The sequence below is a fragment of the Pseudophryne corroboree genome, chromosome 8, assembly GCF_028390025.1.
Source record: "Pseudophryne corroboree isolate aPseCor3 chromosome 8, aPseCor3.hap2, whole genome shotgun sequence".
In the NCBI taxonomy this organism is placed as follows: Eukaryota; Metazoa; Chordata; class Amphibia; order Anura; family Myobatrachidae; genus Pseudophryne; species Pseudophryne corroboree.
In genome coordinates this window covers 336,547,245-336,691,423 of record NC_086451.1, presented here as the reverse complement: position 1 = coordinate 336,691,423, position 144,179 = coordinate 336,547,245, and the positions used below count along the sequence as shown (strand labels likewise).

The 144,179-nt window shown below is 45.5% G+C and overlaps 1 long non-coding RNA gene across 1 annotated transcript; it reads right to left on the bottom strand.

The window, feature by feature from the left end:
- Positions 1–51,666: 51,666 nt before the first annotated feature.
- LOC134947771 (uncharacterized) lies at positions 51,667–120,426 on the bottom strand. The gene is made up of 3 exons (XR_010182764.1): positions 120,339–120,426; positions 59,327–59,366; positions 51,667–52,088 (listed from the first exon to the last, which is right to left on the bottom strand). It is a non-coding gene; the product is annotated as an uncharacterized LOC134947771 (long non-coding RNA).
- Positions 120,427–144,179: the final 23,753 nt, after the last annotated feature.

The window sequence follows — 144,179 nt, the reverse complement described above, 5'->3', positions numbered from 1 at the left end:
AAGTCCTCAGTGTCTTTAACCCTCGCTCTCAAGTAATACAAGTCCTCAGTGTCTTTAACCCTCGCTCCCAAGTTATACAAATCCTCAGTGTCTTTAACCACCGCTCTCAAGTTCTTCAAATCATCAGTGTCTTTAACCACCGCTCTCAAGTTCTTCAAATCATCATTGTCTTTAACCACTGCTCTCAAGTTCTTCAAATCATCAGTGTCTTTAACCACCGCTCTCAAGTTCTTCAAATCATCAGTGCCTTTAACCACCGCTCTCAAGTTCTTCAAATCATTAGTGTCTTTAACCACCGCTCTCAAGTTCTTCAAATCATCAGTGTCTTTAGCCACCGCTCTCAAGTTCTTTAAATCATCAGTGTCTTTAACCACCGCTCTCAAGTTCTTCAAATTATCAGAGTCTTAACCACCGCTCTCAAGTTCTTCAAATCATCAGTGTATTTTAACCACCGCTCTCAAGTTCTTCAAATTATCAGAGTCTTAACCACCGCTCTCAAGTTCTTCAAATCATCAGTGTCTTTTAACCACCGCTCTCAAGTTCTTCAGTCACCAGTATCTTTTACCATCACTCACAAGTACTTTCTGGACATTTCTCCATATGCTCCTTCTCTGTTATGTGACATTGTGTTGCCCCCTTCCTGCAATAAAGTCCTTTAATATTTTCACCCAGCTTTACTGTCAGAGTCCTGTATGAGGAAGACCTATATCAAGCCATCCCTGTTCCGACCCAACTGTGGTTCCTCTCCCCTACCATCGGGAGAACCCCCGAGTTCACAACACCCCCAACCTAGGTCAGTGACAGTAACATTACAAACACTGTACTTTTAAGTGTCTTTTTGCTAATTTACTGCACTGTCTCTCTCTCATACAGCCTATATAATAACGTTCTGTTTTCCACCCTCTATTTACCTCATCCACACCATGACCGTGTTTTCTTCAACTCCCCCATCACTCAGTGTCTACCTTATACTTTATTATGACCCTGTTGCCACCTCAATTGTGTGTGTCTCCGCCTGGATGTCCCAGGGCTTTCTTAAACTTAACATGGCTAAGACTGAGCTGATCATTTTCCCACTCTCCTGTATAACCTCACCTCTCACAATTTCATTATCTACTGTAGCACAACCATTTTCTCTAGCCCCCAATTGCTCAGTCTTGGAGTTATCTTTGACTAATCCCTCTCATTCAAACCAGACATTTAGTACCTTTTGCAGTCCTGCCGTTTCCATCTCAAAAGTTTTTCTAGGAGCAGACCCTTTCTTCCCCAGGATGCTACTAAGACCCTCATCCACTCACTGGTCATCTCTAGATTGGACTACTGTAATCTCCTCCAATCTGGCCTCCCTGACAAACTCTAACCTATCCTCAATGCTGCCGCCCACCTCATCTTCCTTTCCAAAAGTACTATATCTGGCTCCCCTCTCCAACAAGCCCTACACTGGCTCCTCTTCCTCTTCAGAACCCAATTCATGCTTCTCACACTCACTTCAAATAAGGAAGTCTTTTATTCAATTAAACTTTGCTTGAAATTTGTGTATATATGTATATTCATTTAATTGTTTTAATTTAATGAGCAATGGTCTGGTCTTAGAAACACTGTTCCATTATACTGGGGCAAATGACATTTCCCAATTACCTCAACCACTACCACACATTGCCCAGTTTTTAATTACATGTTGAGTCTCCTATATCCAACATTTATATATTTTTTGAGCACAACTGAGATGGTGACAAGTGTTGTTTTTATTTTGTGCACTGTAGTTTCTGTTTCAAAGCCTATCCTTCAAACTGCCTGACAACTGCTGCTTTCTGGGGTAGACAAATGTTTTCTTTTACTTAGTATCACTTTTTTTTTTAAACGAAAATCAGAGTTTACTAAGACAGGAAAATAAATGAAGAATAACTATGAAAGCAGGGTAGCACTTGTACTCAAAAAGGAGTAAAGAGAAAAAAAAACATGTCTCTGAAAGACAATTACAGGACAGAAGCCTTATGTGTAGCAAAGATAATAGGAGAATTGAGACCCTGGTGTGGGGCACTCTTAAGCTGGTTTATATAATAAAATATACATTTTATTAGTGAGACTAACACAAGGCAAATACTAATAGAGATGTACAAAAATTGCAACTGATCTACTTAATCATTCAAAATTAAAATTTGGGTTCAAAAAAAGGACTAAATGATCTTCTGCAATGATCACCCTATGTTTCACCCAATGGCTGCAATTGTGAGCACAATGCTGAGTGCAATGGAACAATATTGGCAGTGGCAGACTGGATGGAACATTGGCAAGTACGGCCCAGGAATATGGTGTCCTAGAAACAAATTAAATGGACCTGGCATTCAGTTACTGGGAGGGTGATGCTTGGAGAGCAGTCTATTGGATCCTTGATGTTGAGCATACAACTGTAATACACAACTGAAATATATTGTAAAATACTTGGAGTGCCTGTATGAGAATTGCATACTCTTGACTTTGAAGAAAAATGAAGGAAAGTCACGGCAACTATCTGCCATTGGGTTGCAGGGAATGTTGGCCACCTCAAAAGAAAAATATTCAGCGCAATGGGGGTATGAGGTCAATTTGCTATCAATGAGGACAATTTTTTAAATAATATCTGATTTAAGACACAATTCACTTCCGTCAGGTCTTAATAGAGCAGGTGTAGACCAATCCAACATTCACATTGCAGGATGCCCAGCTGATGCCATAGTGTGCAGCCAATAAGAGGATTTTGGCATTTGTCATTCAAAAATAGACTGTGCTGGTATCTGCAAATGTTACCTGTGTATGAGTCCAATCTCAGTTACAGAGAAAACATTAAAAGATCCGGGTCGGGATGTAATGAAGTCTGAGTTTAGCGGGCGTGCTGGATGCTTGCCAAACTCTGTCTTTTTTTTTTTAAAGGGGCAATCATTTACAAGGCATGGTTCAGCCTTGTAAATGATTGCCCCTTTTAAAAAAAGTCAGAGTTCGGATTACATCCCATCCCTAATGTACGGAACATTCTTACTTTACTGCTGAGAAATATTGTGGCGTTAAAAATAAGTTGGACTATTGGGGGTCATTCCGAGTTGGCATTTTTTGCAGCGCAGCGATCAGGTCTCTACTGCGCATGCGTATGCACCGCAATGCGCGTCGTACGGGTACACAGCGGACCGTTGTTGAGCTATGGATTTAACGAAGAATCCATTCACACGGGCGATCGCAAGGAGATTGACAGGAAGAGGGCGTTTGTGGGTGGCAACTGACCGTTTTCTGGGAGTGTTTGGGAAAACGCAGGCGTGTTCAAGCGTTTGCTGGGCGGGTGTCTGATATCAATTCCGGGACCAAAAAGACTGAAGTGATCGCAAGGGCTGAGTAAGTCCAGAGCTACTCAGAAACTGCACAAAATGTTTTTGTACAGCTCGGCTGCACAGGCGTTCGCACACTTGCAAAGCAAAAATACACTCCCCCGTGGGTGGCGACTATGCGTTTGCACGGCTGCTAAAAGTAGCTAGCGAGCGATCAACTCGGAATGAGGGCCATAGTACTAAGCAGCAAATCAGACTTCAATGGGGCAGGAAACCAACAGCACAAAGCTGGAGATGTGGCTGGCTAGCAGTAGTGTAGTGTGGTAGGCAAAAAGATTTGCAGAACCACTGAGACATTCATTTTTTTTCTTTGGTTTTCTTATTAGATTTTCAGTTAAGTAGATTACTGCCTTCTTGACAGATAAAGCACATGCTCCAGATAATTGAAGGAAGTCGCACAAAAGAAAAATATAGTGTGACATATTGAGTGAAGCAGAATTGTGTAAGAAAAATCTAATATTGCAAAATTACATTATAATGGCATATTTAGAATAATAACTCGGAAGTCGCCTTGCTATTGCTGAACAATAATAAACATATTTCTGTAGAGGCTCCAATTTGTAGTTTCAGAGATTTATAAATAATGGGTCTCTGTGTAGGTTCCAGTGTTTCTAGATGCAGACCCAACTTCGAGTAAATTGTTACTACTCCCCTTTCTATGTTGATGAGTGCTATTTCTGTGTCAAGGAAAGATTACCTGAAGAATAGCAGATTTCAGACCTTTTATTTAAAGAGGTTGGGAACAAATCCTTTACGAAGGATGATTTTATTTGCCAGAGTAAGAATGGTAAATGCTAAAGGGTAAATGCTGGCTTAATATCTTGATGAAGGAAGGCAAAATTTATATTGTGAAACTTAATTTAAAAAAAAAAACAACTCAGAAAATATATGAGGCTTTTTCATCAAATGTAATTTTACATTTCACAATTTACATACAACTAGAACATTTTTAAGTTCAAAATATGGAATATATCAATAAATATATTTTGAAAATATTTCTGGTGAAAATAAATGATGGCAGCTCCTGCTTTTTTGGTCCAAAACAGCACAAGAGACTGATGGGGGAATTCAGTTGTGGGTGAAGAGGCTGGATTGCCATTGTAGCAGCATTTAAACACTGGTAACAGCAGCCCAACCCCTTCCACTCTTAAAGCGCCTCTGCTCGCTACCCTGTTTGGTAGCAAACACTTTTGAGCAAGATCCTGCAGCCATAAAGTGCAGTTGGTGACATGCTAATTCGGCCTGGCGAATCCGCTAGCCCGCCCCGCATGTCAGTCCCTGCCTGCTCGCTGAAGTACAAAAGCATCGCACAGTGGTGATGCTTTTGTACTTCAGGAGTAGCTCCCGGCCAGCGCAGCTTTGGCGTGCTGGCCAGAAGTTACTCGTCACTGCCCGGCTCTCAGCCGTTGCGTGTGATGTCACGCAGCCGCTGCGGTCCGCCCCCTGCACTATCTGGCCACGCCTGCATTGGCCGGACTGCGCCCACAAAACGGTGGCCCCCTCCTGCCCAGCGACAACCTCTGCCTGTCAATCAGGCAGAGGCGATCGCTAGGCAACGACAGCTGTCGGCTGTCAGCCATGCGCCGGCGCACTGTGGCGCGGCTCATGCGCAGTTCTGACCTGATAGCTGTGCTGCGATAAACTGCAGCGAGTGATCAGGTCAGAATGACCCCCTATATTGTGGACTAATGCTCTACAGCAGATTCTGGAGCAATCAGATAAGCACTATAAATATATAAAAGTATCCAATTTTTATTTATAAATAAATTATTTTATGATGATTATACACTCGGGGAAAAATGTATTAGAATCTGCATCTCAGATAAATACGACCAAATCCGCAATGTCATAATTAAACACATTACATGGATGTAACAATTATCACATGCAGGGACAGAGCTTGCAAGAAAGTTTTGTTCCTGCAAATCCACTTACCGCAGTTCTCAGGGTATCTCGGTATATTACAAGGGAGAAACAAAACTGAGCATATTAACTATGTTGTTATTTCAAACTGTCTGGAACAGAACACAGTGGCAGTCTACTGCTTCCAGAGGAAACTCATAAACTTCTTGAAGAAAATTTTTTGAAACCACCAAAAAGATTTTTTACTACTCAGATGCGTCAGCCGCACAATTTAAGAAGAAGAAAAACGTTATCAACTTATATATTAATGGATTGTAGTGAGAGTCTCATTTTGGGAAGATCAGTTAGAAGACTATTGCAACAATCAATGCGGGAGATAATGAGAGCATGGATTGGAGTTTTAGCAGTATCTTGGTAATAAATAAATAATAAATATGCCTTGGTGTAATTGGCACAATGAAGAGGTTAACATCCCAAGCAAAACTGCATTGTCCATATGACAATCAGATGTTACACAACAACGTTTTCACTGCGCACAGTAAAAAATTACAGGAATGCATTTTACTTTGTCAGCCCAAGAAGAACATATAGAGACAGTAATATTTCTGTATGATCACTTCAAAAACACAGTAACATTTCCTGGGACCCAGAAATTATACGCATTGGAACAGACAGTGGCAACATCCCAAGAAAAGCTCCCACTTGCTGACATCCGGGGGTATGTAATTGCGGGATGCGATCAATTTATCTACAATCAAAATCCCGACGGTGAAAATCCCAACATGGTCAAAATACCGACATTTAAAATACTGGTAAGGTCGAAATACAGACATTTAAAATGTTGATAGGTCAAAAAGTCGTCATGAGTTTTTCATGATTTTTTCATTGACACCGACTTGTTCATACTTTACCATCCCAGTGGACCTGGAGGGGGGAACACAAAAGTGTGCCGAGCGCAGCAAGGCACCATGCCCGAAGCATGGCGAGCGCAGTGAGCCATGCGAGGGGACGCGGTACACTTATACAGTGTCCATGTCGACCTATGTTGACATACACACCAAACAAATAATGAAAAACTCTTGTCAACTTCTTGACCTGTTGACATTTTAAATGTCTGTGTTTTGACCTTGTCGGGTTTTTGACTGTCGGTCAGTCGGGATTTTGATTGTAGGTATTTCATACTAAACCCGTAATTGCTATCTATGACAACAAATGTCGTACAATACTTAGCCTAAGATTTTGGGGTTTCTTTACACCCATGGCAGCATTTATTATGTAATTGAAATTAGAGATTGTAAGGTAGATTTTTTTTTTTAAATTGTGTTGATTTGATGTGGAATGACCCAGTAATAGAAAACATGCCTGTCCAATAGGAACGGAAGTCAAAAGGTGAAGTCCAAACCGGCAGAGGAAGGGGACAATCGGGGGTACACATGCTGCCGCTCGCTGTGAGCGTATACACGGTGCTCGCCCATAGTAAATGCATCTGTTGTTGCACCAACACATCTCTGTTTACGGAGCTTTTTAATTAAAATGTAAATATTGTATTACCATTATGCTGTAGGTCGTAGAACATTGAATGCTAAAATAATTTATCCCATAATAACTAAGAACTTTCTGACCAAGAAAAAGAATTTTGATTGCCAAATGCCAGAGAAAGAATGGCTTTACAAAAATGGCTCCCGTGCGAAGTCAAGGCGGGTCACTAGTATATCTATATAATAAGTGAGAGAGTGCATGAGTCTGTCTGTCGGTAAGAGCTTTGTACCTAGCTCCACCAAATCTGGCATGGTGGTGTAGTTTGACCAGGATTAGGTTTTTGCCTAGGTTTGAGTTTCATCATGTCCATGGAGGTCTACATGGTGGCTACCAACTAGGCCATGGAGTCTCTGAATTGAAATCACCATTTAAGCAACTTCGCTCAGGATGTCTCCCAGTGACAAAAATTGCACTGATCGGAAGGCACAGGCTGATATGTACCAGTAGAGGGCAGGCTGAGCTCCAATTGTAGAGTGGTGAATTGGAGGATCAACTGTCACACTGCACCTGAACTGACATTTACTAGCTATGGTCTCCAATGTTGGTCTGCAGAGATTTCTGCTGGGCATTGAATTCTGTTCTGTAGTGATTTCTGAAACCAAAGTTATTTTGGAAGCTATGTTTATTTCTGTTCTGTAAGTCAGTCAGCTCCTGATATACCCCCTTCCAAACAGTCAGAGAATATGCATGCCTGAACTGTCATTTACTTCTAATTTACATTGTTATCCAGGTGTGAATGACTACTGTGTTTTTCTCAAAGATTTCCCCCTTTAGTCTACCACATTCAAACTAAGTTTACTTCTTTTCACATCTCAGCTTTCAAAAGTGTGGTCCTTTTCAGGACCATTCACCGTTAAAGTACAACTACAGACTACGTTTCAGAAAAGACATGCACCAAAAAAAGATCCAGGGCCAGATGTATCATCGCTTGGAAAGTGATAAAATGGAAAGTGAAAAAGTACCAGCCAATCAGCTCCTAACTAGTGATGAGCGGGTTCGGTCCCTCGGAAACCGAACCCCCCCGAACTTCACCCATTTTACACGGGTCCGAGGCATACTCGGATTCTCCCGTATGGCTCGGTTAACCCGAGCGCGCCCGAACGTCATCATCCCGCTGTCGGATTCTCGCGAGATTCGGATTCTATATAAGCAGCCGCGCGTCGCCGCCATTTTCACTCGTGCATTGGAAATGTTAGGGAAAGGACGTGGCTGGCGTCCTCTCCGTTTTTATTCATTGTTGATGCAAATATTTGTGCTTGCTTTGTATTATTAATATAGGAGTAGTACAGTGCAGAGTTTTGCTGATCAGTGACCACCAGTTTTATCCGTTCCCTGCCTGAAAAAAACGCTCCTTATCCGTTATCTGTGCTCAGTGTGCTGCATATATCTGTGCTCACACTGCTTAATTGTGGGGACTGGGGAGCAGCAGTATTATATAGGAGGAGTACAGTGCAGAGTTTTGCTGACAGTGACCACCAGTATACGTTGTCTGCCTGAAAAACACTCCATATCTGTGCTCAGTGTGCTGCATATATCTGTGCTCACACTGCTTAATTGTGGGGACTGGGGAGCAGCAGTATTATATAGGAGGAGTACAGTGCAGAGTTTTGCTGACAGTGACCACCAGTATACGTTGTCTGCCTGAAAAACACTCCATATCTGTGCTGCATTGTAGTATACAGTAGGAGTACAGTGCATAATTTTGCTGACCACCAGTATATAACATATAGGAGTACGGTACAGAAGGCCACTGCTGTACCTACCTCTGTGTCGTCAAGTATACTATCCATCCATACCTGTGGTGCATTTCAGTTTTGCACGGTTTGCTGACCACCAGTATATAATATATAGCATTACGGTACAGTAGGCCACTGCTGTACCTACCTCTGTGTCATCAAGTATACTATCCATCCATACCTGTGGTGCATTTCAGTTTTGCACAGTTTGCTGACCACCAGTATATAATATATAGCATTACGGTACAGTAGGCCACTGCTGTACCTACCTCTGTGTCGTCAAGTATACTATCCATCCATACCTGTGGTGCATTTCAGTTTTGCACAGTCTGCTGACCACTAGTTTATAATATATAGCATTACGGTACAGTAGGCCACTGCTGTACCTACCTCTGTGTCGTCAAGTATACTATCCATCCATACCTGTGGTGCATTTCAGTTTTGCACAGTTTGCTGACCACCAGTATATAATATATAGCATTCCGGTACAGTAGGCCACTGCTGTACCTACCTCTGTGTCGTCAAGTATACTATCCATCCATACCTGTGGTGCATTTCAGTTTTGCACAGTTTGCTGACCACCAGTATATAATATATAGCATTACGGTACAGTAGGCCACTGCTGTACCTACCTCTGTGTTGTCAAGTATACTATCCATCCATACCTGTGGTGCATTTCAGTTTTGCACAGTTTGCTGACCACCAGTATATAATATATAGCATTACGGTACAGTAGGCCACTGCTGTACCTACCTCTGTGTCGTCAAGTATACTATCCATCCATACCTGTGGTGCATTTCAGTTTTGCGCAGTATATATAGTAGTAGGCCATTGCTATTGATACTGGCATATAATTCCACACATTAAAAAATGGAGAACAAAAATGTGGAGGTTAAAATAGGGAAAGATCAAGATCCACTTCCACCTCGTGCTGAAGCTGCTGCCACTAGTCATTAGAGATGAGCGGGTTCGGTTCCTCGGAATCCGAACCCCCCCGAACTTCAGCCTTTTTACACGGGTCCGAGGCAGACTCGGATCTTCCCGCCTTGCTCGGTTAACCCGAGCGCGCCCGAACGTCATCATCCCGCTGTCGGATTCTCGCGAGGCTCGGATTCTATCGCGAGACTCGGATTCTATATAAGGAGCCGCGCGTCGCCGCCATTTTCACACGTGCATTGAGATTGATAGGGAGAGGACGTGGCTGGCGTCCTCTCCGTTTATAGAGAAGAGAGTAGAGAGTTAGAGACACTATTTACTAATTTTGGGGAGCATATTAGGACTGGAGTACTACTACTTGCTGATAGTGTGACCAGTGACCATTGACCACCAGTTTAATTAATCCGTTCTCTGCCTGAAAAAAAACGATACACAGTGTGACACAGTCACATACCATATCTGTGCTCAGCCTCAGTGTGCTGCATCATCATATGTAATACTGTATATCTGACTGTGCTGAGTGCTCACTGCTCACACAGCTTAATTGTGGGGGAGACTGGGGAGCAGTTAGAGCAGGAGTACATAAATAATATATTTTAAGTACAGTGCACACTTTTGCTGCCAGAGTGCCACACTGCCAGTGTGACTGACCAGTGACCACACTGACCACCAGTATATTGTGATTGTCTGCTTAGGACGGAGTACTACTTGCTGATAGTGTGACCAGTGACCAGTGACCACCACCAGTTTAATTAATCCGTTCTCTGCCTGAAAAAAAACGATACACAGTGTGACACAGTCACATACCATATCTGTGCTCAGCCCAGTGTGCTGCATCATATGTAATACTGTATAGCATTATCTGACTGTGCTGAGTGCTTACTGCTCACACAGCTTAATTGTGGGGGAGACTGGGGAGCAGTTATAGCAGGAGTACAGTATTTGCTGGCGTATAAGACTACTTTATTGCCCTGAAAAACATGCCTCCAAGTGGGGGGGTCGTCTTATACGCCGGGTGCACTTCAGTTGGGATAGACATAGCTGCCATAGTGGCCTTCCGATACTCGCCCGGTGCCCATAGTGGCCTCCCGATACCCGCCCACCTCATTCTACTCACCATCCAGTATCGCGCGATATCCAGTGCGGCCGCGGCGGGTCACTGGTGCCAATTACAGGGAGATGCAGGGACTGGCCGGAGGCGCTGCAGTCGCGTTGTGGCCGTACAATGGTGACAATGACAGGTACTGTAATGGCACTAATACTAATACGAATGGCACTCATGTGAAACCGGTAACACTAAATGCACACAGGGGTATACTTTTATACATTTTACAACTTTCTCCTCGCCCCCTCCCCCCTTCTTATGCATACCTTGATAAATACTCCCTATCCAAATCTCTTATCAGGTCATAATATACAGTATGTCACAAATCTGATGTTCTTTTACGTTTTATTTGGTGTGTGGAAGGGGGTAGTCTTATACGGCGAGTATATAACAAACTCTATATTTTGAGTGGAAATGTTGGGGGTCGTCTTATACGCCCAGTCGTCTTATACGCCGGCAAATACGGTACATATTTTAAGTACAGTGCACACTTTTGCTGCCAGAGTGCCACTGCCAGTGTGACTGACCAGTGACCACTGACCACCAGTATATTGTGATTGTCTGCTGACCACCAGTATATTGTGATTGTCTGCCTGAAAAAGTTAAACACTCGTCGTGTGGTGTTTTTATAAACGCATTCTGCAGACAGTGTCCAGCAGGTCCGTCATTACATAATATATACCTGTCCGGCTGCAGTACTAGTGTGATATATATATATTTTAATTTTATCTCATTATCATCCAGTCTATATTAGCAGCAGACACAGTACGGTAGTCCACGGCTGTAGCTACCTCTGTGTCGGCAGTCGCTCGTCCATCCATAATTGTATACCACCTACCCGTGGTTTTTTTTTTTCTATCTTCTTGATACTAGTAGCTTACTTTAGGAGTCTGCAGTGCTGACAGACAGTGTCCAGCAGGTCCGTCATTACATAATATATACCTGTCCGGCTGCAGTACTAGTGTGATATATATATATATATTTTAATTTTATCTCATTATCATCCAGTCTATATTAGCAGCAGACGCAGTACGGTAGTCCACGGCTGTAGCTACCTCTGTGTCGGCAGTCGCTCGTCCATCCATAATTGTATACCACCTACCCGTGGTTTTTTTTTTTCTATCTTCTTGATACTAGTAGCTTACTTTAGGAGTCTGCAGTGCTGACAGACAGTGTCCAGCAGGTCCGTCATTACATAATATATACCTGTCCGGCTGCAGTACTAGTGTGATATATATATATAATTTAATTTTATCTCATTATCATCCAGTCTATATTAGCAGCAGACAAAGTACGGTAGTCCACGGCTGTAGCTACCTCTGTGTCGGCAGTCGCTCGTCATCCATAAGTATACTAGTATCCATCCATCTCCATTGTTTACCTGAGGTGCCTTTTAGTTGTGCCTATTAAAATATGGAGAACAAAAATGTTGAGGTTCCAAAAATAGGGAAAGATCAAGATCCACTTCCACCTCGTGCTGAAGCTGCTGCCACTAGTCATGGCCGAGACGATGAAATTCCATCAACGTCGTCTGCCAAGGCCGATGCCCAATGTCATAGTACAGAGCATGTAAAATCCAAAACACCAAATATCAGTAAAAAAAGGACTCAAAAATCTAAAATAAAATTGTCGGAGGAGAAGCGTAAACTTGCCAATATGCCATTTACCACACGGAGTGGCAAGGAACGGCTGAGGCCCTGGCCTATGTTCATGGCTAGTGGTTCAGCTTCACATGAGGATGGAAGCACTCAGCCTCTCGCTAGAAAAATGAAAAGACTCAAGCTGGCAAAAGCACAGAAAAGAACTGTGCGTTCTTCGAAATCACAAATCCACAAGGAGAGTCCAATTGTGTCGTTTGCGATGCCTGACCTTCCCAACACTGGACGTGAAGAGCATGTGCCTTCCACCATTTGCACGCCCCCTGCAAGTGCTGGAAGGAGCACCCGCAGTCCAGTTCCTGATAGTCAGATTAAAGATGTCAGTGTTGAAGTACACCAAGATGAGGAGGATATGGGTGTTGCTGGCGCTGGGGAGGAAATTGACAAGGAGGATTCTGATGGTGAGGTGGTTTGTTTAAGTCAGGCACCTGGGGAGACACCTGTTGTCCGTGGGAGGAATAGGGCCATTGACATGCCTGGTGAAAATACCAAAAAAATCAGCTCTTCGGTGTGGAAGTATTTCAACAGAAATGCGGACAACATTTGTCAAGCCGTGTGTTGCCTTTGTCAAGCTGTAATAAGTAGGGGTAAGGACGTTAACCACCTCGGAACATCCTCCCTTATACGTCACCTGCAGCGCATTCATCATAAGTCAGTGACAAGTTCAAAAACTTTGGGCGACAGCGGAAGCAGTCCACTGACCAGTAAATCCCTTCCTCTTGTAACCAAGCTCACGCAAACCACCCCACCAACTCCCTCAGTGTCAATTTCCTCCTTCCCCAGGAATGCCAATAGTCCTGCAGGCCATGTCACTGGCAATTATGACGAGTCCTCTCCTGCCTGGGATTCCTCCGATGCATCCTTGCGTGTAACGCCTACTGCTGCTGGCGCTGCTGTTGTTGCTGCTGGGAGTCGATGGTCATCCCAGAGGGGTAGTCGTAAGACCACTTTTACTACTTCCACCAAGCAATTGACTGTCCAACAGTCCTTTGCGAGGAAGATGAAATATCACAGCAGTCATCCTGCTGCAAAGCGGATAACTGAGGCCTTGGCATCCTGGGCGGTGAGAACCGTGGTTCCGGTATCCATCATTACTGCAGAGCCAACTATAGACTTGTTTGAGGTACTGTGTCCCCGGTACCAAATACCATCTAGGTTCCATTTCTCTAGGCAGGCGATACCGAAAATGTACACAGACCTCAGAAAAAGACTCACCAGTGTCCTAAAAAATGCAGTTGTACCCAATGTCCACTTAACCACGGACATGTGGACAAGTGGAGCAGGGAAGGCTCAGGACTATATGACTGTGACAGCCCACTGTGTAGATGTATGGACTCCCGCCGCAAGAACAGCAGCGGCGGCACCAGTAGCAGCATCTCGCAAACGCCAACTCTTTCCTAGGCAGGCTACGCTTTGTATCACCGCTTTCCAGAATACGCACACAGCTAAAAACCTCTTACGGCAGCTGAGGAAGATCATCGCAGAATGGCTTACCCCAATTGGACTCTCCTGTGGATTTGTGGCATCGGACAACGCCAGCAATATTGTGTGTGCATTAAATATGGGCAAATTCCAGCACGTCCCATGTTTTGCACATACCTTGAATTTGGTGGTGCAGAATTATTTAAAAAACGAGAGGGGCGTGCAAGAGATGCTGTCGGTGGCCAGAAGAATTGCGGGACACTTTCGGCGTACAGGCACCACGTACAGAAGACTGGAGCACCACCAAAAACGCCTGAACCTGCCCTGCCATCATCTGAAGCAAGAAGTGGTAACGAGGTGGAATTCAACCCTCTATATGCTTCAGAGGTTGGAGGAGCAGCAAAAGGCCATTCAAGCCTATACAACTGAGCACGATATAGGAGGTGGAATGCACCTGTCTCAAGCGCAGTGGAGACTGATTTCAACGTTGTGCAAGGTTCTGCAACCTTTTGAACTTGCCACACGTGAAGTCAGTTCAGACACTGACAGCCTGAGTCAGGTCATTCCCCTCATCAGGCTTTTGCAGAAGAAGCTGGAGACATTGAAGGAGGAGCTAACACAGAGCGATTCCGCTAGGCATGTGGGACTTGTGGATGGAGCCCTTAATTCGCTTAACAAGGATTCACGGGTGGTCCATCTGTTGAAATCAGAGCACTACATTTTGGCCACCGTGCTCGATCCTAGATTTAAAACCTACCTTGGATCTCTCTTTCCGGCAGACACAAGTCTGCTGGGGTTCAAAGAACTGCTGGTGACAAAATTGTCAAGTCAAGCGGAACGCGACCTGTCAACATCTCCTCCTTCACATTCTCCCGCAACTGGGGGTGCGAGGAAAAGGCTCAGAATTCCGAGCCCACCCACTGGCGGTGATGCAGGGCAGTCTGGAGCGACTGCTGATGCTGACATCTGGTCCGGACTGAAGGACCTGACAACGATTACGGACATGTCGTCTACTGTCACTGCATATGATTCTCTCCCCATTGAAAGAATGGTGGAGGATTATATGAGTGACCGCATCCAAGTAGGCACGTCAGACAGTCCGTACTTATACTGGCAGGAAAAAGAGGCAATTTGGAGGCCCTTGCACAAACTGGCTTTATTCTACCTAAGTTGCCCTCCCACAAGTGTGTACTCCGAAAGAGTGTTTAGTGCCGCCGCTCACCTTGTCAGCAATCGGCGTACGAGGTTACATCCAGAAAATGTGGAGAAGATGATGTTTATTAAAATGAATTATAATCAATTCCTCCGTGGAGACATTGACCAGCAGCAATTGCCTCCACAAAGTACACAGGGAGCTGAGATGGTGGATTCCAGTGGGGACGAATTGATAATCTGTGAGGAGGAGGATGTACACGGTGATATATCGGAGGATGATGATGAGGTGGACATCTTGCCTCTGTAGAGCCAGTTTGTGCAAGGAGAGATTAATTGCTTCTTTTTTGGTGGGGGTCCAAACCAACCCGTCATTTCAGTCACAGTCGTGTGGCAGACCCTGTCACTGAAAAAATGGGTTGGTTAAAGTGTGCATGTCCTGTTTATACAACATAAGGGTGGGTGGGAGGGCCCAAGGACAATTCCATCTTCCACCTCTTTTTTCTTTAATTTTTCTTTGCGTCATGTGCTGTTTGGGGGGTGTTTCTTGGAAGGGCCATCCTGCGTGACACTGCAGTGCCACTCCTAGATGGGCCAGGTGTTTGTGTCGGCCACTAGGGTCGCTTAGCTTACTCACACAGCTACCTCATTGCGCCTCTTTTTTTCTTTGCGTCATGTGCTGAATGGGGAGTGTTTTTTGGAAGGGCCATCCTGCGTGACACTGCAGTGCCACTCCTAGATGGGCCAGGTGTTTGTGTCGGCCACTAGGGTCGGTTAGCTTACTCACATAGCTACCTCATTGCGCCTCTTTTTTTTCTTCTTTGCGTCATGTGCTGCTGTTTGGGGAGTGTTTTTTGGAAGGGCCATCCTGCCTGACACTGCAGTGCCACTCCTAGATGGGCCAGGTGTTTGTGTCGGCCACTAGGGTCGCTTAGCTTACTCACACAGCTACCTCATTGCGCCTCTTTTTTTCTTTGCGTCATGTGCTGTTTGGGGAGTGTTTTTTGGAAGGGCCATCCTGCGTGACACTGCAGTGCCACTCCTAGATGGGCCAGGTGTTTGTGTCGGCCACTTGGGTCGCTTAGCTTAGCCATCCAGCGACCTCTGTGCAAATTTTAGGACTAAAAATAATATTGTGAGGTGTGAGGTGTTCAGAATAGACTGAAAATGAGTGGAAATTAGGGTTATTGAGGTTAATAATGCTTTGGGATCAAAATGAACCCCAAATTCTATGATTTAAGCAGTTTTTTAGGGTTTTTTGAAAAAAAACACCCGAATCCAAAACACACCCGAATCCGACAAAAAAAATTCGGTGAGGTTTTGCCAAAACGCGTTCGTACCCAAAACTCGGCCGCGGAACCGAACCCAAAACCAAAACACAAAACCCGAAAAATTTCCGGTGCTCATCACTACTAGTCATGGCCGAGACGATGAAATGCCATCAACGTCGTCTGCCAAGGCCGATGCCCAATGTCATAGTAGAGAGCATGTAAAATCCAAAAAACAAAAGCTCAGTAAAATGACCCAAAAATCTAAACTGAAAGCGTCTGAGGAGAAGCGTAAACTTGCCAATATGCCATTTACGACACGGAGTGGCAAGGAACGGCTGAGGCCCTGGCCTATGTTCATGGCTAGTGGTTAAGCTTCACATGAGGATGGAAGCACTCATCCTCTCGCTAGAAAAATTAAAAGACAATGGCAAAAGCACAGCAAAGAACTGTGCGTTCTTCTAAATCACAAATCCCCAAGGAGAGTCCAATTGTGTCGGTTGCGATGCCTGACCTTCCCAACACTGGACGGGAATAGCTTGCGCCTTCCACCATTTGCACGCCCCCTGCAAGTGCTGGAAGGAGCACCCGCAGTCCAGTTCCTGATAGTCAAATTGAAGATGTCACTGTTGAAGTACACCAGGATGAGGATATGGGTGTTGCTGGTGCTGGGGAGGAAATTGACAAGGAGGATTCTGATGGTGAGGTGGTTTGTTTAAGTCAGGCACCCGGCGAGACACCTGTTATCCGTGGGACGAATATGGCCATTGGGGTAAGAACGTTAACCACCTAGGAACATCCTCACTTATATGTCACCTGGACCGCATTCATCAGAAGTCAGTGACAAGTTCAAAAACTTTGGGTGACAGCGGAAGCAGTCCACTGACAACTAAATCCCTTCCTCTTGTAACCAAGCTCCTGCAAACCACACCACCAACTCCCTCAGTATCAATTTCCTCCTTACACAGGTAAGCCAATAGTCCTGCAGGCCATGTCACTGGCAAGTATGACGAGTCCTCTCCTGCCTGGGATTCCTCCGATGCATCCTTGAGTGTAACGCCTACTGCTGCTGGCGCTGCTGTTGTTGCTGCTGGGAGTCGATCGTCATCCCAGAGGGGAAGCCGGAAGACCACTTGTACTATTTCCAGTAAGCAATTGACTGTCCAACAGTCCTTTGCGAGGAAGATGAAATATCACAGCAGTCATCCTGCTGCAAAGCGGATAACTGAGGCCTTGGCAGCCTGGGCGGTGAGAAACGTGGTTCCGGTATCCACCGTTAATTCAGAGGCAACTAGAGACTTGATTGAGGTACTGTGTCCCCGGTACCAAATACCATCTAGGTTCCATTTCTCTAGGCAGGCGATACCGAAAATGTACACAGACCTCAGAAAAAGAGTCACCAGTGTCCTAAAAAATGCAGTTGTACCCAATGTCCACTTAACCACGGACATGTGGACAAGTGGAGCAGGGCAGACTCAGGACTATATGACTGTGACAGCCCACTGGGTAGATGTATTGCCTCCCGCAGCAAGAACAGCAGCGGCGGCACCCGTAGCAGCATCTCGCAAACGCCAACTCGTTCCTAGGCAGGCTACGCTTTGTATCACCGCTTTCCAGAAGAGGCACACAGCTGACAACCTCTTACGGAAACTGAGGAACATCATCGCAGAATGGCTTACCCCAATTGGACTCTCCTGGGGATTTGTGACATCGGACAACGCCACCAATATTGTGCGTGCATTACATCTGGGCAAATTCCAGCACGTCCCATGTTTTGCACATACATCGAATTTGGTGGTGCAGAATTATTTAAAAAACGACAGGGGCATGCAAGAGATGCTGTCGGTGGCCCGAAGAATTGCAGGCCACTTTCGGCATTCAGCCACCGCGTGCCGAAAACTGGAGCACCACCAAACATTCCTGAACCTGCCCTGCCATCATTTGAAGCAAGAGGTGGTAACGAGGTGGAATTCAACCCTCTATATGCTTCAGAGGATGGAGGAGCAGCAAAAGGCCATTCAAGCCTATACACCTGCCCACGATATAGGCAAAGGAGGGGGAATGCACCTGACTCAAGCGCAGTGGAGAATGATTTCAACATTGTGCAAGGTTCTGCATCCCTTTGAACTTGCCACACGTGAAGTCAGTTCAGACACTGCCAGCCTGAGTCAGGTCATTCCCCTCATCAGGCTTTTGCAGAAGAAGCTGGAGATATTGAAGGAGGAGCTAAAACAGAGCGATTCCGCTAGGCATGTGGGACTTGTGGATGGAGCCCTTAATTCGCTTAACCAGGATTCACGGGTGGTCAATCTGTTGAAATCAGAGCACTACATTTTGGCCACCGTGCTCAATCCTAGATTTAAAACCTACGTTGTATCTCTCTTTCCGGCAGACACAAGTCTGCAGAGGTTCAAAGACCTGCTGGTGAGAAAATTGTCAAGTCAAGCAGAACGTGACCCGTCAACATCTCCTCCTTCACATTCTCCCGCAACTGGGGGTGCGAGGAAAAGCTAAGAATTCCGAGCCCACCTGCTGGCGGTGATGCAGGGCAGTCTGGAGCGAGTGCTGACATCTGGTCCGGACTGAAGGACCTGCCAACGATTACTGACATGTCGTCTACTGTCACTGCATATGATTCTCTCACCATTGAAAGAATGGTGGAGGATTATATGAGTGACCGCATCCAAGTAGGCACGTCAGACAGTCCGTACGTATACTGGCAGGAAAAAGAGGCAATTTGGAGGCCCTTGCACAAACTGGCTTTATTCTACCTAAGTTGCCCTCCCTCCAGTGTGTACTCCGAAAGAGTGTTTAGTGCAGTCGCTCACCTTGTCAGCAATCGGCGTACAAGGTTACTTCCTGAAAATGTGAAGAAGATGATGTTCATCAAAATGAATTATAATCAATTCCTCCGTGGAAACATTCACCAGCAATTGCCTCCAGAAAGTACACAGGGACCTGAGATGGTGGATTCCAGTGGGGACGAATTAATAATCTGTGAGGAGGGGGATGTACACAGTGAAAGGGGTGAGGAATCAGAGGATGATGATGAGGTGGACATCTTGCCTCTGTAGAGCCAGTTTGTGCAAGGAGAGATTGATTGCTTCTCTTTTTGGTGGGGGCCCAAACCAACCAGTCATTTCAGTGACAGTCGTGTGGCAGACCCTGTCGCTGAAATGATGGGCTCGTTAAAGTGTGCATGTCCTGTTGTTTATACAACATAAGGGTGGGTGGGAGGGCCCAAGGACAATTCCATCTTGCACCTCTTTTTTCTTTAATTTTTCTTTGCATCATGTGCTGTTTGGGGACAATTTTTTTGAAGTGCCATCCTGCCTGACACTGCAGTGCCACTCCTAGATGGGCCAGGTGTTTGTGTCGGCCACTTGGGTCGCTTAGCTTAGTCACACAGCGACCTTGGTGCGCCTCTTTTTTTCTTTGCATCATGTGCTGTTTGGGGACAATTTTTTTGAAGTTCCATCCTGCCTGACACTGCAGTGCCACTCCTAGATGGGCCAGGTGTTTGTGTCGGCCACTTGTGTCGCTTAGCTTAGTCACACAGCGACCTTGGTGCGCCTCTTTTTTTCTTTGCATCATGTGCTGTTTGGGGACTATTTTTTTGAAGTGCCATCCTGCCTGACACTGCAGTGCCACTCCTAGATGGGCCAGGTATTTGTGTCGGCCACTTGGGTCGCTTAGCTTAGCCATCCAGCGACCTCGGTGCAAATTTTAAGACTAAAAATAATATTGTGAGGTGTGAGGTGTTCAGAATAGACTGAAAATGAGTGTAAATTATGATTATTGAGGTTAATAATACTATGGGATCAAAATGACCCCTAAATTCTATGATTTAAGCTGTTTTTGAGGGTTCTTTGTAAAAAAAACACCCAAATCCAAAACACACCCGAATCTGACAAAAAAATTTCAGGGAGGTTTTGCCAAAACGCGTCCGAATCCAAAACACGGCCGCGGAACTGAATCCAAAACTAACTGTAATTTTTCAAACACAGCCTGTGACATGGCAGTTAGGACCTGATTGCCTGTTACTTTTACACTCTCCATTTTATTCATCTCCAAGTGATGATGCATCTAGCCCCTAGTCTGGGTTGCAGCTCCTCAGTTGCTAGAATTTGCAAGAGTGGAAAGAAGTGAGAAGACTTCAGAGGAAGTACAAGCACAGTTGGCAGCTCAACAAGAGAGAAAAGCAGCCACTCGAAAATCACTCAATTCAAGACTAGCTCACCAATCTGCTGATGGTGCTAGTCATGCAGATTCCAGGGCCATGGAGTCCCCAGTTGCAAAACAAACCTGCCTGTCAGCCAGTGATGAACAGACTGCAACCTTGAGTGCCATGGAGTTTCCAGCAGCAACACAAATTCGACAATCTGCTAATGCTGCAAGAACTGCAGTTCTCAGATAAAAACATGGCAATACTTTAAACATGCTGCATTTCACTATTATGCAACTATCAAATAGGAGATGCACCCTAAGGTAAATATTGGGACATGTCCAGGCAATGCATGCACTGCAGTGCTAACACATGGGGCCTGGTATGTGTTGCTGTGTTGGCAAGGTGAAACTCCCACCACTCTTGGACCCACCTGAGCCAATTAAGTCTCTGGTTGCTGAAATAAAAATCAAAAGTGTTTTGCTCAGACATTCAAAAATACAACTCTGCTCTCCAAATTATATCCATTCTTCAAACCGGGTAAAGGGCGTGATTCAGCGTTGATTGTAGCTGTGCTAAATTTAGCACAGCTATGATCGGGCACACTGACATGCGGAAGGACGCCCAGCACAGGGCTAGCCCACCCCGCATGTCAGTCCCTGCCCCGTCGCAGAAGTACAAAAGCATCACACAGCGGCGATTCTTTTGTACTTCAGGAGTAGCTCCCGTCCAGCGCAAATCCTGCGCGCTGGCCAGGAGCTACTCGTCGCTGCCCGGGTCGCAGCGGCTGCGTGTGATGTCAAGCAGCCGCCGTGGCCCGCCCCCGGCATGGTCCAGCCACGCCTGCGTTGGCCGGACCGCGCCCCTGACCCATCCCACCCAGCGACCGCCTCTGCCTGTCAATCAGGCAAAGGCAATCGCTAGCTAAAGACAGCCATCGGCTGTCTGGCATGTGCCAGCATACTGGGCGCCAGCGCATACGCAATTCAGGCCTGATCGCTGCTGTGCGAACACGCACAGCACCGATCAGGTCTGAATTAGCCCCAGTGCTGGGTATCCCCACTAGTCTATAAATAAAACAGTATGTGCAAAAAAGCTGCAAGATCTAGCAAGGTCAAAGACATCCGTTTTAAGATGAGGCCACCAGTAGAATCGCTGAATGAACTTGAGAGTCTTAAGACCACCGGCATTACCCATTAAAGATGAAGAATGAGCCCACATAAGCAATTCCTGTGAAGTTTTGATGCCACAAAAGTTCTCCCCAGAGGTGGAAGAGGAACAGTATGAGTTGTAGCAAATGAAGTCGGATTCAGAATAAACTGTTTCTCGGAGGAGTCGAGTGAATTATCCATTTGAAAAGAACGAGAAATTGCATTTGCTCTCCGATTTAAGGTTCCTGGGTGGTAAGAGAGTTTGAAGGAGAACCGAGAGAAGAAGAGAGCCCACCTGGCTTGCTGTGGGTTTAAACAACGAGCTGTCTGGAGGTATAGAAGATTCTTGTGATCCATGATAACAGAGGTAGGGTGTTGCGCTCCCTCTAATAAATATTGCCACTCTTCAAAAACAAATTTTATGGCCAACAGTTTTTGTTCACCAATAGGATAATTTTGCTCTGCTTGGGAGAATCTTCGAGAAAAATATGCAAATGATGACTTTTCTTATCTTCAAAGAGCTGAGAAAAACTGCCCTGACTCCCACCGAAGAAGCATCTACTTTAACCTGAAAGAGATCAGGTTTGCGAAGAATCGGAGCGGACATGAAGGCCTCTTTTAAGAACATGAAGGCTTTCAGAGCTTCAGGTGGCCAAACCGAAGGATTGGCTCCTTTCCTGGTTAGCATGGTAATTGGGGCGATGATAGTGGAGTAGTCCTTGATACATTTTTTGTAAAAGTTGTCAAAGCCAAGAAATCATTAGATCCCTTTTAGAGTGGTAGGAAGAGTCCAATCACAAATTGCTTGGACCTTGGTTCAAATCTTTAGAAAAAATTACAATATCGTACAAGTATACCACTAGACAACTATAAAGAAGATCTCTGAATATCTCGTTCATGAAGTTCTGGAAGACCACTGGAGCATTACAGAGACCAAAGGGCATCACTTGATACTCGTAATGCACATCCCGGGTGCTAAAAGCGGTCTTCCATTTGTCTGCAAAACGAATACGTATAAGGTTATAAGCCCCTCAAAAATCCAACTTAGTGAAAACGGTGGCCCCTTTCAGTCGATTGAATAACTCAGGTATCAGGGGCAGAGGATATCTGTTCTTCACAGTGATGTCATTCATACCCGGTAGTCTATGCATGGCTGCAAACCCCTGTCCTCCTTTTTCACGAAAAAAAAACCCTGCTCCGGCCAGGGAGGAAGAGGGGCGAATAAAACCCTTACTGAGATTTTTCGAAATGTAGTCTGACATAGCCTGGGTCTCTGGAAGGGATAAAGGGTATATTCGACCTCTTGGAGAAGTCTTGCCAGGTATCAAATCAATTGCACAGTCCCAACTACGATGAGGAGGCAAAGTGTCAGCTCCATGTTTGCTAAGGACATCTTGAAAATCTTCAGAGACTACTGGGAGTTCAGTAGGATTCAAATTGCAAAGATGTTTGACAGACACCAAGCACTCATGGAAGCAAGATTCACCCCAAGTGAGCACATCCATATTTTGCCAATCGGTGCGGGATCTTTGTAGCCAAGGGAATCCGAGAATTAATTATTGAGAGGCTTTAGGAATTACTAGGAATGAGATGTTTTCTGTATGAAGAGCTCCAATCTTTAATTTGAGAGTAACAGTGCGGTGAGTAATGGTTCCTTCGGGGATGTAACTTCCATCAACTGCAGTGATTGAAATAGGATGATCCCACTTCACCGTCTGAATTCCGATTCACTTGACTAATGCCAAGGTGATAAAACTCTCAGCTGCTCCAGAGTGGAGTAGTGCAGAAACAAAAAGAGAAGAGGAGGAGAGCTCTAGGTAAATGGTAAGCACAGATTCTTTCCTGAAAGGTAATTCCGAGGAGACTCCTAACTTAACGTCTCCTGCATAAGTTAGGAGTGGGAGTTTCCCGGCTGATGACTGCAGGACTTAACAAAGTGATCAGCTGTTCTGCAATACACACAGAGGTTTCCTCATCTCTGCCTCTGTCATTCTTCATCAGTGAGACGGGACCAGTTAACCTGCATGGGTTCCTCTGTGGATGGAAAAGATGGTCTAGGAAAAGGATCAACCTGAGGTCTCAGACTGTCCGACTTTGATCTCGCCAAGCAATGCTCTCTATACCTCAAATCCAACAAGTTTGTCTAACTTGTCTGGAATGTCTAGGGTTGCTAGATTGTCCTTAATCTTGTCTGAAAGACCATTCCAGAAAGCTGCTATGAGAGCCTCTGAGCTCCAACCAAGTTCGGAAGAGAGGGTATAAAACTGGATAACGAATTGACTAACAGTTCGAGTTCTCTGTCGCAATGTCAGAATCTCCAAATAAGCTGAAGAAATCCTGCCCGGTTCATCGAAAATCTTTCAGAAAGTTGATACAAATTTAGAGTAATTTGAAAGAATGGGATCCGCTCTCTCCCACAGAGGAGATGCCCATTCCAACGCCTGACCAGTCAGCAGAGAAATACTATAAGCTATCCTGGTCTGGGCGGTTGGGAAATTCACCGACTGTAACTCAAACTGAATCTCACATTGGTTGAGGAATCTGCGGCATTGCTTTGGAGTACCATCAAACTTACTAGGTGAAGGTAATTGCAACCGTGGAAGTGGAACTGGCAGTTAGAACTGGAGTGGATGGAACGGAAGCTGGCACTTGTATGGATATGACTGCATGGAGAGTCGAGACGGGCTGACATACTTTACATAAACTGCACGATTTGTGTTTGCGTAGCTTCCTGTTTATTTAAATGTGACAGGATGTCTGAGGCTGCGTCACCCCCAGAAGCCTGATCACTCGTTGGATCCATGGGAACAGTGCTTACTGTCATGCTTGGCTTGAGTTGAGGATCTCACGACTGATAATTGACTGAGGGAGCATCTATCGGCAAAGGAAGGAAACAAGGTGGCTGAATATAGTTCTTACTCATGGATTGAAGACTTAGGCCTGAAGATGTAGAGGGGTAGGCAATGAGGACAATGAACGACAACGATACACTGAAGAACGATTCATTCAGCTTTACTAAGACCTCAATCATATGCAACGACTAAGAGATAAGTCTGAGTGAATTCTGAAAGACGAAATGTTCATGACTTGTAAACGATGCTGAAGAATACTGAATGAAGAGATGACTTGTGATTTGTAAATGATGCTGAAGAACACTGAATGAAGAGATGACTTGTGATTTGTAAACGATGCTGAAGAATACTGAATGAAGAGATGACTTGTGATTTGTAAATGATGCTGAAGAACACTGAATGAAGAGATGACTTGTGATTTGTAAATGATGCTGAAGAACAATGAATGAAGAGATGACTTGTGATTTGTAAACGATGCTGAAGAACACTGAATGAAGAGATGACTTGTGATTTGTAAACGATGCTGAAGAACACTGAATGAAGAGATGACATGAAGATGATGTTGAAGAGGGGACGTCAGCAAATGGAGACCCTCTACCAGATAGAGGACCCAGAGGTTAAACATCAAAAACAGGTGGACAGGGAGCAAAGGACTGCAATAACAGAACTGACCACTGGGTGGCCACAACAGAACTAGGGTACCAGGGGTTAATCTGGGAGCACAGAGCTTGAGCACCTTACAGCAGCAAGTAACTTGAAGCACTGGCACCATGACTAAGCATCAACCCCTTTTTATAAGGGAAGACTGCATCGGATTGGCTGGATGCGAACTGGGATACCTATTGGCTTGTCTTGGTCTCCAACATGGCAGCTCCCTACACAGAGGACACATGTGGAACCAGCACACAGCCACTACCTCAGGCCTCAGCCTCCCAGACGCCGCACTCCAGCAACAGAGCACTTGGAAACAGACACCTCCGGCTGCCATGCTCCACTCCCCAGGACCCCGGCCTCCAGACAACCGGCAGCTAGCTGCACCGGAAGATCTTGCTGCCGCAGCTATAATCCTCCGCAGCCACACCAACCAGCTAACAGGAAGGCTGCAGGGACCAGAACCGGAGGTAAGACTCCGGAAACTGACAACTGCGAGGTTAATTGAGGTAACTCTTCTGGGTTACCTCAATTAACCTCGCAGTTAGCCGCAGACCGCAAAGTTCCCACTATCGAGTATAATGGAGGATCGCGTTCCTCCATTATAGATGATGTGCTCTGTCTGATTCACAGGCAAGGAGCGCACAGCCAATCAGGAGAGCGCTAGGATGTGGCGCTCCCTGATTGGCTGTTGGATCCTCTAGTGACAGGAGTCATGGGGGTCCTGGCATTCGGGGAAAGTGGTTCCATGTGTAAACACGGAACCCCTTTAGTGGCGTGGATCGGGTTTATCGTTTTATTATTATTTTTTACCCTAAGGATTCCTACATGGAAAGAAGAGGACCGATCTTCTCTGGATAATAGGTGAGTATTTTTTTTTTTAAAGGGAACCCAAGGGATTCTATATGACAAGGGGACCGATGGGCTCCGTGGGACACTAGGTAAGTATTTACTTTCATGGTGTGTGTGTGTTGTGTTTTTTTTTTATATCTCTTTTGTTATGGAACTACAGGTATCAAAGGGCCCATTATTTTAGCTCATGCTGGTACTTGTGTTTCTCCAAGTACCAGTAAGTGGGGGAGGCTTGCTGGGACTTGTAGTTCCACACTAAAAGACAATATTCTTTATTTTTACACAATTTGGGCTGTCAATCCACCGCCCAGGGATGGGGGGGGGGGGAACAGCCTCTGGCTTCACCCCCAGCCCTTGGGTGCCTGGAGGGAACCCCGGCAAGGGGTGACTAGTTCGGGGGGAGTGATGCTTTGGCCCCAGGGACCTATATAAAAGTGTCCCCTGGCTGCGGCACACCTCCCTGGCTAGTGGAGCCCGGTACTAGTTTCAAAAATACGGGGGACAAAAGAAGTAGGAGTCCCCCGTATTTTTGAAACCTGCACTGGGCTCCATTAGCTCCACAGGACCTGTACAATAGTCCGGTGCTGGTTGTTTAAATACGGGAAACCCCCAATCAATTTTTTCCTTGTATTTTTGCATCCAGGACCGTCTCAAAGAGCCCGAGGATGATTATGCTTTTGGGGGGGACCTGCATGTCATTTAAAAAAAAACGCAAATAATCGCATGCAAATTCCATTTTAACCTTAAAATTCGCACCCTATTACATTTGCAATATTTAGTAAAAAATCTAAAATTACAAACATGCGATTTGGTGCGATTTTTTAGACACCTAAAAAATCGCACCTATTACTTCTAGCCTCATATGTTTGTTGTGATTTGTAGTCATTCAAATCATGGCTATACAAATTTGTGGCGCTTCTGATTTACTTAACAAGCGATGGCGAAACATCTGTGAGAGATAACAAATGTGTTCTTGTCAGGTGGTTCTAAAGAAAAGTTAATCTTTTGAAAGAACCCTAGACAGGCTCTTGAAACTCTGTCATTGAATGATTGGGGCGATCAATTGAACACTTCTATTCATTTTGCCAGAGAAGGCTACTGTGAGGAATATTGACTAGAAATGATGACAAAAAGTGGCAAGCCTAGTGGAAATAATAATCTACATGGCAAACGAAAAAAGCAGAAGCAATTACTAAGACTTGTTGGGAATCTAAGCAAATGTTTTATATAAGCTGTAGAACTGTCTTCAAAACAAAAGCCTGTAATTATTCCCAAAGCTGTCGCGTGTACAGATTGAAGTTCTTAAAAATAAAATATACGTACTGTAGTTTTATATAAATTCCTTGCACTGAATAAGACAATGGTCTATATTTATCAGACTTAGAATTTAGATTGGTACATTTTTATTGTGTGGTGGTGGTGTTATTTTTGTTTGTTATATAGTGATTATTAATGTACTGTATTTACCCTTATTTACAATTTATTTAGCACTTTCAAGTGATAAATAAAAATCTGAAGACTTATCAAAATAATTTCTTTTTTATGAAAGATGTATGCAGTGTTGGAATGCCAAATAAGTAAATTATAAAATGACTTGTGCAGATGAGCTCTAATAGAGAGCTTTAGGTCTAACAATGTATATTTGGTGTAAGCACATTCTGATAAAAAGCATCATCCTAAGGGAGCTGACATATCTTTAGTTGTTATATGTACTGTATTTATATACAGTACACACACACACACACACACACACACACACACACACAGTATTGCGCAAATGTTTTAGGCAGGTGTGGAAAACATGCTGCAAAGTAAGAATGCTTTCAAACATACAGCAGAAGTGTTAATAGTTTACTTTTATCAATAAACAAAATGCAAAGTGAATGAACAGAAGAGGTAACTAAATAAAAATCAATATTTTGTGTGAACACCCTTTACCTTCATAACAACATCAATTCTTCTAGGTACAAGTGCACAAAGTTCTTGAAGGAATTCGGCAGAGAGGTTGTTCCAAACATCTTTGAGAACTAACCTCAATCTTCTGTGGATGTAGGCTTGCTCAAATCCTTATGTCTCTTCATTTAATCCCAAACAGACCCGATGCTGTTGAGATCAGGGCTCTGTGGGGGCCATATCATCACATCCAGGACTCCTTGTTCTTATTTATGCAGAAGATCATTCTTAATGACATTGGCTCTATGTTTGGAGTCATCGGCTTGTTGCAGAATAAATTTGGAGCCAATCAAGCACCTCCCTGATGGTATTGCACGATGGATAAGTACCTGCCTGTATATCTCAGCATTGAAGCACAAAGAAACACATGCTTACTTCCCTTCGAAATTGGAAGATGTCCAGCAGTGACATCAGCTCAGAACTGCCAGTTACTAGTGAGACCCAGGTACACCCATCTACTATTCAGAGAAGTTGGTCAGAAGTAGTCTTCTTGGAAGAATTGCGGCCAAAATGCCATACCTTTGACATGGAAACAAGGCCAAGTGACTCAACTATGGACAAAAACATAGGAACTGGGGTGCAGAAAAATGGCAGCAGGTGCTCCAGACTGATGAGTCAAAGTTTGAAGTATTTGGCTGTAACAGAAGGCAGTTCTCTCCCTAAAAGACTAGAGAGAGGTACAATAATGAGTGTCTGCAGGCAACAGTGAAGCATGGTGGAGGTTCCTTACAAGTTTGTGGCTGCATTTCAGCAAATGGAGTTGGGGATTTGGTCAGGATTAATTTTTCCAGGTAGGCAATACAGAGAGATGGGCACCAATAGCAGATCCACATGGAACACCAACATAAAGCTGTAGGAGATCTATGGCTTTACTGAAAAAGGAGACTGAAAAGTACTGTGGCTGAACAAACCAGGGGATAGCAGCATCATGTATGCAAATTTAGTACAGAAATTTACAAAGAATTTTAAAATTCATGCATCTGATTGGTCAATGAGAGTAAGATGGTGATATGGGCATTCAGTCTTATCAGGACATAGATTATCATATACTTTGGTTAAGGCAGTTTCTGTACAATGTGGTCTGTAGAAGCTAAAGTGGAAAGGATCAATAAGAGTTGGAGGACAGAAAGTGAATGACTGATGTAGACAGTCAATTACAGTAGTTCAAATGGATGTGAACGTTATGTGGTAAAGCAACAGCAACAGTTTCATTTTAGTTTCAAATAAGGGAAACAAGGACATATGAGAAATATGATGGTAGAGTAACCAGGGAATGGGAAGATTATAGTAGTGGCTAAGACTGCTCTGTCTCTAGAAGTTAGATCATAGATATGAGGGCTATGGTCCAAAGATGGTAGGACATGAGTACAACAACCTTGTATTCAGTAAACGGAGAGAGAAAAAGTACTCACCAATCAGTTTCTAACTGCCATTTTACAGGCTGTGTTTGGAAAATGACAGGAGCTGACTGGCTGGTACTTTTTCTCTTTCCATATTATCACTCCCCAAGCGATGACTCATCTCGCCCACAAATCAATAAGAAAGAGCAGGGTGGTCAATTTATTATATGAATATACACTGCTCAAAAAAATAAAGGGAACACTAAAATAACACATCCTAGATCTGAATGAATGAAATATTTTTAATAAATACTTTGTTTTTTTACATAGTTGAATGTGCTGGCAACAAAATCACACAAAATCAATGGAAATCAAATTAATTAACCCATGGAGGTCTGGATTTGGAGTCACACTCAAAATTAAAGTGGAAAAACACACTACAGGCTGATCCAACTTTGATGTAATGTCCTTAAAACAAGTCAAAATGAGGCTCAGTAGTGTGTGTGGCCTCCACGTGCCTGTATGACCTCCCTACAATGCCTGGACATGCTCCTAATGAGGTGGCGGATGGTCTCCTGAGGGATCTCCTCCCAGACCTGGACTAAAGCATCCGCCAACTACTGGACAGTCTGTGGTGCAACGTGGCGTTGGTGGATGGAGCGAGACATGATGTCCCAGATGTGCTCAGTTGGACTCAGGTCTGGGGAACGGGCGGGCCAGTCCATAACATCAATGCCTTCGTCTTGCAGGAACTGCTGACACACTCCAGCATTGTCTTGCATTAGGAGGAACCCAGGGCCAACCGCACCAGCATATGGCCTCACAAGGGGTATGAGGATCTCATCTCGGTACCTAATGGCAGTCAGGCTACCTCTGGCGAGCACATGGAGGGCTGTGCGGCCCCCCAAAGAAATGCCACCCCACACCATTACTGACCCACTGCCAAACCAGTCATGCTGGAGGATGTTGCAGGCAGCAGAACGTTCTCCTTGGCGTCTCCAGACTCTGTCACGTCTGTCACATGTGCTCAGTGAGAACCTGCTTTCATCTGTGAAGAGCACAGGGCGTCAGTGGTGAATTTGCCAATCTTGGTGTTCTCTGGCAAATGCCAAACGTCCTGCATGGTGTTGGGCTGTAAGCACAACCCCCACCTGTGGATGTCGGGCCCTCATACCACCCTCATGGAGTCTGTTTCTGATCGTTTGAGTAGACACATGCACATTTGTGGCTTGCTGGAGGTCATTTTGCAGGGCTCTGGCAGTGCTCCTCCTGTTCCTCCTTGCACAAAGGCGGAGGTAGCGGTCCTGCTGCTGGGTTGTTGCCCTCCTACGGCCTCCTCCACGTCTCCTGATGTACTGGCCTGTCTCCTGGTAGCGCCTCCATGCTCTGGACACTACGCTGACAGACACAGCAAACCTTCTTACCACAGCTCTCATTGATGTGCCATCCTGGATGAGCTGCACTACCAGAGCCACTTGTGTGGGTTGTAGACCCCGTCTCATGCTACCACTAGAGTGAAAGCACCACCAGCTTTCAAAAGTGACCAAAACATCAGCCAGAAAGCATAGGAGCTGAGAAGTGGTCTGTGGTCACCACCTGCAGAACAACTCCTTTATTGGTAGTGTCTTGCTAATTGCCTATAATTCCCACCTGTTGTCCATTCCATTTGCACAACAGCATGTGAAATTGATTGTCAATCAGTGTTGCTTCCTAAGTGGACAGTTTGATTTCACAGAAGTGTGATTGACTTGGAGTTACATTGTGTTGTTTAAGTGTTCCCTTTATTTTTTTGAGCAGTGTATAATGCATCTTGAGAACATTAGACAAGTCCATAAAAATAGAGAGACATCGAGTGAAGAGTTTAAGATAGTCTTTATAACACAATACAATACCAACAATAAACAACTGGAAAAGATTCTACACAAACATTGGCACATTCTTCTAGAAGATGATTTACTAGCTGACAAACTTCCCTCAAGACCGAAAGTGGTCTACAGAAGAGCGCCAGACTTAAAATCTAGACTGTCACACAGTCACCTTAGAAAGATAGAGACAACACAGACCACTATAACAGGACAGAGACTTAATAAAGGTTTTTTCCATTGTGGCACTTGCAGCTATTGCAAAACACATAAAGTTAGCACCAAAAAGATCCCCAACTTTATATCCAACAGAACAGGAGAAGATTTTGATATACAAGAACATATCTCATGCCATAGCAAAGGGGTAATATACCTCATTGAATGCCCATGTAAATTACAGTACGTAGGCAGAACGACAAGACCCTTGAAGACAAGAATATCAGAACACATTAGGAACGTGAGATAGGGATTAGAAACACACAATTTGTCACACCACTTTAAAGAACTGCATGATAGCAACCCTATAGGTATGAGGATTCTGGGAATCAAGCTAGTGTCACCGAATTGGAGAGGAGGAGATTTTTTGAAGAAAATCAATAAAGAGGAATTAAGGTGGATATGCACTGTAAAAACATTGAGACTACAGGGTCTCAATTTAGACAACGAAATTAGATCAATAGTTATGGATTGACGGTATAGTTCATAATTTGCCTTGTGAATTTCATTTACTTCCGAAGTACATTGAAAGACAAAGAACACTGTGACTGATTCATGCAATTATACAAGCATTCTGGATTGACATCCCCCACTAATATACTGATTAGCCTCATAACCATTCACTGTAACGTATAGGGTTCTTAATCTCCAAGTATTATACAGGGAAACCTGGATCAAACCCCCCTCCGCCCTTCACCCCATTATTTTCCCAGATTTAATTAACATTAACATCAATTCATTTATTTATTCAATTCAATTAATATTGCGCTCCAGTTTTAGGATAAATCGTGTGACAGATTACTTATCCATATAAATACATTTTCTTTCACACAACCATATTTTATTTCTTTATATTTAATGCCCAGTGTTTTATCATACTCCTCTTTTTCAGTATTTCTGTATTATTTATACCTTTCCCGTCAACCTGTAGTACTGCAATTTGTGTGTTCAGTGGGAAAAACTAAAGAACACACCCACTTACATGATGCAAACAAGTATGGGCATAAATAGCCCTTAACAAAGATGGCATTCAAGGACTCCCTGAGGAAGACCCAGACGGGTCGACACGCGTTGGAGAAAAAACACAAAGCTTTCACTCCTAAAACTATTGTCCATTTGTACAACACAGCGGAGCTCTACAACAACTTCCATCTAAAACACATTAAAGACACAGGAGGAACTACGGAAGAAGATCGAGTCACGTGGCCGAGCGGTGCGAGAACAGGAAGCAGAGTACCGAACAACAGCTGCAAGAAAGACCGAGCACAGAAGTGGTTGCCGACGCTGGGATTCAAGAGCAGGAGATAAGGTAACAGCTCCGTAAGAGGGGAGGTGCGCGGCGGACAGTCCCTTTGTGGGTCCCGAAGCCAGCGCTACCTTCCCCCCAGAGACGCGACCGCATCCCTCGGACCCGGCAGGCGGTGAACATCTGTGGACACAGGCGCCTCCCGCCATCCGTGGTAGAGGTGACAAGCGGAGAGTCCGGAGCGAACGTTTAACTTGTCCCCTGGTCACCTTGTCCCCCCGCTATCCAGTCAGGGGTACCCCTTAGTGTTGCTACCACTGCCGGACCAGAACCTGCCTCTGAAAAGAGGAAAACTTTTAACATCTGTAAAAGGCTCTCTATTCCCAAGTCCCGACTGATTACAAGAGCTCCCATTCCCTTTTGGATTGTGTTGTATTATTCCACACAGTGTAAAATTCCAACAGTGCATTTAACGAGGTGGGACGCCACACTATATTGCACTAGACTTTGGACTCAGAATTTGTAATTGACCCACTGCATACCCTGCAATTGTGTATATTGCTTTATTGTTTATATTTATCATTATTATTTTAATTTTACTTTTATTTTTATTTCCCTTTTTTACTAGTTTGCGTGTATGCGAATTATTGCTTTGTATCACGTATTACAGTAGATTAAATACTTACATCCTAGTACTGTCTTATTGTTTATAAGATTAACACCATCATTATTCAGGCGCAGTTGTGAATCCCCTGTGAAGTCCAAAAGAGGGTTTAGGGACAAGTGGGAAGCAAAGATGTTGATGTATTAAAGGAGTCAAGGATACTGTATTGTATGTATGACTACTGTACATACATACAGTAACAACAAAGAGAAAAAAGGCAGAGGAGGAGGCTGTTGCACCAGGGCAACCCCTCCACCCTGCACCAGATTGTCTAGGCCTTGTTACGCATCTGCAGCTATGTCACTGACTCCCTCATTGCTTACCCTTTCACTGACGATTAGATTACTGCTTCTCTAGCTGCTGCAAATTCTTTGGTCACTTTAGCTGATACATTGACACTCCACTCCATTGATGGCCACTCCATAGCAGTTTTGAGCTCCCAGTAGCAAACAGCTTCTACAGGCGTGGCAGCACAGTCTCAGGTAGCTCTTCTTGCAGCTCAACCTTTTCAGGCTTTAGATGACCCTGTGCCTTCCACTGTTAGGCCTACTGGCAATGTTTTGTCTATTTTTCATAACATTTCTTACATTCTTTCATTACCAGCCTCCCAGTCTATTGGGGGCCCATCTCTTGTTCCACTTCTCAATGGACAGGGTCCAATAAATGGTCCATGTGGTGAGCATATTATGAGTTATGTTGAAAACAATCTCCTCACTTATAGATTTTGGGTACAAGTAAGTTGATATGTATCTGGAGGTCACATACACATCCTCTGCATCAGGGTCTGGGACTTTGAAGTGAAAAATTCCGATATCAGCTCACCCCTTGGCACATGCTGAAAGACAAAGGTGTCGTTATGCATACAATGGCTTCTTTTGCAAGGCAGGGTCTTGGTGTACAGTAATTTTTTACACCTCTGTATGTGGTTTGGTGGTCTGCCGTCTGCAAAGGCTATTTACATGGTACGTCCCATGTTAAGTTAGATGGTGCTGGCAGGTCACCCAATAAGTTAAAAATCAGTTAGTGAATAGCCCCATGTTGTGCTCAAGAAAGTAATGAAGGAGGTGTGTTTTGGGTGTATGGTCATTCCCTCATTTGGTGGAACTTGTTCTTTCCACATTGGCCGTGGTGCCTAAAAAGACACCGTATGAGTATCAGTTGATTCAAAATCTATACTATATTTGGCAGAGCTTGAATGCAGGGGCTAGTCAGGCATTCCGTTGTTCCAGGGATGCTGCGTTCGTATGAGTTGGCATGGAATAAATTGAAGCATTAATGTGCCTCTCCTGCTACTAGAGGTAAGAGTCATCATCATCCCTGTTTTCATTGGTCATTTTATATTGCAGGTTGCTGACTTCGGTCTATTAAGAAATGGTTAGCCAGCATAGCACATTTTTCCTGTTTATATTGATGTCATTACCCAACAAATGAGTTTGTTATTTCTAGGTAACTGAAGGGTTGGGCTAGGACCATGCTTGCTGTTGAAGACAGGTATCATCCTATTGACATTCATATGTTGCCACATTTAGTGATGGCAGTTGAAGGTGTGAGTGAACTGCTTGTGCCAATGAAAGCAGCAGATTCGCCCTCCTAATCCAGGATGTTTTATTGCGGGAAGCTGTTCTTTTGGTGAAACTTCCATGTTATAAGACCAACCAATTAGAAGATGGGCAATATATTTTATTGTTTAGCTGTCAGGTTACATCGACCGGCAAGGCATTCTTAGCACAGGCTTATGTGAAGCCACTTTCATGTGATGGTTTATCCATCAAGATGGGTCGCCTCTAACTAAATATCTGTTTGGTCAGGTCTTGAAGTGTTGTATTATGTTTATGGGTCTCTCTTATGGTGACTTTGGCACCAATTTATTCCAGATTAGGAGGCTGCAGTGAAGTTTCTGGCTTCTGAGATATAAGCTTTGGGTTGTTTGAAGTGAGGATCTTTTCGGAGTTACGTTCAGCCTAGCAGCGTTTTTGCTGGTGCTTCTTTGTAATGTTAACCAGAGGACTAGCTACTCACTGTGTTTACAAAGGTCTGTGAGTTTTTTTTTCCCACCGAAATGCAATAAGTGATTACATTCACGCACTGAAAAAGAACCTTCCCACCAGCCACTGTCCTGCTCCTGGGAACAATTGGAGCTCGAGCTCCAGGCGCCACTGGGGACAGAAGGCACCGGCATACTGCACAGCTGAGAACTGGGATCTCGGGCAGGGGTAGGAGGAAATGACTAGAAGAGAGGGAAGGGGTGGCCACCACACTGCCTGCATGTTGCAGATCACTGATTGCACAGTGCAGAGAGTCCAGTGCAGTGCAGTGCAGTGTGGTGTGTTGTTAGGGAAGAGCGGAGGTTTGAAGGCTTGTCAGAAGAACTTTCCTGGCTGTCAGGGATCTGCATTCAGTGATCTGGAACATGCAGGCAGTGTGGTGGCCACCCCTTCCCTTTCCTCAGTCCTTTCCTTCTACCCACGGAGGTCCAGCCTGTAAATCACATGGAAGCTCCGCCCCTCCAGGCTGGCTCGAGGAGCAGCTCTTCTGCTGGCCTCTTGGTGAGAATTACTGTGTGTTTATGTCTGTGTATACTGTGTGTTTATGTGTATATGTCTGTGTTTGTGTGTAAATGTGTGTGTATATGTCTGTGTGCTAATGTGTATACATGTATGTATGTGTTTGTGTATATATATATATATATATATATATATATATATATATATATATACAGGTTGAGTATCCCTTATCCAAAATGCTCGGGACCAGAGGTATTTTGGATATGGGATTTTTCCGTATTTTGGAATAATTACATACCATAATGAGATATCATGGCGATAGGACCCAAGTCTAAGCACAGAATGCATTTATGTTTCATATACACCTTATACACACAGCCTGAAGGTCATTTTAGCCAATATTTTTTATAACTTTGTGCATTAAACAAAGTGTGTCTACATTCACACAATTAATTTATGTTTCATATACACCTTATATACACAGCCTGAAGGTCATTTAATACACTATTTTTAATAACTTTGTGTATTAAACAAAGTTTGTGTACATTGAGCCATCAAAAACAAAGGTTTCACTATCTCACTCTCACTCAAAAAAGTCCGTATTTCGGAATATTCCGTATTTCGGAATATTTGGATATGGGATACTCAACCTGTATATATATCTTTGTATACAGTATGTGTGAGTATATGTGTATGTCTGTGTATATCTGTGTGTGCATATGTGTGTGTGTTTATGTGTGTGTGTGTGTGTGTGTGTGTGTGTGTGTGTGTGTGTGTATATATCTGTGTATACTGTATTTGTGTGTTTATGTATGTCTGTGCCTAAATGTGTGTGAATCTATGTATGCACATATGTATATATGTGTGTGTGGTGGTGGGTGGGGACGCCATGACATGACCCTGCTCCAGGTGTCATGTCTCCACGCTACGCCTCTGGGGACATTGACTGGTGGGGAATTTAACTGGGGCAGGACACCTGTCAAACCATAACACAGGTGCCCTAAGGCAAGCTCAGGGAAGACAGAAAACTCCAGTGTAGCAGTGTACTAGGCACACATGGGGATATACTGTAGAGCACATTAAGTGCCCTCTCCCAATCACTGAAAAATGTAAATGGTACCGTAGTGCAGGCGGATATTGTTTGGTGACCACAGGTCATGAGACATTGAGTTCTAAGGGATTACATCATTTGAAAGAGTGGATTCCCATCTTGCAAATGTAATCATTACAAGTTACATTATTAAATTATTTTTATTAAATAAACAATATTCAAACTTAAATATTATTTGTAGTGATGTGCACCGGCAATTTTTCGGGTTTTGTGTTTTGGTTTTGGGTTCGGTTCCGCGGCCGTGTTTTGGGTTCGAACGCGTTTTGGCAAAACCACACCGAAATTTTTTTGTCGGATTCGGGTGTGTTTTGGATTCGGGTGTTTTTTTCAAAAAACCCTAAAAAACAGCTTAAATCATAGAATTTGGGGGTCATTTTGATCCTATAGTATTATTAACCTCAATAACCATAATTTCCACTCATTTTCAGTCTATTCTGAACACCTCACACCTCACAATATTATTTTTAGTCCTAAAATTTGCACCAAGGTCGCTGGATGACTAAGCTAAGCGACCCAAGTGGCCGACACAAACACCTGGCCCATCTAGGAGTGGCACTGCAGTGTCACGCAGGATGGCCCTTCAAAAAAATACTCCCCAAACAGCACATGACGCAAAGAAAAAAAGAGGCGCAATGAGGTAGCTGTGTGAGTAAGCTAAGCGACCCTAGTGGCCGACACAAACACCTGGCAGATCTAGGAGTGGCACTGCAGTGTCACGCAGGATGGCCCTTCAAAAAAATACTCCCCAAACAGCACATGACGCAAAGAAAAAAAGAGGCGCAATGAGGTAGCTGTGTGACTAAGCTAAGCGACCCTAGTGGCCGCCACAAACACCTGGCCCATCTAGGAGTGGCACTGCAGTGTCACGCAGGATGGCCCTTCAAAAAAATACTCCCCAAACAGCACATGACGCAAAGAAAAAAAGAGGCGCAATGAGGTAGCTGTGTGACTAAGCTAAGCGACCCTAATGGCCGACACAAACACCTGGCCCATCTAGGAGTGGCACTGCAGTGTCATGCAGGATGGCCCTTCAAAAAAATACTCCCCAAACAGCACATGACGCAAAGAAAAAAAGAGGTGCAATGAGGTAGCTGTGTGACTAAGATAAGCGACCCAAGTGGCCGACACAAACACCTGGCCCATCTAGGAGTGGCACTGCAGTGTCACGCAGGATGGCCCTTCAAAAAAATACTCCCCAAACAGCACATGACGCAAAGAAAAAAAGAGGCGCAATGAGGTAGCTGTGTGACTAAGCTAAGCGACCCTAGATGCCGACACAAACACCTGGCCCATCTAGGAGTGGCACTGCAGTGTTACGCAGGATGGCCCTTCAAAAAAATACTCCCCAAACAGCACATGACGCAAAGAAAAAAAAGGCGCAATGAGGTAGCTGTGTGACTAAGCTAAGCGACCCTAGTGGCCGACACAAACACCTGGCCCATCTAGGAGTGTCACTGCAGTGTCACGCAGGATGGCCCTTCAAAAAAATACTCCCCAAACAGCACATGACGCAAAGAAAAATGAAAGAAAAAAGAAGTGCAAGATGGAATTGTCCTTGGGCCCTCCCACCCACCCTTATGTTGTATAAACAGGACATGCACACTTTAACGAACCCATCATTTCAGCGACAGGGTCTGCCACACGAATGTGACTGAAATGACTGGTTGGTTTGGGCCCCCACCAAAAAAGAAGCAATCAATCTCTCCTTGCACAAACTAGCTCTACGGAGGTAAGATGTCCACCTCATCATCATCGTCCGATTCATCACCCCTTTCACTGTGTACATGTCCCTCCTCACAGATTATTAATTCGTCCCCACTGGAATCCACCATCTCAGGTCCCCGTGTACTTTCTGGAGGCAATTGCTGCTGGTGAATGTCTCCACGGAGGAATTGATTATAATTCATTTTAATGAACATCATCTTCTCCACATTTTCTGGAAGTAGCCTCGTACGCCGATTGCTGACAAGGTGAGCGGCGGCACTAAACACTCTTTCGGAGGACACACTGGAGGGAGGGCAACTTAGGTAGAATAAAGCCAGTTTCTGCAAGGGCCTCCAAATTGCCTCTTTTTCCTGCCAGTATACGTACGGACTGTCTGACGTGCCTACTTGGATGCGGTCACTCATATAATCCTCCACCATTCTTTCAATGGTGAGAGAATCATATGCAGTGACAGTAGACGACATGTCAGTAATCGTTGGCAGGTCCTTCAGTCCGGACCAGATGTCAGCACTCGCTCCAGACTGCCCTGCATAACCGCCAGCGGGTGGGCTCGGAATTCTTAGCCTTTTCCTCGCACCCCCAGTTGCGGGACAATGTGAAGGAGGAGATGGTGACGGGTCACGTTCCGCTTGACTTGACAATTTTCGCACCAGCAGGTCTGTGAACCCCAGCAGACTTGTGTCTGCCGGAAAGAGAGATACAACGTAGGTTTTGAATCTAGGATCGAGCACGGTGGCCAAAATGTAGTGCTCTGATTTCAACAGATTGACCACCCGTGAATCCTGGTTAAGCGAATGAAGGGCTCCATCCACAAGTCCCACATGCCTAGCGGAATCGCTCTGTTTTAGCTCCTCCTTCAATGCCTCCAGCTTCTTCTGCAAAAGCCTGATGAGGGGAATGACCTGACTCAGGCTGGCAGTGTCTGAACTGACTTCACGTGTGGCAAGTTCAAAAGGTTGCAGAACCTTGCACAACGTTGAAATCATTCTCCACTGCGCTTGAGACAGGTGCCTTCCACCTCCTTTGCCTATATCATGGGCAGATGTATAGGCTTGAATGGCCTTTTGCTGCTCCTACATCCTCTTAAGCATATAGAGGGTTGAATTCCACCTCGTTACCACCTCTTGCTTCAGATGATGGCAGGGCAGGTTCAGGTGTTTTTGGTGGTGCTCCAGTCTTCTGTACGCGGTGCCTGTACGCCGAAAGTGGCCAGCAATTCTTCTGGCCACCGACAGCATCTCTTGCACGCCCCTGTCGTTTTTTAAATAATTCTGCACCACCAAATTCAAGGTATGTGCAAAACATGGGACGTGCCGGAATTTGCCCAGATGTAATGCACGCACAATATTGCTGGCGTTGTCCGATGCCACAAATCCCCAGGAGAGTCCAATTGGGGTAAGCCATTCTGCGATGATCTTCCTCAGTTGCCGTAAGAGGTTTTCAGCTGTGTGCGTATTCTGGAAAGCGGTGATACAAAGCGTAGCCTGCCCAGGAACGAGTTGGCGTTTGCGAGATGCTGCTACTGGTGCCGCCGCTGCTGTTCTTGCTGCGGGAGGCAATACATCTACCCAGTGGGCTGTCACAGTCATGAGTCTGCCCTGCTCCACTTGTCCACATGTCCGTGGTTAAGTGGACATTGGGTACAACTGCATTTTTTAGGACACTGGTGACTCTTTTTCTGACATCTGTGTACATTCTCGGTATCGCCTGCCTAGAGAAATGGAACCTAGATGGTATTTGGTACCGGGGACACAGTACCTCAATCAAGTCTATAGTTGGCTCTGAAGTAACGATGGATACCGGAACCACGTTTCTCACCGCCCAGGCTGCCAAGGCCTCAGTTATCCGCTTTGCAGCAGGATGACTGCTGTGATATTTCATCTTCCTCGCAAAGGACTGTTGGACAGTCAATTGCTTACTGGAAGTAGTACAATTGGTCTTCCGACTTCCCCTCTGGGATGAACATCGACTCCCAGCAGCAACAACAGCAGCGCCAGCAGCAGTAGGCGTTACACTCAAGGATGCATCGGAGGAATCCCAGGCAGGAGAGGACTCGTCAGACTTGCCAGTGACATGGCCTGCAGGACTATTGGCTTTCCTGGGTAAGGAGGAAATTGACACTGAGGGAGTTGGTGGTGTGGTTTGCTTGAGCTTGGTTACAAGAGGAAGGGATTTACTGGTCAGTGGACTGCTTCCGCTGTCGCCCAAAGTTTTTGAACTTGTCACTGACTTATGATGAATGTGCTGCAGGTGACTTATAAGGGAGGATGTTCCGAGGTGGTTAACGTCCTTACCCCTACTTATTACAGCTTGACAAAGGCAACACACGGCTTGACACCTGTTGTCCGCATTTGTGTTGAAATAATTCCACACCGAAGAGCTGATTTTTTTTGTATTTTGACCAGGCATGTCAATGGCCATACTCCTCCCACAGACAACAGGTGTCTTCCTGGGTGCCTCACTTAAACAAACCACCTCACCATCAGAATCCTCCTTGTCAATTTACTTCCCAGCACCAGCAACACCCATATCCTCATCCTGGTGTACTTCAACAGTGACATCTTCAGTTTGACTATCAGGAACTGGACTGCGGGTGCTCCTTCCAGCATTTGCAGGGGGCGTGCAAATGGTGGAAGGCGCAAGCTCTTCCTGTCCAGTGTTGGGAAGGTCAGGCATCGCAACGACACAATTGGACTCTCCTTGGGGATTTGTGATTTAGAAGAACGCACAGTTCTTTGCTGTGCTTTTGCCAGCTTAAGTCTTTTCATTTTTCTAGCGAGAGGCTGAGTGCTTCCATCCTCATGTGAAGCTGAACCACTAGCCATGAACATAGGCCAGGGCCTTAGCCGTTCCTTGCCACTCCGTGTCGTAAATGGCATATTGGCAAGTTTACGCTTCTCAGACGCTTTTAATTTTGATTATTGGGTCATTTTTTTACTGATCTTTTGTGTTTTGGATTTTACATGCTCTGTACTATGACATTGGGCATCGGCCTTGGCAGACGACGTTGATGGCATTTCATCGTCTCGGCCATGACTAGTGGCAGCAGCTTCAGCACGAGGTGGAAGTGGATCTTGATCTTTCCCTATTTTTTTAACCTCCACATTTTTGTTCTCCATATTTTAATGCGCACAACTAAAATACACCACAGGTATACAATGTAGATGGATGGATATACTACTAGTATACTTTATGTATGACGACGAGTGACGACACAAAGGTAGGTACAGCAGTGGCCTACCGTACTGCTATATACAGTATATTGGACCTGGTGGACACTGTCAGCAGACTGCGTTTATAGTATAAAGAAAAAAAGACACCACAGGTATACAATGTAGATGGATGGATATACTACTAGTATACTTTATGTATGACGATGAGTGACGACACAGAGGTAGGTACAGCAGTGGCCTACCGTACTGCTATATACAGTATAATGGACCTGGTGGACACTGTCAGCAGACTGCGTTTATAGTATAAAGAAAAAAAGACACCACAGGTATACAATGTAGATGGATGGATATACTACTAGTATACTTATGTATGACGATGAGTGACGACACAGAGGTAGGTACAGCAGTGGCCTACCGTACTGCTATATACAGTATAATGGACCTGGTGGACACTGTCAGCAGACTGCATTTATAGTATAAAAAAAAAAAAGACACCACAGGTATACAATGTAGATGGATGGATATACTACTAGTATACTTTATGTATGACGACGAGTGACGACACAGAGGTAGGTACAGCAGTGGCCTACCGTACTGCTATATACAGTATAATGGACCTGGTGGACACTGTCAGCAGACTGCGTTTATAGTATAAAGAAAAAAAGACACCACAGGTATGCAATGTAGATGGATGGATATACTACTAGTATACTTTATGTATGACGACGAGTGACGACACAGAGGTAGGTACAGCAGTGGCCTACCGTACTGCTATATACAGTATAATGGAAATGTTTGATTACCCAAGGGTACTCGGGCGCTTTGGGTATAAGCTGTTTCACCGAGCTGCTGCCTTAAAAAAAGGAGGAGTCACCCCCACAAGGTAAATAGACAAAGAAAAATGGAAGGCTGCGCTAAATGAATACGTACTGACAATAATGATATTAGTATATTACTAGTACAATTTATTAACAGATAATATCACTAAATTCTTATGATCAATATGTCATAAAATGCATGCAACATAAATAAAACTTGATAAAATCATACAGTAGATGTAATAAAAAAGGGGTTACCCAATTGGTCAGAATAGGAATTAATCGGTGAGTGGAAGAGTCCGTTCCAAATTGATCCCCCAGATCGATATGAGTCCGGTATATATGAATGTATAGGAGGTAAGCAGTGTCCCATAGGATAGCAATTACCGCTAGAGGAATCCGTGCTCTTGGATTTTGAATGGTGAGCTCCTCATGCAATGCGGATTGTAGAAGTTGTCGGTCCAATCTGCTATTTGAGTCCTCCAATTCGTATATGGCGATCCGGAATTTGTGTGGGGGGTGGTTCGGTCTTCCAATTAGTAGTCTCTGACTTTGGGTCCCCTGTGCACCTGACGCGTTTCGCTGCGTTCAGCTAGCAGCTTTTTCAAAGGTATCAATTACTTAGGTATGAGGGGTTTATATACCCCTTCCAATATGGTGGCTGATTAGCACCTGGTCCCAATGTTGCATAATAATTGAACAATAAACAGATAAATATCAAAATAGCATAAGGAAGACAAACCTACTTCACACAGGATGTGGACCATGGGACTATAATTCGATTTTTATTCATAGTTTTAGTCATAGATAAAGTGTATTTTGTTTTATTTTATTGTTAAGAGAGGAAACAGGAAATGCACATGTTGTTGTCAACCAATCATTGCATTTGTATACATGTGCTTGTTACTATGGAGACTCCATTTAGAAGGTATTATTGGATAGGGACAGGAATAGGAGTGACACCTTATCCACCCCTTGAGCAGCCGATCATGTGATTATTCTAAATCACATGATCGGGATATTCTTAACAGGATAGGAGGTGACGTGCTACTCACCCCTTGTAAGTCCGATCATGTGACTGTAGTGTGTCACGTGATCGGAGCGCTGATAGTAAACGTTATTGGGGGAAGAGAGTGTGACACAGAAAGTCCACCGGATGTTATCATATATTGTGGTCACATGGCCTCCCAATGTCGTCATGTGACCACTGGCACGTCGCGCGGCCGGGCGGAAGTGATCGTGAGAGCTTCCGCCAGCCCGCAGGTTTGTTGTGTGCAGGGCAACTCTAGGCAGTGCCGAGTGTAGCACTTCCGCCCTTACTTAGCGAAATATTCATAAATCATTTCCAATATCTACTTTCCGTACTCAATGACCAAATCTTATATTGTATATGATATTTATAGATAAGTATATGGAAAAAACCTGGTATAGACATCTCATGTGTGGCTTCTCTTGGAAAAGTTATTATTAATAACCATAGGGGGACAGTTGATTTCCAATAACTATGTATACATATATATGTGTCCATAAGGATTGGAAAAACTATAATAATACTGGATACAAATTATAACCTCAATATTAGAGGGTGAAGGAGGAATACATATATACACATATACAAATATTGGATGTAAAAAAAAGTAACATAAATTCAATGACTTATCATTGATATAGTCAATGGTTTTGTTAGCAGTAAAGTATAGAAATAATCCATCATATCCTGGAATGGCATATGCATAAGGTCAAAGTTGAGGGTTTAAAAAAATCATAATTATTTTTGATATTTGACTGATTAATAATTGGTTATTAGAATATAATCTGGAAGGGGAAGGGAAAGTGTATGACAGAACTACAATTTATATCTATAGATGGCTTATTTTTCTTGAATGGATATCTATTTTTATATGAGGTAAATCATCGAACCCACTGGCCTAATGAAAAAAGTGTAAAATAAAAATACATCCTGTGTGAAGTAGGTTTGTCTTCCTTATGCTATTTTGATATTTATCTGTTTATTGTTCAATTATTATGCAACATTGGGACCAGGTGCTAATCAGCCACCATATTGGAAGGGGTATATAAACCCCTCATACCTAAGTAATTGATACCTTTGAAAAAGCTGCTAGCTGAACGCAGCGAAACGCGTCAGGTGCACAGGGGACCCAAAGTCAGAGACTACTAATTGGAAGACCGAACCACCCCCCACACAAATTCCGGATCGCCATATACGAATTGGAGGACTCAAATAGCAGATTGGACCGACAACTTCTACAATCCGCATTGCATGAGGAGCTCACCATTCAAAATCCAAGAGCACGGATTCCTCTAGCGGTAATTGCTATCCTATGGGACACTGCTTACCTCCTATACATTCATATATACCGGACTCAGATCGATCTGGGGGATCAATTTGAAACGGACTCTTCCACTCACCGATTAATTCCTATTCTGACCAATTGGGTAACCCCTTTTTTATTACATCTACTGTATGATTTTATCAAGTTTTATTTATGTTGCATGCATTTTATGACATATTGATCATAAGAATTTAGTGATATTATCTGTTAATAAATTGTACTAGTAATATACTAATATCATTATTGTCAGTACGTATTCATTTAGCGCAGCCTTCCATTTTTCTTTGTCTATATACAGTATAATGGACCTGGTGGACACTGTCAGCAGACTGCGTTTATAGTATAAAGAAAAAAAGACACCACAGGAGTGTTTTTCAGGCAGACAAACGTATACTGGTGGTCACTGTCAGCAAACCTCTGCACTGTACTCCTGCTATAGCTGCTCCCCAGTCTCCCCCACAATTAAGCAGTGTGAGCACTCAGCACAGTAAGATATATCATGCAGCACACTAAGGCTGAGCACAGATATGGTATGGAGCGTTTTTTTCAGGCAGAGAACGGATAAAAAAAAACTAGCAAAACTCTGCACTGTACTCCTCCTGTCCTAACAGCTGCTCCCCAATCCTTCCCACAATAAGCTAAGCAGTCGCAATCAATCAGATCAACTAACTCTAAGGCTCTATAACTAAACGGAGAGGACGCCAGCCACGTCCTCTCCCTATCAATCTCAATGCACGTGTGAAAATGGCGGCGACGCACGGCTGCTTATATAGAATCCGAATCTCGCGAGAATCCGACAGCGGGATGATGACGTTCGGGCGCGCTCGGGTTAGCCGAGCAAGGCGGGAGGATCCGAGTCTGCTCGGACCTGTGTAAAAAGAGTGAAGTTCGGGGGGGTTCGGTTTCCGAGAAACCGAACCCGCTCATCACTAATTATTTGTAAACCATATCTTATGCTGAGTACACACCTAGCAGGTACTGTATATCTGCCGACCAGCCGTTGCACAACTAAGTGGCTGATTCTGATAAGCATACACACTTACCGATCGACATCACAAGTGGGCAGGCATTTGAATTTGCTTGCTTAGTTGAGATGTCAGTTACATAGTTACATAGTTTCGGAGGTTGAAAAAAGACAATTTGTCCATCGAGTTCAACCTGTTAGTGATCTCCTACAATGTAATATTTTTAAGACTGAATTTAAACTGTGCTGAATGTTTAGCCATTATGTCTATTCCTTATGCTTTAACCAGCATAACCCTGTATATCCTTATCCATTAGGAATTTATCTAGCCCATTCTTAAAGCAATGACGAGTCTGCCATTACTACTCTCTCAGGCAGTGAATTCCAAATACGTATTGTCCTTACCATGAAGAAACCTTTCCGTCTCTATGTGCGAAATCTCCTCTCCGCTAACCTAAGCTGGTGTCCACGTGTCATTGTGATGATGTTACCAAAAACAAATCCCCGCTAGCTCTGTGTATTGTCCTCTTATATATTTGTAAATGTTAATCATGTCCCCTATTAATCTCCTTTTTTTCAGTGTAAACATGCCTAGCCTAGCAAGCCTATCCTCGTATTCGAGCGTCTCCATCCCCTTAATCAATTTGGTCACCCGTCACTGAACCTTTTCTAGTTCCAGGATATCCTTTTTGTAGTATGGTGCCCATAATTGTGCACAGTATTCAAGATGCAGCCTCACTAGTGATTTTATAATGGGAGTATAACATTCTCATCCCTTGCATCAATTCTCCTCTTTATGCATGCTAATACCTTGTTTGCCTTTTTTGCTGCATTCCTAGTTTGGGTACTGCAGCTAAGTTTGTTATCTATGTAAACACATAAATCTTTTTCCTGTACAGAATCCCCTAGTTTTTCCCCATTTAGTATGTAGGTAGTATTATTGTTCTTGCTACCAAAGTGCATTACCTTACATTTGTCTATGTTGAACCTTATTCTCCATTTGGCTGCCCATGCTTCCAGTTTAAATAAGTCGTTCTGAAGAGACCCAGTATAGCCCCCAAGTTTATAACCTTACACAGTTTGGTATCATTTGCAAAAATAGACACCATGGTCTCTAGACCTACTTCAAGGTCATGTATGAAAATGTTAAAAAATAGTGGTACAAGTACAGACCGTTGTGGCACCCCACTGAGTACTTCAGTCCATTTCGAAAAAGATCCATTTACCACCACTCCTGGCTCCCTATAATCCAACCAATTTCTAACCCAAGTGCATATTGTGCTTCCTAGCACCAGTTCTCGTAATTTATAGATAAGTCTCATGTGAGGTACCGTATTGAAAGCTTTAGCAAAGTCTTAAAAGATTACATCCACCTTTTTTCCCTGATCTAGGTTTGCACTGTTTCATAAAAGCCTATTAAGTTAGTTTGACATGATCTATCCTCTATTCTTCACAAATCCATTTCGGTTCCTATTAATAACCTTATTGGCTTCAAGGAATTCCTGTATTCTATCCCTTAAAATACATTCCAGTACTTTCCCCACTATAGATGTAAGATTTACTGGTCTGTAATTATCTGGTTCAGATTTACTTCCTATTTTGAATAACACCACTATTTCCGCTATACGCCAGTCTTTGGGAACCATACCTGATGTAAGTGAGTCATGTGCCTGCAGCAAAGTGTACGGGCAGTCGGCGGGTCACTCATAAACACAGCCAGATACATTGATACTGATATAGCCATGCTGTATCGCGGCATGCCAGGCTGTGACTATTCGCTACATCTGTGGGGGTTATTCAGGTTTGTTAGCAAAGTAAAAAACACACTAATGGGAAAAAACATGCTGCACTGCAGGTGGGGCAGATTTAACACGAGAGATTTAGATTTGGGTGGGGTAGATTGTTTCTGTGCATGGTAAATACTGGCTGATTTATTTTTACACTGCAATTTGAACACACCCCCACCCAAATCTAATCTCTCTGCGCATGTTACATCTGCCCCACCTGCAGTGCAAAATGGTTTTGGCCATTAGTATGATTTTTTGGTTTGCTAATAAACTTGAATAAGGACTTTTATACAATATCTGCAGAAGATATGATATTTCATCCAGTGTTCACCCAGCATTAGAGAAACACAAATTTGTATTTACAACATATTTTTGTGTTATTGGGTGAAAGAGAAAAAACAAACAAACATCAAAATAAGAACGTAATACAGTAAGCCGCACATTCTTCTGTTTGTTTAAATTTGCTGGAAATTGCGGTGAGATTCTAGCAACTTTCCCTCAAATTTACAAGATATTATTATTATTATTATTATTATTATTTTATTTATTTAGTGCTTTTCTCCAGCAGGACTCAGTCACTTTACAAGCATCAAAAACATAGCACAGAAGTTTAGTATTACAGTACGAAGAAAACAAACCAAAAAACAGTGAACATACAGTAGTGAACATAATGGTAACAATGAACTTAAGGCACGGTTGGTGCAGCTGTTTTGAATAATAAGATCCACAGGTTACCTAACCCACCCACAAAAGGTACCAGACAAGGCAGCCATATAGGGCAGGCTAAATAAGTTACCCTGGGTGGAATTGGTAACACCAAGCCCTAGAAGATACTGTATTACGCAAAATAGAAGAAGTTGCAGTATACTAAAGCTATAGGCATGCCCATTGGATCAAATATTTTTAATCCCACCCTCGAGCATACCAGACGAGGCAACAATCTTGGGTGCACTACAGAGGTTACAATGTGTAAGATAAGCCATATAAGGAAATAAGACTTATACAGGTGACTGTAATACAATATGCACTCCATGAGTATATCCACGTATTTTTCACCCCGCCCAAGACAGAACCGCCTGAGGCAGCCATATGGGGGGCACTAAATTGGACACATGTTCTCCTTGATGACATAGGATCTGTGTAATAGAAAGTAATTTTGAGGTTTAGGGTTAAATTTATTCTAAAAATATTTTATTCTAAAAATGAAAGTGGTGGTGTTTATCCCATAGCAAACAATCAAATTCTTGTAAGGAAAAATTAACCAATCTCAATGCGCTTACTGTGTTCACCATAGGATAGTGCAAAAAATATATATCGTTGAACCAACTCTATAGGTAAGAGTGATACTTAAGTCCAGTACAGTCTCTGTTATGGTGTTTGGTCTCTATGAAGTCACTCCTAGATGGTGTCATGCATCTCGTTCGGTCCTCCCGTCATTTTGTTTATATGAAAAAAAAAAAACATAAAAACAAATCATGGTATAGTATGTCCAAATATGTGACAAAATCCAATACAGCTCTTAGGGTTCTTCAAATCCTGCTTGTAAAAAGTGAGTAACCCACTTACGCATCACATATGTGGATTCCACTCATCAAGGTATCTTTAAAACATCTGGTCTACCGTCTATGGGGGTCATTCCGAGTTGATCAGATAGTCGCCGCCTATGGGGGAGTGTATTTTCGCTGTGCAAGTGTGCGAACGCTTGTGCAGCCGAGTGGTACAAAAACAGTTTGTGCCCTTTCTGAGTAGGTCTGAACTTACTCAGCCACTTTTTTTATTACGACTAATTTACTAAGCTGTCGTATTATTCTACTTCGTGTTTTGCCATGTCGATGTCATTCGTAGTTTTGTTTGGTAGAATGCGGCCGATTTAGTGGATTCGCGGCCGTGTTATGTGTTTTTTTTATGGCTGCGTCACATTTTAGTCACGGCAGTGTTTGTCCGTTCACGGCCGCTTTTTTTCCTAAGTTTCGTTTTTGCTACTCGTCCGTGATTGGTTTGATTCGTGATGGAGGAGTGTCTGTGCACATTACTATAAAAACGCCCCAAACCGTCCGCACCTCGTGGGTTTAGCTAGTGGAGAGGAGAGAGGAAGGTGTGTTAGGAGTTGGTGAGTTTTCTGGAGATTTTGGTGGATTTGTTGTTGATTTTTGCGATTGTTGAGTGCTGTACTGTGTGTGTAAGTAGTCTTGTCATACTTGTTGTGTATTTTTTTCAAAGTTTGTCTAATTTTTTGTCCTTGTTTTTTCCCCCAAGTCTATTGTAATTGTTTGTGAGTGAGTGAGTGAGTGAGTGAGTGTGTGTGTGTGTGTGTGTGTGTGTGTGTGTGTGTGTGTGTGTGTGTGTGTGTGTGTTGGGTGTGTGGTGGGGTGTGGTTCGTTTTATCGACAGTATCTAGGTCGACAATGTTTAGGTCGACCACTATAGGTCGACAGTCACTAGGTCGACATGGATGGAAGGTCGACAGGGTTTCTAGGTCGACATGTGCTAGGTCGACAGGTCTAAAGGTCGACATGAGGTTTTTTGTTGTTTTTTGGTGTCGTTTTCTTCGGAAAGTGACCGGGATCCCAAATTAGTGCACCGCGTCCCCTCGCATGGCTCGCTTCGCTCGCCATGCTTCGGGCATGGTGCCTTCGCTCCGCTACCGCTTCGCTCGGCACACTTTACCGTTCCAATCGTAGTCCACGTGGATCGTTAAGTATGAAAAAATCCCCCCCCAAAAAAAACTGTGAAAAACTCATGTCGACCTTTAGACCTGTCGACCTAGCACATGTCGACCTAGAAACCCTGTCGACCTTCCATCCATGTTGACCTAGTGACTGTCGACCTATAGTGGTCGACCTAAACATTGTCGACCTAGACACTGTCGATCTTCAGACCGGATCCCGTGTGGTGTGTAGTGGTAGTGGAGGAGTGTGTTTTCTGTTTTTTTCTCTCTGTGTTATTTGTAGTTTGTCGGGATTATGTCCCAGTCAGAGGTCAGTGTGTTGGAGGAGGTGAGTGAGAGGGAGGAGGTGAGTGAGGTGGAGGAGGTTAGTGAGAGGGAGGAGGTGAGTGAGGTGGAGGAGGTTAGTGAGAGGGAGGAGGTGAGTGAGGTGGAGGAGGTTAGTGAGAGGGAGGAGGTGAGTGAGGAGGAGGGTGTTCCTGTTGCTGCGTTCTCCAGTGATAGTGATGGTGTTGTGGCTCCGCAGCCACGCACCACTACAAAAACTGGGCGCAATGTGAAGTTCAGCTATGCTGAAAACATGGCTTTGGTGCGGGAGCTGCTGAGGCATCATCGGCAGTTGTTTGGCCATAATGCTGCCAAGGTGTCCACACGTAGGAAGTCTATACTGTGGGGTAAAGTCATTGCGGCAGTGAATTGTGAGGGTGTGGTGAGGCGGACTGAGGACACATGTCGCAAGCGCTTTTATGATATAAAGCGCCGGGTCAAGGCAAAGATGGCCAAGGAGGCCAAATCAGCCCGCCAAACCGGGGGTGGACCCTCCTTCCGTGCTTATTGGGATTTGGAGGAGCCTGTGCATTCCCTTATTCCACCCGAAGTGGTTGGTGCGCTTCATGTCCGGGATTCTGACCGGCCAAGGCAGGATGGTGAGTATTTGTTACAAAATTAAAAGTGTTAACATCTGTGTGTTGTCATTTGTTGTTTGTAATTTAATCCTGCTAATTATGATTGTCACTTTGTTAATTGTTACCTTGTGTTGGTGATGTCGTGCAGGCTTGGGCAACCTGTGGCTCTACAGGTGTTGGTAAACTACAAGTCCCATCATGCATTGCCTCATTTTTGTTAATAGTGAACGCTACATCTGTTGCAGTGCATGCTGTTATGTGTACTTTTACTACATATTCAGAGGCCCAGCTTGTCCATAACTGTTTTTTTTTTTAAAGTTAAAAAAAAAGCTTTATTTGCATTTTTGTTTATTGTGTGTTGTTGTGTGTTGTCCTTTATTTAAATTTATTATAGGCATATTTTTTTAATGAAAACATTTTTATGCAGATATTTAAGGCTAGTGTTGTATTTGTTGTTCAAAATTTGTAAGCTTAGCGTGCAATATTGTTGTTGAGTCAAGCTATGTTTTTTTAAAAAAAAAACATTATAATATTGTGCATTATTTTGCTTTGAGTATAGATTAATTAGTGTAATTGATTCTTATTTAAAGGAAACACACCCAATGAAGTCATCCAGAAAAAAAAATACATAAAATTGTTTACTTATCATTATGTTCCAGATGTTTACATCACAATAAGGAAATTCAGATAACAGTGAGTATTCAAAGTATGTTCATAATGTTTTTTAACATTTTTTAACAGTACGCCAGAGAAGCACCACAGCCAGGCCACAGCCAACACTACCAAGTGATGCAGATGGTGGAAATGCAGGTAAGAATTCACTGTAATCACATATTCTGCAAACACATTGAAGTTCAAAATATTAATGTTTCTCTTATCACATAGGTTCTTCTTCTGCAAGCCGACCTCCACTAAGGCGACCATCACAGGGCTCGGTGAGTGTGCCTAGGAGGCCAACCAAGAGACGTCGTGTTGAGGCTGAGTCTGCTGCTCCATTATCACCACCCCGGCGGCGCATCTCCGCAGTGTTGCCCCTGCCACCACAGGCAATTTTGGCAAGTCCGCAAAGTGAGGAGCCACAATCACCTCAGCTGTCTGGTGAGTAAACATAAAATATAATTGTCACAAAAAAATTAATCAGTGTGGTCTATGAATTAACCTGGATAAGGCTTAATAAATTGAAAAACCACTGATATGTGCAAGGTGTTCTATGCTGAAAAAGAGTAAAATAAAACATTTAAAATTCTGGTCGTCCCTGTTTGGCTTGTGCCTTTATCACCTTGCACATATCATTGGCTTTGCAAATCCTTAGGTCTTCTCCATGTTAATTCATCTGCACCACTGTTTGTGTAGTGTACTAAAAAAAAAATTGGATTAATTTCTTATTCCAGCCAATAATCTCAAACAACAACCACATTTTTTTTAATTCATTTTTTAGTTTACATTTTCAGATGTGATGTTGGCCATAGCAACCATTTTTTATACAAATCTTTTTTAAAAAAAAAATGTAATCTGGAATCCAAATGTTTGCCATGGCCAACATCTCCATTTCGAAACATAGGCCACCTTAAGACATTTACCTGTTTTTTTTTTTTTTTTTTTTATATTTTTTGTTAGTTTAAAAAGTTACACACACACAACACTGACTGGCTTTATCAATTTATGAGTGTGTAACAAACCACATTTAATTCATTGTGTGTGTATCACAAAAGGAAGGGCCATACACAATCTGGAAATGCATTAATGTAAAATGGCGAAAGTTATTCGTGTTTGCAAAATAATTATGGCTTAGAGTCCGAGAACTAACACATTTTTAATACTATTGAGTATTGAAAATTAGAAGGCACATATGTGTTTCAAAAGGTAAGCTTCCTAGGTAATTTGAGCACACAAACTCAGAAACATTTTCAACATGAGTATTATTAAGTAAGCCATGTTTTGGACGCACAGCAGGAAAGTGACCAGCAGCCTACCTTCACACTACACCTGCAGCCCATCGATCCTACCCAGCCAACCCCGCAGCAGGACATAACACAAACACCACAAACATCCGTTAGCCCCCAATTGATGCCAACAACACCCCAGCAACAAATGTCCCCTGACTTTTGGAACAGTTGGGCCACACAACAGGCACAAAACTATGCCTGCCTGAACACCCACACCCAACACCTTGCCAGTCTGCCCCATCATCTTCCTCGCATCAGTCGGAACTCTGGCAGACTGATAGTTCAGGTAGGCAGAATAGCAAATTCAATGGAACAAATGAGGGCAGACAACAGTCAAATGCTTGCCAATTTAACAAGAATCATCGATGAACAACAGCGGCAGCAACAAGCCCTAATCCAAATAATACAACACAACCAAGTGGTCCACGAAAATTTATCAAGAATTATTGCCAGCAACACTCCCACAAATAACCAACTGAATGCAAGTATACACAACCTCAGCCAAAGCATTAATGTGTTGGTATCCCAACAAGTCAGCTCAAGCTCCGGAACTACGACACCAAGCCAGACCCCAGTTACCTCCCCTGTTAGACGCTCCAGCAGAACACGGGCCACCGGACCTGGTCAATCCTCTGCACCCAGCACACAAAAAAAAAAATAAGGAAGGATGCATAAAATGTTTGTTACCAAATACATTTTTTGGTATTGTTTACCCAAAAATGCCTGTGTCCGTGCAAATCATTTTAAAAGATGCAATGTGTATGGTTTAATGGGGTAATGAGTGACACTAAGTTAGTCAAATTACAGTATAAATGTACAGACCAGTATTTTACATAAAAATCTTTAAAAAAAAACAACACACCTACAATATATTGAATCAAAGTGGTTAGTCAAGGCTATTTGAAACTAAACAATACTTATCGGTAAAATAACGCAGAATAACTTCTTGCCTTAACTGCCTCCCTACATCTGTACTCACACTGTCACCAGATGTTTCTAACTCACCTACTTGCTGACTGTTTTCTTCATCAACATGTGGCAGATGTTGGCACAAACACAGATTATGAAGAAAACAGCAGCAGAACACAATCCTAGTCACCTTTGAGGGACTATACAACAAAAGCCCAGCAGATTTATCCAGACACTGAAACCTAGATTTCAGCACCCCAAAACATCTTTCTATCACATTCCGCGTAGACTTATGTGCATGATTGTAATTGAGTTCAGCAGGAGAATCAGGTTGGGACAATGGAGTAAGTAGCCAAGAGTAGCAGCCATAACCACCATCACCTGAAATACAGATATAGCCAACATTAGTACATGTGTATTATGAACAAACACCTAGAAAAAAAACGGACTTTTCAGTTACCACACATACACACAACACACTTGGAACATACCCAGCAGCCAGCCATCAGGCATTTGTCCGTCCTCAAATTTATCAAAGAGGGATGACTGACTGAGGATGAAGGAGTCATGGCAGCCACCAGGGTAACCTGCAACCACACTCATAATTTTTAGATTTGCATCACAAACCACCTGGACATTAGTTGATTGTCTAGAATGCCGATTGGTAAAGACATATTGCCTGCCCCTAGGTGGTCTCAGCTCAACGTGTGTGCAATCTATGGCACCCAGCACATTGGGCATGCCAGCAAGCTCATAGAAAGCTACCCTGACTGCATGCCACTGCGACTCCTGGGTAGGGAAGCAGATAGAGGCATCTATATGGGGTTCCAAGACATCCAAAACCTGAGTGGACATTAATAAATATATGGTGAGTGTCATGATCTGTAATCAATACAATACTGTGTTCTAAGACCTAACAGAAGCAACACTTAGACATAGACGTGTATGTATATTTCAACTCACCTGATTCAAATATTTGGAAAAGGTGGGCTGGGAGATACCAATGACGTCGCCTGTCACAGCCTGGAAGCTCCCAGTAGCCATAAAGTGCAACACAGCCAGGAGTTTGTGCAGGCCTGAGACAGAGCGAGAGCGTCCTGTCTCAGGGTCTAGGTCCAGTTTGACAAGGTCATACAGACGGAAAATGTTGCTTCTATTTAGCCGAAACATCTGTATGACTCTATCATCAGACAATGCGTTTAAGTTTAAACGCCCCCTAAAAAAACAAGGCCGGCGCAACATCCGCGGCACCTGTACAACCTGCTGACCATGTTCACTTACCTGGCCCTGATTTCTTGAAGACTCATGGAGCAGTCTCAGGTATCCCCCAGCAACCAGAAAATCAGTAGCACACACAGCAGCAGCCATTTCAGAGTGAGAGTTATTCAAAATGTGCCTGGGACTCTTTTATAGGGCCAAACATTCAGGTGTGACGAATGGATAATTGAATACACATGTAAACACGCTTATCAAAAGCAGGTCTACTTTTTTTTAGGACTTTTTTACGATTTGTATTTTTTCACGACCGCAAATGCATTTTCACGGTACACATTACAAATACGAATGGTTAGTAAATGACCGTGATTCATACTAAAACAGCCGCGTTTGGCCGAAGGTGTATTCATTCGTATTTTTTTTTCAATAACTACCAAATAAATACGAATGCTCTCATCACTGCCGTGATTTTTGCTTAGTAAATTCCCGAAATGACACTTTGAAGAAAAAACGTCATCTCGGTCAAAATCGGGACCGTAGTAATATACCCCACTGTTGTAGATAATGAATGAACACAGAAGTGAACATAAACTCAGCACTTTATTCAGGCAGCAGAGTGATTATAGCAGAGGGATCACAGTAATAATCCAAGGTACAAAATATGCAGAGTACAGTGAGGTTTACAGTGATGAATTAGCCAGGAATGTAAGCAGGCACAGATGAAATCCACAGTAAATGTATATGAGTACTTAAGTGAGAGTGTTTTGGAACTTTGCAGTATGGACAAGGCAAGCTACTAATAAAAAAGGCACTTAACTGAGAGAGTTTTCTGGAAACTGAGCAAGGCAAGGCAAATCTTGAACGGGGACCAACTGACAAGGCTTCCAAACAAGAACTTTTACACAGGAATCAGGTACTGGAACTCAGGAAATGCATGTAATTAAGACTTAACTGAGAGAGCATCTGCAGGCACACAGCTAGGACTTCAAACATGGTTCAGGCAACAAGGCCAAATGATAAAGCTTCAGCAAAGGTCCAGAGACTAGGCACAGCACTAGAAACAGGAACATGACATTGAAAATATCACTGGCAGGGCTGTACAGGGCTGGCTCCTCATTATCAGGAGCAGGGACCAATGGCCGTGAGCCTAGCAGACCAGCCCCTTAATGATAAAACAGATTGCAGCTGTAGAGCTGCATAACACACAAGACCCAAGGCAAACAGGCAGCGGCGTAACCAGAACTTTGTGGGCCCCATAGCAACATTTTGAAGGGCCCCTGCCCCAATGCTTTGAGAGAGCCACCTCTCCACAGCAGTTGTTATTTTATGCCCCATAGTAGTGTCCTACTTTATTTTAGGACCCATAGTAGTGCCCTAGTTCACATTATGTCACATTGTAGGACTGCCATTACACATTATGCCACACAGTATCCCCAATTCATATGACATACATGTCTCCATGTCCATATTATGTGATATTATAATGCCCTCTTGTTTTATTCCACATTACAATGAGCATGTCAAGAGGCAAAACTAGATATATTGTAGGCCCCAAAGCAAAAGTTTGTTAGTGCCTCTAAACATCACCCAATGGGGAAAAATTTATATAACAGCTGCATCTTTGACAGGGAAGGCGGCCCCCTCTCAGCTCTGGGCCCCTTGCAAACAGGGAATACATGATGAATGCAGACTCTGATAGGTTTCTAATGTCAGCTGACACCAGGTGCATTCTGACTAGAGGGAATGCATCAGCTGACACACTCCAACAGAATTGTAACAGTAATATAGAAACGATAGCTAGAACCTGATTGGTTGCTATGGGCAACACTACAACTTTGAGTTTTTAGAAGCTTTAGTAAAAATCTACACCTTAGTACTGTATGTAAATCTGCATCGAGTTTCAGCAATTTGTTGCAGGTGAGAAAGAGTAAACTCACTGAAAACTCACCAGAAACTGGCTCTGGCAAGAGAGATTGCTCAAACTACATGCATGTGTTGCTTTGCCACTAATTAATACTTAGTTAAAAGCCACCAAAATAATACAAATACATATGTCATAATTATTTAAAGAGTTCATAATTGGGGGTAATAAATCTTAAAAAATAACAACATTTAAAATGATGCTTACAATATTTTTTTATGTTAACTATGACCACATTAATTAATGAGGGAAGCACCAGTTATATTGCATATGTGTGTATGAACTTCTACCGTTAATGACTTGATATGGCCTCAGTTAACATACAAATATGATGGCCATGCTTAATATAGGAGTTTTCAACAAACAGCTGTACTTAATGCCATATGCATCAGTGTTCCTATATATATATATATATATATATATATGTAATGATATGTACAAATTATTTATGATGCCCTAGTGCAGATTACATGGTAATTGTAAGTAATATAAGTGTAAGCAATGTAGTAGGGTAGGAACATATTATTTGTATAAGGTGAACTGTATGTCTTTGTAGAGGTGTGCCCGCGGGAGGTTGCTGGATGGGTATCGCTCGTGGGGACGCGCGATGACCGGAGATGGAGGAGAGGGGGTTTGCAAACTGGGAGGAGGGAGCCGGAGGTCGGTTGGTGGTGCAGCTAGAAGAAACGGAGCTGAGAGAGATCAAGGGCAGAAGAGGAAGTGATGGGTGCAGGTGAACCGGAGAGCAGAGGACGGAATAGCGCTTACTGAAGGGTAGATGCTAGAATCAAGTGGGATAAGGGACCTTTTCTGTAAGGGGGAGGAGTTATGACACAAGGGGGAGGAGCTAGGCCAGCGGGATAGTTCCTCTACTATCCACGCCACCAACTATTACCTTCAGTAATCAGGTGGCGAGCGAAGCGAGCCACCGAGCCCGAAGCGTGGCGAGCGAAGCGAGCCCGCGAGGGTACTTTTCGGGTACCCTGTTCGCCCGTAGCTCCTCCCCCTGGTGACGTGTCTCCTCCCCTAGATACATCAGAAGGTCCCTTCTCCCACTCCGAAATAGAATCAACCCTTACTGAAGCCTGCAGTGAGTTAGTGGGTGGTAGCAGAGTCTTCAACTGTGTCCCGCTAACTGTGGGGTGGCTGCGGCAGGAGCAGTAAAGGAGGAGGTGCATCGGTGCTAAACCTTACCCTTGGGGGAGTTGCTGAGATGGGTAGTGCCCGCCTCTGCCCATCCTACAAGTCTGCATGTGCATGCTAGAGAGATACTGTTAAGGCTAACGCTACTGCTTGGGTGCATAGTCAGCCAGTGAGTCCACAAAGCCAGCCGTAGTTTAGCTATCCCTTAGAGCCAGTGGGGCTGTCCGGGCTGTCAGGCTACATTAACTCTAGGGGAGTGTGAGAGAGCATCTGTATATCTAGCTGGAAGAAATGTCATCCCATTCCTTGTAGTACCCCTAGCTCATCCTATAATTGGAGGCTGTATGGGAACCAGTGTACAGTGGATTAAGGTGTACTGCAATACATCATAAAGTGTGAGGAGGTCATACTATCACTTGTGTGGTGTGATTTATGGACAAGTAATAGCAGCCTCCCACCTAGTCTGGCAATCCACCAGAGGGATAAATGACTTTCTGAGACAGTCGGACTCCAGAGTTACCTACCTCAAGCACGTTAAGGACATACAGTACCGGTAGCGATAGAAGGGTATAACTCCTTCATAATCTTCAGGATTATAATTTTATTGGAGCCATCCAAAAGTTTAGGGTTTCTAGGTATCCCTACAGACACGTATCCTACTGGGAGGTCAAAAGACCCATTAAAGCAACTGACAGTGGATCTGGAGGTCTGAACAGGGTAACCTGTCTATTATCTACAGCACAGTACAGACAGCACCACCTGGAGTTCACTCTCTACATAGGCACCGTGCTGGGACTTTGGGTGAAATCAAGCCACATATGACAACCAAGAAAGAGGAAGAGGTTGCCCACTATTAATCTTCCCCATTTTATAGTGCAGGAAGTAGCCTTGATGTAGGTGGGTGATGGATTATGAATTTAAACCCTGACCAGTTGGCGTGCAACATAGAACCATAAAATACCTGGGTATTTACATTCAGAGATACTGGTAAACAGTAATAGCTGAGCTCACTATATTATTATGGTGCCAAGGTATATGTTTTTGTAATGAATGCAATAAATTCTGTATAGGCCATTAAGAGGGGTATAGTGATATATGGGGACGGTATGACAATGCTAAGCACGTTACACCTTATTATACCTGTTATGTTCTGTTGATATGGTGTTAAGTTTGTGAACTAATAAATAGTATATACTTACCCTAAACTGGATCTTCGGTGTGATGAAGGACGTCTGATTCCTGTAAGACAAATACAAGTAGGCCATTTATAGATTCAACTGGTTTAATTTCATCGCTGTTACTATACAAAGGTACAGTCCTCTGGTTTTCCCAAGCAAATCCACCTTAATATTCCCTGGATTGGCTGGAGGCACGCCTACATAGGGTCAGTCTAACATATTCGACCCCTTATCACTTAAACCCCACTAGTAAGAGGGTTACATTTGGAGGCACTGCTGAGATCCTGAGAGTTAATATTTAGTGTCTCCTGTTTACCTGACCGGTTATAATCTGCAATGGATACTGTAAACGGGAAGGATATTTATTGCTGGTGCATAGAGAAGGGAATAGATATTCAATGCAGTTTTGGATTGGGGGAAATTTTAATGGGGTAGGGGATGAGCCTGTGCTGAAAGAAGTTGCGAAATTCTATGGGGTAAGACAGCCACAGGTGGTAGACAGATGGAAGGGCCCATTGGTAGACACCTTTGTATTGCTTCTGAGCAATGATAGCATTTTGGATCTCATATTGTTCCCGGGTATGATAATTCTAGAAAGTGTTCCTGGGAGGAGGCTACAACTCCTGTGGCCTGAAATGGCAGGCAAAAGTGGAGGAATAACACTTTGGGAGGGGGATAGTTCTGGTAGTGTGAGACCAGAGAGGGTGCGAATACAGAAGCACTACAAGGCTCTTCCGCCAAAGCAGTGGTGGATAAAGTCGTAAGTCACTTGGAATAGGTGGAACTTTGAAGGGGGGTATCACCGATTGCAAATTTTCTCACGAATCACCCCTGTGCCTGCCGCATAAGAAAATTATGAGTTGTGGAGTGAAGTCACCATCCAGCACTCGGAAGAGTGGCAATGTCCTGAGCACGTAAAATGACAACAGGTGGTGGAGAGTTTGAGGAGACCCACCATGGGGGTAATTCAATCCACCAGGAGGAGCAACCCTCAGGCCACCCTACACGACTATATACAGGCGTTAGGCTTTTCATATGGGACATTAGAAGGAGTCAGAAACCTGTTGGCATGGCTAAATAGTACTTACCAGGAGTACGGAGAGGACTTAACCCATTATATTTACAGGGTGGATCAGCTGATAAATAAAAACATTGATAGAGGGGGAATTGAGAAGGAACAGGTCGATGTTCATCGGATTACGCAGGTTCTCAAGGGTGCCTGACCAACAGTCCAGTGGCACAGAAATTACGATGCACCTTGAGCAAGGCTAGTCCACCTACGTTAAATGAGCTGGTAAGGGAAGTAAAGCTTAAGGAGGTACAAATCGAAAATCTGGAAAAAAACTATCAAGAATGTGATAGTAGTGTTACCAACTGCAAACAAACCTCCCCTGGATGAGCGAGTATTAACTCTACTAGAGGAACAAAACAAGAAAATTGAACAACTGACTGTTCTTCAAACCAGCAACAGTACTAGGCAGTATATGCTGTCCGGCCTAGGTAGACGAATGACCCAAAGAGGAGAGACTCTGCCCCCTCTGGTATGCTATGCTTGCGACCAAGTGGGACATCAAGCCTTTGAATGCCCTTTTGCAGATCACAACTGTAGGGAGAACCGAGGTTACAATCATCGTAGGGCGGCTGAGCTGACTGAATACTCCAATGGGAGTTCTGTGACTCCCTCACAGATGCCCCAGTTATAAACGTATATGCCATGGGGAGTGCTCAATGGTCAGATCAGATCCCTGATAGTTTGATGGGGCTGGCTCCAGTGGTCAAAGCCATGGTTAATGGGAAAGACAGTGGCTCGCAGGTCTCTATAGTATTTGAGACATGGTATCGGGCTCATTTGTCAGCTGTTCCTATCCATCTCCTTAGTGGCCTCACCATATGGGGCCTTAGTGAGCAAAAATATCCTTATTTGGGATATATCATCACTAGAATAACATTTGAACCTGGGTTGAGCACTATTAATCAGACCGTCCCCCTAGTGGCTCTAGTTTGTCCGGATTCCCCAGGAGATAATGGAAAACTGCCCGTGATAGTGGATACCAATACCAATCTTTTTAAGACGCTCCGGAACTGGAGTGACAAGCAGGTTTCAGATCCTAGGAACCTCCTGGACTGTTATTGTATAAATAATTTGAGGGATGACCATCAGAGGACCTCAGAACTAGTTGACACATTGGGATTGAAAGTGTCTACAATGCTTCCTTTGTTAGAGAGCTGCTTTCAGGGTTGTGACATGGACCCTGAAAGTAAAGCCAAGTTGCTATATAGACTTCGGCAGTGGGAGACGGTATTTTCCGGGGAGAATTGGATATAGGGACTGCTCATGGTGTGGAACACTCCATCAAGTTGACTAATAACACCCCCTTTAGAGAGCAATCACGATGATTGGCGCCAGACGATTTTAAAGATGTGAGACAACAACTACGGGGGTTACTTGAGAACCAAGTGATAGTTGATTCAGAGAGTCCGTATGCCTCGCCCATTGTGGTGGCACGGAAGAAGAGTGGAGACATTCGGCTTTGTATTAACTATCATACTTAAAATAACCGAATTGTCCCAGATGAATATACTGAGCCTAAGATTGAGGAAGCCCTAGATTGCCTGCAGGGGAGCCAGTGGTTCTCTGTATTGGATCTACACAGTGGATACTATCAGATCCCCATGGCTGCAGAAGATTGATGTAAGACTGCATTTATATGCCTGATAGGGTTTTTCAAATTCCTCAAAATGCCTCAAGGTATCAAAGGTGCCCCAGCTACATTTCAGCGAATGATGGAAAAGACCATTGGGGACATGTGTTACTGAGGGGTGTTGGTGTTCCTGGATGATATTATCGTGTTTGGAAGGACGCTGGAGGAACATAACAATCGGTTATTAAATGTATTAGGCCGGCTTCACGATAGGGGACTGAAGCTATCTGTGGAGAAGTATAAGTTTTGTCAGTCAGTGGTAAAATATTTAGGGCATATTGTCAGCCAGCATGAGATTTCTATTGACCCGGATAAAGTGGTGGCAGTACAGAATTGGCCTAGGCCTGATAAACTCTAAGATCTCTCGTCATTCTTAGGCTTTTGTGGCTACTACTGGAAATTTGTACCGCATTATTCCACGATTGCATGACCTGACAGAGCTGACTAAGGGTTGCCCTCCAGTCAACAAGAAGCAAGCGGCCCTCATGGGTAAGATGGGGGATACTTCAAGCCTCAGGAGCCATTTGGAGATAGATGGAACAGTTCGTGTGAAGAAGCATTCAATAGCTTAAAACTGAGCTTGACAAACTCGCCGACATTGGCCTATGCCAATCCTGCCCTTCCTTATGAAGTGCACATAGACGCCTCGTATGCTGGTATTGGGGGAGTTCTATATCAAGTGCAAGGCAAGCAATTGAAGCCTATTGCTTATATCAGCAGTGGGTTATCAGCTGGAGAGAAGAATTACCCTGTCCACAAGTTAGAGTTCCTTGCATTAAAATGGGCCATTATGGACAAGTTACACAACTACTTTTATGGAGTCCCCTTAACTGTTCATACAGACAACAACCCTCTAACATACATCCAATCAACCGCCAAGCTGGATGCCACAGGTCTCCGATGGTTGGCCGCTCTGTCTAACTATGAGTTTATTGTCAAATATCGACCTGGGGTGTCAAATGTAGATGCATATGCTTTATCTAGATGACCGCATACAGAGGTGGGTCCTTACACAGACGAATGGATCGAAGTACCAGCATCCACACTGAAAGGGTTTTGTCATCAAGTTAACCTACTGTATCAGTCTGACAGTCCAGCCATAGCGACTATGGGAGTATCCAAGTCGGTCCTCCCTCCTTTGTATTGTCAAGTGAGTAAAGCTGCTATGAGAGGGCTAGAAGTGGTAGATTCCATGCAAATGGCTAAAGAGCAAGCAGCTAATAATGACCTGCTGCCTATTCTGCAGCGGTTAGATTGTTCTTTAGTACCAAAGATCACGGTAGCTATGACCCCCAAGTCAAGATTTTTAGCCCAGCAGCTAAAGAGGTAAAGGGTGATTCAAGGGATCCTATACCGGCGAACACAGAGAGGTGATGGCACTTATAAGTTACAACTAGTGTTGCCAGAGAAATATAGGTTGACAGTGTTGCATTCACTAGATGATGATCTTGGACATCTGGGTTATGACAAGATGCACAATTTGATCACTGATAGATTTTACTGGCCATTCATGACCCAAGATATAGAGCGGTATTGTAAGACCTGCGGGAATTGTGTCATCCGGAAAACACTACCCGAGAAAGCTGCACCTCTGGTGAACATCGTTAGTTCAGGCCCTATGCATTTAGTGTGTATTGATTTTCTTGCCCTGGAAGGTCCTGTGGGAAAGGACAGCAATATTTTAGTTATCACTGATCACTTCACCTGGTATGCCCAGGCATATCTAACTACTAATCAGAGAGCTATCACTGTTGCCAAACTCTCTGGGAAAAGTTTTTTATACATTACGGGTTGCCGGTTCGGATACATTCTGACCAGGGCCGAGATTTTGAGAGCAGATTAATCCATGAACTGTGTAATTGTTGTGGGATTCAGAAGTCACCAATGACACCTTATCATCCCCAGGGAGATCCTCAACCAGAGCGGTTCAATCGAACTCTATTGAATATGTTGGGTACTTTTGGATCCAAAAAGAAAAAATAGGATTTTAATTACCTACCGGTAAATCCTTTTCTCGCAGTCCGTAGAGGATACTGGGGTCCACATTAGTACCATGGGGTATAGAAGGGTCCACTAGGAGCCATGGGCACTTTAAGAAATTAATAGTGTGGGCTGGCTCCTCCCTCTATGCCCCTCCTACCAGACTCAGTCTAGGAAACTGTGCCCGAGGAGACGGACATACTTCGAGAGAAGGATTTAACAGAACAGTGGTGAGATTCAAAACAGCATACACCACAACAAGAGGAAAGCCATAATAACCAAACTTGAACAGGAACAGCAATGGCTGAACCAATAACAATACTTAATGTAAGTAACAGTCCAGGATACAGGAAGCACTGGGCGTGTGCCCAGTATCCTCTATGGACTACAAGAAAAGGATTTACCTGTAGGTAATTAAAATCCTATTTTCTCTTACGTCCCAGAGGATACTGGGGTCCACATTAGTACCATGGAGATGTACCAAAGCTCCCAAACCGGGTGGGAGAGTGCTGAGGATCCTGCAGAATGGATTGACTAAACTGAAGGTCCTCAGAGGCCAAAGTATTGAACTTGTAGAACTTGGCAAACGTGTTCGAACCTGACCAAGTAGCTCCTTGGCAGAGCTGTAAAGCCAAGACACCCTGGGCAGCCGCCCCCAGGAAGAACCCACTGACCTAGTCGAGTGGGCCTGTACAGATTTCGGAACCAGCAAGCCAGCCGTAGAATAAGCATGCTGGATAGTAAGGCTGATCCAGCGAGCAATAATAGACTGCTTTGAAGCAGGACACCCAATTTTATTGGGATCATAAAGAACAAACAGCGAGTCAGATTTTTTGTGACAAGCTGTCCGGTTCACATAGATCTTCAAAGCCCTCACAACATCCAAGGACTTTGAAGTAGCAGAGGTGTCGGTAACCACCGGAACCACAATAGGTTGGTTAATATGAAACGCAGACACCACCTTAGTAAGAAATTGTTGACGAGTTCTGAGTTCAACTCTATCTTCATGAAACACCAAATAGGGGCTCTTGTGAGACAACGCCCCCAATTCCGACACACTTGCTGAAGCCAAGGCCAACAGTGTGATGGGCTTCCACGTAAGAAACTTGACGTCAACGTTTTGTAAAGGCTCAAACCATTCAGATTGCAGGAACTGCAACACCACGTTGAGATCCCAAGGTGCCGTTGGAGGCACAAAGGAGCGGTTGAATGTGCAGAACTCCTTTTAAGAACGTCTGAACCTCAGGGAGAGAAGCCTATTGTTTCTGGAAGAAAATGGACAAGGCCAAAATCTGGACATTTAAGGAGCCCAGGCATAGGACCGCATCCACACCTGACTGCAGAAAGAGCAGAAAACGTCCCAGGCGAAATTCCCCTGCAGGGAATTTCCTGAGTTCACACCAAGAAATATATTTTCTCCAAATCCGGTGGTAATGTTTAAACGTTATCCCCTTCCTGGCCTGGATCAAGGTAGGAATCACCTTGTCCGGAATGCCTTTACAGGCTAGAATTTGATGCTCAACTTCCATGCTATCAAACGTAGCCACGGTAAGTCTTGATAGACAAATGGCCCTTGTTGCAGAAGGTCCTCTTGAAGAGGTAGAGGCCACGGATCCTCCACGAGCATCTCCAGTAGGTCCGCGTACCAAGTCCTTCTTGGCCAATCCAGAGCAATGAGAATTGCTTTAACCTTTTCCCTTTTTTTTCTTTTGAGAATCCTTGGGATCAATGGAAGTGGTGGAAACAGGTACACCCTCTGATAGACCCACGGAGTCACCAGAGCGTTTGCCGCCACCGCCTGTGGGTCTCTCGACCTGGAACAATACCACTGGAGTTTCATGTTGAGACGAGAGGCCATCATGTCGATCTGTGGAGGTCCCCACCGACTTGTCAAGCACCCGAATACCTCTGGGTGAAGGGCCCACTCTCCTGGATGGAGATCATGTCTGCTGAGGAAGTCTGCTTCCCAGTTGTCCACTCCCGGAATGAAGATTGCAGACAACGCTATCACGTGTCTTTCCATCCGGAGGAGAATCCTTGTTACCTCTGACATCGCTGCTCTGCTCTTCGTTCCGCCTTGTCAGTTTATGTATGTCACCGCCGTCACATTGCCCGACTGAACCTGAATGGCTTGATCTTGAAGAAGATGTGAAGCCTGCAGAAGGGCATTGTATATGGCCCTTAGTTCCAGAATGTTGATTGGAAGAATGGCTACCTGACTTGTCCATCTTCCTTGGAAGTGTTGCCCCCTGGTGACTGCTCCCCAACCTCGGAGGCTTGCGTCTGTGGTTAGAAGAATCCAATTTTGAATCCTAAACCTTCGGCCTTCTGTGAGGTGAGGAGTCTGAAGCCACCACAGCAGAGAAATCCTGGCTCTTGGCGACAGACGTATCCTCTGGTGCATGTGTAGATGCGATCCGGACCATTTGTCCAACAGAACCAACTGGAAGGGGCTTGCATGAAACTTTCCGTACTGCAGCGCTTTTGTAAAGCCGCTATCCATCTTCCCCAGAAGACGAATGCACAGATGCACTGATATCCAGGGAGGTTGTAGAACCTTCCGCACCATCGACTGAATTACCAATGTCTTTTCCAATGGAAGGAAAACTGTCATTGCCTCCATGTCCAGTATGTTTTTAAACACGCTAAATGATAATTACTTAGTTCAATTAATCGAGGAACCAACTAGGTACAATACAATCTTAGACCTGGTATTAACTATAAATAGGGAATTGGTTTCAAATATTGAAGTAGGAGAGCCCATAGGTAATAGCGACCACAATATGGTCACATTTAATATCAGTTTTCATAAGTAGTCCTATATTGGCTTAACTAGGACTCTAAACTTTAGCAAAGCCAACTTTGACATGATGAAGGAAGCGTTAAGGGACATTGAATGGGAAATTCTGTTTTAAGGAAAAAATACTACAGAGAAATGGGATGTAATAAAATCACTGCTAATTAATAATACTCGTAAATTTATTCCCAGCAGCAGCAAAAAAAAAGGAATAAAAATCCCAAACCAATGTGGTTTAACAAAAATATAATGGAATTAATGGACAAAAAAGACGAGCATTTAAAAAATACAAATCTAAGGGGGATGCGGAGTCATTTCAACACTATAAGGACTGTAACAAAATATGCAAAAAAGGAATAAGAGCGGCTAAAGTAGAATTTGAAAGACTAGTAGCAAAGGAAAGCAAAGCGAATCCCCCAAATCTTTTTAAGTACATCAACAGTAAGAGACTAAAGAAGGATAGTATAGGCCCTTTAAAGGAGAAGAGGGGAGTCTTAATCAAAAATGATAATGACATAGCAAACAAACTAAATAAGTTTTTTTAACGGTATTTACCAGAGAGGACCAAATGCTGGGTCTAACACAAAATCTCAGCAAAGATAATGTCCCACTGCTAAATGCTTATTTGTGTGAGGAGGTAGTCTGTGACCGATTAAAAAAGTTAAAGATTAATAAGACACCTAGTCCCGATGGAATTCACTAGAGATGAGCGGGTTCGGTTCCTCTGAATCCGAACCCGCCCGAACTTCAGGTTTTTTACACGGGTCCGAGCAGGCTCGGATCTTCCCGCCTTGCTCGGCTAACCCGAGCGCGCCCGAACGTCATCATCACGCTGTCGGATTCTCGCGAGGCTCGGATTCTATCGCGAGACTCGGATTCTATATAAGGAGCCGCGCGTCGCCGCCATTTTCACACGTGCATTGAGAGTCATAGGGAGAGGACGTGGCTGGCGTCCTCTCCGTTTAGAGAAGAGAGAGACACAGTATTTTGGGGAGCATTATTAGGAGGAGTACTACTATACTGTATACTACTATACTACTTGCTGAAGTGATATTTATACTAGATTAGATAATAGATAGTGTGACTGTAAGTGTATTATCTGACTTGTGGGGGAGACACTGACAGTGGGGAGCAGTTAGAGTCTGAGAGCAGGACTCAGGAGTACATATAACGTACAGTGCACACTTTTGCTGCCAGAGTCAGTGCCACACTGCCATTGTTGTGACCACACTGACCACCAGTATAATAATATATTTTGTGATTGTCTGCTTAGGCCTCGGAGTACTAGTTGCAAGTTGCAACGTGACCTGAAGTGACCACCAGTTTAATAATCAATCACCACCAGTTTAATATATATATATATATATATATATAATTAATTGTATATAATATATATATATATATATATATATATATATAATATTGTATACCACCTACCCGTGGTTTTTTTTTTTTCATTCTTCTTTATACATACTACTATAGTAGCTTACTGTAGCAGTCTGCGGTGCTGTGCTGACCTGACAGTGTCCAGCAGGTCCGTCATCAGTCATTACATAATAAATATATATAGTACCTGTCCGGCTGCAGTACTAGTGATATTATATTGATTTCATCTCATTATCAATAATTTATCATCCAGTCTAGACTCTATATTAGCAGCAGACACAGTACGTTAGTCCACGGCTGTAGCTACCTCTGTGTCGGCACTCGGCAGTCCATCCATAATTGTATACCACCTACCCGTGTTTTTTTTTTTTTCTTTCTTCTTTGTACATACTACTATAGAGTATAGTAGCTTACTGTAGCAGTCTGCGGTGCTGCTGAGCTGACAGTGTCCAGCAGGTCCGTCATCAGTCATCATTAACTAATATATATATTATCTACCTGTCCGGCTGCAGTACTAGTGATATTATATATACATACATATATATATTGATTTCATCTCATTATCAATCATCCAGTCTATATTAGCAGCAGACACAGTACGTTAGTCCACGGCTGTAGCTACCTCTGTGTCGGCACTCGGCAGTCCATCCATAATTGTATACCACCTACCCGTGGTTTTTTATTTTTCTTTCTTATTTGTACATACTACTATAGTATAGTAGCTTACTGTAGCAGTCTGCGGTGCTGCTGAGCTGACAGTGTCCAGCAGGTCCGTCATCAGTCATCATTACCTAATAAATATATTATCTACCTGTCCGGCTGCAGTACTAGTGATATTATATATACATACATATATATATATTGATTTCATCTCATTATCAATCATCCAGTCTATATTAGCAGCAGACACAGTATGTTAGTCCACGGCTGTAGCTACCTCTGTGTCGGCACTCGGCAGTCCATCCATAATTGTATACCACCTACCCGTGGGTTTTTTTTTTTTTTTCTTCTTTGTACATACTACTATAGTATAGTAGCTTACTGTAGCAGTCTGCGGTGCTGCTGAGCTGACAGTGTCCAGCAGGTCCGTCATCAGTCATCATTACCTAATAAATATATTATCTACCTGTCCGGCTGCAGTACCTGTGATATTATATATACATACATATATATATATATTGATTTCATCTCATTATCATCCAGTCTATATTAGCAGCAGACACAGTACGGTAGTCCACGGCTGTAGCTACCTCTGTGTCGGCACTCGGCAGTCCATCCATAAGTGTATACCACCTACCCGTGTTTTTTTTTTTTTTTTTCTTCTTTGTACATACTACTATAGAGTATAGTAGCTTACTGTAGCAGTCTGCGGTGCTGCTGAGCTGACAGTGTCCAGCAGGTCCGTCATCAGTCATCATTACCTAATAAATATATTATCTACCTGTCCGGCTGCAGTACTAGTGATATTATATATACATACATATATATATTGATTTCATCTCATTATCAATCATCCAGTCTATATTAGCAGCAGACACAGTACGTTAGTCCACGGCTGTAGCTACCTCTGTGTCGGCACTCGGCAGTCCATCCATAATTGTATACCACCTACCCGTGGTTTTTTTTTTTTCTTCTTTGTACATACTACTATAGTATAGTAGCTTACTGTAGCAGTCTGCGGTGCTGCTGAGCTGACAGTGTCCAGCAGGTCCGTCATCAGTCATCATTACCTAATAAATATATTATCTACCTGTCCGGCTGCAGTACTAGTGATATTATATATACATACATATATATATATATTGATTTCATCTCATTATCATCCAGTCTATATTAGCAGCAGACACAGTACGGTAGTCCACGGCTGTAGCTACCTCTGTGTCGGCATTCGGCAGTCCATCCATAAGTATACTAGTATCCATCCATCTCCATTGTTTACCTGAGGTGCCTTTTAGTTGTGCCTATTAAAATATGGAGAACAAAAATGTTGAGGTTCCAAAATTAGGGAAAGATCAAGATCCACTTCCACCTCGTGCTGAAGCTGCTGCCACTAGTCATGGCCAAGACAATGAAATGCCAGCAACGTCGTCTGCCAAGGCCGATGCCCAATGTCATAGTACAGAGCATGTCAAATCCAAAACACCAAATATCAGTAAAAAAAGGACTCCAAAACCTAAAATAAAATTGTCGGAGGAGAAGCGTAAACTTGCCAATATGCCATTTACCACACGGAGTGGCAAGGAACGGCTGAGGCCCTGGCCTATGTTCATGGCTAGTGGTTCAGCTTCACATGAGGATGGAAGCACTCAGCCTCTCGCTAGAAAACTGAAAAGACTCAAGCTGGCAAAAGCACCGCAAAGAACTGTGCGTTCTTCGAAATCCCAAATCCACAAGGAGAGTCCAATTGTGTCGGTTGCGATGCCTGACCTTCCCAACACTGGACGTGAAGAGCATGCGCCTTCCACCATTTGCACGCCCCCTGCAAGTGCTGGAAGGAGCACCCGCAGTCCAGTTCCTGATAGTCAGATTGAAGATGTCAGTGTTGAAGTACACCAGGATGAGGAGGATATGGGTGTTGCTGGCGCTGGGGAGGAAATTGACCAGGAGGATTCTGATGGTGAGGTGGTTTGTTTAAGTCAGGCACCCGGGGAGACACCTGTTGTCCGTGGGAGGAATAGGGCCATTGACATGCCTGGTCAAAATACAAAAAAAATCAGCTCTTCGGTGTGGAAGTATTTCACCAGAAATGCGGACAACATTTGTCAAGCCGTGTGTTGCCTTTGTCAAGCTGTAATAAGTAGGGGTAAGGACGTTAACCACCTCGGAACATCCTCCCTTATACGTCACCTGCAGCGCATTCATAATAAGTCAGTGACAAGTTCAAAAACTTTGGGTGACAGCGGAAACAGTCCACTGACCAGTAAATCCCTTCCTCTTGTAACCAAGCTCACGCAAACCACCCCACCAACTCCCTCAGTGTCAATTTCCTCCTTACCCAGGAATGCCAATAGTCCTGCAGGCCATGTCACTGGCAATTCTGACGAGTCCTCTCCTGCCTGGGATTCCTCCGATGCATCCTTGAGTGTAATGCCTACTGCTGCTGGTGCTGCTGTTGTTGCTGCTGGGAGTCGATTGTCATCCCAGAGGGGAAGTCGGAAGACCACTTGTACTACTTCCAGTAAGCAATTGACTGTCCAACAGTCCTTTGCGAGGAAGATGAAATATCACAGCAGTCATCCTGCTGCAAAGCGGATAACTGAGGCCTTGACAACTATGTTGGTGTTAGACGTGCGTCCGGTATCCGCCGTTAGTTCACAGGGAACTAGACAATTTATTGAGGCAGTGTGCCCCCGTTACCAAATACCATCTAGGTTCCACTTCTCTAGGCAGGCGATACCGAGAATGTACACGGACGTCAGAAAAAGACTCACCAGTGTCCTAAAAAATGCAGTTGTACCCAATGTCCACTTAACCACGGACATGTGGACAAGTGGAGCAGGGCAGGGTCAGGACTATATGACTGTGACAGCCCACTGGGTAGATGTATGGACTCCCGCCGCAAGAACAGCAGCGGCGGCACCAGTAGCAGCATCTCGCAAACGCCAACTCTTTCCTAGGCAGGCTACGCTTTGTATCACCGCTTTCCAGAATACGCACACAGCTGAAAACCTCTTACGGCAACTGAGGAAGATCATCGCGGAATGGCTTACCCCAATTGGACTCTCCTGTGGATTTGTGGCATCGGACAACGCCAGTAATATTGTGTGTGCATTAAATATGGGCAAATTCCAGCACGTCCCATGTTTTGCACATACCTTGAATTTGGTGGTGCAGAATTTTTTAAAAAACGACAGGGGCGTGCAAGAGATGCTGTCGGTGGCCAGAAGAATTGCGGGACACTTTCGGCGTACAGGCACCACGTACAGAAGACTGGAGCACCACCAAAAACTACTGAACCTGCCCTGCCATCATCTGAAGCAAGAAGTGGTAACGAGGTGGAATTCAACCCTCTATATGCTTCAGAGGTTGGAGGAGCAGCAAAAGGCCATTCAAGCCTATACAATTGAGCACGATATAGGAGGTGGAATGCACCTGTCTCAAGCGCAGTGGAGAATGATTTCAACGTTGTGCAAGGTTCTGATGCCCTTTGAACTTGCCACACGTGAAGTCAGTTCAGACACTGCCAGAGCCTGAGTCAGGTCATTCCCCTCATCAGGCTTTTGCAGAAGAAGCTGGAGACATTGAAGGAGGAGCTAACACGGAGCGATTCCGCTAGGCATGTGGGACTTGTGGATGGAGCCCTTAATTCGCTTAACAAGGATTCACGGGTGGTCAATCTGTTGAAATCAGAGCACTACATTTTGGCCACCGTGCTTGATCCTAGATTTAAAGCCTACCTTGGATCTCTCTTTCCGGCAGACACAAGTCTGCTGGGGTTCAAAGACCTGCTGGTGACAAAATTGTCAAGTCAAGCGGAACGCGACCTGTCAACATCTCCTCCTTCACATTCTCCCGCAACTGGGGGTGCGAGTTAAAGGCTCAGAATTCCGAGCCCACCCGCTGGCGGTGATGCAGGGCAGTCTGGAGCGACTGCTGATGCTGACATCTGGTCCGGACTGAAGGACCTGACAACGATTACGGACATGTCGTCTACTGTCACTGTATATGATTCTCTCACCATTGAAAGAATGGTGGAGGATTATATGAGTGACCGCATCCAAGTAGGCACGTCACACAGTCCGTACTTATACTGGCAGGAAAAAGAGGCAATTTGGAGGCCCTTGCACAAACTGGCTTTATTCTACCTAAGTTGCCCTCCCACAAGTGTGTACTCCGAAAGAGTGTTTAGTGCCGCCGCTCACCTTGTCAGCAATCGGCGTACGAGGTTACATCCAGAAAATGTGGAGAAGATGATGTTCATTAAAATGAATTATAATCAATTCCTCCGTGGAGACATTGACCAGCAGCAATTGCCTCCACAAAGTACACAGGGAGCTGAGATGGTGGATTCCAGTGGGGACGAATTGATAATCTGTGAGGAGGGGGATGTACACGGTGATATATCGGAGGATGATGATGAGGTGGACATCTTGCCTCTGTAGAGCAAGTTTGTGCAAGGAGAGATTAATTGCTTCTTTTTTGGTGGGGGTCCAAACCAACCCGTCATTTCAGTCACAGTCGTGTGGCAGACCCTGTCACTGAAATGATGGGTTGGTTAAAGTGTGCATGTCCTGTTTATACAACATAAGGGTGGGTGGGAGGGCCCAAGGACAATTCCATCTTGCACCTCTTTTTTCTTTAATTTTTCTTTGCGTCATGTGCTGTTTGTGGAATGTTTTTTGGAAGGGCCATCCTGCGTGACACTGCAGTGCCACTCCTAGATGGGCCCGGTGTTTGTGTCGGCCACTAGGGTCGCTTATCTTACTCACACAGCTACCTCATTGCGCCTCTTTTTTTCTTTGCGTCATGTGCTGTTTGGGGAGGGTTTTTTGGAAGGGCCATCCTGCGTGACACTGCAGTGCCACTCCTAGATGGGCACGGTGTTTGTGTCGGCCACTAGGGTCGCTTATCTTACTCACACAGCTACCTCATTGCGCCTCTTTTTTTCTTTGCGTCATGTGCTGTTTGGGGAGGGTTTTTTGGAAGGGCCATCCTGCGTGACACTGCAGTGCCACTCCTAGATGGGCCCGGTGTTTGTGTCGGCCACTAGGGTCGCTTATCTTACTCACACAGCTACCTCATTGCGCCTCTTTTTTTCTTTGCGTCATGTGCTGTTTGGGGAGTGTTTTTTGGAAGGGCCATCCTGCGTGACACTGCAGTGCCACTCCTAGATGGGCACGGTGTTTGTGTCGGCCACTAGGGTCGCTTATCTTACTCACACAGCTACCTCATTGCGCCTCTTTTTTTCTTTGCGTCATGTGCTGTTTGGGGAGGGTTTTTTGGAAGGGCCATCCTGCGTGACACTGCAGTGCCACTCCTAGATGGGCCCGGTGTTTGTGTCGGCCACTAGGGTCGCTTATCTTACTCACACAGCTACCTCATTGCGCCTCTTTTTTTCTTTGCGTCATGTGCTGTTTGGGGAGGGTTTTTTGGAAGGGCCATCCTGCGTGACACTGCAGTGCCACTCCTAGATGGGCACGGTGTTTGTGTCGGCCACTAGGGTCGCTTATCTTACTCACACAGCTACCTCATTGCGCCTCTTTTTTTCTTTGCGTCATGTGCTGTTTGGGGAGGGTTTTTTGGAAGGGCCATCCTGCGTGACACTGCAATGCCACTCCTAGATGGGCCCGGTGTTTGTGTCGGCCACTAGGGTCGCTTATCTTACTCACACAGCTACCTCATTGCGCCTCTTTTTTTCTTTGCGTCATGTGCTGTTTGGGGAGGGTTTTTTGGAAGGGCCATCCTGCGTGACACTGCAGTGCCACTCCTAGATGGGCCCGGTGTTTGTGTCGGCCACTAGGGTCGCTTATCTTACTCACACAGCTACCTCATTGCGCCTCTTTTTTTCTTTGCGTCATGTGCTGTTTGGGGAGTGTTTTTTGGAAGGGCCATCCTGCGTGACACTGCAGTGCCACTCCTAGATGGGCACGGTGTTTGTGTCGGCCACTAGGGTCGCTTAGCTTAGTCATCCAGCGACCTAGGTGCAAATTTTAGGACTAAAAATAATATTGTGAGGTGTGAGGTATTCAGAATAGACTGAAAATGAGTGGAAATTATGGTTTTTGAGGTTAATAATACTTTGGGATCAAAATGACCCCCAAATTATATGATTTAAGCTGTTTTTTAGTGTTTTTTAAAGAAAACACCCGAATCCAAAACACACCCGAATCCGACAAAAAAAATTCGGTGAGGTTTTGCCAAAACGCGGTCGAACCCAAAACACGGCCGCGGAACCGAACCCAAAACCAAAACACAAAACCCGAAAAATTTCAAGTGCACATCTCTAGAATTCACCCGAGGGTTCTTATGGAGCTTCACGCTGAACTAGCAAGACCTCTATTTTTGATCTTCATGGATTCGGTTAAATTGGGAATGGTTCCCAAGGACTGGCGTATAGCGGAGGTAGTGCTGATATTTAAAAAGGGGAGCAAAGCTGAAACAGGTAATTATAGACCAGTTAGTCTTACATCTATAGTGGGGAAAGTATTGAAAGGTATTCTAAGGGACAGCATTCAAAAGTTCCTTGACGCAAATAAGGTCGATAAAAGGAACCAACATGGATTTGTGAAGGACAGATCATGTCAGACCAACTTACTTGGCTTTTATGAAACAGTAAATGCGAACCTGGATCAGGGTAAGGAGGTGGATATAATCTTTTTAGACTTTGCCAAAGCTTTCGACACTGTACCACACATGCATCTTATCTATAAGCTACAAGAAATAGGGCTAGGAAGCACAATATGCACTTGGGTCAGTAATTGGTTAGATAATAGGGAGCAGCGCGTTGTGGTCAATGGATCATTTTAAAATTGGACTAAAGTACTAAGTGGTGTGCCACAATCGTCTGTACATGGACCACTTTTGTTCAACATTTTCATCAACGACCTAACAGTAGGTCTAGAGAGCATGGTGTCAATTTTCGCAGACGATACCAAATTGTGTAAGGTTATAAATACGGAGGGGGATGCTGAGTCTCTTCAGAATGACTTAACTAAACTGGAAACATGGGCAGCAAAATGGAGAATTAGATTCAAGACAGACAAGTGTAAGGTAATGCACTGTAGGGGCAAGACCAAAAATTACACCTACATACTAAATGGGGTAATATTAGGGGATTCTGTACTTGAAAAAGACTTAGGGGTTCACATAGATAACAAATTAAGCAGCAGTACCCAAAGTAGGAGTGCAGCAAAGAAGGCTAATAAGATATTAGCATGCATAAAATGGGGAATTGATGCAAGGGACGAGAGTATTATACTCCCATTATATAAATCACTAGTGAGTCCACATCTTGAATACCGTGTGCAATTTTGGGCACCATATTACAAAAAAGATATCCTGGAGCTAGAAAAGGTTCAGAGGCGGGCGACCAAACTAATCAAGGGCATGGAGACACTGGAATACGAGGAAAGGCTTGCAAGGCTAGGCATGTTTACATTGGAAAAGAGGAGACTAAGAGGGGACATGATCAACATCTACAAATATATAAGGGGTCAATACACAGAGCTCGGGAGGGACTTTTTTTCTATAAGATCAGCACAGAGGATATGTGGTCACTTGCTTAGGTTAGAGGAGAGGAGTTTCTGCACACACGTGTTTGGAATTCCCTGCCTGAGAGAGTAGTAACAGCGGACTCAGTCAACACCTTTAAGAATGGGTTAGATAAATTCCTATTGGATAAACATATTCAGGGTTATGGTGCGTAGGCACGCATTATAGTTAATACAACTAGTCCTAACATAAAAATAACTAGTCCTATAATAAGACTGCATAGGAGACCACAAATAGGTTGAACTCGATGGACAATTGTCTTTTATCCACCTTTGTTACTATGATACACTGCACATAGTGTCCGATTCATATTAAACTGCATAGTAGTGTCCCTTATTCACATACGACACACAGTAGTGCCCTTTGTTCATGTTATGCTACATAGTTGTACTCCTTATACATGTTAAATTACACAGTAGTACCCCTTATATGTTGATAATGCCGTTTTATATGCAGGAATGAAAAGCTATACCTTATACACACTTTAAATACACTTTACCATGGAACCGCTGAGGCCGCTAAACTTAATACACACTCTACGCACCTTTTATGCTGTTAGCGTACACATTCCCGTACCGTGTACGGACTTTGCGTACAAACGCCGCGCTGATGGTACAAAGTACACACAGCGCGTACACACCCAATGAATACACTTTAAACCTTATGCAGCAATGCAGTGCGATGCTATTACACTTTAAACCTTAGCAGGGAAAGAAAGACACGACACCAGTCTGTAATTAAACCGCTGGGTTCCGACACCACAGCGTATTATTGCTGAAAGGGGGTTACAATACAAGCAATACAATACAATATAACAGAGTAAATGGCTACAGTCAATGTTACATACGAGAGTGGATTCGCCGCGCTACCCAGTCTGGTCCTCCGTCATCTGATAACGTTGTGAGTCTTGTGTCTGACCAGGCCTGCTGCAGGCTCTCTTTATACAATTCATCCAAAACATAACACAATGGATACTGTAATCTCTTTGTCCATTGGACACAGGGATGGTCATTTACAGTACAGGAGAGGTCATAGGTCGGTTTAAATAGGTGGGCGATGTTTGTTCCAACTGCTCTTGTGGGTGGTCTCCTCTGGATTCCCGCCGCATACATAATGTACAGTAAATACAGTTTATATCTATATTCTGCTCCTGCACATAACTATCCGCAGGAACATGCGATCTTCCTCAAACCAACACCGGAATGTTACCCTTAAAATACCCTACAGCTGGATACCAAACACCACCTTATAACCTCGTTCTGTCCCCTCCTATCCTGTAAAGGTGAATCCCTTTGTTCTGTTACCATTTAAACTGCTGTTACTTTCTGATGTGGTGCAGGGAGACTATGTGTACATTGTGCACTATTTGGATTAAATATGTAATGTGTTTTGATAGCTTTCCATGCGTTCACAAACTCTACCGTAAATACCCATACCACGCGCTAATGAGCAGGACCGCGGGAGCGACCAAGCGCAAATTGCGGATATGTGCACGCACAGCAGAACAAGTACACGCATGGAGGCCATCTGTGTGTAGTTTGTACGTTATGTGTGTACTGCAATATTTTTCGACTTTGACAATGTGTTATGTCACACAGTAGTGCCCCTATACACAATTTCCACAGTAGTAGTGCCCCTTATACATCATGCCTGCAGTAGTACTGTAGTTCCACTTATACACATCATACCCACAGCAGTAGCGCCCCTTACACATAATGCCCACAGTAGTAGTGCCCTTAACACATAATGTCCACAGTAGTAGCATCACTTATGCACATAATGCCCACAGTAGTAGTGTTGCTTACACATAATGCCCACAGTAGTGATGCTGCTTAAACACATAATGCCCACAGTAGCAATGCCACTTATAATTCTGATCTCGTCTGATCTGGAGAACATAGTGCATTGTACCAATATTCGGTACTTCATGCATACACTGGACCCATACTGCACATGTTCCATATGAATCCTATGTCTTTGGATGCACCACTGCTGCGGATGTCAGTAGATTGACAGAATGCAGCCATTTGGGGACAGGGAGGGGTGGTGACAGCCTCTGTTTTGAGAAACGGAGGCATGTCACAGCCATTTTAGGAGAGTTCCGAGGCCAGGATTGGAAGACGGAGATTTCTGGGACTTTTTGTAGGAACTGCAGCAGTCAGCTTGCGTGATCCCATGGGTCACCCAGCCAGAATGGTGTTGCAGATGTTCTGATGCTGCGTCCTGGAATGCAACACAGATCACTAATGCTTGCAGGAGGCATCTATACCAGATGCCTTCTGCTGCATTACCATACTAGTGCATTGCTGCTGCGTCTAAGGAATCAGCGGTGATGCTGTAGCACCTCCAACCATATATGAATTAAGCCCACTGTCCTCTCTGCACTGCTGATTGGTAGGAGCGTGCCCTGGAGCAAGGGGGAGAGCAGGGAAGCACCCCCCCTCTCCCATCCCGGCTGCACGCGCTGCTCACCTCCCCCGGTCATCACAGGCAACGGGGGAGCCGTGCTGCAGCAGGGGTAGAAGAGAAGACACCAGGCTGCCAGGGCAGGAGGGATCCACGCTGTCGGGGGAGGTATGCGGCTGTGTATGCGGCTTCCTACCCCCTCCTCTCGGGCAGCATGGTCGGGGACTGAGTCAAGCAGCAATCTCCAGCCTCCGCCATCAGCAGCATCTCTCCTGGCAGCAGCGAAGGCTGGAGATTGCTTGACTCAGTCCCTGACCATGCTGCCCGAGAGTAGGGTGGAGGAAGCCGCATGCACAGCCGCACTCCTCCTCCGGCAGCGTGGATCCCTCCTGCCCTGGTATCCTGATCCGGCTCTACTCTTCCCCTTTCTATGCTGATTACCCAGAGCGTGTCCTGCGAGACTCTGGCCTTTGTTTTTTATTTTTGTCACCCCAATGTCACTGCGCATTACACACTAGGGACATAGGTGTGCGCAGGGGGGGTTCCTGGTGCGCACAGGCACCCCCTAATGTCTGGCACCACGATCTCACATGCCTGATGCAGCGATCGCCGAGCAGGCTGATTACTGTCACCTCTGCGCTGCACCCTGTCAGGACTGCATTACTGACTGGACGCCTGGGTTAATCAAGGGTGCCACTGGCACCGGCTTTCAAATTCCCAGCTCCACCACCATGTACAAAAACAGCGTGATGTGACGTGATTACGTCATGCTGCTCGCATGCCCTCCCATCACACCCACCACATACACACCTCTCTCCTTCTATGCTATGCCAATGCCAGCCACTGATGAGGAGCAGCATGCAGCCAGAATTCCTCTTAGGAAGACAAATTCAATACTGGCAGACAGCCGGCAGCAGCATTGACACGTCACTAGTTTTTCCAGCAGCAGCAGTACTAGTCTGCGACTGTCAGTGTCAGTGAGTGACTGATTTGTAAGCAAGCTGCTGCAGCTTGCAGGTGAAAGAGAGGGGGAGCCAGACCAGGCTGAGGAGGAGCAGTGGAATTGCAGTTAATGCCATCAGGGGTGCTTGTTTGGTGCACACCACAACATCTGACAATGTATCTGCTTCATTAGGATTCGTACAAAGGTGTATATTTTATGTGTTGACCATCAATAGATAGTGCTAGACACGCCCAAAAGGCGGTGCTAGACACACCCCTCCGAAGGTGCACCCCCTAATGAAATGTGCTGTGCACGCCAGTGACTAGGGACTAACTAATAACACACTTAGCAGACCCTCCAACATGACCCGCCCCACTAGGTACAAAATGCTCTGTTCCTGGACTTCCCTCTTAATTTATGATTTCCATCACCTGTGTTGAACTAGTTAAATGATAAGAAAGCTGTTTCTTCACAGGTGATGGCAATAATAAATTAGGAGGGAAGTCCAGGAACAGAGCATTTTGTACCTAGTGGGGCGGGTCATGTTGGAGGGTATGACTTAGGTGTTGCGTCACACAGTTTGGGAAGTGCTGTTTTACACTATTCTTTTTTGAACTTCAAATCTTAATGCATAGAGCAAAACTATTCCATTACTATACTAGGTCTCTGCTCACATTGAATACAATACATTGCTATCCACTTTACAAAGCAGCCATCATGGCATCTCCTATTTGGCAGCATCACCAACATAACAACATCAGCGCAAGAGGCGTCCGCATCTGTTGTTGTAATAGATGCGGATGCCTCTTGCACTGAGTGGTACTCATTTATTTTTTATTCATTTGCTTAAATCAACTTGACTTTAAGATGTTTTTAATTTTTTTGTATTTTTTGTGCTATACATTGTAGCTAATTCCATTATTCAGTGCACTATTTATTTCATAACAATATTGACTATAAGATGTAGATTATTACAGCTACAATAACACAAATGCAAACAGGATCATGGGATATCATTGACACGGCTTTAACAACAAAACAATTAAGATTCCCCTATTAATTTTTGTAGATCCCATTAAAAGCAAAGCCACAGCTCGTGTTACATCAGGCCCAATTACCCAAGCATACTGTTCTTTTCATGCTGTGGCGTTTCCTTGCCCCCCGAAAACACGTTCTCCCTTAGTCTAGCAATTAACTGCTTGAACAGTATAATAAGGAAGCAATTAAGAGGTGACAGAAAAAAATTAACACTCCGTTTCACATTAAAGGTCAAGTGAGTATCCTTGCTATTGTGAACAAAATGTGACTTTGAAAACCTGTAGTTTGTATGTATTTTCCTTTTGAATAAGAAGCCAGCTCTAGGTTTTTTTTTGTCTAGCATCCCGATTTGAAAATGGATGCTAACTAATTGGATGCTGTCTACTAAAATAGGCTGTATTAATTGCAGTTTGTTCTCTAGAAAGTGTCAGGGAAAACAAAATCTGTGTAATGTGTAGGCACAAAGTAAGCGATTGCGATTTAAACATGCAGGCTGTGTACTATATGGCAAATAAAACAAAGTGCTGGGTGCCTTGTTGCCATGGTAATGACTATTTGCATAGTAAATAACAGCTATCACAAGCGTTTCTTTTTTAAAATTCTATACTGTGTTGTCAGCTGTAAGTGATTTCAATACAGCCTCAATATTGATGAAATAAGAGCATGTTTTGCAGTCACCGAGAGAACACTCACAGAATTAGCTTAACAGGGGTGAAATGTATAAATGCGGATTTTGTTGAACGGGAATGATATACAGTAGCTCCTAATATGCTACGCACATTGACTTCTTATTGAACTATTCTACTGTTTATTCTGTTATTCTCAAAACATACACATTTTTAAACTATATGTATTGCTATATTACAATACTCATACTGTTTATTACAGTATACTGTGTAGCAGTTCTTAAAGTGTGCCTTATTCAGATAATCATGCAGTGTCCATGTAAGATGCAGTGGAGCGAATTCTTGCCTTTACACATGCGCAAAAGCTGCGCAATTAGCAATAGAGGATTTATTTGCAAAGTGAGTGGCATGTTGTCAGCGTATGGCGGAGGTAACAGGAGGTGGCTTGAAAATCGCTGTTGTGATGTGACAGTTTTCTGGGGATTCCCTAGTCACCCATGGCAAATTTGTTTGCAGTTGGAGAGACCCTGGAGTCTTAGCAAAACTACTCAGTCTGAGACAGCTTAGGGGTCCAATGGTCCAACCGATGTTCCTGATGGTTGTGCCTATGTCCATGGATGGCGGATGTGAGAGGCTGGCAGTGTCGGACTGGGGCATGTAGGGCCCACCGGGGGAATGCAGTGGTAGGGGCCCATGTTTAGGGGTGTGGCCAGTCTGCAGAGGGGGTGGGGTCTGCCACCTCATAGGTTTGACTAACCATTAGTGAGTGCAATGTCTGGGCCCCTTCATAAATATATAAAGTAAATTCAGATGCTGCATGAATGATAATGTATCAGATTAATATCAGATTGATAACAGCAATGCACTGTAGAAAATAAACCATAGTCCAGAATAAGGCAACATATGTATAATGAATAATTCAAGTGCACAATCTGGAATCTGATACTTACAGCAGAAGGTGGGGCCCCAAGGAAGTGGGGCCCACTGGTGGTTTCCCCTGTACCCCTGTGGGCCAGTCCAAGCCTGAACGCCGGCAGTGGGTTTCTCTATGCACAAGATGGTAACTGAGTCCTTAATATATTTTCGCAAATCACATTTCCACATTCATCTGTGTGCACCTCTGGATCAGGCTTAGTAAATCTTTATTGCTGTTGATGACAGCAGCCTGATCGGGAAGATTCTCAACAACACTACGCAATGTTTAATGCATTGCAAAATGTGATTTATTACTAGGATTTCTTTTGTTGGTTTAAATGTTTATTGGAGCCTGCTCAGGGATGCTGAGAGGGGGGTGGGCAGATATGTTTGCATCATGCCTCTGTAGGTACCCAAAATGCCAAAGTTAAGGGCCCCATACACTGCAACAATATGTCTGAGGCTGATCTCGGAAGCGATTTTCCTGGAACTCTCCCGGGAGTGGTTCCATACGATTCCATACGATTTGGTACATTTTGCATGCGATATATCATATGCGATCCCAGCCATGCCTGCGGGAACTGACATATCACGAGTGCAGCACTAACAATCTAGGGCAAAGGTTCTCAAACTTGGTCCTCGTGGGCCCACACAGTGCATGTTTTGCAGGTCTCCTCACAGAATCACAAGTGAAATAATTACCTCCTGCTGTGGACCTTTTAAAATGTGTCAGTGAGTAATTAATACACCTGTGCACCTGCTGGGTTACCTGCAAAACATGCACTGTGTGGGCCCACGAGGACCAAGTTTGAGAACCTCTGATCTAGGGGAATGCATTGGATCGGAAACACATCCAAAATGCCCGATTTCACCCGATATATCGGCCCGAATGCCCGAAATTGGATGAAATCGGGCATTATCGTTATAGTGTATGGGGACCTATACATAGCCAAGTACACAGCGAAGGGGAGGGGTAGCCACACTCCCTCTAGTGGCCATATTTCAAACTGCATTCAGGCATGTCCAAAGTCTCAGCCACCCTGGATGTGCCTAAAACCATCACATAACTCCCAACTTCAGCCGCTATGGAAGTGGGCAAAAGGGGATGGGGCCTTGGGAGGGGTGATTGGGTCCTCAGATTTAGGGACGGGTCCTTACACCACAACCCCCGTTTTCGTCATTTTGGGAGGGTGCCCAGCACTCTCTGAGCAGCTGGCCAGCACCCGGCTAACCCTCCCTGCACTGATAGATGCGCACGGCATCCATTCAGTGATCACCGGATGCTTTGCTGAGCAGAGTTGCGGTGATCACTGTCTCTCCCAGGAAATAGCGGCCTGCGGGTGGGACAGCGTAACAGTGTCCAATTAGCGTGAATCTCCCGCTGTATTCGGACAGTTGGGAGGCATGCTATCACACAGTAAAGTAATCCTTTCTGTTGATTAGACCACAGGTTCTCAAACTCGGTCCTCAGGACCCCACACGGTGCATATTTTGCAGGTCTTCTCACAGAATCACAAGTAACATAATTAGCTCCACCTGTGGACCTTTTAAAATGTGTCAGTGAGTAATTAATACACCTGTGCACCTGCTGGGTTACCTGCAAAACATGCACTGTGTGGGGTCCTGAGGACCGAGTTTGCGAACCACTGTATTAGACCATAAATGTGCCTAGTTGTACAGAAGGAACTAAGCATTACTGAGAAATCATGTACAGTGGGGCAGATGTATTATAGTGGTACGGAGTGTGCCACTATAGCACTTCCTGCTTCGCCTCATTACCAAGGAGAAGCAGGTAGCTACACAGACAAGATGTATTATCATCTTAAGAAATAAAAAACCCAGCGTTCATATAAAAATTAATCTAACCACCATATGTTGCTCAATTTATTTATCCTTATATAAACATTTTCCAATAGATTGCTGCTCCCACAGGTAGTGATAAAGTTTTTTTAAAAGATAATACCAATTTTTATCAAGGGAGCGCAAAATATTATAAAATATATAAAAGTTCTTTATTATTAAAAACACATTAGAAAGGGAAAAAAACACATTCAATATATAGGAGTCAATATACATAGATATCGCTAACCAAATGTATATAAAAATTAGTGATGAGCGGATTCGGTTTTACTCGGTTTTACTCGGTTCTCAAAACCGAATCTTATTGGCTATCCAAAACACGTGACATCAGTAAGCCAATAAGATTCGGTTTTGAGAACCGAGTAAAACCGAGTAAAACCGGATCCGCTCATCACTAATAAAAATTATTATTTACCTCAGATTAATAGACATTCTGTTGGAATAAAGGGTAAAGTGTCCAATAAATCCTCATGAGTAATACTGCTGTGTATTTAGAATCGTTACATGACTGTCCCATGAGAATTCAACGAATGCTTATCAGACTACAGAAATATGATGTACACTTGCTGTACTGTTCCGGTAAATACATGTACGCATTTCAGTACTAAATACCGTAAAAGGTGCAAGGCCTGAGGGGAAGAGGAACGCTGGTTGTTAATAGCGTGAACCACCCCCATATTGTCGCAGCGGAAGGAAATGTTCCGATCTGAAAACCTGGAGGCCCTCAAGTCTAAGGCCACTATTATGGGGAAAAGCTCCAACAAAAGAAGGTTCCTGGTGAACCCACGGGCGACCCAGGAGGCGGGCCAGGGAGCAGCAAACCACTCGCCAGCAAAAAAGGCGCCCAATCCGAAACTGCCCTAAGCATCCGTGAACAGCTGGATGCAGCTGTTTGTACAGCGCTGTGCAGGCCACAAAACTTCCCGGTTGAAAGAAACAAAGAACAAGGACCAGACCCGCAAATCATCCCTGATTTCCCGGGAGTGGTAAACAGTGTGATGCTGCCTGGCCGTGCCCACCATGGCCCGTTCAAGTTTCTGGCAAATAACCCTCCCCATGGGGATGATCCTGTACGCAAAATTGAAAGAGCCCAGCAGAGATTGAACCTGTTTGAGACGGACCCTGTGCTTACCCAAGCAATCATCAATTAACCCCAGAAGCTTACGCACCTTGTCAGCGGGGAGGCGTCAACAACCCGCCACCGTATCTAATTCAATCCCCAGATAACTAAGATGACTGGTAGAGCCCTCACATTTATCAGGGGCCACCGGGACACCCAGCTCCTTGAACAATGATCTGGCGGCAGACATCACATTGCCACAAACCGCACTGTCTCCCGCGCCCACAAAAAGGAAATCGTCCAGGTAATGAGCTACCCCGGGGTGGCCAGAGGCAGCCTGGATGCACCAATGCAAAAAAGTGCTAAACCTCTCGAAAAAGACACAAGAGACAGATCAGCCCATGGGAAGGCACCTGTCCACGTAGAAATCCTTTCCCAACTTGAAACCCAGGAACCTGAGGGAATCCGGGTGCATGGGAAGCAGGCAAAAAGCAGACTCCACGTCCAGTTTGGCCAGCAGAGCCCCGAACCAAATGCAGGGCTTCATCGAAAGATTGTTAACGCACTCTGCAGATTGATTCGGGGATGGCATCGTTCACGGAGCCCCCAGGCGGATGCCACAAATGCTGAATGAGGCGGAACTTGCCAGGGACACTCTTGGGAACCACCCCAGTGGGGGAGTGCACAAGAAGGGCAATGGAGGGGCAACATAGGGGCCGCACATGCGACCCACGCTAACCTCTGCCTCCGCTTTCTGCTTGACCACATGCGGAAACTCGCGAGCCGATTTAAAATTCCTACGTGCAACGACATGCACAGAATCCGAAATGGGCAGGCGGAAACCGTAACTGAAACCATCCCGCAAAAACTGAGCAGCCGCCCTGTAGGGGTACAAACTAAGCCACCTAACAAGCTCGCGAAAAGGAGAACCCGCCTTACTTGTGACCTCCATCGGCCTCGGCCGTGGCGGCGGGCTTACCACCTACGGCCGAGGTGCAGTCCTTGGCCGGGTGACCGGCACCGCAAACCTTGCAGGAGTGGCGAAAAAACGGCAGTTAAGGCCCCTGGCGCATTTTCCCTCATTAAATGCAAAACACTTGCCTTTCGACCCCGAGCGTGAACTAGCAACACTAGGGGTTAGAGGCTTTTTACCCTGGGAATCCGCGGGGGGCCGAACTTGTTGGGTAACCTCGAGCCGCACTTCCAAGTCTTTGAAAGCCAAGGGTAAAGTGGGGTTGCCATCTTGATTACGCCGACATTTTTCATCGTAATCACTTCAAGCGTAACCCTTGGTCTTCAAATACATATCATGCACCAAAAACAAATACTTCACCACATTAGGATACTCGGCAGGCCGAGAATCCGCATAACAAGCCGCAAAAAACAAAAACCCTCGCAACCATTGATGAAAGTTACGGAAGGCGTTCATCCCGCCTTTTTAGAATCATTAAAAGCCTGACGCATGTCATCTGTAAGGGTGAACGTGTCGATATACTTTCCCTTTCTAATCTTTTCCTTCATCCGCTTTCTAACGCCCCTCGTCACCGCGGTATTGGCGCAATGCACTATATCCGTGAAACACGGGGGATCAGAAGGGACTGCGGCCGCTGGCACTTTGTCTTTCTGAGATTCCTTAGCAACGTGTCGCACTATGGCCCTCATTCCGAGTTGATCGGTCGCAAGGCGAATTTAGCAGAGTTACACACGCTAAGCCGCCGCCTACTGGGAGTGAATCTTAGCTTCTTAAAATTGCGACCGATGTATTCGCAATATTGCGATTACTAACTACTTAGCAGTTTCTGAGTAGCTCCAGACTTACTCTGCCTGTGCGATCAGTTCAGTGCTTGTCGTTCCTGGTTGACGTCACAAACACACCCAGCGTTCGCCCAGGCACTCCCACCGTTTCCCCGGCCACTCCTGCGTTTTTTACGGAAACGGTAGCGTTTTCAGCCACACGCCCCTGAAACGCCGTGTTTCCGCCCAGTAACACCCATTTCCTGTCAATCACATTACGATCGCCGGAGCGAAGAAAAAGCCGTGAGTAAAATTACTTTCTTCATAGTAAAGTTACTTGGCGCAGTCGCAGTGCGAACATTGCGCATGCGTACTAAGCGGATTTTCACTGCGATGCGATGAAAAAGAACGAGCGAACAACTCGGAATGAGGGCCCATAAGCCTAGCCAACTTACGCGGGCGCCTGGGAGAACCTGAGGAAACGCTAGTGGAAGAGCTAGAAGAACTAGATAAACAACGAGAAACAACAGCATGCTCACCCGTACCGGAGTAGCCCGGAGTCCCATCAGCTACTTCACCCACCACCGGCCCCGGCAGCACGTCTCCGATCGTTGCCGCAACTGCCCCGTTCCTCGACCTGCGACTCCTTCGCGGCGTAGACACTGGACCCGCTGGACTCGCAGACACCTGCACAGAAGACTCAGTGAACACAACAACGGCCGTTAAAACTGGTGAAGTAATAGGAGCCATAGACGGCAAAGGAGGAAGGGGGGGCAACCCAACACCCACACCCGGAGAAGGGCCCTGGGGGAGAGGCAGGGCAGGGGAAACAAACTGGGGGGAGGACACAGTGGCCGAAGGAGGGGCCCTGGGTGCAGCAGGGTGCCCGATACTATAGGCTGGCGGCCACGATGAGGGGGGAACATATGCCGGACCCCAAGGACCCAACAGTGGGACCGGTGGAAACTGTCCCGGGGCAAAAGGAAACTGCCAAAACTGGGTGTGCAGGGATGACGTGGGGGTGAAACCCCCAACATATGACCCAGGAAATGTTGTGGAGGGCATGGAAAACTGAGGCCCACTAAGGGACCACGTGGGCTGGGCCCCAGACGAGGAACCCGCAAAATAGGGAGAAAAAAAGAGGCGCTGTAGAAATGGACGACCCCTGCTGCCGCTCCTCGGGGATACGAGGAATGACGAGGCACCGCAAAAGGCTGCGCCCCAATGAAACCCGCTGAGAAATGGCCCCCGGTATACATGGGAGGGCCCAATAAAGGCAGTGAGGCAGCCAGAGAGCTCCGTGCAGGCACCACCGGCAACACTCCAGTGTCCAGCCGGTGGCATCTGCGACACCTCAAACAAGGGGGGTGCAGGTATCGCAAGCCCCGGAGAGCCAGAAACCAGCACAAACAGCACCCCCTGTGGCCCCCCAAATGCAGGCTCCCATGCCAATGGGGGGGACGCCCCCGTGAAGACCTCAAGAGGACCGCCGAGTCCCCAACCAGTACCGAGCTCAGGCCCCATGAAACTCCCCCTGCCTGCGCTGGCAGCATGCCAGCTTCCTGCACTGGACACAGCCGCCCCCCCCCCCCCCCCCCCGCACGGGGGGCCCTCCATTGGCATCATCATCTGACCCTGCTGGCCGCTACACCAGCGACGGCCTGGACCCCCTGCGATGACGCCCCCCTCCTCCACCAGCAGACCGGGGCCGCCGGTCACCACGAGGGCACCGCAGCCGCCAGCCGGAGCCACAGGTAGGTAGCAGGAGCCAGACCCAGGAGGAGAGGCCAGGCAGGCATGTACAGCCACTGGAGGAGAAGCGGCTGCCGGGGCAGACCCCCGCGCACATGGAGGAGGTGAGCGGAGACGCGCTGCAGGAGGCGGGAGCAAGGAGGGGTATGAGGGAGTCGCACAGGCGGGCGGGGGGCTGATCTACGTGGACAGGGCATAGTGCAGTACAATGAGAGGGAAGGTGACAGGCCAGCTACTGGGAACAAGCTAGTAGGAACAGCTAAGGGGATGAATGCTGAGGAAAGGAGCTAAAGGATTTAAAGCAACAGAGGGAAACAATGAATTATGAGAACAGATATACTCAGCCTTCCAAAAAATGGCAAGAGGAAGTCTGAGGTACATGACTGTGGATTATAAACTCCCCTAAGCCTACACCCACCATTCCTGATTGACATACCAACACACCTATGGGAAAAACCACCCAGACCCTTGAAATCTACCTAACAACTGCTTAGCCATTAACAACAAATCACAAAAAATGGGGCTCTTAATTAGCCTCGATTCTAGTCAGTCCTCAGCTAGCCTAATGGCTGCATAGTGTAGGATGCACACATTCCCCTGGGTCAAGAGGGGCCCACACCACACACCCTGCACCCATGTAGTTATAATTACCTCTCTGGAGACCTGCGTCGGCACTGGTTCAGCAGAATCACTGTTTAAACGCTGTGGTGCCCATTTTCTTGGAGATTTGCATATACACAGCAGAGAAGTCATTGGAAACATCCCAGAGACCTGCACATGTGCAGTCTACAGTGCCGCCAGAGAGGAGAGTGTGCACACCAAGTCTGCATGCTGGCCCCTCCTCTCTTAAACTATCCTTGGATTGAAGACAAAAATAGCATAACCCAATGGCCTGTTCCATTATACAACTCAATTTATAGGAAGATTGCTTTTGCTAGCATTACTACAAATTAGGTGGAGAGAATTTTGGAAAATACAGACAATCTTAAAATACTGTATGTGCTGTACAATGAATCAATGTTTTGCACATACTGTACCTTTTACATGCCACGAACTAATGCTAAAGCAACAGACATACTTTGACTGTATTTAAATGGGAAAATATCTGCTTTGAGTAACCCCCTCTAGTGGACTTTAGTGCAAAATACAAAAAAAGTCTGAGAATAAAGAAATTTGCTTTTTGTTTTATTCATCATGTGTCACTTATAGTTTAGCATATAGCATGTCTCATTTTTGTTTATTTACCTTTTTTTATTAATCAACTATCACCTGTTATTTCATAGCTAATTGTCAACTGTCATTTCATGAATTGTAGATTACATAAGAAACCAAGGGAAAGCTGAAAAAAAATGAGGCTGTAACATAACAAAATGTGGAAAAAGTGAAGCGGTGTGAATACTTTCCGGATGTACTGTATCTACCACTGGAAGTGCCACATGATGAGGACTTCACTACCGGTCCCGGAAGGCACCTCTGGAACCGCCAGACCTTCTGAATAAGGTAAGCCACTACTAGACCACATAGAAGTGATTTGTCAACATTCTAATCATGTTGACTGTTCATCAGTGTCAGCATCATAGGCATGCGCAGCCCATTTTGTTAGGTTGTGCACCATTGGAGGGGCATGTCTATCATCGCCTATTGGGCGAGTCTATCACCACCTATTGGGTGTGTCTATTACTGCTTATTGGCATGTCTATCACTGCCTATTGGCCCTCAATGCAAAGAAGTTTGTTTTCAGGCATACAAATTTAGCAACTTAATTGCTTTCAAGATCTCATTATGTTTCCTAAACTGCTCCGTGGAATCATCCACATTGAAAGAGCACCTCTGGACTGATACAGCAGAGATGAAAGAGCACCTCTGGGCTGATACACCTTACACCAAATATATACAGTACTGATGGACACCTCTGTCCAGTACACTCTCCACAGCCGGAGTGAAGATCGGGCTGATCATGGGGACCTTTACAGAATCCAATACCCGCAGTAATCCAACAGCGGGAAGATGATGTTCTGCCTCTCTTTGGGATCCGAGTCTGGTAGGAAAACCCTAACTGGACTTGGATCTCAATGTTCAGGTGGGTCCGGTTCTCGGAGAACTAGACTAGCTCATCTTTAATTCTGACTAATCGAGCTTTGCAAGAACTTGTGTTCTGCTTTCAGTGACCTTCTTTATTGGGATTAGATAATCTAATCCCAATAAATAAGGTCACTGGAAGCAGGACACAAGTTCTTGCTAGGCTCTATTAGTCAGAATATAGCTAAAGTGAACCTGGGATCACACTGTAAACCAGAAATGAAGCGGCCATCTAGAATTTATTTCCGAAAGCTTCTACTTAGCTCTTAAAAATATTTCAAACCTTATACTTTTGAAATAGTCTGTTATTAAATTTAAATTAATTGTGTTTGGCTGGCTTTGGGCCAACCTCCAGCTCCGGCTGCTTCACATCCTCTGGAGCGTCCGAGCAACTCCTCATAGTAAAGGGGAGAAAGCAGGTGGGTGGGCAGACGTGTAGTGTACACGGCATGATGTTATTGCGTCACGCCACATCGTGTTTAAATGGCCTAAGACTATGAAGCGGGTGTGTTTGAGGTGGGGGTGGAGCCACGGCCCGATAAATCATCGGCGGCGGGGTGGCGGCAATGAATGATTTATACCCCGGGTGGCGGCCGGTAACCAGCGTGAATTGCGTATGTCTGCGGCGGCCAAGGCAATGATTATTTACCGGGTGGGCGTATGTATTAGGGTGTGCCTGTGCACACCCTGTGCACACACCTATGGTCAACATGATGAAAACAAAATATACCACAACCATAGAAATATTTTAGAACTGCCATTTATCAATAAAATAATAATTAAATTATCAATGAAAGTATCGTCGAGCCAACTGAGCAATAGTCTGCCTTGGTACTGTAGGCTCACAGTAAATTAACTCATTAGTAAGTGAGTTCTTGGGTATATGTGCATTTGTAAATATTAAATGGAAAAATACAAATAATAAAATGTATTGTTAGAGAACATCCAGGGATGCCTGTCAAAATTGCATGGATATATATATATATATATATATATATATATATATATATATATATAGCCAATTCAGGTTCTCTGGGGCGGATTGCTGCTCCACTCCTCCATGCAAAAAGAACCAGGCGGCACTCCACGGATTTTTAAACCAGTAAAAATGTATTCAAATTGATTCAAGGCATTACATGCATAGTGGACACCAACGTTTCAACGCCACCTGGGCGTTTTTGTCAAGGTGCTACGCTGTGTTGTGAAAAATAAACCCTATACCCTGGCATGAGGAGGCCACAGACACTACTGAGCCTCATTTTGACTTGTTTTAAGGACATTACATCAAAGTTGGAGCAGCCTGTAGTGTGTTTTTCCACTTTAATTTTGAGGGTGACTCCAAATCCAGACCTCCATGGGTTAATAAATTTGATTTCCATTGATAATTTTTGTGTGATTTTGTTGTCAGCACATTCAACTATGTAAAGAACAAAGTATTGAATAAGACTATTTCATTCATTCAGATCTAGGATGTGTTATTTTAGTGTTCCCTTTATTTTTTTGAGCAGTGTATATATATAAAACATCCAGGGATGCCTGTCAAAATTGCATGGATATATATATATATCCATGCAATTTTGACAGGCATCCATGGGTGCTGACTGGAGGGGTGGCTGATGGCAGCAGGTGTGTCGGCATCAGGGACTGCATCAAAAGACGCAGTTGCAATGACAAAAGCGGCCATATTCCGATGGACATTCTGAGCAACCATGTGGTTGCTCTAATGTCTAACGGAGCGGCGGATGTCCAATTGATGGTGTGTCTTTGTGCGCACATCAGCGGATTCACACCGGGCCAATTGGCGTGTCAGCAGGACACCCAAAAAACTCATGCTACTGAAGCCATGCGCACATTGACAAACATCGTAGATGTCTAGCACGTAAATCACTGGGTTTGCTTACACATCTGAATTAGGCACATACAGTACTCCACTAAGCGGTGGATTCCCCATTGTACATTCCCTTAATAGATAAATTTTTTCCATACTGTATTTAGACTTGCTGATATATACAGTAAATGAACAGTCATCTTGAATTCATAGTCACGGTCACCTTTTGTTTATCAATACGGTACCTTCCTTTTTCATTGATCAAATATCACTGCAGATTTTTACCTTTCTTCTATTAAACATGTCTTTTATGTTATTTTCTTTCTGATATGTCAGTTTTCACTCATATTTCGTGCCTAATTATCACTTATGTTTAACACACGCTAATTACTAGGATGCACTATGGGACCCTGCACTGTGACCTCTCCTTTCATTTTCAGTCAACAGCACAGACAACATGTAGATCCCGTTCCTTTTCCTGATATCTAGGGGTATAAGCACTGAATTAACCAAGTCCCATTCAAATACTCACATTTTGCAATGCAATTGTATGCTTGGCTACATAATTGTACTATTCAATATTATAATATGTTCCTAATACTCTACATTGAGTAAAGGGTAAGTATGGATACTGTATGTAGTGACCTGTATTTAGAGTTGATGTCATTTTTGTTTTCTTGTTGAGATGTACTGTAGCTAGCATGGATATTGTCGTACATTGAGGGTAATTGAGAGTTGATAGCAAATTTGATAGCAGTTGGGCAAAACCATGTGCACTGCAGGTGTGGCAGATATAATATTTGCAGAGAGAGTTAGATTTGGGTGGGTTATTTTGTTTCTGTGCAGGGTAAATACTGACTGCTTTAATTTTATACTGCAATTTAGATTTCAGTTTGAACACCCCCCACCCAAATCTAACGCTCTCTGCACATGTTATATCTGCCCCCCCCCCTGCAGTGCACATGGTTTTGCCTAACTGCTAACAAATTTGCTGCTGCGAACAACCCTGAATTAGGCCCATTATACAGATTTATACTTTATTTAGTAGGATAACTTGGCCAAAAAGAGCACTGCTGTAGTCACTCATTTATATTGATAACTCCAGCTTCTATATGATATCTCATACTCCCAATTTTGTGCAGCAAGACTTAAAGGTCAAGTATTGATCTCAATATGACATAAGACACGTGGCTGCTAGAAAGGTTTAACCAAAGCCTGAATGGCCTGTGGAGAACATCAGTAGTACAATCAGTAGGACATGAACAATCGTCAAGTAGAGGTCAGAGTTTCATGATTCCATGGGATCTGACAATGGCTGAATGCTAGAAGCTGTTTTATATACCCTGGTGAAATCAGGTAGTCTGTATCAGATGTAGGTAGGAAGCATCCTTGTAACACTACACACCTTCTGCTTAGGTTGCTTCCCTGCTCCTGCATTTGAGGTCCCCCTAAAGCATCTGGGAAACATCTCAACACAGTGAACACAACAGGTTTGGCACATTTATGAACAAGGGATTATGAATAAGCACAGTCAAGTTTAGTGCCATAGCTTTGGTATACTTGGGAATGAAAGAGTTGTCTGTGAATGAGGTCAAATTGTATGCCAGAGTCTGAGTACACTTGTTCTCTGACCAGAGCACATTGGGTAATGCTATTCACTGGTAGTACATGGACATAATAAACTGGCAACATTACAGCCAATTAGCTCCCTAGCACATATGTAACGTGTCAGAGAACATGCCTAGGTGAAATTCAGTGCAACATGATGATTTCCTTGGTAGAGCCGGCCAACCCTCACCAGCAAATGATCCATGTGACCCAGCCCTGCTGCACCTCAACCAGAATGATAAGGATTAGAAAGTTTGTGACAAGTATTTGTAAGGAAGATGTAAACAAAGGCTGACCAGCAACATTTTTCTAGTTAACACCATATGTATTTTGTCAAAGTTTCTACAGTTTGTGGTAATACCATTCACACAATATACAGTAAAACTAATTCTTAATACAATGAATCAGAATTTTGCATTGCAACTTTGGCTTTGTATTTTCATTTCAATGTATGATCACATACAAGTGGGTTTACAATATAGTGGCTATGTGTTTTTATGCTTCAGGGTTGTTGTAGTTATGGTTGTTGTTTTTGTTTAAGGCAAACACATAAACTATTATTGTATTCAGTCTTTTAGACATAAAGAGATTTAGGATGATTAAGAAGCCTAGTTATTTATCATGGGTAGTTAACTCCATTTGTATTCCTGGTCTTTAATCTCACAGTAATTTAATGAGTAGGACAACTGATAAATTACATATGTGACCACACCAAATACATTGAGAGATGGTGGGCGTTCAAGGAGGGTTTGCATAACTCATACAACTCAAGGTTGACTAATCTCTGACTCATTTAAAACAAATTAAATTGTAGAAGAGGGAATACAGATCAGAAATGTGTGGCAGAACCAGCAAAACATGCACAGCTGTATTTTGACTTCTTCGCAAGAGATAATTGATAATGGAGATTACTCTTGATAAAAAAATCTAAAAGAACATTTTGGTCAGTCAGCACATGAATGTGGAAAAGTCAAGCTGGGTTGGATGTTCTCAAGGAAATAAAGAGGAGGAAAATGTGTCAACACTAAGCAGAACCTGTACGTTTGACTAAGTTGCCCGCACATCAAACAGAAAAAAGAATAGGAATCTACTTTGTAAAAACTGGCCATGATTTAAAGTAGATGTACAAATGACTAATTGCTCATACAAGGAGAACTGATGGTGACTGTGACAAGATGAGGTTTTGCTATCCTTATATTTATATATCTTCTAGCTGTTCTACCCATTCTTCACAGGAGTTTCTGATTTTCACGGTTGTAAATACACAGGAGTTTTAAAAATTTGTAAAAATCTATAGAGCTGTAAATTTGAGACGTCTTAATGTAAGTAAATATTAATCCGTGGTTCTTGGCATTACCAGAGGATCACCCGTAGCAGATATGGTAAAAAGTGACAGGACCATTTTTGTAGTTTCTATTCTACACACTGGAGGTGCAATCCAAATTTTGATCTGATTGTTTGAGTGTTATCATTCGCGCAACATAAGCGTTTATGATGTCATTATGTCAACACCCTTTCAATCCCCCTAGGGGCATTTTTTTAAATTCCAATTGCATCTTTTTCCTATTTCCCACCTGCAGAATACCTATATTAAATTTTATCTTCCTAACATATCAGGAATTAAGAGAATTAGTGATGAGTCAGTCATTGAGTGAGTGAGTGAGTGAGTGAGTGAGTGAGGGCTTTCACATTTTTGTAATTTAATAAATTCTACACACTGGGGGTACAATCCAAATTTTGATCCGATTGTTCGTTTCAGCGTTATCATTCACACAATGCAAGCCACGCATTGTTAATGATGTCATTATGTCAACCCGCTTTTCATCCCCTTAGGGGAGGTTTATTAAAATTCTAATTGCAAAGTTTTCCTATTTCCCACCTGAAGAATATCTATATTAAATTTCAGCTTCCTAACATATCGGAAAGTAAGAGAATTAGTCATCAGTCAGTCAATGAGTGAGTGAGTGAGTGAGTGAGTGAATGAGATCTTTTGCATTTATATTAGGGGTGTGCATCGGGCCATTTTCAGGTTTTGTGTTTTGGTTTTGGATCTCCTTAGCATTTTGGATCTGGATTGGTTTTGCCAAAACGACCCTTGCAGGATTTGGTTTTGGATCTGTATTTTTTTGAAAAAAAATCATCAAAACAGCTGGAATAACAGAATTTGGGGGAGTTTTTGTTCCTACAGTATTATTAACCTCAATAAGATTCATTTCCACTCATTTCCAGACTATTCTGAACACCTCACAGCTCACAATATTGTTTTTATCCAGTTTAGGCCAAAAGGTTGCACCGAGGTAGCTGGATGGAGCAGCAGCAGCCCTTGGATGTATATACTAGGAGTACAAAATATTTTAAAAAATAATGCATTTAAAAAAAGACACATTAGGCAAGGCTCAAGATTTCGGTTCACAAAAAGATGATTAAGGCAAAGAAGAATAAAATAAGATGATATTTTAGATTTAATTTATTTAATTTATTTTAATTTCAATTTATTTGAATTTCATTTATTTTATTTTATTTCATTTATTTATAATCAAATTCTTCATTTCCTCAAAGATATCTTCAATATGCAGAAAGTTCACTATATGAGTGTGGAGAGTTTATTTATAGTCATTTAATTTAAATGTATCTAATGTATGATTAATATTATTAATAATATTAATTTGAATTAATGACAATGTGGTGATAAGAAGAGTTATGAAAATAGGACAATAAGTTATAATAAGAATATGAGCTACAGACACCACTCTCTGAAATGGATGGAGCACGCCTGGATGTATTCTGGGAGGATACAGCACAAAATATATATATAAAAAAAGTCTATTATTTTGAGTAGACTGACAGAACACCTCTAGATGAAGGGAGCAGCTGCAGTCCCTGGATATATACTGGGATGACACAGCACAAAATATTAATTTAAATCAAAATATCTATATATTATTTTTTATATCACACACTGCGGTTACATTGTCGCACAAATGAATCAGAAATATATATAATAATTACACACTGCAGTTGACTACACCGACAGCATTGCACAATGCGTTTATGAGTAGGAAATAATATATTGTGGTCTGACCGGTGGTGTCACAGTACTTATGAAAATAAAATTAAAATTGTATAGTACACTGGGGTACAGCACAAACAAACAAAAATAGATTTTTTTTTTAATAATAATTTTAGGCTTTTTGTTTTTAGCTTTTATTATTTTAATTTTACACTGGGGCAGAGCCCCTGGATGGATGGACAGATCAACCCTTTCAGATATAGCAGACAGAGCACCCCTTTCAAATATAGAAATATATTTTTGGCTTTGGATCACACACAGATATATAGCAGTATTGTACGGCAGTACTGGTAGTTGTCACTGAGTGACGCACCAATAGAAATATATTTTTTGCTCTGCATCACACTCACATATATAGCAGTAGTGTACGGCAGTACTGGTAGTCGTCACTGAGTGACACACCAATAGAAATATATTTTTTGCTCCTGATCACACACAGAGGATATATAGCAGTAGTGTACAGCAGTGCTGGTAGTCGTCACTGAGTGACACACCAATAAAAATATATTTTTTGCTCTGGATCACACACAGATATATAGCAGTAGTGTACGGCAGTACTGGTAGTCGTTACTGAGTGACGAACCAATAGAAATATATTTTTTGTTTTGGATCACATACAGAGGATATATAGCAGTAGTGTACAGAGCTGAACGCTCCTGGATGAAATCTCACTCTCTGCCGGACTTCCTCCATTTCAAGTTTATTCTCTCCTCCTACAGCTCTGCTCTTTCCCTCACCAAGCAATCCTTTTTCCAAGCACTCATCTCTTCTCAGTCCTCCAGTCCACGCCGTCTCTTTGAAACTTTCAACACTCTCCTTTGCCCCCCTCCTCCACCCCTCCCATCCTCCCTCACTGCCACTGACTTTGCCTCCTTCTTCATCTCCAAAATTGAGGACATCCAACACGACATCTCCCGCCGTCACCCCTCTGCTACCCCCCGCCACCTTTATCCCTCCCCTCCATCAATCCCACCCTGTCCTCCTTCCGTCCCACTTCAGAAAAGGAAGTCCACTCCCTCATCTTATCCTCCACCCCCCTCCACCTGCCCCCTGGACCCCCTTCCCTCCCGTCTTCTCCGCTCCCTCTCCCCCACTGCCTGCTCCCACCTTGCTCACCTCTTTAACCTGTCCCTCTCTACCGGCATCTACCCCTCGCCATTCAAACATGCTCTGGTCTCACCTATTCTCAAAAAACCCAACCTCGACCCCTCATCACCCACTAACTACCGCCCCATCTCTCTTCTCCCTTTCGCCTCCAAATTACTTGAACGACTAGTCTACAGCCATCTCACAAGCTACCTCTCTGACAACTCCATCCTCGATCCACTACAATCTGGCTTTCGCCCACTCCACTCAACTGAGACTGCCCTGGTGAAAGTCACCAATGACCTGCTTTCAGCCAAATCCAGGGGCCACTTCTCTCTGCTCATCCTTCTGGACCTCTCTGCTGCCTTTGACACCGTAGATCATCCTCTCCTCCTCCGCACACTCCAAAACGCTGGCCTCTCTAGCACTGTCCTTGACTGGTTTTCTTCTTACCTAACTAACCGCTCCTTCTCTGTGTCTGCCTCCAGCACCACCTCACACCCTTCCATCCTTCCTGTTGGTGTCCCTCAGGTTTCTGTCCTTGGACCCCTTCTGTTCTCCCTGTACACCTCTTCCCTGGGTGCGCTCATTAACTCATTTGGCCTTCAATACCACCTCTATGCCGATGACACACAACTCTACCTCTCATCTCCTGATCTGTCCTCCTCTGTCCTCTGTCAGGTTTCCAGCTGCCTCTCCGCAATCTCCTCCTGGATGTCTGAACGCTCTCTAAAGCTCAACATGGACAAAACTGAACTCATCATCTTCCCCCCATCCAGAGCAACACCCCCGACCAATGGGGGTCATTCCGAGTTGTTCGCTCGCAAGCTGCTTTTAGCAGCTTTGCACACGCTAAGCCGCCGCCTACTGGGAGTGAATCTTAGCTTCTTAAAATTGCGAACGAAAGATTCGCAATGTTGCGATAAGACATCTCTATGCAGTTTCTGAGTAACTCGAGACTTACTCGGCATCTGCGATCAGTTCAGTGCTTGTCGTTCCTGGTTTGACGTCACAAACACACCCAGCGTTCGCCCAGACACTCCTCCGTTTCTCCAGCCACTCCCGCGTTTTTCCCAGAAACTAGCGTTTTTTCACACACACCCATAAAACGGCCAGTTTCCGCCCAGAAACACCCACTTCCTGTCAATCACATTACGATCACCAGAACAAAGAAAAAAACGTGAGTAAAATTCCAAACTGCATAGCAAATTTACTTGGCGCAGTCGCAGTGCGGACATTGCGCATGCGCACTAAGCGGAAAATCGCTGCGATGCGAAAAAATTTACTGAGCGAACAACTCGGAATGACCCCCGATATCTCCATCATTGTTGACAACACCACCATCTGCCCCGTTCCCCAACTCCGCTCTCCTTTGCACCCCACATCCAAGCTCTGGCACAATCCTGTCGTTTCCAGCTACGCAACATTGCTCGTATCAGGCCATATCTCTCCCAGAGTGCAACTAAACTCATCATCCACTCACTGGTCATCTCACGACTTGACTACTGCAATGTTCTCCTCACTGGCCTCGCTTGCTCCCATCTTGCTCCCCTCCAATCTGTCCTGAACTCCGGAGCTAGCCTAATCTTCCTCTCCCGCCGCACCACATCTGCCACTCCCCTTCGACAAAATCTACACTGGCTCCCATTCCCCTACAGAATCCTCTTCAAACTCCTCACCCTCACATACAAGGCCATCTCTAATTCCACTGCTCCCTACATCTCCAACCTCCTTTCCCTTCATACTCCCTCCCGCCCCCTACGGTCGACTAATGACCGTCGCCTCTCCACCGCCCTGGTCACTGCTTCCCATGCACGAGTTCAGGATTTTGCCCGTGCTGCACCCCTTCAGTGGAACGCACTCCCCCGCTCCATTAGACTCTCCCCGACCTTGCAAAGCTTCAAACGGGCACTAAAAACCCACCTATTCATCAAAGCATACCCTCCCGATGCATAACCCAGTGCTGAAGCCGCGCCTCCACCCCTGGCTCATGCCGTGAACACCTCAGCTTTGCTTGCATACTGCCATCTGGCTACCTCCCACTTGCCTGCACCTCTTGTCATCTGTCTGTCGCCCCTCCCCACTAGATTGTTAGCTCTTCAGATCAGGGCCCTCTTTCCTCTTGTTATCTAAGCCCTCGTCTCGACACATTTCACTCACAGCTCTCCCCTACTCAATGACCATCTTTATCCTGCTAGTAAAGGCTCATCTCCATCTATGGCCACCAGCCTCTAGTAGTACGATGATCACTCCATCAATACTTACATCTTAGCTGTATTATGTCTTGAGAACTTGTGGTGCTCTGTTACCTGTACTCTATTTCTGTTATTTATTTACTATAATGCTATGTTTTGTCTCCCTGTACTGTCCTTTGTACGGCGCTGCGAAACACATGTGGCGCCTTATAAATAAAATGTAATAATAATAATAATACAGCAGTACACAGACCCTCATAGACAGAGAACAACACGTGGTCCTATACACAGTCACAGTAGGCTATATGCAGTGCACTGTCTACTATGCAGAGCCCTAACACAATGACAGTCACAGCACACCTACACAAGCAGCACCCCAGGTTAACTCAACATTCCTGCTACAACCCCTCTGCTCTCTCCTGCCCCCTTCCCTAACCTGGCTATCCAATTACAGCACAGAATACGGCACAGAATATAGCACAGAATACAGCACAGAAGGAACACGTTCGTCACCATGTGATCGGCACCATTATCACTCAAAGTCCGGAGTGATAATGGTGGCGATCACCGGGACTATATAAAGTATCCAAAACACGCCAGGTCCGACAGCGGGATGATGACCTTTTGCCTCGTTTTTGAATCCGAGTCAGGCGCGAATAACCGAGCCTGACTCGGATCCAGGCTCAGATCTCAAAGTTCGGGGGGGTTCGGATCTCAGAGATCCGAACCCGCTGAACACTACTTTACTGTATATACAGTATATATATCACTGGTGTATTTACAATGGGTGCAGTGTGTGCGGTGTACACATGCCCCCTGCACCCAAGTTTTAAATACTCACCACTCCGGAGTCCCCCGCCGGCGGCAGCAGCGCTAAGCAAATCTCCGGTAAATGGCACAGCGGCCATTTTTCTGGAGATTTGCACATGCGCAGTAAGGAAATCTCAGAGAAAATAGCTGCTGCACCATTTTACCTGGAGATCTGCGCATGCACTGTAGACTCTGGGACAGCGCTAGGTTCCCCTAGTGATTGTAGTGCACAGAGTCTACAGCGCTGACGGCTAGAGAGGAGGGGGCCCAGATGGAGTCTGCACATGGGCCTACCCTCTCTCTAGAAGTACCCCTGATATATATACAGTAGATCTCATCTCGCGCATTGTAGTTAAACTGACATTGTACTTTTCTAGTCCTTTTCCTTCAACCCCAATCTTTTTATGGCACAATTGATAACCAAATGACTGACAATAAGTATAAACTGTTATATCCTCTTTTGAGGTAATAGGTATATTAAAATGTTAATTAATGCTCCAATATAACAGGAATTTTCTTAAATAGAGATAGGTTGCTTTGTCTATGTATTAAGGGGGTCATTCAGATCTGATCGTAGATGTGGTAAATTTATCACATCTACGATCTGTTACTCTGACATGCAGGGGGACGCCCAGCACAGGGCTAATCCACCACACATGTCAGGCCCTATCCTTTCCCCCACACAGGTACGAAAGCATTGCACGGTGGCGATGCTTTTGTACCTGGCGAGTAGCTCCCTGCCAGTGCAGCTCCTGCACGCTGGCAGGCTGCTACTCGCTGCATCCCGGGTCGCAGCGGCTGAGTGACATCACACAGCTGCCGTGGTCCACCCCCGTAATGGTCAGGACATGCCTCCATTGTCCGGACCGCGCCCCGCCAATGGCATTCTAACACTGTTGGCACGCCCCCTCCTGCCCCACGACCACTTCTGCCTGTCAATCAGGCAGAGGCGATCGCACCAGTGAGATGCCGTTAGCATCTCACTAGGCTCCCGGGGCACAAACGCACTCCACAAAGTGATTCAGACTTTGATTGCTGCTGCTGCAGCGATGCAGTCTGAATTAGCCCCTAAGCCTTGGAGAAAGATAAAGTGGACTCAGATATAGTACCAACTAACCAGATCTTAACCATAAATTTTTCAAATACTGGAACTTATTCAGCTTCAGTTGCAGTTTTGCCATTTTGGCAGTGATCGCTTGCTGGGGGCCGCCCAGCACAGGGCAAGGCCGCCCAGCATGAAAATAGCCGGCAGCGATGTGATCCCAATGTAATTGCGATTGCGTTGCTGATTTGTGGAAGCTCCTCTGATGTCATATGGCTGTCCCGAACTGGCCCTCATTTCTGAAAACATGCCTGCGTAACGTTGCATTGATGCCCCCGCAACGCTGCATCACCACCCCGTACCACACCGCTAACACCTCTGTCTGTCAATCAGGCGTTCGCATTGGTAGAGGAGATCGCATCTCCCCACCCCACGCACGCGAAGTGCGGGTCCTGCACGTGCACACTACGGCGGGACACTGGAATATGTGATCACACCTCAGATATTGTCACAGGCTGAATCAGACCCACAGAATGTAACATAGCAGTTAGGAGCTGATTGGCTGGTACTTTATCTCCGTTCAACTTCACCTCTTACCAAGACTTAGTACATAGATCCCGAAGTCCCTGCATTGTGTTACCCAAAGCTGATCCTGCAAGCTAAGCCTCACCTTTGTAATAATCCACAGATGTGCAAGGTTTAGCCTCTGAACAGGATGTTTCTCCCTGCCAGCTAGCGCCTCCAACTACCTCCTTTGCAATTCCATAGGAAACTTGGGGCCTAATTCAGACCTGATTACAGCAGCAAAATCGTTCTCTAATGGGCAAAACCATGTGCACTGCAGGTGAGGCAGATATAACATGTGCAGAAAGATTTTAGATTTGGGTGGATTATTTTGTTTATGTTGAGGGTAAATACTGGCTGCTTTATTTTTACATTGCAATTTAGATTTCCGTTTGAACACATCCCACCCAAATCTAACTCTCTTTGTACATGTTATATCTGCCCCATCTGCATTGCACATAGGGGGGTCATTCCGAGTTGATCGCACGCTAGTTGTTTTTAGCAGCCATGCAAACGCATAGTCGCCACCCACTGGGGAGTGTATTTTCGTTTTGCAAGTGTGCGAATGCCTGTGCAGCCGAGCACTGCAAAAACATTTTGTGCAGTTTCAGAGTAGATCTGAACTTACTCAGCCCTTGCGATCACGTCAGTCTTTTTGGTGCCAGAATGGACGTCACACACCCGCCCTCCAAACGCCCGGACACGCCTGCATTTTCCCTACCACTCCCAGAAAACAGTCAGTTAACAACCATAAACGCCCTCTTTCTGTCAATCTTCTTGCGATCGGCTGTGTGAATGGATTCTTCATTAAATCCATAGCTCAGCAACGATCCGTATTGTACCCGTACGACGCGCATGCGCATTGTGGTGCATACGCATGCACAGTAGAGACCTGATTGCAGCGCAGCGTAAATCGGCAGTGTGCGATCAACTCGGAATGACCCCCTTTGTTTTGCCAATTAGAGAAAAATGTTGCTGCTGTGATGACGTCTGAATTAGGCCCTTGGACCAACTGGAGCCCATATGATATCACTTTGACTGGAAGGGGTTAACCGTGAGAGATTCACCCCTGGTGGAAAACCAAACCCATTTGTTGACGTGATGGATTGGTGTTTATTCTAGAGATGTGCGCGGATCCCCGCATTTTGGTTTTGGTTCTAATTCATCATTGTGGTTTGGTTTTGGTCTCATTAAAGAAGAAGTAGATGAGATGTCCGAGGGCAGTACAGGGAAATGGAGGTGGAGTATGTAGTGGAAGGCAGGTAAAGAATTGATTGGTTAATTAAATCTTACAGTAACATATGTTAAGAGTCTGACCTGCTGTCCATATTACCCCCTCTTCCCCCTAATTGGGTAACACACCCCTGGATCACATTTATGAGGTACACTAGACAGTCTGAGTATGAGGGATAATACCATTATTTTTCTCCTTAATGTAGTCCACAAGCAGAGATATTTTCTGCTCATCCATGATCTACATGCTTGCAAGCATTTCTGTTGACAGTTGGGAATACATTTTCTTGTGCATATTACTGAATTATACTAAATATGCTCCATAACTCTTTCATTTTTCTTTTTAATTAGGTACATTATTTCTGGGTAAAATATTTTACAAATAAGTAATATATTACAGCAATAACCAATAATTTTTTTTGTGTATGCAAAAGAGACTGTTGACAATCCCCCCTCCCCCCGCCCCCCAATAAAATTAAAAACAGTATTATACAATTATGGGGTAAGATGATTACTGGAAATTCCCCCCTATCAGAGGAGAGATAAGACAGCCCACCCAGCCGGGGATATAAAGAATGCATGGTTGCAGCGATACCAAGTCGCAGAGGGTGGAGGACACAATGATCTGTTCCTGGACTTACAGTGGCAGTTGCAGAGCAGTCCATTATACATATAGGGGTGCCACATCAACTGCCACCCCTCAACACTTTCAAACATCGTTGGGTGAGGCTCCCCTATTTGAATAATGGACTGCTCTGCAACTGCCACTGGCAAGGAAGTCCAGCCTTATGGTTCAGGTGATTTTGTGATGAGTCAGTGGTACTTGCCTTTTATATATACATATTTCAGATATAAGTACTTAACCAACCTATTTCCATTCAGGAGAGGATAGTGTCTCAATTATCAGAAGTTAACCTGTTTCCTCTCAGAGAGCAATAGGAGGAAAGGAGAGATAGATATTTTGACTCTTAAATGCATTAAAGGAAAGCTTAATAGTCAGCAACTGCTTATCTGCTGTATAAAGGGTACCGACAGCTCTCCCAGTGACCTTAGGAGTTTGCAAGAATTTTACCTTTTTACCTCAAAGGAGGAGCCCTAAGGACAGCAAGAAGCTAAGAAAGGAGACCTAGGGCCCATTGGAATATAGTCAGCCTATCCCTGCAAACCTTACATATTTAAAATACAGCGGGCAGCGCTTGGACTGTCATCCCAGCATTTACAGCACTGAGAAGGGCAGCATCAGAGGTGGAACGGGGCAGAAAAGGAGGTGGATTATTCTCCTCAGTGCCAGCCTTTTGACAGCATCAATCCGGGGAAGGCCTGCCCAGAGGTGTGGCCTGCCACAGGAGGTCACTCAGATCTGATCTCTGGGCTGTATTTTTTGCTGTCATGTGTTCAGATATTTGTGCCTACAGGGGGAGTGTATTTTCGCCGTGCAAGTGTGCAATGCTATGTGTATGCCAAGCTGCTAAAATTCTGTTTGTGCAGTCTCTGTGCAGCCCAGGACTTACTCTTCCAGTAAGATTGAATTATGCTGATCGGGCCGGAGGTGACGTCAGGCACCCTCCCTGAAAACGCTTGGGCACGCCTGTGTTTTCCAGAACACTCCAGTAAACAGTCAGTTACCACCCACTAATGGCTTCCTCCTGTCAATCACCTTGCGAACGCCCATGTGAACGGATTTTTTGCACTATCCCGTTGCTGACCGGTGATCCCCGTTATTGTTGTTGTCGTCTGACATGCGTGCGCATTGCGGTGCATGCGCTGTTATGACCTGATCGCCCGCTGTGCGAAAACACACAGCAGCGATCAGATCTGAATTACCCCCACAGAGTGGCAGCAGCAGGCGGAGCAGGTACTGTTGTAAGTCAGTATATCCCGTTTTCCAGAAAATAAAACACAGAGACTACAGATTACTGTACAATTAAATCAGTTTATTGTTTTGGTGTGTTCTCGGGCGGTTTCATGGAGGGGCACTTTGATGCTACCAGTTCTCAAAAACATCCTACCACAAGTCAGCTTATTTTAAAAGCAGTATTAAATTTACTTAAATACCAGCGCTTTTCATCTCTTCGTGATTATACTTGAAATTCTGTAGCAAAGCATGGATATTAAGCTAGTGTTGTATATTAATAAACATACACAGTTTATTAAACCAAGCACTTCAGTGACAGGGACTGACACTTTTCTGGCTGAAGTGATTGGTTTGTTTGGCCCTCACAAAACAAGCTACCAATGGGCTTAAGGCAGCTAACAGTGTTATCTCTACAGTTGGAAGATGTCATTCTCATCCTCACCCTCATCAGTGTTAATATCATCATCGCCACACAATATTGTCTCATCCACACTGAAATACATCAAAGTAACTGTACAAGGGGTGTGCAATAAGTTTCCGGATGTGCAGTGCATAGGTAGAGTAGAGACAATCGGACTGTCTGGTTGTTAACTGTAATCTCTGACTAAAGTTCTTGTGAAATGTCAAGGCACAGTACCGTATAGAAGCAGCACTGCACACCAAAGAAGTCAGCATGTTCACTTTCTTCACAAATTTGTTTAGGAGCTCAACAGAGGCCATTGGAGAGCCATTATCTACGACTACAAGAGTGGTCTACAAAAGAAGAGAGTCTTGTCTGACTGCAAGCTGCTTTTGGGAAGTAAGTACTGTCCTGAATCTCTGTGTTTGAGTGGTTTCAGAATTTTGGCACAGGAAACTGTCCCTGGAAGATGAGGAGCACTGCAGCTGACCTGTTCCGCCATCATTGAGGACAATATTGCCACAGTTGAAGTGGACGCCATCGTGACCGTGGCCCAGTTAGAAAAGGAGATAGGAATCTCATTGTTATCAATCTGCTTGATATTCCACAAAAAGTTTGGCCTTAGCAATGTGTCTGCTTGCAGAAGGAGGCTCAGGTGACTTGGTGCCACAACATGCTGGCCAGGTTTGATGGCAGTTGCACAATCTCTGGGAAATCATCAGTGTTGATGAATCCTGGATCTACAGTTTTGACCCCGAGACCAAACAATAGTTGGCCTAGTGGTCTCCAGTTGGAGGTGCGCTCCACAGAAGTTTCGATGTGACTAAAGCGTGGCCAAGCAGTTGATGCCTGTTTTTTTTTGCCAAGACTGGTCATGTAGCTACCATACCACTCATGCAGCAGCACACCATCACTGGGGACTGGTGTGGCAACCAATGCTTGCTGCAAGTTCTGGAAGCTATTTACAGGCGAGTGGTGCCCTTCCATTTACAGGTGCCCTTCTCCATCATGACAATGCACCTGCCCATAAATTCAGAAAAGTGGTGGATTATCTGGCCTATGAGCTTGGTCACTTGCCATACAGTTTAGACCTGGACCCCTGCTACTTTGTGTTCCCACAAATCAAGCGTAAGATGTATGGGATTAATTTTGAGTCACCAGAAGCTGCAGTGGATACCTTCATCCAGCATGTAGATGACATACCTTCTTTGGACTGGTCCAGCTGCTTTACCAAGTGGCTTGAGAACTTGCAAATTTCCATAGACTTCCCTGGTGGATACTTTAAAAAAATGCAATGTTGACTTTGTTTGCAAATAGAATACTTTTGTGCATCCAGAAACTTATTGCACACCCCTCATACTTTGATGTACAGATGGAGCCACGCTAGTCGTGGCTCCGTCTGTGCCAAGGCACGCCCGCCTAGGCGCGCCTAGGACTCGGGCGTCTCCGTCCCCGGCTGGGCATGCGCACTCATGACGGAGACGTGCCCCATTCACCAGAATGGGAGAGCATCTCCGTTCGTGCATGCGCCCAGATGGAGACGCTCTCCTATTCTATGAATGGGAGAGCGTCTCTGTTCACTCCCGGCGTGACTAGGCAGATGAATCACCTAGTCACGCCGGGAGTGCACATCTGAAATGGAGCCGCCTCAGATGAGCGCGGCTCCATCTGTTATTGGTGGGAAAGATCTACCCCATGGAATTTGTAGTTAATTTAAATGAACATTAGCTTTTCCACTTTAGGAAGTAGCTTCCTACGCCAATCACTCACAAAATTCCTGGCTGTGATAGACACAAGAGTACACGCTGAAGAGTGGGCAGCTTAAGTAAAGCAAAGCTAGCTTGTAAAAGGGGCTCCAAATTGCCTTTGTTCCTCCCAATATTTAAAGTGACAGTCTGACATGCTAAATTGTACATGATCATTAAAATAATCCTCCACCATTCTATTGATGGTTACTGTATCAGATTGAGTCATGGTAGAGGTGTCAATCATTTTGGGCAATTCTTTTAGGCCTGACCAGATGTCATAATAATATTGTTTCACTCTGGTGTGCTGAGTTGATGCACCTTCATCACCAGTGAGTCTCTTGGAAAAGGACAGGTTTTTTTTTGTTTCCATGCTCGTGTCTTTTCACCATGGGGGGTCATTCCGAGTTGATCGCTAGCTGCCGTTGTTCGCTGCGCAGCGATCAGGCTAAAAATTGGCACTTCTGCGCATGTGGTGCAATCCGCATGCGCAACGTACTTTCACAACAGCCGATGCAGTTTCACACAAGGTCTAGCGATGCTTTTCAATCGCACTGCTGGCCGCAGAGTGATTGACAGGAAGTGGGTGTTTCTGGGAGGTAACTGACCGTTTTCGGGGAGTGTGTGTAAAAACGCAGGCGTGACAGATACAAACGCAGGTGTGCCTGGGTAAACGCAGGTGTGGCTGGCCGAAAGCAGGGCGTGTTCGTGACGTCAAAACAGGAACTAAATAGTCTGAAGTGATCGCAAGGAAGGAGTAGGTCTGGAGCTACTCTGAAACTACACAATCTTTTTTTTGTAGCCGCGCTGCGATCCTTTCATTTGCACTTCTGCTAAGCTAAGATACACTCCCAGAGGGCGGCGGCTTAGCGTTTGCACAGCTGCTAAAAGCAACTAGCGAGCGATCAACTCGGATACCAAAACAAAGCAAAACATTATCTTTCTGGCATTTCCATGGAAACTGGACCGCACATCTATAGGTTTCATTCCATTTGCCTTTTTTGTACATGTGTACATCAGGTCACTGTGCGGAGAGTTGCTGTTGAGTTTTTCTGCACAGTTATCACATCTGGATCTGGATTTGATACACTTCCATGAGACCCTTTTGGTGCCCAGCCTCTCATTTTTTATTACGCATTCCCCAATATAAGATGAAACGGATAACATTATCTGTATAACTGTGAGGGTGCATGGGTGTGACTAATGAGTGGGTTATAGGTGGAATTGTTGGTTATGAAGGTTAAATGTTATTGATAAACAAAAAAGGGCCGATGTTAGATGCAATGGACCATTTTTTTCTTCTGCACTTGCGTGTATGCACACTGCACATGCATCCAGATTGCGTATGCACAGTTGGAGTTCTCATTGAGGTTCATGGGAGACACATGGTCTAAGAAATGTGTTAACAATGTAATGTAGACCGGAAGGTAGCTTAGCGCACACACAGAGATCATTCATCTTATGAGCATGTTATAGGAGTGTCAATTGTTAGTCTCCAAACCAGCTGTGAGCATGTGTCCCTGACAGTGGTCAGATCCACAGATGTAGCCAGGCTCATCGTTGCCCCGATGCATATGCATGTGCATATACATCGCGGCAACGACTAGCCGTGACTAAGTCCATGCAATGGCATGCATCGCGGCTGCGAATATACGCACACGCACACCATCGTACATGTGCATGGCGGCTACCTAGTTGCAACCACGACTAGGCGCAGCCACAATAAGTACGCAGCCACAATGAGTGCCGCTACATATGTACCTATCGCATAGTTGCAGAATTGGCCAATAATTCATTTATATTACATTTCAATTTTATTATATTTAATACTTAGAATTAGAGATTTATCAATTCTGTAGTAAATTATCCTAATAGGATATTTTAGTAGTATAAGACTTTGGGCTAGATGCGTCATCGCTTGGAGAGTGATAACATGGAGAGAGAAAACGTACCAGCCAATCAGCTCCTATCTGCAATGTCACAGGCTGTGTTTGAAAAATGAAAGTTAGGAGCTGATTGGCTGGTACATTATCACTCTCCATTTTATCACTTTCCAAACGATGAAGCATCTAGCCTTTTATTCTTATTTTATATATAAATTTAGTGTAATCATTTACACTTTTTTAACCTAATCTGCCTGGATTCAGTCATGGTGATTGAGAGCAAGTTGTGGATGGGTTGAGATTGGGTGACAGGTGGTCAGGATCCCAGAGGTCAGCATACCGACGCCGGGATCCTGGCCGTCAGAATGCCGGCAAGGGGGAGAGTGCAATGAAGTCCCTTGCGGGCTCGCTGTGCTCGCCACAGGTTCTATTCCCACTCTATGGGTGTCGTGGGCATTGGGCACTCATTTACAGGGATAGACACACTGGGCACACATTTACAGGAATAGACACACTGGGCACACATTTACAGGGATAGACACACTGGGCACACATTTGCAGGGATGGACACACTGGGCACACATTTACAGGGATAGACACACTGGGCACACATTTACAGGGATGGACACACTGGGCACACATTTACAGGGATGGACACACTGGGCACACATTTACAGGGATAGACACACTGGGCACACATTTGCAGGGATGGACACACTGGGCACACATTTACAGGGATAGACACACTGGGCACACATTTACAGGGATGGACACACTGGGCACACATTTACAGGGATGGACACACTGGGCACACATTTACAGGGATGGACACACTGGGCACACATTTACAGGGAATAGACACACTGGGCACACATTTACAGGGATAGACACACTGGGCACACATTTACAGGGATGGACACACTGGGCACACATTTACAGGGATGGACACACTGGGCACACATTTACAGGGATGGACACACTGGGCACACATTTACAGGGATGGACACACTGGGCACACATTTACAGAGGTAGACACACTGGGCACACATTTACAGGGATGGACACACTGGGCACACATTTACAGAGATAGACACACTGGGCACACATTTGCAGGGATGGACACACTGGGCACACATTTACAGGGATGGACACACTGGGCACACATTTACAGGGATAGACACACTGGGCACTTATTTACAGGGATAGACACACTGGGCACACATTTACAGGGATAGACACACTGGGCACACATTTACAGGGATGGACACACTGGGCACACATTTACAGGGATGGACACACTGGGCACACATTTACAGGGATGGACACACTGGGCACACATTTACAGGGATGGACACACTGGGAACACATTTACAGGGATGGACACACTGGGCACACATTTACAGGGATGGACACACTGGGCACACATTTACAGAGGTAGACACACTGGGCACACATTTACAGGGATGGACACACTGGGCACACATTTACAGGGATGGACACACTGGGCACACATTTACAGGGATGGAGACACTGGGCACACATTTACAGGGATGGACACACTGGGTACACATTTACAGGGATAGACACACTGGGCACACATTTACAGAGGTAGACACACTGGGCACATTTACAGGGATGGACACACTGGGCACACATTTACAGGGATGGACACACTGGGTACACATTTACAGGGATAGACACACTGGGCACACATTTACAGGGATAGACACGCTAGGCACACATATACAGGGATAGACACACATTTACAGGGATAGACACACTGGGTACACATTTACAGGGATGGACACACTGGGCACACATTTACAGGGATGGACACACTGGGTACACATTTACAGGGTTAGACACACTGGGCACACATTTACAGGGATAGACACGCTAGGCACACATATACAGGGATAGACACACATTTACAGGGATAGACACACTGGGCACACATATACAGGGATAGACACACTGGGCACACATTTACAGGGATAGACACGCTAGGCACACATATACAGGGATAGACACACATTTACAGGGATAGACACACTGGGCACACATATACAGGGATAGACACACTGGGCACACATATACAGGGATAGACACACTGGGATGGACACACTGGGCACACATTTACAGGGATAGACACGCTAGGCACACATATACAGGGATAGACACACATTTACAGGGATAGACACACTGGGCACACATATACAGGGATAGACACACTGGGCACACATTTACAGGGATAGACACGCTAGGCACACATATACAGGGATAGACACACATTTACAGGGATAGACACACTGGGCACACATATACAGGGATAGACACACTGGGCACACATATACAGGGATAGACACACTGGGATGGACACACTGGGCACACATTTACAGGGATAGACACACTGGGCACACGTTTACAAGGATAGACACACTGGGCACACGTTTACAAGGATAGACACACTGGGCACATATTTACAGGGATAGACACACTGGGCACACATTTACAAGGATAGACACACTGGGCACACGTTTACAAGGATAGACACACTGGGCACATATTTACAGGGATAGACACTGTGGATATATTCTTTATTTGAAACAAAAAGTGCCTCTAATGGGAATCCCATACTGTATCTGGTTGCAGTGCACAAGTCCTCATTACATTATGGTCTCCCTCATTTGCATGTGCAAGGGATTCAGTGATGGAAAAGTTATGGGAATACTTTCATATTTAATTTCCTACTTGTGTCAAATGGAGATAGTTTTAAAAGGAGAACAAATTGACAGAATAGGAGAGGAGTGGGTTAAACCTCAGCTAGTCTGGGGGCAGGACGGTAAGGCATTATGGGAGTTTATTGTTAGCCAATAGGAGTGAACGTTGGGGGTAGGTGGAAAGGGTTTTTAAGCCTGGTAAAGGGGCTGGGTCAGCCTCTTCTGCTGTAGTCGTCCCACCCTCCCTCCCTACTGGTTGTGTTTGTTTTATTGTGTTGTGTGCGTTGGCTATTTCCGTGGTCTGGGTTGTCACGGTTTTTGTTGTGGCGGGAAAGAACGGCAAGTTAACTTTTGTTGTATTAAAGGAGTTGATTGGAGGTCATTTGGTGGTTGGTTTTTTAGGTGCGCTCTCCTTCGTTGACTGGTATTACATCTGCTGGACCACCTTCATGGGGGCAGCCTCATCACCTTCACGGGTGGGTAGTCAAGATGGAGGTTGAGCGGATACCTATTGTTTGTTGGAAGGTTTACGTCAGTTTTTTATAAGATAGGTTTTTTGTTCATGGGATAGGGTTGTTTTAGCCGTTCTTTCTGGCCACCATACTTTAGTTTAATTATTCATCAGTTAATGGTTCATTTAAATAAATAGCTAACATTTTCTGCCAAATTCAAGTCTCCATGTCTTTATTTATTATAGTTAAGTGTTAAGATGTTATGGTTTAAGTTTACGGACAATCCTCAGACTATATGAGGTTTATTACATTAATTGTCTCATATTGAAATTAGGCCTTCAAATTCAGTATTCTGGTTGAAAATCACATAAAAAACAATGGAATGAGTTCACCAATCTTCATATTCAGCACAGGGAACTTTTCAGTTGTTTGTTTTGGTATAATACTAGACATGGGTTAAGAATACAAGGGGCCACAATATATGCAGAAGGAAACAACAAAACAAAATACCTCAATTTACAGCATAATGATGAAACACCAGATAGATAATGTTAATTTCACATTCCCTTTATGAAAAAAACAAACAAAAAACAATTTCCAATGAAATGATTGCTTGGCTCGTCCCTCTCCCCATACATAATGGCAGAAACATATTAATTGCATATTAGGCAGACTAGGCACATTGTAAGAAAATATAAATTCATGGTGATCTAGTCCTTCAGGTGGGTCCGACAGTAGGCCTAATTCAGACCTGATCGCTGTGCTGCAAATCTGCAGAGGTTTGCGATCAGATAGCCGCCGCCCAGGGAGAGTGAAAACCCGCCCCGCGCAATGGTGCGAATGCATGTGTACACCGTGCAAAAATTACGCCACAAATCCGTCCTGCATAGACGTCCTGCACGGTGTCCGGTACTGACACTTACTACCTGGTAAATTCACCCTTACGAAGTCCCGATTGGATTCTCCGGATATGGCACCATTAATGTGCTGAAGGCACCAGGAGCCGGGAGTTCCCTAAAAACACCCATTGCTGGGAGTCGGGTAATACTTTCAAAAGGTGATATGAAATACCGATGCGCTTCATTATTTTAAACATCTTCTGATCACAGTTCCTGTCCAAATTTTCACTACAAATTAACACTGTTCAAAAAACCTTGAAATTGGACAAGTAACCAATTTACTTCAGTGCACTGAAAAGAAGTTACCATTTCAGCTGATTCTAATTGCATGAAGTCCGTACTAATGGGACCAATTTACCATCTGTGCATGATTAATAATTAATTATAAATAAGCTGGAATTGATTATAGAGTTGTATGTGCAATAGTTCCGGTACCGGTAAACACTGTTTATATTTTATATTTATATATTTTTAATCATTTATTAAAAAAACTATATACACTTTCAATCTAGCGCTGTTTATATGTTTGTTGGTGTTGTGCTATTTTAAGGGTTGAGTATTCCCTTTTTAACAGTGCTGTAGGATTGGTGTATTATATAAGCATTGGCTGAAAAAATATATACATAGCTTTGATTAGCCCTAGCGCCGAATTTCTGTTTCTGTTAATTGAATATTAGGCAGACTAGGCACATTGTAAGAAAATATAAATTCATCGTGATCTAGTCCTTCAGGTGGGTCCGACAGTAGGCCTAATTCAGACCTGATCGCTGTGCTGCAAATCTGCAGAGGTTTGCGATCAGATAGCCGCCGCCCAGGGAGAGTGAAAACCCGCCCCGCGCAATGGTGCGAATGCATGCGTACACCGTGCAAAAATTACGCCAGACAGCGGACATCTGCAAATCCGTTTGCAACTCACTCACCATCTAAAGATTTTTCCATTCTGTGTAATCTGTGCGTAGCCCAAGACTTACTCCTACAGTGCGATACAAACAGGCTGATTGGGGCCGGAGCTGACATCACACACCCGCCCTGAAAATGCTAGGGAATGCCTGCGTTTTTCCCAACACTCTCTGAAAACGGCCAGTTACCACCCACAAACGTCCTCTTCCTGTCAATCACCTTGCGAACGCCTAGCAATCGAAATTATCGCACCATCCTGTCGCTGTTTGGCGACACGCCTGCACATTGCGGTGCATACACATGCGTAGTCATTCGATAATCGGCCGCTGTGTAAATTCGCAGTATTAGGATCCATCCTAGCATCTGCAGAATGGTTATAGTACATTGAGTAAATAAATATGATTGCCACTAAGGGCCTACTAGTTCCTTTTAAATGTAGCTTCCTATTGAACTCTGCCAGTTACCCAGCTGTCCTGATCCAATGTTACTATCAGAGAAGACAGTGCGCCGGACCATTTTTCTGGATTTGGATTTGGCTTGATTCATCATTTGATTTTGGATTTGGTGTGTGAAACTGCAGTGACTGGGTTTGGATTTGGATTTTTTTTTTAAATTACAAAAAAGGTAAAAGCACATCATTTAAGCCTTTTTTGTTCCTAGAGTGTTATTAACCTCAATAACATTTATGTCCAGTCAATTTTGACCACCTCACATCTCACAATATTATTTTCACCAATACTGGCCCTCATTCCGAGTTGTTCGCTCGCTAGCTGCTTTTAGCAGCAGTGCAAACACTAAGCCACCGCCCTCTGGGAGTGTATCTTAGGTTAAAAGTGCGAACGAAAGGATTGCAAAACGGCGACTAAATTTTTTCAAGCAGTTTCTGAGTAGCTGCAGACCTACTCCTACCTTGATCACTTCAGACTATTTAGTTCCTGTTTTGACATCACAAACACGCCCTGTGTTCGGCCAGCCACTCCCCCGTTTCCCCAGCCACTCCTGCGTCTTTATTTGGCACGCCTGCGTTTTTACACACACTCCCCGAAAACAGTCAGTTACCACCAAGAAACACCCACTTCCTGTCAATTACTCAACGATCAGCAGTGCCACTGAAAAGCGTCGCTAGAGCTGATTTAAAACTACACCGGCTTTTGTGAAAGTACGACGCGCGTGTGCAGTGCGCAGAAGCGCCGATTTTAAGCCTGATCGCCGTGCTGCGAACAACGGCAGCTAGCGATCAACTCGGAATGAGGGCCATTGGCCAAAAGCTGCAGAGAGCTGGCAGGTTACTAATACCCATTTCACATTGGAAATGGCGGGTCCCATAAGGTAATTGGAAACGGGTCCTTAGCGGGTGGAACACGGCATTTGACCCTAACAACTGGCTCCCTGACCTAACAATATGCCGTGTCGGGTTGCCAGAGTGGCGGAGGGCGGAGCCGGCATCATGGGCGGAGCTGGCGCTGGGAGATGAGCTCATCTCTGCGCCGCCTCTCCCTATGTAGTGAATGGATCGCGGGTCGCATCAACCCGGCAACCCGTTCACACTGCCCCTGACCCAGTATTCAACCCGAGAATAACACTGCTTTATTCCCGGGTTGAATTACCAGGTCAGGCGACCCGGGAATTCGCCATGGGCCCTTGCACACCGCACAGCGACCCATGTCGACCCGGCAATATACCGGGGTTTATACCGGCTTATTTGTGCCGTGTGAAAGCAGCAGAGCAGTTGCACAAACACATGGCAGTTTATAGCACATCTGTGAAACATTGCCAGAACATACTGGGGTACAGTGCAGAGGATAGTACAATAATAGCTCTATATAAAAAAAAATCTTATTTGAACTCGCAGCTTGGTTCAATCTGCGTGGACTCACATGGCTTAGAACAAAGGGCACTAGGGTAAAGCGCACCAAACATTACAAACAATAAATCTATATATATATATATATATATTTTTTTTTTATTTTTATTTTTTTTTTTCTGTTTTTGAACTTACAGCTTGGTTCAAACTGCGTGGCGTCACAGGGCAAGATTCACGTGAACGAAGCATACAAGGACAAAGTGCACCAAACAGTACAAACAATAGAAAATAACAACATTTTTTGTTTATTTTTTTCTGTTTTTTAACTTGCAGCTTGGTTCAAACTGCATGGATCACAGGGCTTATAGATGCACGTTAACAAAGCGCACTAAGGTAAACCGCACCAAACAGTACAATTTAAAGCAGATTACAGCACAGTATACAGCAGCATGCCCCCTATACACAGTCACTTTATATACAGCATAGCCACTTGTGAGTATGGAGTCTCAGCACAGCAAATACAGAAGAGTACAGTGCAGCATAGAGCAGCACGTGCCCCCTATACACATTAATTTTATATGCAGCATGGCCACATCTGAGTCCAGAGTTTCAGCACAGCCAATACAGCAGAGCAGCGTGCAGTATGCCCCCTACACACAGTCACTTTAGAGCACAGCCACTTGTGAACACAGCACAGCCAATACAGCAGAGTATAGCGCAGCATTCAGCAGCTCGCCCCCTATACACAGTCACTTTAGAGCACAGCCACTTGTGAGTCTGGATACAACACAGCCAATATCAGAGCCGGATTAAGACCATGGGGGGCCCGGTACACTTAAGAGAGTGGGGCCCCTAATAGAGAAGGCAGAATATATATATATATATATATATATATATTTGCCTCCCCAAGCAGCACACGGCGGACCTCCTGCCCTGCACTCCTGTCCCCTCTGCAGCAGCGGGCGCACAGACAGGACAGCTGAGCTGAGCGACGGCTCAGCTGTCCAATAAAGTATGAATGAAGCAGCCTGCCGCTCAGTCATTGGCTGGGCACGCAGGCTGTTTCATTGATACATTATTGGACAGCTGAGCCAGGGGCAAACGCAGGATATTTGCAGGGGGTTTTCCAAAATAATAATTAAAAAAAATTATATATATATATATATATATATATATATATAATGTGTGTGTGTATCCTGAAGAAGGGTGTTAATCGATGGATGATTCACAGACAGAGGAGTGCCATCATTGATTTTTTTATATACAGTATATATATATATATATATATATATATATATATAAAATTCCACAAATGGAGTCGCAACACACCTCCAAGTTAATAGATAGGTGCCCGGTCAGATAAATAGTATAGCATTTGTCCATGCACTAGGAAGCCCAGCTCAGGATAAACCAGCACACTGTTTGAATTAATGAATATCTTTCTGTGTTTTAATAAAGTGCAAAATTATGCAAACAAGCAGCACAGGTAGTTTAGCAGCAAGGTAACATATGCAATGAAATACTCAACATCCCAACAGCTGTTTCGTCTGCCTTCATCAGGGGAATAATAAATTCAGCATATTTGTAAAGTCACTGCTCATCCTGCAGTGTAAAGTGCCAAGTGCCCAAACGTTGCAGTGTAAATGCAGCCTATTTAAACCCAGTGTCCAAATTACCTCATGTACACCTGCTGTCTCTGGCCCCACGTGCGGATCAGTCCGACGTCATCCGGACGCGCCGTCATGTACCGCGCTCCGGTAGTGACGTCAGAGGCCTGGCGTGCCCTCACCTCTCCGCATTCAAGATGCAGAGAAGTGTCACACATCCATTCCCCCCGGAAGGAACAAGCCCGCCGAGTCCTACCTTGGATGAAACCGCTCCATCGGCACGTCACATGACGTCCAAGGGGCGGTGCCAATATCCAGTTAGGCTGGTTGTCAACGGCAACCTGTGACAACCAGCCCATCACCCTGAGACCGGGCATGAGGTAGTACATGGGGATAGTTATTCTAATTCATAACATATTTATAGCTGCCACAACACAATTGGTGAATCATGTGCCCACATCTAACTGTATACAGCTTATATTATTAATCCTACGTTATATAATGTGGGTGAATATGTCACATAGATAACAATTCACCAATATGGGATGCGCAGCAAAAACACTATATATCAATAGTAAAAAATATATTAATAATACATCCCTGTCAGATGATGGATCTAGACGCAATCCAGAGGTCAAGACCCACGCGTACCAAACTCAGACCAAAAACAAAAAATAAAAATGAAAAAATATAAAAAAGCAAAAACAAAAATAGTGAGCATTATCACAAGAATGGGGTAAAAGAGAAATCTTCATTTAATCCTGTCGGAGTCAACGTGTCAAGTCGATGACTCCGATGGACACTGGGTTTAAATAGGCTGCATTTACACTGCAACGTTTGGGCACTTGGCACTTTACACTGCAGGATGAGCAGTGACTTTACAAATATGCTGAATTTATTATTCCCCTGATGAAGGCAGACGAAACAACTGTTGGGATGTTGAGTATTTCATTGCATATGTTACCTTGCTGCTAAACTACCTGTGCTGCTTGTTTGCATAATTTTGCACTTTATTAAAACACAGAAAGATATTCATTCGTTCAAACAGTGTGCTGGTTTATCCTGAGCTGGGCTTCCTAGTGCATGGACAAATGCTATATATATATATATATATATATATATATAAAATACAGCTATATAGATATGACACACATGTATGTCTGACACACACGCATACAGCTGTATATTTAGCACACATGTATGTTATAAACACACACAGCAATATATGGCACAAATGTATGACACACACACACACACACACACACACACACCACAGTTACAGTATATAGCACACATGTATGACACACACACACAACGCAGTTACAGTATATAGCACACATGTATGACACACACACACACACACACACACACAACGCAGTTACAGTATATAGCACACATGTATGACACACACACACACACACAACGCAGTTACAGTATATAGCACACATGTATGACACACACACCACAGTTACAGTATATAGCACACATGTATGTCAAACACACACACACCACAGTTACAGTATATAGCACACATGCATGTCACACACACACACACACACACACACACACACACACACACGTCTCACTCACAGTTACAGTACATAGCACATTAACACTGTCACACACACACCTTTTTCACAATAAAATAAAACAGCCATGTAAAGCAAGAAAATAGTAAATAAGCACCCATTATTTATAAAAGCCCCCCCCCACATATACCCAGGAATGCGAGTCAGAGTCAGACACACTCCTGCAGATGGGATTACTGAGTACTGACCCAGCCAACATCAAAGTCACCCACACATCACTCTCCCAGCCTGGCTCCCCCGAAAGAGACACAAACCTTTTGGCTTCTGCAGTCCGTGCCACTCCGTGGAGCCTCACATCCGTACAGCCTAACCAGCTCTCCCCAAGGGAGCTTCCTGAGAGGAGCTCCCTCTACTGGTCATTCAGGCAGCCTCCAGCGCTCAAAAAATATGTGGAGACAGCTGCCGCGTTCTACACACACCCTGCGGAGCTCCTCCATCTCCATAAAAAAAAAAAAATGTATCGGTAAGTTGTGCGATAGATCGGTGGTCTGGGGGGGTTTCCAGGTACTCTGAAACCCCCCCTGCGTGCACGTATGAGCTGAGCCGTCGCTCAGCTCAGCTGTCCTGTCTGTGCGCAGCTGCTGCATTGAGGACGGGAGCCGGGGAGCACAGCACCGCAGATCGGATCGGAAGAGAGATCTGATCTGCGGTGTGGCAGGGGGCCCTTTTGGAAAGGGGGGCCCGGGGTACGTATCCCCCGGGGCCCCCCCTTAATCCGGCTCTGGCCAATATAGCAGAGTGGAATACATATGTAATCCCGGCTAACGGGATGCCGGCTGTCAGTATCCCGACAGCTGGGGTACTGTCTGAGGCGTCACAGTACTTGCATTATGGATACACATTGGGGTATTGCCTGAGGCATCACAGTACTTGTGTTATGGATACACAATGAGGTATGGCTTGAGGCATCACAGTACTTGTGTTGTGAATACAGTAGACACTGGGGTACGGCCTTAGGCATCACAGTACTTGTGTTATGGATACACAAAGGGGTACAGCACAAAAAAAAAAAATTTTTAACTTTTTAAAATGTTAAACTTTTTTTTTAACATTGGCCAGATGGACACTGTACAGGTGCGTCATCAGCACTGGAGCATTGGACACCGGACAGGTGCGTCAGCAGTACTGGAACAGATGGACACTGGACAGGTGCATTGGTAGCACTGGAGCGATACACTGGATGGACATAGGACAGGTGAGTCAGCAGCACTGGAGCAGATGGACACTGGACAGGTGTGTCGGCAGCACTGGAGCAGATGGACACTGGACAGGTGTGTCGGCAGCACTGGAGCAGATGGACACATGACAGGTGAGTCGGCAGAACTGGGATGGATAGACACCGGACAGGTGAGTCGGCAGCACTGGAGCAGATGGGCACTGGACAGGTGAGTCGGCAGCACTGGAGCAGATGGACACTGGACAGGTGTGTCGGCAGCACTGGAGCAGATGGACACACGACAGGTGAGTCGACAGCACTGGGACGGATAGACATCGGACAGGTGCATTGGCAGCACTGGATCAGATGGACACTGGACAATTGCATCAGCAACACTTTAGCAGATGGACACCAGACAGGTATGTTCTACAGCACTGGAGCGGATGGACAATGGACAGGTACGTCTGCAACACTGGAGCGAATGGTCACTATGCAGGTGCGTCTGCAACACTGAAGCGGATGGACACTGGACATGAGCATTGGCAGCACTGGAGCAGATGGACACCGAGCAGGTGCGTCAGAAGCACAGGAGAGGATGGACACAGCACAGAACTGAGCACAGGGTCAGCCACTGGAGTGTAAGGATGTACACAGCACAGCCACTGGACAGACAGCACAGCCCCTGGACAGACACAGCTCAGCCACACAGCAGAGTACAGCACACCCGGAGTGAAGCAAATTGCGCAGATCACTGCCAGAAGGAACTTATATACAATCCAAACCTGAGAGGCCGAGAATCCGATGCTGGGATTGATGATGTTTTGCCTCGTTTTGGGAACCGAGTCCGGACTCGGATCCAGTATGTTCGGGTGGGTCCGGTTTGCAGAGAATCGGACCCGCTCATCTCTACTAAGCAGTGGTACAATACTGTGATGTCTCAGCAAGTTTTATCCTTGTCATCTAATATTCTTTTCTAGGATTTACAGCTTTTCTTTAAAGGTACTATAACTTAGAGTTAGAAAGTTTGGACTCACTAGATTGATGGTTCAAGATGTAATTCAAAAAGGTAAGAATTGTTTGTTTTGTGGCCTCAGCGTGTGATTTGTGCTAGTACTTTGATATTGATCAAGCTTTTATAAGTAAGTAGGTATCATATTGCCCTCTGGTGGTTGATTGCCACAATACAATAAAACGTATTCTAATTTGCATGGTAGAAATTACATTTGTCAAAATATCTACTTTGTTTAATTAAGGATAGACTTCAACTAAGTCAACTAAGTTTGGACCTCCAAAGCTAATATTTAATTTTAACAGCAATGTTGTCTTTATGGAGGTGGTTGTCAGTTGCTGATGTTATGGGGCTTGTTAGGTTGAATAAAAGCAGGTTAGTAATTACCAAACAATTTGATATTACTATACTAGGATATTATTTAAGTGTTTTTTTTTTATATACATGCTGACAGGTGGATTTGTTCCTCTGGGTGGCAGTCATAGCAAAGCTCTGCTGTATAGCATTTGCATTTAACAGTCCCACTAATGTACAGTATGTTAAAGTCCTGGCTGATTCTCTTGAATAAATAATGTGCAGTGGTCTTCGGGACTGTGCACCCAATGGAATATATATGTCAGTGTTCAGAAATGTCTTGCAGGAAATATTGTGATCACACAGAAAGGAATGTATATGGAGACGTTCATCATGATTTCTTGAAGGGATAAAGTAGTAGTAGTTTGATTTTAGTATGAAGTTCTGGTAATATTAGTAATACTTAATCAGACTGATACATTTGGTATAGAGGATGTGCTTCTTGTTCACTATTATTGAAATCTTATTCTTGTGCAGTGTTTATGAGGTGTTGGATATGAAATACCGACAGAGGGCTCCCGATTGCATATGCCTGACACATCCCACAAGTATTTTTACCCTAATTCTAACCACCCCCTAATGAAGCCTAGCTCTAACAACACCTCACCCCATGCAGCCCAATTCTAACATCACCCAGACCCAAGGCATAACCCTAGCCCTCCCCCTGGTGCCTAACCCTGTACTTATCTCTAGGATGTGTCGGCATTCTTCTGGCTGTCGGGATCCATTGGTGAACCCTGATTGCTCTGCTGTGTGTCTGCAGTTGCAGGTGCTCATCCCCTTCTACAGTTCTCTTGTACTGTCTTAGCGATCATCTACAGGTCTTTTCTAGAGGCATTACCTTTATTGTTTCTGAATAGACCGTTTTTAATATAGAAAGATGCTTCATTTCATCTTCCTCACTGAACTGTGCAGTGGGAGATGTGACTTGGGTCATGCATGGAGGCCCTGCTGCTAGTGTGGATGAGATCAAGAGTTGAGAGGGTGTCCAGATCACTAAGATGTTCTGCACCACACTGTGTGCTCTAAGTTTTGTTTGGCAGGTTGGTGTCTGTTTTTACCTGGTTTGATAGCTCTAGTCTCCTAGTGTTTGCAAATGTGATCTTGGAACTCATAGAAGATTTGGCCATTAGGGCTTTGCCTTCTGAAGTCATGAAAGTATACAGTACTGTACCTTGAATTTACTGTGACAAATTCCATTTCTAGTGGGGTATGTTATCATTTGTTTGTGCTGTCTACTAAATGAACTGACAAAATAAAAAAACATGTCATTAGTTGTGGATGTTATTCTCTTCTTACTTTCCAGATTGGACCTGCTCTATCAGTCCTCTCTGCAGCAAAGAAAACACGTCCAATGGGGGTCATTCCGAGTTGTTTGCTCGTTATTTTTTTCTCGCAAAGGAGCGATTAGTCGCTAATGCGCATGCGCAATGTCCGCAGTGCGACTGCGCCAAGTAAATTTGCTATGCAGTTAGGTATTTTACTCACGGCATTACGAGGTTTTTTCTTCGTTCTGGTGATCGTAATGTGATTGACAGGAAGTGGGTGTTTCTGGGCGGAAACTGGCCGTTTTATGGGTGTGTGTGAAAAAACGCTGCAGTTTCTGGGAAAAACGCGGGAGTGGCTGGAGAAACGGAGGAGTGTCTGGGCGAACGCTGGGTGTGTTTGTGACGTCAAACCAGGAACGACACTGACTGAACTGATCGCAGATGCCGAGTAAGTCTGGAGCTACTCAGAAACTGCTAAGAACTGTCTATTCGCAATTCTGCTAATCTTTCGTTCGCAATATTGATAAGCTAAGATTCACTCCCAGTAGGCGGCGGCTTAGCGTGTGCAAAGCTGCTAAAAGCAGCTTGCGAGCGAACAACTCGGAATGACCCCCAATATGTATAACACTTTTTCTTCTGCTTACTTCAAGTTCCAGCCATTTATGTTTGAAGCTGAACCATCTGCAGACAACCATTTGTGCAGCATTGAAAGAAAATAGTATGTTTTTACATTTACTGTATATCTTAGATTCCACTTGAATGAAGATAGCGCAGACCAAACCTCAGCAATAAAAATAATAAACAAAAAAAAGAGATGTAATTATCTAATTAGGAAATGTGTTTTTAAGTGAATAAGGTCTCTTACCTCCCAATATTTAGAATACTATGTAGTTCTTTACATTCTGAAACATTGGTTATTAATGTAAAAGGTCAGAGGTTATTTGGCAGGTACATCAAACATATATTGATGGCCATCATTATTATACGCACACTTAGTTCACTTCACTTGTTTCAAATTCCAGCAAATAATTTTATTTGAACAGAAACTAATGAACCTTTGAATTATATAGGCAAGGCTAAGTTAAAAGCTTTATGTTTCTAGACCATTCTATCCTTTGACCTTTCCTAGCAGACATTTTGCCTAACTACCTTAATTACCTCTGCTGAGAAGTCTTGTACCCGACCAACATATTTTGATTATCACACTATAATATTCACACTTCCTGCTGTGGCCAAAGATTAAAGAGCATGTAGTGAGAATCAATTCCAATGAATATTATCTTCAATAAACATTTGATACTTTATGTATATTTTCATTTAGTTTTGTTTATATTTAGAAATTAAATCTCAGACTATAGGAGTAATAAGAATTAGTGACTTAACAGCAAAAGACAAACACGACCAATGGTGGACAACTAAATTGGAACTTGTAAGCAGATGATACCATTGCATACAGATGGTTAAATGATGTTGTCTTGGAATTTATGGAGCTCTGATATACAGATATCATCCAAATATTCAATAAATCTGCCACATAAGTATCTAGTGTGTATTGGGATATGTGTGTACAGGTGGTAAGGTATGGCAGAGTGAGTGTACACACCAGTGGATGCCCTGAGACAATGAAGAAGACCCCAGTACTTGAGCAGTGGAGTGGTTTATTTGGCAGCTTTGTGATTGTACAGCCTTACACATAAACAGACTTGTTGCATGTAGGTGAGCATACAGATCACCAGCCGGTGATTATATCTGGGTAGCGGTGCAGGATGCAATCAGTGTGGGGCTCTCTAATGGTAGTAGCAGCTCTCTGGAGGTATGGAATGACAATGATTGCAGATCCTTCAGGAGATAAGTGGAAGACGTCAGTCTCCCACTGTGGCGTGATGCATGGTCATGGCCATCTTGGTTAGGGATTTGAAGCCTCCCTATAGGAACCTAATTGTGGAGTATGCACAATAGCACTCTCTAACTTCAACAGTGTGTTCATAACTGCACTGTAAATGTATGTAGTGTTGCTTTAATGCTTTAATGTGGTGGGCAGGAAGTTACATTACTGCCATCCACTAGTTATTCAAGTGCCTCTGCAGCCATTGTCCAGCATGACTGCAGCTTAGTAAAGAGGCACTTCTGCAGCTCTCCAGAGTCATGTGATGAATTGCACACAGACAATTTTACAATAACTTTGATTCAGTAACATAGTGAAATCCGATAAGACTGAATATATACAGCGCACTCTGGACCTGATTCAGAGATAGACGCAGATCGCTGAATACACAGCCAGATCTGCGTCCATCTCCTCACATGCTGGGGGCCGCCCAGCACAGGGCAAGGCAGCCCAGCATGTGTGACGGGCCGCCTCCCGATATGTCTGCAATTAGATTGGGGACACATCAAACTAAGGTTGACCCCGGGCAGCGCAGCCTGGCTGCACTGTCAGACGGTCGGCCACCATTTTTTAAATCAGAGTGACGTCACGCAGTCACCCTGAAAATGGTCATGGCATGTTACCATTCAGTCCGTACACTCAATGCCGCATCTCCGCCCCGCAGAAGGCCGCCACTGTTAGTCACACTACGGTTGCGGTTGCGCACTGCAGCCAGTGCGCATGCACATACCAAATGGACCCGGCTGCTGCGTCCGGTCACGCGGCTGCATACATCTCAGAATCAGCATCTCTGTGGGCTGATTTAGAGTTTCATGAAAGACGATAAGTAACTGTGCATGAGTCTGAGCTGGCATACGCAACTCTGAGCTACTATGGGCGGTTCAGAGTCATACTCATCTATGCCCAGGGCAGTAGAGAGCCTGGTCGGGCCCAGGTACTTTTAAGGAGGTGTGGCCTAATCACAGCAGGCGTGATCAAGCACCCTTAGAAAGAAAGACTGAAAAAAACTTTATTTTAAGTGCCTCCATGGCCACACTGCAGCCCAGCACACAGCAGCTTGTGCTGGGCTGAGGATAAGCTGCTGCCATGTAAGTGGGAGGGGGCTGGGGCCCTCACTGGGCCCCTCCATCAGACCTGGGCCCGGGTAATTTGTACCCTTTCCCCCCCTCTCTCGACACCACTGTCTATGCCACATCTATACATGTAGCAGAGTGGTTATAGTGGCAACTGATCATTAACCCTTAGGATAAGAGTTTGGTGTTATGGGCATGTACAGTATGCAGAGCTGCAAGCTACAGGTATTCAGAGCGAGGTGAGGTACAGTATATATTAGTGATGAGCGGGTTCGGTTCCTCGGAAACCGAACCCCCCCGAACTTCACCCATTTTACACGGGTCCGAGGCATACTCGGATTCTCCCGTATGGCTCGGTTAATCCGAGCGCCCGAACGTCATCATCCCGCTGTCGGATTCACGCGAGATTCGTATTTTATATAAGCAGCCGCGTGTCGCCGCCATTTTCACTCGTGCATTGGAAATGTTAGGGAGAGGACGTGGCTGGCGTCCTCTCCGTTTATTAATGTTGCTGCAAATATTTGTGCTTATTGCTTAATTGTGGGGACTGGGGAGCAGCTGTATTATATAGGAGGAGTACAGTGCAGAGTTTTGCTGACAGTGACCACCAGTATACGTTGTCTGCCTGAAAAACACTCCATATCTGTGCTCAGTGTGCTGCATATATCTGTGCTCACACTGCTTAATTGTGGGGACTGGGGAGCAGCTGTATTAAATAGGAGTACAGTGCAGAGTTTTGCTGACAGTGACCACCAGTATACGTTGTCTGCCTGAAAAACGCTCCATATCTGTGCTCAGTGTGCTGCATATATCTATGCTCACACTGCTTTATTTTGGGGACTGGGGACTACCAGTATGTTATATAGGAGGAGTACAGTGCAGAGTTTTGCTGACAGTGACCACCAGTATACGTTGTCTGCCTGAAAAACACTCCATATCTGTGCTCAGTGTGCTGCATATATCTGTGCTCACACTGCTTTATTGTGGGGACTGGGTACCACCAGTATATTATATAGGAGGAGTACAGTGCAGAGTTTTGCTGACCAGTGACCACCAGTATACGTTGTCTGCCTGAAAAACACTCCATATCTGTGCTCAGTGTGCTGCATATATCTGTGCTCACACTGCTTTATTGTGGGGACTGGGGACCAGCAGTATTATATAGGAGTACAGTGCAGAGTTTTGCTGACAGTGACCACCAGTATATATAGAAGTACGGTACGGAAGGCCACTGCTCTACCTACCTCTGTGTCATCAAGTATACTATCCATCTAGATTCTATACCTGTGGTGCATTTTAGTTTTGCAGTTTGCTGACAGTGACCACCAGTATATATAGCAGTACGGTACGGAAGGCCACTGCTCTACCTACCTCTGTGTCGTCAAGTATACTATCCATCTAGATTCTATACCTGTGGTGCATTTTCGTTTTGCAGTTTGCTGACAGTGACCACCAGTATATATAGCAGTACGGTACGGAAGGCCACTGCTCTACCTATCTCTGTGTCGTCAAGTATACCATCCATCCATACCTGTGGTGCATTTCAGTTGTGTGCAGTATATATAGTAGTAGGCCATTGCTATTGATACTGGCATATAATTCCACACATTAAAAAATGGAGAACAAAAATGTGGAGGTTAAAATAGGGAAAGATCAAGATCCACTTCCACCTCGTGCTGAAGCTGCTGCCACTAGTCATGGCCGAGACGATGAAATGCCATCAACGTCATCTGCCAAAGCCGATGCCCAATGTCATAGTAGAGAGCATGTAAAATCTAAAAAACAAAAGTTCAGGAAAATGACCCAAAAATCAAAATTGAAAGCGTCTGAGGAGAAGCGTAAACTTGCCAATATGCCATTTACGACACGGAGTGGCAAGGAACGGCTGAGGCCCTGGCCTATGTTCATGGCTAGTGGTTCAGCTTCAAATGAGGATGGAAGCACTCATCCTCTCGCTAGAAAAAAGAAAAGACTCAAGCTGGCAAAAGCACAGCAAAGAACTGTGCGTTCTTCAAAATCACAAATCCCCAAGGAGAGTCCAATTGTGTCGGTTGCGATGCCTGACCTTCCCGACACTGGACGGGAAAAGCTTGCGCCTTCCACCATTTGCACGCCCCCTGCAAGTGCTGGAAGGAGCACCCGCAGTCCAGTTCCTGATAGTCATATTGAAGATGTCACTGTTGAAGTACACCAGGATGAGGATATGGGTGTTGCTGGCGCTGGGGAGGAAATTGACAAGGAGGATTCTGATGGTGAGGTGGTTTGTTTAAGTCAGGCACCCGGGGAGACACCTGTTGTCCGTGGGAGGAATATGGCCCTTGACATGCCTGGTCAAAATACAAAAAAAATCAGCTCTTCGGTGTGGAATTATTTCAACACAAATGCGGACAACAGGTGTCAAGCCGTGTGTTGCCTTTGTCAAGCTGTATTAAGTAGGGGTAAGGACGTTAACCACCTCGGAACATCCTCCCTTATACGTCACCTGCAGCGCATTCATCATAAGTCAGTGACAAGTTCAAAAACTTTGGGTGACAGCGGAAGCAGTCCACTGACCACTAAATCCCTTCCTCTTGTAACCAAGCTCCTACAAACCACACCACCAACTCCCTCAGTGTCAATTTCCTCCTTACCCAGGAAAGCCAATAGTCCTGCAGGCCATGTCACTGGCAAGTCTGACGAGTCCTCTCCTGCCTGGGATTCCTCAGATGCATCCTTGAGTGTAACGCCTACTGCTGCTGGCGCTGCTGTTGTTGCTGCTGGGAGTCGATCGTCATCCCAGAGGGGAAGTCGGAAGACCACTTGTACTACTTCCAGTAAGCAACTGACTGTCCAACAGTCCTTTGCGAGGAAGATGAAATATCACAGCAGTCATCCTGCTGCAAAGCGGATAACTGAGGCCTTGGCAGCCTGGGCGGTGAGAAACGTGGTTCCGGTATCCATCGTTAATTCAGAGCCAGCTACAGACTTGATTAAGGTACTGTGTCCCCGGTACCAAATACCATCTAGGTTCCATTTCTCTAGGCAGGCGATACCGAAAATGTACACAGACCTCAGAAAAAGAGTCACCAGTGTCCTAAAAAATGCAGTTGTACCCAATGTCCACTTAACCACGGACATGTGGACAAGTGGAGCAGGGCAGACTCAGGACTATATGACTGTGACAGCCCACTGGGTAGATGTATTGCCTCCCGCAGCAAGAACAGCAGCGGCGGCACCAGTAGCAGCATCTCGCAAACGCCAACTCGTTCCTAGGCAGGCTACGCTTTGTATCACCGCTTTCCATAAGAGGCACACAGCTGACAACCTCTTACGGAAACTGAGGAAGATCATCGCAGAATGGCTTACCCCAATTGGACTCTCCTGGGGATTTGTGACATCGGACAACGCCAGCTATATTGTGCGTGCATTACATCTGGGCAAATTCCAGCACGTCCCATGTTTTGCACATACCTTGAATTTGGTGGTGCAGAATTATTTAAAAAACGACAGGGGCGTGCAAGAGATGCTGTCGGTGGCCCGAAGAATTGCGGGCCACTTTCGGCGTTCAGGCACCGCGTACAGAAGACTGGAGCACCACCAAAAATATCTGTACCTGCCCTGCATCATCTGAAGCAAGAGGTGGTAACGAGGTGGAATTCAACCCTCTATATGCTTCAGAGGATGGAGGAGCAGCAAAAGGCCATTCAAGCCTATACATCTGGCCACGATATAGGCAAAGGAGGTGGAATGCACCTGTCTCAAGCGCAGTGGAGAATGACTTCAACGTTGTGCAAGGTTCTGCAACCCTTTGAACTTGCCACACGTGAAGTAAGTTCAGACACTGCCAGCCTGAGTCAGGTCATTCCCCTCATCAGGCTTTTGCAGAAGAAGCTGGGGACATTGAAGGAGGAGCTAAAACAGAGCAATTCCGCTAGGCATGTGGGACTTGTGGATGGAGCCCTTCATTCGCTTAACCAGGATTCACGGGTGGTCAATCTGTTGAAATCAGAGCACTACATTTTGGCCACCGTGCTCGATCCTAGATTTAAAACCTACGTTGTATCTCTCTTTCCGGCAGACACAAGTCTGCAGGGGTTCAAAGACCTGCTGGTGAGAAAATTGTCAAGTCAAGCGGAACGTGACCCGTCAACAGCTCCTCCTTCACATTCTCCCGCAACTGGGGGTGCGAGGAAAAGGCTAAGAATTCCGAGCCCACCCGCTGGTGGTGATGCAGGGCAGTCTGGAGCGAGTGCTTACATCTGGTCCGTACTGAAGGACCTGCCAACGATTACTGACATGTCGTCTACTGTCACTGCATATGATTCTCTCACCATTGAAAGAATGGTGGAGGATTATATGAGTGACCGCATCCAAGTAGGCACGTCAGACAGTCCGTACGTATACTGGCAGGAAAAAGAGGCAATTTGGAGGCCCTTGCAGAAACTGGCTTTATTCTACCTAAGTTGCCCTCCCTCCAGTGTGTACTCCGAAAGAGTGTTTAGTGCAGCCGCACACCTTGCCAGCAATCGGCGTACGAGGTTACTTCCAGAAAATGTGGAGAAGATGATGTTCATTAAAATGAATTATAATCAATTCCTCCGTGGAGACATTCACCAGCAGCAATTGCCTCCAGAAAGTACACGGGGACCTAAGATGGTGGATTCCAGTGGGGACGAATTAATAATCTGTGAGGAGGGGGATGTACACAATGAAAGGGGTGATGAATCGGACGATGAGGAAGAGGTGGACATCTTGCCTCTGTAGAGCCAGTTTGTGCAAGGAAAGATTGATTGCTTCTTTTTTGGTGGGGGCCCAAACCAACCAGTCATTTCAGTCACAGTCGTGTGGCAGACCCTGTCGCTGAAATGATGGGTTCGTTAAAGTGTGCATGTCCTGTTTATACAACATAAGGGTGGGTGGGAGGGCCCAAGGACAATTCCATCTTGCACCTCTTTTTTCTTTCATTTTTCTTTGCATCATGTGCTGTTTGGGGAGTATTTTTTTGAAGGGCCATCCTGCCTGACACTGCAGTGTCACTCCTAGATGGGCCAGGTGTTTGTGTCGGCCACTAGGGTCGCTTAGCTTAGTCACACAGCTACCTCATTGCGCCTCTTTTTTTCTTTTGCATCATGTGCTGTTTGGGGACTATTTTTTTCAAGTGCCATCCTGTCTGACACTGTAGTGCCACTCCTAGATGGGCCAGGTGTTTGTGTCGGCCACTTGGGTCGCTGAGCTTAGTCACACAGCTACCTCATTGCGCCTCTTTTTTTCTTTGCATCATGTGCTGTTTGGGGACTATTTTTTTCAAGTGCCATCCTGTCTGACACTACAGTGCCACTCCTAGATGGGCCAGGTGTTTGTGTCGGCCACTAGGGTCGCTTAGCTTAGTCACACAGCTACCTCATTGCGCTTCTATTTTTCTTTGCATCATGTGCTGTTTGGGGACTATTTTTTTCAAGTGCCATCCTGTCTGACACTGCAGTGCCACTCCTAGATGGGCCAGGTGTTTGTGTCGGCCACTTGGGTCGCTGAGCTTAGTCACACAGCTACCTCATTGCGCCTCTTTTTTTCTTTGCATCATGTGCTGTTTGGGGACTATTTTTTTCAAGTGCCATCCTGTCTGACACTGCAGTGCCACTCCTAGATGGGCCAGGTGTTTGTGTCGCCCACTAGGGTCGCTTAGCTTAGTCACACAGCTACCTCATTGCGCCTCTTGTTTTCTTTGCATCATGTGCTGTTTGGGGACTATTTTTTTCAAGTGCCATCCTGTCTGACACTGCAGTGCCACTCCTAGATGGGCCAGGTGTTTGTGTCGGCCACTAGGGTCGCTTAGCGTAGTCACACAGCTACCTCATTGCGCCTCTTTTTTTCTTTGCATCATGTGCTGTTTGGGGACTATTTTTTTCAAGTGCCATCCTGTCTGACACTGCAGTGCCACTCCTAGATGGGCCAGGTGTTTGTGTCGGCCACTAGGGTCGCTTAGCTTAGTCACACAGCTACCTCATTGCGCCTCTTTTTTTCTTTGCATCATGTGCTGTTTGGGGACAATTTTTTTGAAGTTCCATCCTGCCTGACACTGCAGTGCCAGGTGTTTGTGTCGGCCACTTGTGTCGCTTAGCTTAGCCATCCAGCGACCTCGGTGCAAATTTTAGGACTAAAAATAATATTGTGAGGTGTGAGGTGTTCAGAATAGACTGAAAATGAGTGGAAATTATGGTTATTGAGGTTAATAATACTATGGGATCAAAATGACCCCCAAATTCTATGATTTAAGCTGTTTTTTAGTGTTTTTTGAAAAAAACACCCGAATCCAAAACACACCCGAATCCGACAAAAAATTTCCGGTGAGGTTTTGCCAAAACGCGTCCGAACCCAAAACACGGCTGCGGAACCGAACCCAAAACCAAAGCACAAAACCCGACAAATTTCCGGTGCACATCACTACAAGGAATACACAATTGTGTAGAGAGATGGCGGAGAGGGAAAATGCGTTCATTTCACAACAATAATGGGAACACCTGGGTTTGGGGAAATACTGTATTCATCCCAAATTGGCAGAAGGGGAACCTATGTTGGTGTAACCTTAGAAATGTATATTACCCCTGTCCCGCCACATATACTGTAGCTTACTGATGGGAAAAAACTAATATGACTTACAGTAAATGTTGTGCATAATCAGGGCCGCATGAATAGCTCAGGGAGCCGTGTGAGGGAAGCAGCATCTATATTTTATTTTGTGTCCATCTCGTCTGGCTGCCGCTGCACTACCCTCAGAGGTCCGAATGGCCTGGATCGATAGCTACAGTTCAGAAATCGCAGAGTGTCCTGAGGAGCTGCTGCGGTGCGATTTTCCTACCAGCAGCTCCCAAAAGCTTTTCAGTTCACTGCACTCCAGTGACCCGTACCGTGGAGCCATGGAGGAGTAGAGGAGGAGGAGGAGAGAGTGCTTTTCCGGTGTACAGGTTCCAGTCCTGTGGTCCCCCTGTACCCTCGCTGTGCTGCTACTGCGCAGGGTGTGCAGTGAGTGTCTGGGAGTGGGCGGGGCTGCTTTTGCAATGTGTTCTTGGACCATACTTGCCAACACTCCCGCATTCTGCGGGAGGCTCCCGTTCCTGCAAACATTCTCCCGCTGCCCCGCACAGCCCTCACAATCCCCCGGAATCAGCTAGCCCCGAAAGAAATCTGATCGGCGCATGCGCAAGTCCGGCCGCCAGGGGAGCACAGTTTGGAGTGAGCATGCAAAATAGGTTGGGAATGGACGGGGGGCATGGACAGCAACGCGGAGAGCCAGCCCTGCAGAGCCTACGAGCAGCCAGTCACTATGGACACCTTACCGCGCAGTGTCCATCTCCATTGGCCTTGGCAGCAGCAGCTTCTGGTAACAAAGGCGCCGAGCCCGTGATGGCGCCGGAGAGGGGTAAGGGGGAGGGGCGGCAGGTGGCCCGCGGGCCAGCGGCACAATGGAAAGGAGGGGCGGGCAGGTGTGCCCGTCCCCTCTTTCACACCTACAGGCGCTGGTAGCCTGTAGAAGGCGAGGGGGCCGGCCGGATAGCGGGCGGGTTAAATAGGAAGGCGGGGGGGAGGAGGCGGCCACTGAGAGGGGAGCACAGAGAGTGAGGAGAGCGAGCCAGCGGACGGCAGCAGCGGCGGTGCTACGAACGGCGGCGGAGAGGATCCACGGAGGGCACCAGCATCCGCCGAGCAGGAGGAAGAAGGTCACTCGCGGGTGAGTGCGGCTCGGCGGGTACGAGAAGAGGCAGCAGCGGGGGGACGGAGAGACGTCGGGCACAGGCTGCGGAAGCGACTTCCGGTCACTTCCGGTCGCGCGGCGGCTCCGGAGGCTGGGTGCAGCGCGTGGGGGCCAGAATAGGGTTGCATTTCGGCGGACAAGGCCACCAGCAGGATCGGCACCGCAGGGCAGCTGCAGAAGCCACATTGCATCCCCTGCAGAAATAGAAAAAGGAAAGCAGCATGGATGGGCCAGCAGAGAGGGGGGTCAGAAGAAGGAGCATACCCCACAGGTTCAGGGAGGAGACGGAGGACAGCGCAGGGTTGCACTTTAACCCTGCAGGGAGGGAAGGAGCACGTCAGCAGCAGCACAGAGAGAATGATGCAGGAGCTCCCCCTGGCGGCAGGAAAGGAAGAGGACAGCTGCAGGAGACGAAGAGAAGGAAGAGCAGCTCCAATCCGGCAGCCAGGGCTGCGAAGAGGAAGAAGCAGCCGGCAGCAGCGATCGCCAGCGAGCAGCAATACGGGGTGAGTGACCTGCCGCCCATTTACGAAGATATCCCCGCGGCAGCGGAGTCAGACGGACCTGACTCCGGGGGGGAGGGGCGGAAGGGTTGGGGCAAAGTTTTGAGCAGCGCCAATCCCACTTCACCCGCCACACAACCGCAAACCCCAGCCCGTAGATGGGAGAAAGGAGAGGGCGGCACATCATCAAGCGGCCGTGATGCGCGGGTACAGGAGGCTTCCACCCAGCTGTTCAAGGAGATGTCACAGCTTCCGGCGGCGGGGCAACCGGACAGGAGGAGGCATGACAACGGACACCGTCACAGCAAGGAGAGGCATCACAACGGGCACGGAAGCAGGGAGTCATCTTACGGCCGGAGATCACCGCGTTACCATTCGCCACCGCCCAGCCCTCGTCATCGGCACAGCCTGCATTTCACAACACGCAGGTCATCACCGGTCAGGGGTTACAGCCGACACGCATCACCGCCGGAGGCATACATCACATCACGGCACGGCTGTCGAGGGTGCAGCTGCAGCAGGAGAGAAGACAGGCAGGAACAGCGTTATCAGTCGACGGGAGGAGGGCTGCGATCAGTGCAGCACAGCAGCCAGCACAGCACACCGACAAGACAAGGCGACAGGGAGGCAGTGCACAGGAACTTGCAAGTCTTCGCCACGCCAGCAAGATCAACGCACGGGAGCAATACGGCGGTCCACGGTACCATCACGCCACAGGAACGGCAGAGGGCATACACGCAGCGGCCAGGAGGCGCGGAATTCCAGCGCGGAGAGGGCGTCATGGGCTACGCTACGGCCGGCGATGCCCCAGCAGTCAACACGGTCCAAGTGGCCACCACACCGAAGACAGCATCCGGCGCGACGACCAGCGCGGACGGTCCAGCGAGGGAATCCTCACACGGGACGGGTGAGACCAATGTCGATATGAACAGTTTGTGTAATGTTATGGTGTCCCCAGATATATCGCAGAATGTTGGTAACATGATGGTTAAGTTCACGGGGGTGGTCGGTAAGGGCGGAGCAGGTCAGGCGAGGGAGCAGGGGGATAGCGCAACGGATTCAGACGAGGACGAATCATGTAGAGTGTTGAGGGAGCAGCTAAAGTTAGCTAGAGCGACATGTAAGAAAAGGAAGGGGCTTACGCCGGGGACAGATGCGGTTAGGGAACAGATGGGGCAGGTGCAGCAGGAAACGGCTAAGAAATTTTTGCAGACAGGATCCAGTGTGGGTTGCGAGTTTAGCGCAGTGGCAGGCCACTTGCCAAAACAAATCAGAAAGGAGATAGAAAAAGGGGGTTTTGTCGATATATGTTCATTGACAGAGAAGGGCTTGAGCGACAAGGAAAAGGCAAAACCGAAAGGGGGTACACAAGTCAATAGCTACAAGACTATTGAGAACTGGCTGAGCGGAATGTTCGCTTACTCCGGCTGTTACATAGAAGCGTACCCCGACGTAGCGATGAGCATGTTGAAATATACAGATTTTATATACTCTGTGTACAAGGAACAAGGGGGATCAGTCTGGCTGAGGTACGACGAGAGTTTTAGAGCGAAGGCAGAGGGCGGTAAGCCCATCGACTTCGGAGTTCGGGACCTCGACGCGTGGCTCAAGGCATTAGCAAGCGGTATAGCGGAGAAGGCGGCACCGGCACAAGCAGCCGGGGCAGGGAGGCCTGGCACGCAGAAACATGACCTCAAATGCTGGGCGTTTAATGAATCTCAGTGCACCCGCGCGCAGTGCAAATTCAGGCACGCATGTTCCTTTTGCAACGCAAGTCATGCAGCAAAGGATTGCTATAAGAAGAGAGCAAATCACCCAAGAAAACTACCCGCGGCAGCAGGGGCTGGGAAAAGCGTTTAGCCCAGTGAATTTAAGCAGGATCCTGGGGTGGCTAGCCAGGTATCCGAAGCAGCAGGAAGCCAAATTACTGCGGGACGGTTTTAGGGAGGGCTTTAGGATACCAATAATAAGAGAGGTCCCGCCCACAGAAAAAATAAGAAACCTGAAATCCGTCAAGGAGCAACCGGGGGTGGTACGGGAGAAGATCGCAAAGGAGCTAGAGTTAGGCAGAATGGCGGGGCCATTTGCAGCCCCACCATTACAGGATTTGATAGTGTCACCTTTGGGACTGGTCCCAAAGAAGGCACCGGGGAAGTTCAGGCTCATCCAGCACCTGTCTTACCCCGAGGGAGGGTCGGTAAACGACGCACTGGACAAAGAGCAATGTTCAGTGCAGTATCAATCCTTTGACCAGGCGGTCAAGATGGTGAGAGCACAAGGGAAAGGAGCTCTCATGGCAAAGCTAGACATTGAGTCGGCCTTCAGACTGCTTCCATTGCACCCAGAGAGCTTCAGGTTGATGGGTCTAAGTTTTGACGGGGTTTTCTTCGTGGACAAATGCCTGCCAATGGGGTGCGCCATTTCATGCGCTTTCTTCGAGGCATTTAGTTCGTTCCTGCAATGGTGTTTGCAGGAACGCGCTGGGGCAAGGGCCATAGCGCATTATCTAGACGATTTCTTGGTGGCGGGCCCACCAGAGTCGGAGCAGTGTAGCCACCTTTTACGAGAGCTACAGGGTATGCTGGAAGAGTTCAGCGTACCCATCGCGGCGGAGAAAACCGAAGGCCCGACGGAGGTTATATCCTATTTGGGCATAGAAATTGACACGGTTAGGCAGGAGTGCAGACTACCAACAGAGAAGGTGGTAAAGTTGGTCAGGGAAGTGAGCGACTGCGCAAAGGCCAAGAAGGTCACGCTGGGGCAGTTGCAGTCTTTGCTGGGGAGCCTGAATTTCGCTTGCAGGGTGATTCCAATGGGCAGAATCTTCAAGAGGAGGCTGGAACAAGCCACAGCAGGCAGGGCATCAAAGCACCACTTCATACGCATCACCAGGGAGCTTAGGGAGGACCTGCGGGTGTGGGAGGAGTTCCTCTTTCAGTTTAACGGGGTGCAAATCTGGCCCAAGGAAGTAGCACCAAACCGGGCGCTGCAGTTATTCACAGACGCAGCAGGAGCTACGGGGTTTGGGGCATACTTGCAGGGCGAATGGTGCGCCCAGCGATGGCCACCAGAATGGGAGACCGCAGGGATCACCAAGAACTTAGCGGCATTGGAGTTGTTCCCGATAGTCGTGGCAGTCGACATATGGGGTAAAGTGCTGGCAAACAGGCAGATCCAATTCTGGTGCGACAACATGGGGGTGGTGCAAGCCGTGAACAACCAGCGGGCATCATCGCCGCCGGTGGTCAGGTTGCTCAGGAGGTTGGTGGCAGTTTGTTTGCACCACAACATAACATTCAGAGCTAGACACGTGCCAGGGGAGAAGAACGTAATAGCGGACGCATTGTCCAGGCAGAAATGGGAAGTTTTTAGGACCGCAGCGCCAGGAGCAAGCGAAGTAGGTTTAACATGCCCCTCCTATCTCTGGCAGATAGTCGATCAGAACTAGATAAATTGGTGGAGCGATCCCTGGCGCCAAAAACCTGGAAGGCCTACAAGGCCGCATGGAGAAGATGGCGGCAGTTCCAGGGGGAGGGGGAGATGGAAGCCAAGCCTCCGCAGCAACAAGTGTTGGCGTTCTTGGACAAACTCAGAAGGGAGCAGACGTCCAGGGCAGGAGCAAACACGATACTAGCAGGGGTATCCTTTTTCCAGAAACTGGCAGGCGAAAGGGACGAGACGAAGAGTTTCGTAGTACGCACGATAATGAAGGGCTGGGCAAGGGCGGAGGTTAAGAAACCAGACGCTAGGGAACCAATCACAATCGAGAGGCTGAGGAAACTGATAGAAGCGGTCCCAAGCGTCTGCCGCGACCAGAGTGAGGCAAGGTTGTTTACAACGGCTTTTATTATGGCTTTTAGGGGGGCATTCAGGGTTAGCGAGTTGGTAGCGCAGTCCAAAACAGCAAGGGAAACAGGGCTGCAGTGCAGTAGCGTTACCGTAGCGGAGGACACAGTACTGTGTAAAATACGCAGATCAAAGACAGACCAGAACGGAAAGGGAAAATGGGTGCAGCTGCGCAGGCACGACGACGCTGCGGTCTGCCCGGTAAGGGCGGTCGAAGCATTTAGGATAACAAGGCCGGCAGGAGGAGGGAATTTTCTGGTACACAAGGACGGGGCGGCGCTCACTAGGTACCAGTTTGCAGCAGTGTTGAAGAAATGTGTAGGAGCACTTGGCTGGCAGGCAGAGAGATTCGGGACACACTCGTTTAGAATAGGGGCGGCCACGTCAGCCGCTAACGAAGGGTGCGCGATCGAAGAGATCAAAGCATTAGGCAGGTGGGGGTCCAACAGCTACAGGCGCTACATTAGACCCCTCAACGACGAAACAGAAAACATCTAACGATCATGTCCCCCCCTCTCCCACACAGCCCCATCCGCAAGAAAAAAGGAGGCGAGGCGGATATGGATCGTCGGTCACTCATACGTCCACTGGGCGGCAGCACGGGCCGCCGGGAGGCCGTATGGAAAGCAGTTGGGGCTAGCGGAGAAAGAGGGGAAGGTATGCTGGTTTGGGCAGAGAGGGATGAGGTGGCACGGCTTGAGGGGCACCCTGTTATCCGGGGAAGAGGCGACAAGCAGCCCCGATACCATAGTATTACACCTGGGGGGCAACGATTTGGGCGACATGAAATCCCTAGACTTAATCAGGACAATACGGGACGATCTAGCATGGGTAAGCGAGCGATGGCCGGGCGTAGAGCTAATATGGTCTAACATCATTCCCAGGCTAGCTTGGCGCGGAGCTCGGAAAGGGGCAGGAGTGGAGAGGGCTAGGAAAAGGGTCAACGCGGCCGTGGGCAAATGCGTGGCCGCACTAGGGGGACAGGTCATACGGCATAAGGACATCAGTCAAAAGATCGGGGGCATGTATAGGAGCGACGGGGTCCATTTGTCGGACATTGGGATTGACCTTTTCAATAACGCGCTTCAGGAAGCACTGGAGGCCGGGGGTCAGTAGCTGGTTGCAGGGTGGGGGCTTCGGGTCTCGGGGGAGGGGGGCAGCCGAGATCCTCGTGTGGCGGGAAGAAGCGGTGCGCAAGGCATGGCGAACGGGGGGAGCCAGCCGAGGTTGGCAGATTCACCCTCGGTGAACGGGCGCATGCTCGGCTCCAGCTTTGGACGGTTGGGCCAGGGAGCTGCGCGCCAGGTGAGCGTGATATGCGCCAGGAGGGCTGGTTCCCCAGGGGCGTTGCCGCGGTGCCTACAGGGTAGGCAGGGCACGCCCCCAGGAAATCGGGAGGGGTCAGGGACCCAGGGGCGCCTTGCCCACCACTTCTATCCGTGCCCCGCAACCTTGTAAGGTAACATGTAAGGTAATGGAAATAAACTGTGGCCAGTAATTCGATCCAAAGGAAACGTGTCAGACTCTTTATTTCAAGGGGAGCTTATTAGCTTATGTGAGCGGAAACAAAGGGGGCCGCCGTAGGTCGACCTCTCCCCCTTATGGTAACAAAGGCGCCGAGCCCGTGATGGCGCCGGAGAGGGGTAAGGGGGAGGGGCGGCAGGTGGCCCGCGGGCCAGCGGCACAATGGAAAGGAGGGGCGGGCAGGTGTGCCCGTCCCCTCTTTCACACCTACAGGCGCTGGTAGCCTGTAGAAGGCGAGGGGGCCGGCCGGATAGCGGGCGGGTTAAATAGGAAGGCGGGGGGGAGGAGGCGGCCACTGAGAGGGGAGCACAGAGAGTGACCCACCCACCCACCCATTTAGAAAAGGTGTATATAGGTACATATACTTACAGTTCAGAGTTTTATCGTATAAATCGTTGCAAGTTATAATACGGTCGTATGTTTAATGTGTTAAGGAAAATTAAGGAATACGTATGTCACAGTCAGCGGGCGGCGGGAAGAAGCGGTGCGCAAGGCATGGCGAACGGGGGGAGCCAGCCGAGGTTGGCAGATTCACCCTCGGTGAACGGGCGCATGCTCGGCTCCAGCTTTGGACGGTTGGGCCAGGGAGCTGCGCGCCAGGTGAGCGTGATATGCGCCAGGAGGGCTGGTTCCCCAGGGGCGTTGCCGCGGTGCCTACAGGGTAGGCAGGGCACGCCCCCAGGAAATCGGGAGGGGTCAGGGACCCAGGGGCGCCTTGCCCACCACTTCTATCCGTGCCCCGCAACCTTGTAAGGTAACATGTAAGGTAATGGAAATAAACTGTGGCCAGTAATTCGATCCAAAGGAAACGTGTCAGACTCTTTATTTCAAGGGGAGCTTATTAGCTTATGTGAGCGGAAACAAAGGGGGCCGCCGTAGGTCGACCTCTCCCCCTTATGATCCCTCTGCCTCTCCCCCCCCCCTTGCATGCAGACCTGCGGCCAGTGAGACATCATCTAGGAGGGGTGAGTGATGAATAAACTTGTTGGTGGGACGATTGACACTCCGAGGAAGGCAGGGGAATACTCTTGCAAGGTAACAGATGTGACCTCTGGCCTCCAACTGCAGATTGGCCGGGCACACGCTGCTGCATGTTATTAAGTAAACGTTACGTGACCTTCCCTATCTCTGCCTTCCGTCCTGGGAGATTAAACAGTCCCTCTTATTCCTTACCCTTGTGTGTAACTCTCTTACAGTTTAGGGTTAGCGGTTATTATTTCATCCAAGGACCTGGCACTATACATTAGTAGCATAATATTCACCAAAAACAACAAGATTTGTAATTATTACTGTTTACTAAATGCACTGATCTGATTGGTACACATCTACCATGCCAATTAGATTCTTGTATTGCCAGTCACAACCTTTATTCAATACTGCAAAATATATGTTCTAGGCGTACTTTACACTACCAGAGACTAATAAACAACTGAACAATTGAACACTCTATTTACCCTGTACTCTGTAATGTTAATAACCTATATAATGCAGTATACAGAATATATAAAACATACCCACAGTGTGCGATACCAATCCAGACACACACTGTCCTATGCTCTACGGTGGCAATATATTAGCAGTCTATACAGCGAATAATAAAGGAGATATATATATATCTCCTTTTAGTTGCACAGTGAAGTGTAGTTGAGGCATTGCAACATAATAACCATACGTTAATTCTTTAACAACTGTATAACTGTTACTATCACTGTGTTGCCAATTTACTATTGAACAATCAAATAGACACTTCTGAGATTCAGGCTGCAGTGTTACTAAGGATATCTAACGTCTAATATTCATTCTTTCCATAAGGGTGATAAACTGATTGAGATGCAATGTATTTTTGGTTATTGGTAATGGCGATATTTGCCACAGTCCAAAAATACACTGGTAGGTTAATTGCCGCCCAAAAAAATATATAAATAACCCTAGAGTATACATGGGCAGAATAGATGTGCCAAGTGGTTCTTATCTGCCATCAAATCTATGTATCTATAAGGAGTGCCCAATCCCAAAGTGAGTGTAAGTGGTTCTACCTCAGTGGCCTCATATGCCGGCACTGTGTGTAGGTTAATACTGTCCTGTTTGGTGTGTGTGTGTGTGTGTGTGTGTGTGTATGTGTGAGTGTGTAGGCTGGCACTGATTCCTGTTTGTATACTGGCACTGACGCATGTGTATGTGTGTAGGAATGGCACTGACCCCTGTGTGTGTAGGCTGGCACTGACCCCTGTGTGTGTGTGTAGGCTGGCACTGACCCCTGTGTGTGTAGGCTGGCACTGACCCCTGTGTGTATGTGTAGGCTGGCACTGACCCCTGTGTGTAGGCTGGCACTGACTCCTGTATGTGCAACTACATATACCACCCATTCACACACACACCCTGGCAGCATGGCATGCTGCTCTAAGTTATTTAGTTTCTACCTGCAGGACATCCCCCTGAATGGGTGGTAGTCATGTGACCGCCGGTCGGCTGACCGACAGTCACATGACCTCCTCCGTGAGCCCGACGGCTCACTATCCCGATGGTCGGCATGCCGACCAACAGGGACTATTTCCACTCGTGGGTGTCCACGACACCCATAGAGTGGGAATAGAACCCGTGGCGACCGCAGGTCGCCACCGAGCCCGCAGCGTGGCGAGCGCAACGAGCCCGCAAGGGGCTTGCTGCACTCGCCTCTCCCCGCCGGGATCCTAGCGTCGGTATGCTGCCGGGATCCCGGCGTCGGTAAGGTGACCGGCGGTCAGGAGACCGCCGGTCACCCGTACTACACCCCCCTGAATGGCAATAGACACACCCATGGGTGGTGCTAGACACACCCTTTAGGTGGAGCATGACACGCCCCTTCAGTGGTGTGCCAGCAAGCTCTCATACCATCTTGAATCTCCCTGAAACTAGTTTCCAAAAGTAGGCAAGTATGTCTTGGACAGTACTCTAATTTGTAGTCAGAGATATCAGAGAGCACTGTAGTCGTCTGTAAGTACTGCACTCCTCCCTCTCTCCACTCCCCTCCTGTGAGCATTATGTATATAAGTGGCACTACTGTGAGCAATATGGGGTGGAATGTACTAAAGGGAAAATTAACTAAAATCCCACTTTTCAAGGTTTTTTCTGCATTTCCAAATGTACTAAGCCTCACATCCTGGAGCTTCATTGCAGAGAGTAACGCCACCCTATAAAAATCTATTTTTTCAGATCCCTCCCAGCACCCCTTATGGCCACTGCATCGATCTGGGACTCTTTGGGCCCGAAACCCAGAAGTGCAGTGACCAATGCTGATCTCTAAGGACAGCTTTTATCGGGAGAGCTGTCCTTTGCGATACTAATTGCTTACAGTATGTTAGTACAAATGCAATTAGTATCAATGCCATGTGGCGGGATGAATCGCTTATGCTTAGTACATCCCACCTTATGTGTATAAGTGGCACTACTGTGGGCATTATGTGTAAGAGGTACTACTACTGTGGGAATTATGTGTGTAAATGGCACTACTGCATGCATTATGTGTATAAGTGGCAGGGAGGGCCATGTGTAAGGGGCACTACTGTGGGCATTATGTGCAAGGGACAACACTACTTGTGCATTATGTGTTTAAGAGACCCTACTAATGTGGGCATCACATGCAAATGGCATTACTACTGTGGGCATTGTGTATAAGGTTTACTACTACTGTGGACATTGTGTATAAGGGGCAGTACTGGGTGCTGTAATGTGAATAAGGGACATTACCATGTGGTGTAAAATAAAAAAG